General features: G+C 41.6%; 6 protein-coding genes across 34 annotated transcripts; 3 read left to right on the forward strand and 3 right to left on the reverse strand.

The window, feature by feature from the left end:
• Positions 1 to 2,561: 2,561 nt before the first annotated feature.
• Positions 2,562 to 26,917, forward strand: LOC130533556 (inactive phospholipase D5-like). 3 transcript variants are annotated; one of them, XM_057047072.1, is made up of 10 exons: positions 2,562 to 3,195; positions 17,556 to 17,692; positions 20,996 to 21,182; positions 21,758 to 21,866; positions 22,043 to 22,170; positions 22,829 to 23,026; positions 23,495 to 23,631; positions 23,774 to 23,939; positions 24,084 to 24,174; positions 24,523 to 26,917. In XM_057047072.1, the coding sequence occupies exons 1-10, from the start codon at positions 3,025 to 3,027 to the stop codon at positions 25,056 to 25,058; spliced, it is 1,860 nt and encodes a 619-aa protein (XP_056903052.1). In that variant the 5' UTR covers positions 2,562 to 3,024; the 3' UTR covers positions 25,059 to 26,917. The 3 variants fall into 3 exon arrangements, with proteins under 3 accessions (XP_056903052.1, XP_056903053.1, XP_056903054.1); XM_057047073.1 differs by lacking the exon at positions 2,562 to 3,195 and adding an exon at positions 7,359 to 7,820; XM_057047074.1 differs by lacking the exons at positions 2,562 to 3,195; positions 17,556 to 17,692 and adding an exon at positions 17,716 to 18,790.
• A 94-nt stretch (positions 26,918 to 27,011) lies between these two features.
• Positions 27,012 to 32,766, forward strand: cfap36 (cilia and flagella associated protein 36). 4 transcript variants are annotated; one of them, XM_057047076.1, is made up of 13 exons: positions 27,012 to 27,062; positions 27,489 to 27,669; positions 27,929 to 27,993; positions 28,114 to 28,215; positions 29,085 to 29,199; positions 29,316 to 29,403; positions 30,176 to 30,332; positions 30,576 to 30,668; positions 30,923 to 31,019; positions 31,119 to 31,264; positions 31,451 to 31,615; positions 31,765 to 31,854; positions 32,146 to 32,766. In XM_057047076.1, the coding sequence occupies exons 2-13, from the start codon at positions 27,564 to 27,566 to the stop codon at positions 32,248 to 32,250; spliced, it is 1,329 nt and encodes a 442-aa protein (XP_056903056.1). In that variant the 5' UTR covers positions 27,012 to 27,062; positions 27,489 to 27,563; the 3' UTR covers positions 32,251 to 32,766. The 4 variants fall into 4 exon arrangements, with proteins under 4 accessions (XP_056903056.1, XP_056903057.1, XP_056903059.1 ...); XM_057047077.1 differs by lacking the exon at positions 27,012 to 27,062 and adding an exon at positions 27,282 to 27,298; XM_057047079.1 differs by lacking the exons at positions 27,012 to 27,062; positions 30,576 to 30,668 and having other exon boundaries at positions 27,361 to 27,669.
• A 656-nt stretch (positions 32,767 to 33,422) lies between these two features.
• On the reverse strand, positions 33,423 to 40,235 carry ppp4r3b (protein phosphatase 4, regulatory subunit 3B). 2 transcript variants are annotated; one of them, XM_057047071.1, is made up of 16 exons: positions 39,792 to 40,235; positions 39,162 to 39,217; positions 38,844 to 38,942; positions 38,089 to 38,715; positions 37,685 to 37,762; positions 37,279 to 37,395; positions 37,074 to 37,190; positions 36,791 to 36,922; positions 36,579 to 36,681; positions 36,466 to 36,507; positions 35,758 to 35,916; positions 35,503 to 35,672; positions 35,261 to 35,400; positions 35,041 to 35,189; positions 34,826 to 34,953; positions 33,423 to 34,681 (listed from the first exon to the last, which is right to left on the reverse strand). In XM_057047071.1, exons 1-16 carry the CDS (start codon positions 39,931 to 39,933, stop codon positions 34,580 to 34,582), a joined length of 2,361 nt encoding a protein of 786 aa, XP_056903051.1. In that variant the 5' UTR covers positions 39,934 to 40,235; the 3' UTR covers positions 33,423 to 34,579. The 2 variants fall into 2 exon arrangements, with proteins under 2 accessions (XP_056903051.1, XP_056903050.1); XM_057047070.1 differs by having other exon boundaries at positions 35,041 to 35,192.
• Positions 40,236 to 40,868: 633 nt separating this feature from the next.
• Positions 40,869 to 47,464, reverse strand: LOC130534120 (polyribonucleotide nucleotidyltransferase 1, mitochondrial). The gene is made up of 28 exons (XM_057048026.1): positions 47,227 to 47,464; positions 46,923 to 46,983; positions 46,756 to 46,830; positions 46,536 to 46,641; positions 46,381 to 46,430; positions 46,189 to 46,252; positions 46,068 to 46,115; positions 45,870 to 45,983; positions 45,586 to 45,772; positions 45,427 to 45,478; positions 45,175 to 45,232; positions 44,979 to 45,075; positions 44,781 to 44,883; positions 44,536 to 44,606; positions 44,318 to 44,354; positions 44,171 to 44,237; positions 44,006 to 44,095; positions 43,856 to 43,909; positions 43,585 to 43,694; positions 43,416 to 43,487; positions 43,272 to 43,335; positions 43,105 to 43,188; positions 42,181 to 42,264; positions 41,974 to 42,080; positions 41,804 to 41,859; positions 41,634 to 41,712; positions 41,495 to 41,542; positions 40,869 to 41,405 (listed from the first exon to the last, which is right to left on the reverse strand). The coding sequence occupies exons 1-28, from the start codon at positions 47,343 to 47,345 to the stop codon at positions 41,235 to 41,237; spliced, it is 2,328 nt and encodes a 775-aa protein (XP_056904006.1). The 5' UTR covers positions 47,346 to 47,464; the 3' UTR covers positions 40,869 to 41,234.
• A 4,509-nt stretch (positions 47,465 to 51,973) lies between these two features.
• On the forward strand, positions 51,974 to 90,179 carry ccdc88ab (coiled-coil domain containing 88Ab). Of its 9 annotated transcripts, XM_057048463.1 has the most exons (39): positions 51,974 to 52,612; positions 52,751 to 52,851; positions 57,875 to 57,983; positions 65,378 to 65,447; positions 68,332 to 68,390; positions 69,204 to 69,287; positions 69,386 to 69,526; positions 70,024 to 70,196; positions 72,135 to 72,216; positions 72,676 to 72,834; positions 72,957 to 73,103; positions 73,190 to 73,334; positions 73,701 to 73,870; positions 74,714 to 74,851; positions 74,930 to 75,113; positions 75,361 to 75,491; positions 75,601 to 75,894; positions 76,108 to 76,290; positions 76,708 to 76,986; positions 77,227 to 77,351; positions 77,429 to 77,567; positions 78,053 to 78,229; positions 78,318 to 78,479; positions 79,293 to 79,570; positions 79,712 to 79,855; positions 79,985 to 80,171; positions 80,363 to 80,508; positions 80,624 to 80,716; positions 80,800 to 81,002; positions 81,274 to 81,321; positions 82,801 to 82,878; positions 84,248 to 84,484; positions 84,572 to 84,625; positions 85,269 to 85,352; positions 85,887 to 85,976; positions 86,230 to 86,483; positions 86,590 to 87,043; positions 88,362 to 88,464; positions 89,047 to 90,179. In XM_057048463.1, exons 1-38 carry the CDS (start codon positions 52,550 to 52,552, stop codon positions 88,415 to 88,417), a joined length of 5,721 nt encoding a protein of 1,906 aa, XP_056904443.1. In that variant the 5' UTR covers positions 51,974 to 52,549; the 3' UTR covers positions 88,418 to 88,464; positions 89,047 to 90,179. The 9 variants fall into 9 exon arrangements, 8 of the variants coding, with proteins under 8 accessions (XP_056904443.1, XP_056904435.1, XP_056904439.1 ...); XR_008952882.1 differs by having other exon boundaries at positions 86,590 to 88,464; XM_057048455.1 differs by having other exon boundaries at positions 86,590 to 90,179.
• Positions 90,180 to 90,509: 330 nt separating this feature from the next.
• On the reverse strand, positions 90,510 to 118,514 carry camk2g2 (calcium/calmodulin-dependent protein kinase (CaM kinase) II gamma 2). 15 transcript variants are annotated; one of them, XM_057048464.1, is made up of 22 exons: positions 118,251 to 118,514; positions 117,320 to 117,414; positions 106,165 to 106,224; positions 105,571 to 105,625; positions 105,330 to 105,395; positions 105,140 to 105,212; positions 103,956 to 104,058; positions 103,694 to 103,777; positions 102,871 to 102,965; positions 101,592 to 101,714; positions 101,221 to 101,304; positions 101,103 to 101,145; positions 100,506 to 100,565; positions 99,273 to 99,313; positions 98,585 to 98,617; positions 97,607 to 97,681; positions 96,592 to 96,636; positions 95,845 to 95,899; positions 93,924 to 93,999; positions 93,602 to 93,696; positions 93,265 to 93,516; positions 90,510 to 93,128 (listed from the first exon to the last, which is right to left on the reverse strand). In XM_057048464.1, the coding sequence occupies exons 1-21, from the start codon at positions 118,313 to 118,315 to the stop codon at positions 93,284 to 93,286; spliced, it is 1,659 nt and encodes a 552-aa protein (XP_056904444.1). In that variant the 5' UTR covers positions 118,316 to 118,514; the 3' UTR covers positions 90,510 to 93,128; positions 93,265 to 93,283. The 15 variants fall into 15 exon arrangements, with proteins under 15 accessions (XP_056904444.1, XP_056904446.1, XP_056904447.1 ...); XM_057048466.1 differs by lacking the exon at positions 96,592 to 96,636; XM_057048467.1 differs by lacking the exon at positions 100,506 to 100,565 and having other exon boundaries at positions 118,251 to 118,513.
• Between the last annotated feature and the right edge of the window lie 7,991 nt (positions 118,515 to 126,505).

Consider the following 126,505-nt stretch of genomic DNA (forward strand, 5'->3'; position numbering starts at 1 on the left):
TAAGAGGTGCTTGAGTCAGGACCAGTCTGAGATGTAATTAATCGGAGATCTGGTTTATAGTGAGCTCAATAGGCAAAAAAAAGTGACGCACAAAGTTGGAAAGCAAAGTCTTAGCAAAAACAATGATTGCTACCAACAAAAGGACAGAAGCACTCAGAGTCTCCAGACTAACTTTAGGAGATTAATCTTGCCAAAACATAAATTAACTTTCTTTGGCAGTACTCTGGGGTGCATGAAAGAACTTAATCCTCACATACAGCAGGACAGATAGTCCATTAACCTTTCATCAGGACCAAGCTGATATGAACCAACATCTTTAATGGCCTGTACAGACTGGAATTACACATTTGCATTTGCTGTTGAAAAGAGATGAAACACTGCTCACACAGTCTGCTGGACTGCAGCTGGAAGGAGTGATGGAGGTAAGCTCTTTCTGATCTTTAAAGCTGTCAACACTGATTCTGGCTGCAAAATCCTTTTGAGGATATTGGGAATGTCTTGGAAGGACAGTATGACTGAGACGCTCATGGTGTTGAGCTGTAGCTACTTATGTTCAACACCCTCTATATATAAATATAAAAAATGCTATCTATAATTTAGGAAGCATTGAGTAAATGATTCATATCAATGCTCCAAACAAGGATTCAGGGTTTATTTGTGCAGATGTGGATAATATATTATTCAGTGGATGGAATGAGGAACTCATATTTTCAAGCTATAAAATGAAGACAATTTCTTTCACAACAGATTGCCCATTTCATTTAAATTTAAAATCAGTGCCATGGACAGATCTCACTTTGGTTCAACGATGATTTCTTATCTGGGAAATAATGGAAAGTGCCACAGAACACAACCCGTCTGTGGGGGTCTGACTGAAAATGGAAGAAGAGCTTTTTAATAAGCAGTGTGGAGTGCAACATGAGCCTCACGGCGGCTTTAGTGTTCACTTTAGCAGCACCAGCACCATATTAAATAAACACCTGTCTGCAAGCAATTGCGTTTTGAAACATGAAACATGCACGCATTCTAGCACATATCCGTGGCATCAACAGTTAGCCAAAGGTAATGGACTCAAAAGAGTCAACAAATGTGCCCCCTGTTGCCTCTTATGTCAGAGGCTCTGAGTTATTGTTTCATAATGTCTTCCCTCCATCCGGAGTGACTCTGAACTCAACACACTGCAGCGTGTAGACTGTCCCCGTGTGTAATAATGTGTCATAAAATTTCCAGAGCTTATTGTGTTGTGCTTGTTGCTACAGTAACAGGTGAATACATGTTTGCCGTATCGTTTTATTTCCGATTAAAATTGTCAGGCGCATTCACTTGGTCAAACACATGAAATCTACCACAGATAGCAAAGTATTCGGCTGTAACTTCGAACCTGAAAGCCTTTTTATGTAGCTCAGTGTTTTTCTTGGCCCACCACATTATCCGCAGTGTCAGTATTCTGTTTTCACTCATGGTGATTGATGCAGTGCACTTTGTGGGCAAAGAGAAATGGGATGTGATCTAAAAATGAATGAAGCAAGGCAGGGTAGCATTGGCAGCCTTCTTTCTGCATAGATTTTCTCCAAGTACCCCCAATTCTCCAAACTCTAACTAGACTCCAGTGTGTAAGTTGTGCTGATTTCTTTCCCTGGGCTGCGTTGCTACATCTATGCGACCCTCTGTCATCCACCAAAACATGTATATACAACGTAACCTGATGCAGATTAAACGTATTGTTTTGCAGTGGGTATAAGTCCATGGTGATATTTAAGGTGTTGCAGTTGTAGTAGCGCAGGGTTGGTAGATTTTTCCTCCATCTCAAAATATTTTGCAGTGCTGGCCTTTTCCCACAAATGATTTCAATATTTAATTTGTGTGTGTGTGTGCGTGTGTGTGTGTGTGTGTGTGTGTGTGTGTGTGTGTGTGTGTGTGTAGCAAGCATTGGCAGAGATGACAGTTATAAACCAATTAAATTTTTTAAGCTCTGCTGCCTCTTTGACAAGCTAAAGCAGACTGCAGCCTCACTGCACCATTCTGCTGGGAAGTGCCAAGGTGTGTGTGTGTGTGTGTGTTGTGTGTGTGTGTGTGTGTGTGTGTGTGTGTGTGTGTGTGTAGCAAGCATTGGCAGAGATGACAGTTATAAACCAATTAAATTTTTTAAGCTCTGCTGCCTCTTTGACAAGCTAAAGCAGACTGCAGCCTCACTGCACCATTCTGCTGGGAAGTGCCAAGGTGTGTGTGTGTGTGTGTGTGTGTGTGTGTGTGTGTGTGTGTGTGTGTGTGTGTGTGTGTGTGTGTGTGTGTGTGTGTATTGTGTGAATGACAGCTAAGGAAAAGGAGACCAAAACAGACAATAAAGGAAATTCAAGCAGAAAACTGACTTTACTGAGGCACTGGTGCTGGAAAGAAAATCCGTTCCGTTTTCCTGGATGATTGACAGACTAAGAATGATGAGATAAGTTTTTATGGGTGTGTCCGTTCAGTCGTTAGGTTCTACTGTTCTTCACTGGTGTCCCTCTGTGGCACCGCATCAACGCCTCAACAGTCTGCCCGTTTCCTCTCTGTGTCTCCCTCTTCCTCCTCGTTTCTCTACCCCTCCCGTCTCTTCTTTTCTCCTCTTCCTTCACACACACTCCCACACCGGAGATGCCTGAAACGGTGGAAGTCCTGATCGGAGCCATCGGAAAGCCTGATCTGGTTTGCAGCCAACATTGAGGGATGCCTATCTACACTAGTGACAGCCACGCTGAGGATCTCATCTGAGAAGATGAAGCCTGGATTTTAAAGAAGAGAATTTCATGCATTTCATTGTGGATATTTGCCAGCAGTGGTGGAGGGATGCTCCTGAAGACAGCCATGTGTTGATGCATTTGAGGAATGTAAAGCTCCTGTTCATGACTATTTCCATTCATTTTATTAAAAAAAAATGAGTTGAAGACAAAGATCTTGTATCAGATCCAATAGGAGAAACGAGTTCAGATTGATTTTTTTTTTTAACCAAGGCTGACAAACTTTTGCACCAAGTGTCTCGCATACATGGAGCTAAGGGGGAAACGTGGGTCTGCGGGCTGCCAGGACCAGAGAGGTCAGGGGATAGGGTTCGGCATCGCAGCCACGGGGACGCCAGTGAGTTCCATAATAACAGCTGTGCGGCAGCAAGACTACACTGCCAGCGTGTGGCTTCGCAGGCGGGAAAAATTGGAGCATGTAAGTTATCAGTAGTGGAACTCTGAAAACAGCCTCAAATGAAATGTTGAGTGGGAAAGAAAATCAACATGCTTCTAAAATGTTTGCACGATACATTCAGAAATCCCGACCAACATTCCAAAATACGCCAACAGGGCTCCCTCCTTCATTTCTACCTTATAATCCAATTGCAAAATCTGTTTTGCTTCACAGTCATGGCAAGTGGCAATAACAAATACCATCAACAATCCTTTTGACAAAACTCCATGTATTGTCATGCTTAAATGAAAATCTTGACCAGACTGAACAAGATAGATGAGTTAAACAGTCTTGTGAATAATGTATTTACCCACTAAATGGACAATCAACTGAATCTGATCATCAGGAACTGGCTGTTGCAGACCAAAAATGTATGCACAGAATGGGGCTTTAGCCTTACCCTTTGAATGCAGAGATGTTTGATATGTTGTGCAACATGCTGTCATGCAACATGCTGACGTGCAACATGCAACAGAGGAGTGAACTTCTGATCTTTCTACCTATGGGAAGGTGTACAGTATTAGAATGGTACAGGACTTTCTTGCTGTAGAGATTTAGTGCAGAGGAAAGGAATGGAAATGATGTGTGCTGAATATTTGATGCTGGAGGGGAAGAGTCTCACATGCAGAGAGCTTGTCTGTATATGTGAATGGGATGATGATTCAGCATGTGCCACTCCTGCAGCCTCGCTCACATCTTATAGTTTCCATGCAGGACTCAGATTTGCAAGGCACTTGTGTTGCATTTGGTTCGGTCCTCCCAGTGACATTCTGATCACGTCCACTGCCCACAATGGGCTGGACAGCTGCAAGAGTAATTTGATTAATCCAGGCCAGAGGAGAGTGAGATAAATTGATCCCGATGGCTTCAGGCAAGGCTAAAATGATTGTCAAATCACCGTGATTCAAGTCACAATTTCAGCAGCACCTTGTTCGTCATGTGATCACAGAAGATCACAATAAGGAACCAACAAACAGCAACATATGTGCAAATGTTTTACTGCAGAGAAGTGCACAGTGATAACACACATTTAACTTACACAATTTGAATGTTAAAGACTGAAGGGTTCAGCGGGGGTCAAACAGCCTCCTTTACTGACAAATCTTTATTACTGTACTACAAGCATGAATTTGTTCTTTCAGCACACATGGAATTTGCTTACTTCATTTCTTATAAAACTGTAAATGTTGCACGTATAATACCACAGTAGTAATATTCGGCAGTATTAATATACGCCAAAATAATCTGGAATTATACATTTCCTCGTGGAAACAGATTATATCCATAATTTTATGACTCAAGTATTAATAACTTTGCTTGAAGAGCTTTGAAAGATTTCTCCCTCAGCTGGATGGGTTAGCCATTAGGTATGATTGTAAAGTTAATCTGCACAGACGAATTATCCATGATGTATTACAACGAGAGTGTATAATCTGCGTTAACGGCTTTGAACCAAGGCGGTTCAAATAAGAGAGCAGGGCCATCAGAACAGTCGGCAATAAAAGAGACGCTGCTGCAATTTCATTTGTATACAGTCATAAAAAGTGAGTTGTGACTGTTTCTGTTTCCGTCTCTGGGTTATCGTCTGAGCTCTCAGGTACTCGTTAATGCAGCAATCTGCAAACACGATGCTCCAAGATCAGAACAGATTACTGGTGAAGCAGCGTATTATAGCAACGGTGACAGATTTGACTGTTTTCTTCTGTGGTGCCCTGGAGTCAACTGGAGTCCCTTGAATTGTTCTGATTACGGATGGACATGTTTGCAGTCCTTTGTGTATGATGTATATGGTAAGGGTGTTAATGAGCAATTATACACACACACACACACACACACCACATCTACGCGACCATGCAGAGCATATGTTGCAGTGTTTTGGTTCCTAGAGTGTGACTAGTTAATTAAAGGCGTTTTACCTTCCTTCTGAGGTAAAGGGGGGAAATGTGCTGGGTCTCTGCAACGCCTGAAGGAGCTGATTAAAATAAAGTGACATCTCACATTATTTTTATACCCGTGGCAGGAAGCCAAGACTTTTCTTTGTGAGGATATTTCTTGTCTGAAACTGAATACATGCCGTTTTCAAGCTTCTGCATACCAATAAAGGAGGCTCCTATAGAGTTGAGTAGAGACAGCCAATTAAACTGCTCCTTGGGTGTTTGGCTCCGTATTTGACAGCTTGGCTCTAGTGCAGCTTGAGTTACACTTCAGCAGCAAACCACCGCTGAGGTCCTAATTTAATTTTTCCCCCTTCATTATTTCTGCTGGCTAAACGTGCAGCGCAGCCGTCAGGATTTCCTTACATTTGAGCAAAGCGAGGGGGTCCCAGATGACGTTGGATTTAACCAAACGTTATTTTAAAACGCTGAACAAGTCTGTACTTTTTTCTGTCCATATGTTCATAAAAGCTGTTTAACCTGATTTCTTCCTTATGATGTATTTGCCGACTTAAAACTGCAAATCCTGCATTATGAATTACTGGTTTAAAATGCTCACGAATTCTTAAAATTAATGTAATTAAGTTCATTTTGATATCGTATACAGATAATAGTAATATAAACAGCAGGGGGCGCTGTTGCTCAACATGAAACAGCAAATAATGCGAGGGACAGAGCATGTTTGAATTTGTTTCAATGTGTAAGTTTGTGCAAATATTCAACAACATCTCGATTGTAGTTTTGATATCTTTCTTTGAAGTATATATTTAATATTCCGTTGATCGTTCCCTTGAATTCTAATCAACATCATCATTAAAACCCTCATGGTTTCAGAGTATTCAGGTCAGGAGTTACTGTGCATGTGTACATAAAGCCAGCAATTGATGTTGGATGTGGAAGTGTATAGATTTTTTATTCATTTATTTATTTTAACGGCTCTAGATTCTGAACAGAACAGAAGCTGCTGGGAAGCAATTTATCAACTGATGGGCAGTCAGTGCTGGCCATTTTCATTTTCTGGTTGGTAAACAAACTATTGAACCACAGGAATATAAATTATTGTAAGAAGCTCTGCAGTATATTCCCTCTGTTTTATCTCCTTCCTGCAGAATCCCAGCACATGCAAAGGTATTTTGTATTGTTCTAAATAAAATCATGTTCTCCATGTAGGTTATTTTATCAGGAACTGCACCCAAAGGGGATTCTCCAATTTGTAACTCAAACATCTCAGAATTGAGTCTGTATCTCATTTTTACAACCTGCAGGTCTATATGGTAAAAAAATTGTCTGCTGATATACGAGGCACCATATGGTGGAGATGGATGTTGTATTTGTAGTGAGAGGATGAATTGGATGAAACAGCCTGATAGTTGTTGATAATAAATCCAGCAGCATCTGCAGAACTGCACTTGCAGACTGACAGAGTTATCCAAATCATCTGTGGAAGTCAAGTGAACTTAAACGTGATTATGTAAATATTTAATGAATCTAACACTCTCAGTAGGTTTTCCTTTCCTGCAGCAGTTTTAAGAGTTCAGTTTTACTTTAGATTTGACCAAAACTGCGGCAATGAAATGGGCAGCTTTTCTGATCTAAAAGGTCTTTTGTGGTCAAGATTTGGTTGTTGTTTGTTTTTGGGTTTTTTTTAGCAAATCGATTGTTATAAAACTGGACTACCAGCAGAGAACCCACACAGGCACCGAGAGAACATGTAAACTCTGCAAGGCTTCCTCCAGTCTGGCGTTTCAGGCAGCATGAACTGGAGGCAACAGCGCCCCCTATGAGACAGTGTGTGTCAGTACAACATTGTTAATATTGCGTCTGCAAATCTGAGAGATGAAGAGAAAAATCACAGGGTATTTCCATAGCATTATCAAAAATGTAAAGGACATATAATATTAACAATAGTGGCCACAAGAAGAATGGACTAATGTAATAACCTATAATTAGCTCATAGCACTAGTTGAGCTTTTAAGTAAAATCATGTTTTTGCAAAGCTCATCCTTCCTCTCCATCTCTCTCTACATTTATTATACTTTTGATTATACAATAACATGGTAAAGGCAAAAGAGGAAAAATAAGCTAAGATATTTTACATTTTCTGTCTCTGCTTTTATGGGAGAACGAAGAAATGTGAGCTTCTATTAGAGAGGAAGAGAGAGAGCGGGAGAGGGTGGGGAGGCAGAGGGAGGGAGAGGTAGGAGGTGGACGAACACATGATACGGCGAGATGAGATAGGAGGAGAGGAGGAAAGTGAGACGCAGATGCTAAAGGGAAGACAAGAAACATACAGGAAGAGAGGGAATCCAGACTGAAGGAAATGTGATTAGAGGCTGGAGATCACATTAGAATCTAGGTGTGTCCTGTTATGGTGGACTTTTCATTCATACAACAGGGTGCAGGAGAGGCTGGGAGGAGCAGCACTTTCTTTCTTCTAACATACTGACACACACACAGAAGTAGACACACACACACACACACATGCATTCACACATACCGAGACTTATGCTGGATTTCAGTTGGAGGCAGTAAGTGTTTCCTAACCTTCAGAACTACATACAAAGGAAATAAGAGATTTCTTATAGACACACACAGACATACACTCACAGGGGTGCACATACTGGACGATATTATGTGCTTCTCAGTGGATTAACAACAGGAGGTACCATGAAGGTAAGCTATCTATCTATCTATCTATCTATCTATCTATCTATCTATCTATCTATCTATCTATCTATCTATCTATCTATCTATCTATCTATCTATCTATCTATCTATCTATCTATCTATCTATCTATCAGAAAGTATCAGATAATGAATGCAAATATTTATCTGTGTGTGAGCATGTGTGTGTTTGTGTTAAAGAAGCCCTTAAGTTTCCCGTGTGTGTGTGTGTGTTAAATGCAGACAAATTGTGCTGGTGTTAACTGTTATCACCTAATCACACAACTGCAAACAAAGAAACATTACAGTCCTTTCTGGACTTTTGAGGACTGTGGGGTGCATTTGTCGGGCTCAATTCCTCAGCAAGGCTTAAATGATACATCACAGATTTAATTGGCAATAAAATATTCTCATCTAGGAAAGAGATAAAGAACAATAAACCAATAGTTGCATAAACTGTACTGTGAATACATGTGATATCATGGTGATATGCACTGCTGAATTTTAAATGGCTTCTTGTCTTTATCTAGACTTGTAACAAAAGATTTTACAGTGTCAATTCCTGTGAGTGGGAGAGGACAGAGAGGCAGACTACCCTACCTGGGCTCTGTGATGTCTGTCCTTGATATTCAGTGTGTGTGCACTCTTCAGTGGCTCTCCTGTCCCTGCTAAGCCATTGGTAGAATAATAGTGCAGAAACGAATGTGTTCTATGGCTGCTGCTGTTGCTGCTGCGTCTGCTACTGTCCACATCAGTTTACATTAATGTCCAAGTGAGACGGCCTCCATTCCCGTTAACCTGATGGGAAATAAATAAATAAATTCATTAATAAGGTTCATAGCTTCTATATTTTTCATGTCAATAGCTACTAGCTATCTCTTAGATACAAAGAATCCATATACAGTACAGCATTACAAGGGACTTTGAGACAGCTCTGATAAATGTCCATAGAAACCTTCAACTTGAAGGTTGACAATAGCTCCCACTTTCATCTCACTGGGAACTGAGCAGCCTTAGTTACATGTAGATTGCAGTTACATGTTAGATATCCTCCATTTTGTTGCAAATTGCTGACATAAGATGAACTCAAATAAGTCAGCAACCTTAAGGACCTTTAAAGCTGTGTTTTTCTTCATCATCAGGGCTTTCCCACCTCTCTCTCCCCCTCAGAGTCTTCCCCTTTGTCTCTGTCTGTCTCTGACACCTGATCCCATCCGTCTCTGCCTCTGGAGTGCACAGATCACAGCCTGACAAGGGAACCGCTGGGCTCAAACACGCTGGCCGAGCCTGCTCCTGTAGTCAGACTGCCTGACTGCTGGAGGGGGGAGGAATAGGTGAGGGGTAATGAAGGGGATGAAAAAGGAAATCAAAAGAAGGGAGACAGAGGTGAAGCTGAGCAAGAAAAATGTGTCGCAGCAGAGAGAAAACAGTCTTTGGCCGGATACACATTCCCACATCAATTTATCACACACATAAGCACACAGAGCCAGAGGCCGCCAGAGCTCGGTGCTGGGAGCTAGTAGAACACCCAGAACACCTGAATTGGTATCCATAGCAACCAAAATACTGGGCCGGCCAGAGACCCACTTGGTGTATCCGCTCCCTGTAATATTTCCTTTAAACTGCTGTTCAGGACGAAAGTGGCGTGACGTGGCATATATTGTCGCCAGGTTCAGGGACACCGCTGGTAAAATATTCACACTGACACTCAACAAGTGGCAGGAAGAGGAACCAAAGTAGCCTCTGATGATAATGTCTGAGCCGTGCACACAGCAGAAGGGATTTGCTTATGGCCGACATCACATCACACAGATCACACACGCTGTATTAGGTCACAGTTGCTTGTAGTAAAAGCACATTCGGCAGATCTACAAAGAACACATATGCTGTCCACACAGGTACATACAAGTCTGTGTTATACGTTTTAAGCCTTTTTTTGTTTTTTCTGAACTAAACATCATTCTCTCTCAATGCTTTGCACCATAGCAGCAGTATGGATGCTTGGTAGCGTAATGTAATGGCATATTTATGCAGGGACACCGCCTGAATGTATGATTATATGCCGTTGGTCGACTGTCTGCATTGGATTGCAGTATAGTGTTAAATGCCAAACATTACTACCTAAACTCTTCAGAAGGAAAACAGACCAGGTTGACAATTCTGTGGTTTAAGTTTGTTTTGATGCCCATTCAGAGTCACCTGATATAGAAATATATGATTTATTTAATCAGTAGGTTGATGCAAGCCACTTAAATCTTTGCAGGAATATCACCTGTGATCTCAGAGCTAAACAACACATAATAAAATCTATTTGACTGGTCTCACACCAGAGGCCACCACTGAAGCTCCTAAAACCATTGGTGTTATTTCCAAAAGACCAAGCAGTGTCTTTCTAAAGAAGAAATACTGCTGTCAACTGCACGGAGCTGCACGGAGCTTCCTGAATGCAGCTGATTCTGCTGTGCAGGGAGACACATTATCCATGAAGCCAAGCCCACAAAGGTTTAACCAGGCAAAACAAATTACCTGTCTCAGTCATTTAAGAGCCCTGCAGTGAACACAGAGCTTCAGACATTGATGATGGATGGATCTTCATCACATTAATCGGCCAATTTACATTACCTGGAGCTGTATAACTACAGCATGTACGAGAGAGTGACAGAGTAACAGGCAGGCAGAGCAGTGCTTTTTCACAGCGATCTAGGGTATATTCTGTCCTTGCTTCAGTGGCTCTCTTGTCCCTGCTAAGTCACTGGTAGAATAATAGTGCAGGATTAGGAGTTCCACACTGTTTCTGTTTCCAAGGCTTCTCTCTGCGTTAGCATGATCATGAAAACACAGCTTTCATTCCACTTAAAGTAACCAAGAAAGACTTGAGATTTTCAAATAAATGATGGCAAAAGCACACAGAGAATTTAAGAGTCAGTAGACTTTCTCCTCTCTGGACCATTTACATTTATGTAGAATCAATTCAATAGGAACAAGAGCGAGTAAAAAGTTTGACATCCTTAGAAAGACTTAAGAGTCAGAATATTCATTGTCTGATCTGTTGCCATAAATTTGACTGGCAACATAGCGTCTAAAACTTTATAATCTTTATACACATTGATTCTATACATGCAAATGTGCAACTACATGTTGATTCTGTGAAAAATCATTGTTCTTTTTACAAAATCAGCCTTTACCAAAAAGGCTCAGGCTAAGTGCTGAGCTTAGGTTTGACATGATAGCTGGAACATTTTAAAAACCTGCAATCATCTTCTTGAATTAATGAGGTCTGCTCAGTATTTTCCTCCGACATTCGTAAGATGCCTTCTATTTGCAATAATTATTTCCAATTGAAACAGAAAAAGGGGGGGGCAGCCATTTGACTAAACTTTACACATTACTGTCAAATGACTGTCTCCTCTTTAGCACACTTAACAATTTTAATTGCAAAGAGACAGTATGTGACACAAGAACCTTAACTTAATACTAGTGCTGAGAGTATACTACTGGGGAACTGTGAATGCTCCAATCAGTTTATTTAGCTTAGAAAAACTGATGAAAGAAAGGCAAAAGAGTTTGAACACAACATGCAAATTGACTGTAAGAAGTGTGTGTGTGTGTGTGTGTGTGTGTGTGTCCACACATACATCATGAATCCATGTTTAGTGTGTGTGAGCCTGTCTGTATGCACAAGCTGAGCTAGTGTAATTCAATGTCCTGCTGATTCCACAAGAGATAGAGAATGAGTCACACACACGTGCACATATGCGCACGCGTGCACACACACACAGTGGTAGTCGGTAGGGATGTACTAGACTGTAATTGAATACACATGCTTTTATGGATAAGCAGAAGAGGGCAAAGGCAGGAAGTGGTGCTGGGTGGCGGGCAGGATGGGGTCGGGAGAAAGAAGCAGGAGTCAGCGAGGCGAGTTCTAAAGATGAGATCATCCTGACAGATTTCTGAAGCCATTCACACTGAATCTCTTGTGTAATTATACAAACATAAGGTCTCTTTAAGAGCTAGAGCACAACTGCTAGTGGTTTGGAAGATTAAAATGTATTGGCAATTTAAAAAACAAAAACGATTGCTCTTTTATAGCAGTTCAGTCTTTTATTCTGACCTTCATGAAGTTTCACACAAAAGCAATAAAAAAAAATGTCCCGATCTGCACAGCTAGGGCGAATGCTCGGACAGAGATAACTGAAAGGAGCCACAGGGGATAGATGGGCTGTGTTAACAGTGTTGCAAGGATCTCATTATGCTCAGCAGGCCTCTCATGTCATTTTAATGAAACAATAATTGACATTGATTTTGAAGACAGCTGAACTCAGAGGCTTCCTTGACTAGACTACAGTGCATTTATCCACAGGCTTCAGGGACTTATATGGTTGTTCCTGAAAAACAAGCTGTCGACTGCTGTAAATGCAGAAGCCTTGATTACACCAGCATAAATATAGGCGTGTATGAACATCTATGAAATATACTGAATGTATCAGTGTATCATATCTTAGCCTTTAATTTCCTCAGCATCTAGCCAACATTATTCTCCTGCTCTGCACACTTTATTACACCTAATACCACCGTGCACACGTCACCTGCTCTGAAATGCTTTATCAGTTGTTGGTGCATTAAGAGAATGATTTGACACATAAGTTGATACATGTAGCCTGTAAACAAGCAACCGCTCCCAGATGATAAAATCAAGCTGAAAAGTAACATTATCCAGTCAGTAAACACATCCCTGAAAGTAAACTCTATTAACCTGTGTCCCTAATGTCACTCTTTTAAATGTCAATGACTTTTAGATAGCTCATTCCTTTAGAGTCGCTAACCCACGGATAGTAAGTGGGGGATGGACCCTGGGATAGAGAGACTTTCTGGAGATGGACTGACAGCATGGAGACAGTTCTGACAGTTCAGCTTTTTAGTGTGAGTGTGATAATTAAATCATTCAGCTCTGAGAGAAAATATTTGTCAATAATTACCATTAAAGCAGCCTAAAAACTAAAATCTAAACATCTCTGAGACATTTCTGGTTGTAAAGGGCTCCTGGCTCTTGTTAGACTACTGATGTTACTGACTAAGTCCTGGTGAAACAGTGAATTGTTTCTAAGTATCCAGAATGTTTAGCTATAAATTTGCTGAACTGGACCTCTCGGGACGCACCACTTTCCTAAAAAAGGAACAGGTTTAGGCTGCAAACAAAATGTTAGCCTGAATAGCTAAAGTTCAGCAAAATAAAAGAATGTCTGTTTATTTTGATGAACATCCTTAAATGTGATATTGAGCAGCTGTGATGGATCTCATTATGGTGAGACTTCACGGACTCACGCTGGAGACATCGCTATGTATACAATTAACTTATGCATGACTTACATTTTGTTGGAACGGGGCTGGAAGGTTAACGGTCTCTGTTCATCAACACAGAAGATCCGCAAATGTACAAGACCTTGACTGAGCTGTCAAACAGACTGATAGTGGAAAAACTTCAAAGACAAACCCAGGCTTCCAGCCATTAAAATCCAAGTGGCGAGGCTCTGGTCATCCATTTCTTTCTTTTATTTGACCAGCGGTGTCAAGCTGAGATGATCAACATTTCAAATTAACCAGAAATGGAAAAAGGGCCCCCGAGCCAACAAGATGCAACAGTCGGCCGAGTTTATATTATTGTTTTAAAGACACTAATCGAAGACGCATTACCCTCAGTAATCGAGTACCTCATTGGCAACCTTCAGCTTGATAAAAACAACAGACAGAAGCCACCGTTTCACCATGAATGTTGTATTTAAGCTGGCATCCTTATAAAACTGCTGTGATGGAGCTCGTCTGTTTGAACAGTCATCGGGAGGGGGGGGTTGTGTTAGCAGTCAGGACACCAGAAGTGATGAACTAAGAGCACACAGTCTCCAGAGAAACACCATCAGAGACTCCAAATGACAAGCTGTGACAACTGAACGTGAATGCACACTGCTGCGAGGGGAAAATGTAAAATTCATCACATAAAAAGAACAGGAAGAACAATAAAACTGGCTCACCAGAAAGCCAACAAATTCATCATTTACATTATTGTAGGGGTAAAGCTGAAGGAATACAAACTGCTGCTTAAAGTGTGACTATAAAGTGTGGCTGTTACACTCTCTGTCTTTATAGTTACAAATGAGAATACAATTGAATTCCCTGGTGGGTGAAAAACTCCTTTCTGGTGACACTTTGCTGCCAGTGCATGTTGATGTGCATGTCGAAGCCTGATGTCAGAGACCTTTGATATTGCTGCCACTCATTCTGCAACTGCAGAATTCAAAAGCACCCGCAGGTGAAAACTACTGTGTATTATGTATTTGTTGGGAGCGCCAGCACTTAAACATTGTTCAACTAGAGTTATTATTAGTTTTATCAGTTCAGACAATTATAACTGCCTTTTATTCCTGGGGGGTGTGACATGAGATAAAGCAAGTATGCAGATAAGGTATGACGAGAAGGCGGCCAATACTAAACCAAATGTTGGCTAAATGTCTCACACCATCAGGAATTCTATAACTTCAGAATCCAAAACTCCAGCAGGAGTGATAACAACCTTGAAATAAAGACCTTGAACAGCATCAAATGGTTCTGATCACGGTTAGACTCCCAGTTGAACTGGAGCATCACCCATCTTTAGAACTCCCTTTGAGAATTGCCAGAGTGGTGTGAAGGCAGAACCAGCAGCCAAATGATGCTGTGCAGGCAGGCGGTCAGCTGAATCACCTCTTCCTCAGTTGAGGCTCAAAGGACACTCATATTTCAGACCTTCCACCTCAGAGCACGCTAAAGTCTCATCAAATAAGCATGGAATCAGGCATTAATTCATAACAAATGAAAGCGCTTTTAAGTGAATGCATGGCTGAAATGAGATATAATCAGCACTGGATTAACTGTTAATCTGATCAAGTGGTAAAAGATGTCTCCTTTACATTTGCTTTAAATTGCTGTGCAGCAGTGCAACCTCCTGCTATAAAAATACAAAAACAACTCCCCAACCAGCAGCAATACTCAACCTTCTGCTAGCAGACACTGTCTTCCGGCACTGAGCACTCATAAGACAAATTAGGTGCCGTTTGTGGTGCTTCCAGACAGCTGTTGTGATGTTGGTGTGTTGTAAATTCTGACTTCCCTCTGAGCAGCAAGCTCTGACAAAGAAGGAACAGTTAAGCAGGGCTAATCGGGGCCCTGGCATTCTTCTAAGGCTGTCTTGCATAGAAACTCTTTCTGTTCTCCTTTCAAGCTCTTACAATTTCCTTAAATGTGCTTCCAAAAGTGCACAGGGGCCAGATGACTTCTGTGTCGTGTTCACAAGCTGTCTGCTCCCTGCAACATCCCCCCGTCGCCTTCTGCTTGGTTTTGACACGCAATACTCAGCGGTAGCAGCACAGCACAACAGCGCACGACTACGCCTCAGAAACGCAAAGGCCACTTCAAACAGTCATCACACTCAGATCGTTTTCTGTTCCTCTTTGACAGAGAGTTGGAGAGAGACCGTTTTAACGATATTTGTTCTGATCTGAGGATACGCACACACACCTTCTTTGGCCTGGCTGTCGCCATTTTCCCTCAGCATTTGTGACACACAGAGATGCATTGCATGTGCATTTGCTTGGTGTGAGAGTGTGGAACTGCTATCCAGGGCTTGAAACAGCTGCCTTGGTGAAGCCTCATTAGGGTTTGAAGTGCTCTGGTTATCAAGCTGCTGTCTAAACACTGAAGACTGACTTTTACTGCATGCAGGATTGTGGCACTAGCATTTTGAGGACTGATCATTAGTGAATTCTGCCGCCGGCACACTGGACATTATTCTGGGTATTTCACTCGCGATGAGAGTTCCTTTGAACAATGACTCCACCTCATCACCCAGGAGACTCTTATTTTATGGTGACATCTCAGTGGTGTAGTATTGTCATTGCCCGGGGCTCCCCACCCTGCAGTCAAGGAGACATGGAGTCTGCGATGTCAACTTATGTGTGATTTAAGATGTCTGCAGAAAGGGAGAGGAGAAAAGCTGTAGAAGAGCAGGAGAATGTGGAGAATATACAAAGCATGTAGGTATTAAAGAGTTAGAGAAAATATAATTGTCCTAATTAAAATTCTGTATTTACAGTACAGAAAGACAAGTTGCATTATTGGTCTCTTCCAGTCCAGAACCAGAGGTGATTCACCCATACACGAGTAATGACATTGTCATTTTTTATCATTTATATTAGTTACAAATACTCAAAAATATAGATCTACTCTATTGATACCATTGCATTTGCATCGGTATCCTGACTGGGTCAGTGCTCCGTTAAAGGAGGAGAGATTCCTGGAAACTGGAATATAGGAGCAAGTCTTTATTTCTCCTGCTATGTTCTTCAATATTCCTACTTTTGTTGCTGTTTGTAAATTACCCATGTGGATTTGACCTCCATTAATCCTGCGAATGTTTGCTTAGCAAGCTTTTTAGCGGTGCCAGGGGTGCATTAGCAGCAGATGTGCAGACCTTTCCCTTTCCACCATCATGTTTTTTTCAGTCATGTGAATGTCAACCTCATGGTGAGGAGGTCATCTCGCTCACGCCATCCTGTTTTGCAAGTTAGTTACAGGAAATAGGTACAAATAGTCCACCCATCACTGTTGCCAGGAAAGTGAAAATGCAATTTCCCAACAGCTCAGACTGATGGCGGCAAAGATTGAAGCTTGCAGCCAAATATCCCCAGCAGTCTGTCTTTGGTCCCCTGGGAAGCTTTGACTGAATGGCCGGTAGTTTAATTTAAGAGCGTGTTGAGCTGCAGCAGGAACACTAAAACAAGCACGGCTTTGCAACGCAGGGGTGGATGAGGCGTGATATGAGATTTGTCTCTGAGGATAATGAGTGGAGATTGGCTGACCCGGTAATAATCTGTTGCGTTTAAGGGTAATTCATTTTTCTTCTTCTGGAGGATTTCACAGGGATCTGGATATATTTGTAACAAATGACGCTTTCATGTTAACTGGGTTGAATCTCATAAAAGCATTAGTGAAGCTGTGCTAAATGTGATCTGCTCTAAATTTCCGTCCAAGCACTCCAAACATAAGGCTTCCCAGAAGGAGGATAACTTTTCTAGGATACTGTATGTGTCTGTGGTGCAAACAGATGTCTATTATGCTGACTGACATTTTGTTCCTCATGCATGTATGTGCATGATAAACTCCAATAGATCCGATTAGAACAGAAAATCCTTTTTTCACAAACAAAACACTTCGGATGATGAAAAAAGTTAATTAATAGGTGTATATAAATGTGAGTGAGTGAGTAAATGTGTATTTCTTGACAAAACAAAACATTCTAACTTGAACTTAAAATTTTACTTCAGCACCAGTCCTCAACCCACCCAACGATCGTTGCATTACATCAGTGCAGGCTTTGACCTTTATGACTCTTTGCTGGGATTTCAGAAACAAGACAGATGAAGCAGACTGAAGTGTTGTATAGCAACACCCCCACATTACCACGTGGGCATATTAATCATCTAAAGTTGAACGTCTTATGCTTAAAAGAAGCTCTATATTTAAGTCAGGTCTTTATATATTAAATTTGACTGGATATAAATTAATGTGCTGCTGAGCTGTGCATTAAATCCACCAAAGCTGCCAGCTAACAGGAGCCAAGGTTGGAGAACTTTGGCCTTTGTTTTTACAGAAGTGTTCAAGAGTAGAGACCCCAGCCTGGAAATCAATGTTGCTCTCTTTCTCGTCCCCTTGCAGTCTCAGCAGAAGTGCATTGTGATCTTTGCCTTGTTGTGCTGCTTTGCTGTGCTGGTGGCTCTGATTTTCTCAGCGGTGGACATTTGGGGTGAAGATGAAGACGGGATCACGGAGGAGAACTGTAGCAAGAACTGCAGGTAGGAAGTGCAGAGCTACATATGCACAGATCATCTCTTTCTCTCTCTCTTGCAGCCCTCACAAGCTGGGGAGGGGTGTCACAAGGACAAAATGGTACCTAAGGTGACCTATTACAATCCGATTTCTAATTAACCAACTGGAAAGTGAATATGTTACAGATGCTAATTAGCTTCTGACAAATCAATGAACATGAGTAAACTCAAACCCGAGAGACCTGAATACAGGTTAAACTGGCCGAGCAGCGGTGTCGTGTCCCATATTTGATGCTTTTCCATTGAATTACCGGTATATCCAGTTTTCTGTCAAAATTCAGTTGCATTTCTAGCTGTTTTTGCTGTCAGTAGCCATTGATAGTGCATCTTAATAGGCCTCCAATCAAGGCTGATAGTGTCACCCCAGTTTACTTGGCTGCACATCTTTAGCTCAAACACTCTCAAACTCTCAAAGATGATGGGCACCAAGGGTGAAACAGATGGGGACATTAGAACAGAGCATCGGGGCAGATTTGGGGTTGGAATGATGAAGAGATGAATGGGTTCATCAGCTGCTATTGGCCGGCTGCCTAGGAGAATAGAGCTTGTCAGTTCAAGATGCTGCACCAAAGAAATTACAAAAACATGTACATTGGTGCCATTATTTATGACACTTAAACCAGTTTTAATATATATCTTGTATACAACCTACTGGGTTTATGGGTGTATCCTCATTAATTATTGCTGTGTGTTACTCAAAGTTGTCCTGTAAAAGCTGATGTGATCACTGTGAAATTTGCATTTAAAATAGGTGCACTGAGATTTGCTGCCACCACTAGAACCCCTGAAGGTAACTGTAAGTCTTCAAAGGATTTGATTACAATCCACTTTCATGCACAGATGGTTTTGTTGGGAATACATTACAAAAAAATCACATATCGCTTATCCTGAATGATTGAAATAACTTGTTTTGCTTATATATATTCGGTTCATGTTACTTCAAATTTGAATGAAATATGCTTCTTTGCAGTTTAAGTGCAATATGTTGCCTTTTTGCAGGAGAAAGAAGCGGTTTTTGTGCACCTGCAGACAGGAGATAGTGTGTTATCAGCATGACACTGAGAGGTATTTGTCATTTAGGAACCCAAATAGTATTTCAGTGGTCTGATGAGCACTGCAGAGTCAGACTAAAGCACCGAAATATCTGACAAATCTGCCAATATCATGAGCCTGGTAGACAGCGCAGAGGGATTAGCAGTGCTAATCTCTGCTTTGACAAAGGTGAATGAATATAAACATTCTATAATCTGCAGCTCAAACTGCTTCACAGTACAAATAATGGTTCATTAATTAAGGAAAATCCATGTTCCAATGCACGCAACATTATATTTGTACGTAATATTAACCTTTACGATGCAGAGAGGAGAACAGCAGTGCAGTCGCCATATTAATGTCCTCGCCGCTGTGCAGCACACATGAGGGTGGATAATTTATATCAGATGTCAAGAGCTCAGTCTGGCACACCATAATATCTCTATCATCCATTGTTGTGCAGTAATATGGTACCACAAAAATGCATATTATCAGCTTTACGTACAACCTATGCTCCTTTGTTCTATGTTTTACTGGTTTGAAAACAAAATTAAGAAAACGGGAATTCAGGTTTATGTGACTTGCATGTTTGCAGCCTTGGCCAAATCCCCTCCATGAGTTTTGCGGTGGGTTGTTCAAGGTGAAGAAATCGATGGATTTCTTCCAGATGTGCCGGCCTGAGCATATCTGACTGTTTAAATTCTTTATCTTCATTGTACCTTGCAGCTATTATTCTAAACCAGAATGATTTATGTCAGATCTCCCGTCCTCCTCTTATCTAACCACATTTTGCTCTCAGTGGAAATTATTTCCTAAAGTGCTCCCAGACTTTCCAATCAAATCAGAACAAAAGGGAATCGTCTACTCTGTGTGTGGCAAACAAGCGCTAATTTTTAATCACAGCTAATGACTTTCATTTGTCCTCATTTCACTCATGCTATGTTCAGTCCACGATCCACCAAAATACACCAATCAGCTTGATTTGACAGTGAATCCTCAAAACTGCTTTAATCAGCATATTGATTGTTATTTCCATGAAGAGGGATCAGCATGCTGTGATCACAAAGATTTATAAAGATTAACCTACACTTTGGGCATTTTCCAAAACCCGGTGTAGCTCTACTGTAGCCAGGAAGATTTTTTTTATGAGTGGAACTGGCAACTGGCCACCCAGCGTGTTGCCAGGACATCCTCACCTGCAGCTCCCGCTCATGCAACTGTGCCCTTGTTAGACCGGTTAGACCCTGAGCTGTCACTTTGGCTGACCCAGAGCCCCCACCGCTCTGAGTGCAAAGGTCTGTTCCCATCCTCACCAGTGAAACCGCCAACACTGACTCCTGTATATTATATATGAGGAATTTGAGTGAGAGCAAAGGATAGTTTAAAATTCCAACACTATGTCTCAAGGCTCAGTCACAGACCTTAAATCTGAGCTGTGTGATCCTCTGAGCTGCTCACTGTCAGAGTTTTACTGACGCCTCTTTTAAAATTCAGCTGGCAGGACTCGATGAGGTCAGATGCGGACAGATCATAGTGAGCATAAGACCTGCCTGTTAACCTGGTTGTGCGGCCTGCAGGTCTAGGGCAGCCACAGCTACTTCAGTCACTTATCTTGAGCACGAAAGCCCTTTTTTCGCTCTGCAAACCGAAGATAGGCTGGAGGGAACTCATAGTCATGCTCTGCCAAATCACGTCCAGAATTGAAATGCTGAGGTCGTTACAATGTTAATACCCAAACCAACTATTGTTGGGAAAACTTTCCAGTATTTTATCATTCAGCAAACCAGCACAGCTTCGATGTGTGTCGCGGCACACAGTCACGAGCATATACCTTCGGGGATAAGGCCATTACATTAGCCATACGATCCACGACTTCCACACCTCCTTTCCACATGAAGCTGCTCACTACATCTGCACTATATTGCCTCAAATAGCTGATGCCTCCACTAAAGTGTGTCATGTTATAGTGTATAGCATTTAATAGGAGATTACAGAGAGAAAATGCATTTCCTTGACTGCATGTGATTAAATCTGCATTCTCAGTCCTTATAGAGCGACCATGCAACACTGGAATCATTCTGCTAAAAACCTTAATATGTCTTATTAAGCTAAAGAACCAAAGGGCTGTTGTTGTTGAAGACCTTTACCTTTTCTTTAAGGAGTGACTTCAGGCTGTTGCTGAAAAGGATTTTTGGCTCTTGCATCATTATGCTTCTTCTGTCTGATTATTTTCCACAGAGTCGTTATTGTGGAAAACGTTCCTGAGGATATCTCCTTCCTGGAAAACGGAACATCCCATGTCCCTCTGTCAGTGGGACTGAACAGTTTACTGGACCGTGCAGTCCGTGTTGTGGAGATAGTTTCCCCACTGTGGAACCTCAACGCCTCGGATTATGAATCCAGCTTCCAGCCTGCTGCCAGACAGGTAATAAAAGTCTACACTTTTAATAAACAGTCTTCTCATGACCGGAGTTGGCTTTTGTTTGGTTTTGTCTGTTTTTAAACACCATCAGACAAGTAAAGAGGGGTGAACCAAGAAGTGACCAATTACTGAATTTTGGCGGTAACATACAAGAGAAATTATTGCTGTTATCACAAGTATTCATTTTTAATAATGCACCAAACACTACTGCTGAGGTCAAATTTAATAAAGCCTCCAACACAGGGAGGGGAAAGGAGAATATCCTCTGCTAAATTACACTGCAGTGTATGATGCTGAAGCAGCAAGATTGTCCTTTTCAAGGCCTCGGGACAGAAGGGAGCTAATGGGTGTTCAGCCTGGACTGATCTCACTTGACAGCTCCCATAAAAAAGTAGAAAGGCTAACCTGTAAGGAAAGGCAAAGTTGCAAGTCATGGGCATCATTTGTTGCCTCTGAAATATGAACATGTCTTAAAGACTTAAAGGTCATAATTTGATATTTCCTGAAAGAGGTTGCTGATGGTGCCTCGATGTTAAAGAAAATGGAGCAGCACAGCTCTAATTTCATCTTTCTTTTAGGGGAGGGCTCTACTGTCCAGGCTTCAGGGGCTGAAATCTAAAGGAGTCCAGCTGAAGATCTCCAGCGGAATGATCGATTCAACTGAGCTTGCTGTACTGGAGAAGAAAAGTCAGCATTTCCTCCCACCGTCCTCTCGTGTCTTTGTTCATAGATGCTGGTGCTCTAGCTGTCGGCTCTCTTTGCTCTCTTCTCTGCTCCCCCCATCTCACCGTGCTTTCTTCTCTGTCTTCATTTCTCTCCTTGCTGGAAACTTGTTTTATTTTCATCATTAACTCTCGATTTAGACGCAGAGGTCCACTACGTGAACATGACGGCGCTGACAAAAGGCCACCTCCTCTCCTCCTTTTGGGTGGTTGACAAGAGGCATTTCTATATTGGGAGTGCGAGCATGGACTGGAGATCCCTGGCCACTGTACGCTCACTTCACTTGACTCACAAACCCCCCAAAATATATCTACATATAGAAATACATGCACAAAAACTGCTGCAGCAATGTGAGAAAATGCTTATTCCTTTGGTTCTGAAAGTAACACTGTGCATCCACAGGCTGTAGGTCTCATGTTTGATTAAAGATTTCCTTTAATAGTCAGTAAATGAGATGTTGCCCATTTCTGCACATAAAAGAAAGAGTCATTTCTTTTATCTTCTTCAAAAATAAGTTTCTTACATGGTTTGTTCAACTGTAAACATCTTTTATGAGGCATCTCATCCATATTTAGCTTTTCAGAGCTATGGAGAGCTTTGATTTGGAAGTAGGGATGGTAGAATGGCCAAAATTAGAAGCTTACATCTTTTGAGGAGAAAAAGTAATTTACATGTTTTGAGCTTCTGGTGACCCTGGATGAGCTTTAGTCACTGGTTAATGGAAGAACTTAAGTTGTGTTAAATGTAATCTTTAAGAGGGTTAAGCTGACATCCCGTTCACCTGTTATCCTCACACGTTATGGAACAGGGTTAAATAAAAGCTGAAAAGTTAAATCTAATGTCATTTACCACATAGGAAGAATTGAAGCTGTGATGTCATTCTCATCTGCTTTTGTGTAAACAACAAATACTGTGTTTGTTCCCAGAGGAAGGAGCTGGGCGTCTTGGTGTACGACTGCAGCTGTCTGGCTCTGGACCTCCACAGAGTCTTCAGCCTCTACTGGGGGTTGAGGTTAAGAGATTTCATTCCATCTTTTTGGTCCAAGCGTCTCTTTGCCCTTTTCAACAGGGATGAGCCCCTGGAGCTCACTCTCAACAGCACAAAGGCTCAGGCGTACGTCTCTGTAAGTGAGTTCTCGAGCCGTGCAGCTGAAAACATTTTTTATCGTGCCGGAAAAAAAAACAAGTTAAAGGGTTTAAATGCAAATGTGAATATCTTCTAGTGTCTACTACCAGGTCGCGCATGTGTTTTATAAGAAAGAACTGAATAAAAAAGAAAGATCAATACAAAATAATGTATAGGCAGCTGCTCTCTACTGGAGGGATGAAAAAGGAGAGGATTTTTCATCCTGTGCATTAAGAGTCACTTTCAGCTTCTTTCTGAAGATGAATGATGCTGATGTACCGTATATGTGAGGTTCTATCAGAGAACACAAGCACTGATCAATGAACACTGCAGATGTGACTCACATGAAAATTAGCGAGTGTGCAGGTTTTGGAGATAATTTATCAAGCCAAAGAGTTTTCTCAGCAAATGTGATACCGATGATATATTAGCTGATATAATTCTGTGTTTCCTCCTCTGGTGACAGACCTCCCCAGAGGCATTCATCCCCAAACATCGCAGCAATGATCTTGAAGCCATTTCCAGAGTCATACAAGAGGCACAGCATTTCATATACATCTCTATCATCGACTACCTGCCTCTCATGAGCAGAAGCGCTCGCAGGTTAGGAACACTGAGCAGCACCCTCTGACAGCAGCACACAACACTCGCTCTGATGCCTTGCAGTCACCCCGGTGATTAAAGCCTGCGTGTTTCTCGTCTATCTCATCTGGCTGCAAGCCCGCATTTTTGTGTTTGTGCCAAGGTACTGGTCTCGAATCGACAGCCTCATCCGGGAGGCTGTGATACTGAGGAAGGTCCAGGTACGTCTGCTGATAAGTTGCTGGGAAAAGACAGAACCTCTTTCCTTTAACTTTCTCTGGTCTCTGAGGAGCCTGTGCATGGAGCAGGCCAACTGTTCCCTGGAGGCTGTAAGTGATCGACCAGTAGAATCTTCACATCAATCCACACATTTGAAATGATCACAGCAACTCTGTGTGTGTGTGTGTGTGTGTGTGTGTGTGTGTGTGTGTGTGTGTGTGTGTGTGTGTGTGTGTGTGTGTGTGTGTGTGTAGAAGTTCTTTAACTCCAGAGTGCTGAGAGATGGGACTTTTCAGGGGATAAACTACAACAGATTTATGGTGACAGACAGATCGCTTTATTTGGGTGAGCTCATCAACTGAGACCTTATACATAATGTGTGTTTTAAACAATTGACATATTATTGGTGAGTTCTGATGATGCTGACCATTTTGTACTCTGGAAAGAGACGCCCTGGCTCTTTTCCCTTGCATCTTGTCCTAATGCTGAGCTAAGCTAATTGTCCCCAGTATTTACATAAAGGCATAAAGTGGTATCGATCTTCCTATCAACTTTCCTACTCATACTGTTTACTGGGCAACAAAATGGACTGAAAACACCCGAGTAAAAACATCAAGCATTCTTCTGCTCTTGTGGAGTGATGGAAGATATTTCAAAACTAAAACTGTGGTAACTGCTTGGTTGTCCTGACAGGTAATCTTGACTGGGTGGGGAACGAGTTTATCTTCAATGCGGGAGTGGGCCTGGTGATCAGTCAGCCAGAGGGTGTCGAGGAAAGGAACGCAACCGTGGTGGAGCAACTTCGAGCTTCATTCGAGAGGGACTGGTTTTCAAATTATACCCGATCTCTACAAGCTGACAAGATCCCCATCTGCAACAAGCACCAGATCAACAAGATAGTGCAGATGAAAGCCAACCACTTAGAAACTGGACCCAAGCATATCGGAACAGGGAGACTATATAACGGTCCGGCACCAGGAAGAAACAATCATAAGGATGATGGAAAGAGGGCACTTAAAATGAGGCACCATGACAACAGACAAAACAAAATGAATCACCAAGACAGGGACAACGAGCTGGGGCAGATTATAGACAGTTACCAGGAGCGGGGACGAGTCAAACCGAGTCACCTTGACAACAGCCCGGTACAAATCACCGAGAATTACAGTGAGAGTCACATGGATCTATCAGGACAGTTAGCAGAAAGCAGCGGCAGCAGGTCGCTGTGACCACGGGCCACCGTGATTTGACGGCGGGAACTTCCCGTTGAAACAGACCTCGTTTGTAAGACTGCATGAAAGAAGGGCTCTGCACTCTGGAACTTCAAAGAATTTATTTTTGTTGCGATTGCTATTAAATGAGACACGGAACGTTGGTGCGAGTTTTAATTTACACCCTTTAAAAGTGGGAATGATCTGCAGAGCGATATTAATCTAACACACAGCTTAATCCATATTTCTGTTTAATGGAGGAAACAAAATCAATCAAAATGTTTCTGGGCAAATGTGTTCACATAGACTTAAATGGAGCACATCATATCATTCATTCGTCGCCTAATAATGATTTCTTTTGCACCGTTAGGCTTGTTAAAATTGCACTTTGCTTGCATGGATGAGCGCGCTCTGAATGTGGTGACTGAGGCCATTATTGCTGTAACAGGACATGCGCATCAAACATCCCTTTACACAATAACATCTGCAGTATTTACTTAGGTCAATCGAATTAGATATCTTATGCTGTTTTTATTGCATGATGCCACATATGTGACCTGGACCTTTCCTCAGCTTTAAATGGATACCTTTCCCTTGAGAAATAGAACATATTGATTTCAAAAGGGTCTGTATAGATAATCCTTCCAGCAGCTATATGTACATGCCAGTACAAAAAGAGGAATTGAAAGGTTATCTTTAGGGGCTTCTAAATGAAATGTAGCTTATTGAACTACCACCAAAAGAGGACTCAGAAGAATGGACAAGAGGGCCTCTGCTGTCCACCAAATCAATATAGTGAATTTTTTACAGTGTTTGACAGCTGCATTTGCTGCAGTTTAACCCTGATGGTGCGGTGGTCTTTATTGCTACTATTGTAATATAATATGCCAAAAATCACAACATATGTGGTGATTAATTGTTTTCTGAATCTCTTAAGGCCTTTCTTGAGCACCTTATTGTTACACAATATTCCAATGGACTGGTTCTTACTTTCAAAGACATTGTGGGCTTTGATATTTATAAATAATGCAGATTAGACTTTAATGAGAAAAGAATTTCAAACAGTGGTTTGTGTTAAATGTCAGCAGTATCACTGGAAAATTGAATGTCGTTCTGTGAAAAACAACAGTGGAACGAGTGGCTTGATGAAGGTGGTAAATGATGCCCTCTAGAGGACACCAGGAAAATATCAAGGAGGCTCCAACTGCAATAAATGATTCATATAAATGTAATAATAACATGAGAAACTTTGTACATCAATTATACTGAACGTAAATCCGACACGGCTTGAATTCATATTGTAAATAACATGCACTAATGTACAAATTAAGTAATAAATCATGCGGAAACTGTACTCTACCATACATAAAATTATTTTTTAAAGAATGTGAACTCTGTTACAGGCCATGCCTAATGTAAACATTCAAATGCTCTTATTTCTCTGTATAGGAATTTTAGAGCAATCATAATGCACATTCTTGTTCGACATGAAACTGAGATATTTTGTTGAATGTGGACGGTGAAATAGTTCTGAATCATGGTTGTGCCCTAACTATCTCAGTGGGATAAAGGAAAGGTGGGTAGCTGTTACTGGGAAGGACTCCACAGTAAACAGAACCAAACATCACTGTCTGACTCAACATAAAACCCTTTTTTAAATTGACCTCTATTCTGCTGTACTTCTTATGCACTGCTGCTTGCATGTTTTGCCTTCATAAAGTGGGAACAGAAGCATTTTGGGGCATTATAATAATGGAAGCCTATGATGTACCTTTAAAAAACAGAAAGAATGTATTTATTAAATGCCACTGCTAATGCACAATTAATTACGGGACTGCTAAGTTTTTATTATTACTAATAAAAAAAACACCCTTGGCTTTTCTGTCTCCGGATCCTTTCTTTTTATTTAAGTATAAATGAACTGTTTCTTTAATATGAAGACTGTTAATTAAAGGCGGGCTTACCTTTAAGGCTAATCCTGGAAGAGGGCTTCCCCGTCATGCCCGGTTTCATTTGCTCCAGGTTGGTACCTGTGTCATACTAACTTTACTATCATGTGGACTAAATTGTTGTTGATTTACTATTGCATTTTATATTAATAATGACACGCTAGGTTTTTGTATTGGCTGGGGATAGTAAAACAGGTTTTGACGTTTGGAATTGCAAATTACACTGTCTGAAAAGAAGAGATTTGTAGTGCATTGTAGTGTGGTTCGTCGTTGCCGCCTGGTGACTCGATGCTGGCCGATAACTTATAGGTAAATGACCAAATTCCTGCAGGATCGGTCCCTCATGGGCTTCTGTAACTTGGCGTTTGTGCTGACGCAATGGTTACCATAGAAACCGATTAGGCGTCGCCACCCTTAGAGGCAAATTGATGAGTGCGCTGTCTGTGTGCAGCGCTGCGAGGTGCAGGTCGGAACAGATGCATTTTCCCGTGCTTTTCAGCCGGCGTGTCGGAAGTAAAGCTGGACCTGCTGACCTGAGCGCCGTCGCTGGCCGTGTTGGTACCCGGGAGCAGCCATGGCCGAGGACGACCGTGAATGGGTCTTCGAGAGCATCGTTGGCTACCTGAGCAGTCCTATATGGCTCATCCCCATCAATGAATTCCTTGAGACAAAATCCTTAGGTAAAAGAAGAACATATGACGACATGTCAAATGTTTTTTGTGTGTCTGTGCCCTGTTAGCCTAGTGGCTAAGCTAATCCAGAGGTAGCACAACGGATTAGCCACCGTTAGCTGGCTAGGTAAAGTAGTAAAATGAGCGAACTTTATCATAAAGATCAGGCTTGTGTAATTAAAGGCTGCAAAACGTTCCGTTACATATAAGTTTATGGCTGGACTGTTTGCTTTTGGCTGCTTCGTCTAACTAGCCTGCATACTTTCAGTTTTCGATGATGAAGAGGAAAATAAGTTGTCATATACAGACATCCATATGCAGTATAAGACCTTGGTGAGTACAGACTTGCACCCAAGCACCCTGATTCTATGCAATACTTCGTCTGATGGAAACAGTGATTTTGCTTTGCAGACTCACCAAAGTATGCTGATTTAAGCTGCTTTGCTGTTATAGGTGGAGAGGCTGTTGGATAATTACATGAGGGAAGTTGGCATCAGTGACCAGCAGTTTCTGGATGCCTGCACGTCTCCTTTTGCCAAGTCTAAAACAATGCAGGTATTTTAAGCTCCTTGTATATGCTGCCATCTTCAAGTTAATCTAGGTGGATATTCAGATATGTGGTTCCTTGGAGAGGCCAATTTCTCAACATTTCTGTGTGTTTTCTTTTACATTAGTAAGCTGAAGGTTACTCTGCCATCTCTGAAGTTACTCATTAAGTTGCAGTGACTAGAGAATGGTGCACCATTACTGAATTTCATTTGTTTAACTAATAGTGGGCATCTCAGTCATTTCAGTCCTGCAGCATAACTACACACTGCTGTAAACAACAAGGACAACAAACAAAGCATTATCATCCATAGGTGCGATGTGGCCACACAGGGATCTACAAGGATGGAGTTCATTGGTATCCCCTGGAGATGTAGATCTAATTAATTAGCCCTGAGATGGATATTCACTGACCTGCTCACCAGATTAAAGCACTTTATATCACTGAGTGATGCTGAAGTTTAATTTCGCAGCTGCTGCAGGTTCTGTCCATTTTTTTAGTTCATTCATAAAATGACAAAATAATTAAGTTAATCTGTTTTTAATCAAATAATTAATTGCTCTAATTAGGAATAAAGAGGAATGAATAGGTGCATAAAAAAGGCCTTTTAATGTGAGGAACCTGAGACAGTGTACACATTTGGGGTAACGGGAATCCTGGTTACTATTTATAAACGTTCTTATAGGTTTGCTTCATTGTTAACTTACATTTGCTGTATGTGGAGGAAAACTGTTGCTTCTGTCTTTCTCAGTTGGATTTTGTTTAGCTTGTTTTACATTTGCCTCACTGAAATAAGAATAAAAACTTGTGTTAAAGTAGTTTTTAATAAATGTTTGACACTGAAGATCTGTTCATTCATTCTTTCACTTTCTTTCAGTCAGTGTTCCAGCCAATTCTGGCTACAGACGACTTCCAGATGTTTCGATCAATGATGGTCCAGAAGAACATGGAGCTGCAGCTTCAAGCCCTCCGGATCATCAAGGAAACTTCGGGTTGGTTAATTTAACACATTTTTCTCACTAGTTCAACGTTGAGTTAAGATGCTGGTGGAATTCTTGCGAATGTAGGTCATTTTAATGTGTGTGTGTATGTGTGTGTATGTGTGTAGGAAGCCTTCCCGATAGTCTAACTGATGGTGTGGATGAGATGAAAGAGTTGGAGGAGCAAGAAATAAGTATCCTACAGGATGTTCTCAAGTAAGACTCATCTGTCTCTCTTTTTTCCACCTATACACACGTGCACACACATGCACACACCCTTTTGCCTCTTTGGAAGTTTCATTGTGGCATTTTCACCCAAGTGACAGGACAATATTTTCTTTAGGTGCTATTTTTAGTGTCCATGATTGATACATTTTCAGATGAATTTAATCATTTTACATGCAGTAATATGAATATTAGGGCATGTTGCAGTGGGCAGCTTGTCTATACATTATGTGTCCAAGACTGTGGAAGCTCTTGTCCCTGTTCTCTAATGGGATTTTGCTTGTAGCTGCCTGGCCAACTAGAACACTTTGCATTTCATGATGCTGCAGTTAAGCTCCTTAAGATGCAGCTAATTTCAGTTCGTGGGATTGACTCAGCGGAGAAATAGCATTTCTATTCTGTATTTTTACGAAAATTCATTTCTGATATGCGCATGAATTGCTCATTTCCTTTCATATTTGTGTTTTGTCATTAATGCTTCACCCAAACAATGCAACACGCAGTAGAGCAATCATGCATCACAAAGCTCAAACTGCACATATTTGATCATTAAAAGATGTTCTTATTATTGCTTTATTGTGCATACACACATGCTTGTATGTGTATGTGTCTGCTGTAAGGCAACTTAAGCTATTAAATGAATCAAATTAAAGGATCTGTGTGATGCCCAGGTGATCCCTGTGAGCAAGCCTGAGTGATGTTTCCGCTACTAAAGGCTCAATTGACCCAGATAATACAACAGCTCACTTTCATTTTCTGTCAGAAAGTCAAAAGAGGAATATGAAGCACAAAAAAGGAGGCAGCTATTAGAGGTTGAGACTCCTTCCGCTCGCAGCAGCACTTCCCACAAGTCAGCGGCCATCAGCAGAGAAGCCCAAGATACCAACTTTGCCCCCGGCCAACAACGCAACTCTGCCAAGGTAAAAATCCTGAGACCAATTGAGCTAAATGAAATCCTGATGATTGCCAGACTGTAGCACCTCAGATTAAGCATGTGAGCCTTTTTGTGCAAGTCCAATCAGCAAAGTAGGCCACCCTCCGTTATATAAGAGGGCGGAGGTGAAGCTTTGTTTCCAACATGACTCTTCCCATGTTGGGACTCATTGCTCTTCTGTGCAGCACTGTTGTCAATAATGTCCTGTTGGTTTTTCATTCTCATTAAGGCCAAAACTGAGGTGAATCGTGACAGCAGTGGCAGCAATAATGTTCACCACACCCGAATAGTGAATGGAAGTAGTGCCACTGAATATAATCCGGTAACCTAAACCCATCCACCTAGTACATCCATATTAAAACCAAGGATGCATTAATGCCAATTCCAATCGATGTTTACTAGATATCCTGATTAAACCTACTTATTATATATGTTGTGCAGTAATGGTGTAATTTTCCAATAGTGTTATGAATGTTTGTGTGATTTAGGAGTGAATAGATCATTAGTATGTTATATGGGGAGGCAGAGTGCGATATCATCTGAGGAATATTCATTCTTTTGGCTGATTTACTACAGGAGAGAAGCTCAGCAGCGAGAAAAGAAGTCAAGATCTCCAGACTTGGAACAGAGAAGAGCGGAGTTCTAAGCGGCTCCTCATCTACAGTCACTCCAGGTAAATCCGAAGAGCTTCAGTCTTTTTTCCACCAGCAGCTGAACCACAAGCTTCTCTGACTGACATATTAACACGCTGAAACACACTGTGTGCGTCCAGAGTTGGAGCGTAACGGCGTGGAGGACAGCGTCCTTCCTGCAGTAAGAACGCCACCACGGTGTGCGCAGGGCGGCAGCAGCCAGCCGGTGTCTGAGGCGTGCCTGGAGGAGGCACACAGGGAGGCTGGCTTCTCTAAGCCCTTTACAGTAAGTCCGTCTGGGTCGTTTCAATTCATCTTCATGTCCTGGCAGTAAAGAATGTGTTTTCCAGCGAAGGGTATAATAAAGTAACTCCAGGTTTATTCACCTAGTAAGGAGTGGTCAGACAGCCCAGAATTCTCACCTTTCTCTGGCTAGTTCAACATCTTTGGTTGCGCCTTTATTTAATTCCAGGAGCTGTCAACGTCTCAGCAGGAAGAGATCCAGCAGAGGGCAGCATATCTGCGCCTGCAGCGAGACAAGCTGCATGCGCTGAAAAAAGAACAGCAGAAGAGCACACCGACATCTCCGGAGGTGACTTCGAACCCTGAACCCACCACCACCAGCAACGTGTCCCCGGTAACTGCAGCATATGACTCGCCTGATATTCTTTAACTCTTATCGTCCTAATTTCACACACTCCGTCTGACTTTGCCCTTTTTTTTGTGCATTATTTGTGCGTTTTTTTATTTTCATCTTGTCACACTTGCCCTGGCCTGGCCTGTCAGGAGGCAGTGGGACAGTCCCAGAGAAATGGGGCCTGTACCCCCCCTCCTCCTCCTCCTCCCTCAGCACAACGCTGTAACTCTTCCAAGAAGGTGATCCACCTGTCTGATGTGACCAAGTGAATTTGTTCATGCTGCAGTGTTGCACCTGCTGCATTACTAGATGCAGCTTGTTTAACTCCTGGTAGCGAGCAGTGTCCCTTCCACTGAAGACTCCAACAGAAAGCTTTTCTTATGCTGCCTGCATCAGCATCAGCCATTTGTTCAGCCGACTTTAGCAAGTCTGTACATGTGTTTGTGATAGTTTGTCTTCCCTCCCTTCTCCATCAGCGCTAGAGATGATTATAGATTATTTGTATTAAAATCTACCTGGTCTCCTCACAGGAGGTGTCTGCTGAGGAGAGGAAGGTGTCTGCTGATGAGAGGAAGCAGCTACAGAAGAGAAAACACCTGGCTGACAAACTGAAAGAGGAAGTGATCAGGAAGTAACGCCCAGCCCTTCTGTCGTGTGTTACTACCGTAATCTAGTTATTCTGCCACTCTTAATCTAGAGAAATCATTTTATGTCGCATTCAAGGAAATATCAGGTCTTCTTGGTGCATTCTTGATTGTTACACTGACAGATGTGGTGAAAGTTCCTGGTAATGTATGATCAGATTAAATTAGGAAAGGGAGAAATGCTTTGAATGATATATGGGATATGTGGTGAACAATAAATGTAAAGTGTAAATATGATGGAGTTTAATGAGATTACCGGTTACAGATCAGAAAGTGATATTTTGTTGATGTGTCATTAGGATGCACACGTGTACAGTTTTGTTCAATTTCACAGGATTTGCTCAAATCTTGTGCTAATAACATTAGCAGCTCATCCTAATCAAAGAATGTGGTGGGATTTGTGAAACTGAACATGGGATATTTTCATAAAAAAAGAGGGAAGATCCCGATTTGTCACTTTGTATCTCAAGTATGCCATTTAAAATAAATCACATTTTATAAAAATCATCTGGAATTTGTTCGATGCATGGAGTGATGAAGGAATAGCGACCTCTGTTGGCCAGTCAGTGCAACAATCAAATCAAAACAAAGCTTCAGTAACCAGTTCAATGTCAGGGTCACATTTAATTTCAAAATGTATCAAATAAACTCATACAAATGTTAAGAATTAATGGTGCTGGTAAATGCACTTAGGACAATTAAAAAAACAACTCTTGTTGGGACAGGAAAAAAAAAAGAACTGGCTGTAGGTAATAAACTGGTCATTACACCACCATTTGTGGAGCAACTCTGCAGTTTTAGTATTGTCTGATAACGCTTCATTCTGTCTGCTGCAGGGTGTTCTGGTAAATTTGAGGAATATTTTAACCAACCTCTGCCTGCCTGTTGGTCAGTCACCTCTGATCTGTCCAAATCTTTTTCTTTTTTAATAAAAACTGTTCAGCTGGGATTTTTAAAAAAAAAGTTATTTACAGGGTAATAAAATGTATCTTGGAGAACAGAAGATGTTCTTTCCCAGCTGGCAGTGTTGCGAACTGTTTTTCCTGCCTTTGAACACGATCAAACTCCTGAGACAACACGCGCCAATAGAGGAAGAGCAGCTTTTCAGCTCCGTCAGACAATTCTGGGGTACGTGTGGGCACAAAAGAGAGACATCCTCGGAATTTTGGCTACAACAGTGACTTTACTGCAGTTTTTAATGTTATTTTTAAAACCAGCATCTGAAATTCCTTTTCATTTTACAATAAATCAAATGCACTTGACTGGACAGGTAAGAGTGACCCAACCTTTGTGCAAAAAAAGAAAAGAAAAAATACACAGGTCGGAAGGTTTTCCTGCCCTTTGAAAGTCAAACCAGGGCAAATGATTAAAAAGGGAAAAACTCTGTACAATACTTCTTAACAAAGTGATGAAATACAGAATTTCAGGTTAATGCAATTCTGTGTGTGTGTGTGTATATTTTACAGTGAGCCTTGGCAAAAATGATGCCATGGTTTCTGAAGGTTCGAGTCCTGCTCCTCTAGATCCAAGCCTCACCACTGGTCAGTTTTCTTGATAAATGTCTGCCTTCAGTCAATTTCCTCGTCTCAACTTTTTGTTCAGTTATTCTAGTTCACTAGATCCTTTATCCCCAACAAACGTGGACAGTTCTGTTGCAGGGAGGCACACACTACTACAGCCAGTCAAGCTTACTATAACTGACGGCTAGCCCTGCTAGCCTGACTGGCCTGCGGAACAGTTCGTACACTGGCTGGTTGTTGCTTTTCCTCCGTCTCTGGAGCTCATTAGTTCAGGTTCCAAAAGGCTGAAGATGGAACAAGTGGGGACGCACGGGTTCCTGGGTCGCCGTCGTACACAGCTTCCTTGCTCCTGTTGCTATAGCAACAGATCAGCACTGGGAACCACCTTAGCACTGTTGTTTTCAGCAGGAACTCTAACTGGTCAGTAAAGAGGAGATGGTGGTGATGGGAAAAGAGTTTTGAAGAAAATCAGAACTGGAAAAACAGAAGATTTATGGAAGAGGGTTGAAATGGCAAAGGACAGAGTAGACTGGGATCCCCTAAGGAGGCTGTTGGTCAAGGGTCAGTATAAAATCAACAAGGAATAGCAGGTGGTTTCCAGAAGAGTCTCTTCATCCCCTTCCACTGAAGAAAAGAGCAGAGGTTGGGGGGGGGGGCAGTGAGTCAAGGTCTCAGCTTTAACCGCCTCCTCACTGAGAATGAAAAATGGCACAGGCACACCATGGACCAATGAGCCAACCAGAGGAGGAAGAATGGGACCAAATCCGTTCACCCTGACCACCAAATCAGTACAATCAGCTTTAAGAAGTCAAGCGAGGTCGCTTCCTCGGAGACTGCTCTTCTTCATCGTCGTCTTCTTCATCCTCATCATCGGGATAATCCACTAAACCAACCAGAGTGGTCTGAGAAGGAATACAAACATCTTGAGTGACATCGTAGTCAAGGCAACATGCTTTTATTAGCGTTGTTCATCATTTCAACCACGTGTATGTACCTCAGCAGCGGCAGTTAGGCCGGGGTTAATAATCATTAATCAACAATCTTACCTTCATCACTGGTGTGGCAGGGAGAGAAACCGTCTTGACAGAAGATGCTGAGCTGCTGTTTGGAGTGACTGCTGTTGCTGTTGGGAGTGCAGCAGCTTTAACGTTGTTACCGGCACCATTGGCGGCACCTGCCAGAACGCACAGTCGAGATGGTAAATGTGCCGCTACGCTCCGATAACGCGCTCGGTATATTCATAGATGCTGGTGGTGCCAACCTTTCTTGGCTTCCATGTATTTCCCGTAACTGTCAGAGAAGTCGTCCTCGATTCGACTTTTCTCGACAGTCTCTCCTTCATCGTCGTCGTCGTCATCATTGAACCATAACTCCTCGTCTTCATCCAGAGACCTGGCATCTCTTCGATATCTACTGGAGGGAAAACTGGGGTGTGATCTACTGAAAGAGGGGGGGAAACGCGTGCTTGAGCTTCTACCGACCTGCTGATTCGCTGGCTCTGCCTGTCCTTTTCCTGCTCGTACCGCCCTTTCAGCCCCTTGAAAGTCTGCACATACTCAATGGATTCAAGTGCTTTGTAAAAGTTATCCACAATATGAGCTATTAAAGACTTGATATCCTCCTGGAAAAGACAAATACACAAATCACTCACAGAAAACCCCTCCTCACGTGTCAACATTTAAAAAACTAAAAAAGTATTAGGCGTATTTGTGCTTCTACTCACAACTTTGATGAACTCAAACAGTTCTATGATGGCTGAGTTGAGAAGGTTGTAGCGGGTGCCATTGTCCAGCAGGGCATTGATGACAGGCTCAAACAGGTTTCCTTTGATTATGTAGCGGTTGTAATATTCATCTTTCAGACCTATGATTCTACGCATGAATCGCAGGGCACCTTGGAAATAAACAAGCATCTGTATTTGTGTACGTGGCAAAATGTGCTTAAACAGATAAAACCACAGCGTGTGTCCAGGACTTACAGAGCGCGAGGAAGGTGTGTTTGGAGTTCATGAGCACCAGCACTCTTCTGAGCAGGTCTTTGTTCATGATGTAGGTCTTGATGTGATAGGTGTGGTGCTCCACACAGAAGGTCAGGAGCTCCAGGATCAGCGCCAATAGCTGAGCTGTCTGGAAGTTGTCTAAAAGTAAACGTATAAATAAAAATTGAAAAATCACATCGAGCTACTTAGAGCGTTGAACACACTCCATTATTAGTTTGTCCTCAGCAGCTGGACACTGGAACACACATATGGCTGACACACTCCAGACTCGGTTAAGCTATTTTTAAACCTCTCAATAGTAGTGAGCTGTAACATACAAATTATTATATGCTTGGGGACAGTGATGAGAGGCGATAGGAAATCATTTATCCCTGTTAAATCTAGTGATTCCACGCTGCTAGGCCGAGGCTGTGGGCTACAGGGTACACCTATAGCATAGTGTCATTTAATTCAAATCTGTACTTTTGAGTTATTTTGCTAACAGACAGACAAATCCCAGGTTCCCCGTAACAGCCTCAAATCATTGTTGGACATGCCGGCTAGAGAAAAAAGCCGAACTAAATATAAATTATAAGGTAGAGCTAAACATGAGGGACCAGATCTATTTTTAAGTCAAGCTACTGCTGTGAATATACCGCGACTTTTCACCAATCAGGGCTTTGACAGGACTCTGGACATTCCACTGACCTGGACACACTGGGTTTATTTTAGCCGATCCCTCCTGTAGATCTGAAAGATGACAAACACAATAATCAGTGAGGGTCAACTGGTCTGGAACACTCAATACTGACTCAACTCACCTTTTGAGATTTTATCATGTGCTGTGTTTGCCAGCAGAGGAGCCGTCAGGACATGCATGCAGTACTTGTAGAAGAAACTCAGAAACTCGGTCTTCTCCGTTTTCTAGAGGAACCAAAATAAGATGTTTTTGTGAGTTAATGATAATGTTTAAGGCAGAGACGTGTATAGTTAGTGTGTTACTTTGGTCTCTACGCCCGTTAGTCTTACTTACATTAGTGGATGCCAGCATGTTCTCAGGGTCAATGAGAGTTCTGAGCAGCCCCATCAGCTGTACCGCTCCTCCCAACTCTGGGTCAGAGTCACAAATCATCTGCTTGATCACTACATTTATCAGCAGAACATCCTATAAAAAAAAGAGCACCCAAATTTAAAAATAAATTCACCACAGCATTGCACGCAACAGAATATCATAACACAATCTAACACAAAAAAACACATGGTGTCAATTTTGTAAATTGAATTCTGGATTATTGACGTCATCGTTACTTGCTTACATCATCTGTCTGCTGTGGTTCCTGCATGACGAATTCTCTGACCATGGAGGGGCTGAATTCCACCAGGTATGAGAAGATGTCTGTAGCGGCTGCCCTCACCTGCAGGTCATCCATTCCCTTAATGCGAGAAAGGCAACACGCTGACATGCGACCCAGCTGAGTTTTACAGACATACACTCATTTGACCACAATGGTCGCAGCGTACCATGACTATTTCAAGAGCAGGTAAGATGCCGAGGTTGGCCAGAGTTTTGAAGAATGCATCCCTGTTTTGTGGCTGCAGGGTTTGTGAAAATGCACAGAATTCCTTAACAAAGTTTACCTGGGAATCATAAAGGTAAAGATTAATCAACAGTAAAAATTAAAAGCAAATAAATGGAAACAAACAATAAAGAATCACTCGGTTGTTCTGATTCTGACCTTTAACAATTTTGATTTATCATGAATGATTAAAAATATTTCCCTTTGCAAACAGTAAAGAAAAATAAATGCATGTTACTAAAATTACAAAACTGGAAGATATTTCCACACAGCAATGAAGAAAATATTCAATACTGGGAACATGAATAAAGGGTGAATAAAAATGTTGCTGTCCAATAAGATGCTCTTACAAGTTCTCTCCTTTTACTGTCGTCGGTTCCTTCGTCTGTAAGCTGTGCAAAGACCTCCGTCAGGAACTTCTCATCCTCCTTTAAAAGGAAAAAACAAGTCCAAATAGGAAATACACTTCATTATGCCTCAAGTGTCCATTACAGATAACGAATTATTTGAAACAGAATACATTAATGCTATATTGTATCTATTATAAAAGGACTACACATATGTATGAACCGCAAACCTTCTTTCAATCTGTAAGGTTGCATCTGTTGAACAAATGAGTGGATTCAGTCTAGAAGTTACGTTTTTCTTTTAACTAAAAGCTAATTGGAAAGTAAAACTTGTCCAACAAGTCCCGAAAGGCACAAACGTGTTGAGGAAGTTTATCTGTGGGGGAAAAGACATTGAAGCTCAATACCTGCAGCATACTGACGATCTCCACCTTGTTGAAGAAAATGAATGATGTGAGTGTTGACAGGAAGTTCTCCTCGAAGACAGACGGCGTTGGTAGGATGATATCCTGGATGTACTGCACCCGATATGTCTGATGGATCTTTTGCCTCAGCTCAGAGTCCGTGATAGGGATAACCTCCTTAAATTTGGCTGTCTTGGTCAGGAATTCCCGATGACGTTTAGGTTGGACGAGCGCTGGGTCATACTCAAGGCAGCCCACCACATCCATGATACAGTCGTCTGAGAACATCACCTCAAAGAGGGCTGCTTTATTGAGGAACAAGACACCCCGGACAATCTCATAGAGGTGATGCAAGCCTTCCCTGTTATCCAGGTCCTCGCATACTCTGAACAAGCCCAGGAGTTTCTTGATGTAGCCCTCACTCACCAAAGCCAGAGCAAGTTTTTCCCTACGGATAGGTGACGACAGGACGGAGGTAACCAAGTCGGCAATCTCCTCCAGTCGACTTAACTCACACGGAGGCAGTTCCACAAGGTGGCTTGTTTCTGGAATCTCCTCTGGAAAACGCTCTTCTTCAGACTCATCGATGGGATCTTGGGTGATGTCGAGGGCAGGGTCTTTGCCTTGAACCTGGGCATCAAAAATGTGCTAGATAAATAAGTCGCTTGCAACTGTTGCACAAACAAGTCCCAAATCTAATACTTAAGAACAGTCACAAAACAGCACCCAAATTATTAATAATACAAAAAAAATCTTGCCTGGCAAATCTTCTCCCAGATCTCATCACAGCCCGCCTTTTCCTGGAAACTTAGGGCAAGATCATAATTATCTGCTTCAGACCAAACAATCAGTGTGTCCTGGGGATATAAAAAAAATACCAAATTCAAACACAAACACAAAGTTCCGTGATTTAATGATTTAAAGTGGTTCATATGGAGGCTTCTCTTAGTTTCATGTTTTAATACTCCAAATATCACATCTGCACCTTCTATTCTCACAATCACCAGCCATTTAAAAAAAAAAAATCCTGAGGATTACTAAATGTTAAACACAACTGAATTGTAAACAGTACTTACCTGCTGTTTTTGATATGCAGTGTTCGGGCTTATCTTCGATTCCAATAACAGTGATCCTGCAACAAAGAAAAGTGGGTATAACTAGGTATAACTTTTCATCAACTGCCAGAAATAACAGAAATTAGTTAGATTAATGGGTGGATGGTTGCTGCTTACTCATCTTTAAGCTTTCCTGTATACAACGTGAAAGTGAATAAAGTTCCAACACAAAAACTAAATTCTAATCTTAAAATTGCCACATCAATAACCGGCGTGTGGATATTTCTAATCTGCCTTATATACACATAATAGCTCGCGATAACAGTGTTTACATGGTTAGATTTTGAATAAGCCAAAACACGATGTGATCACAAGTGTGAACATCACTCTATTGAGGCCCCCCATGCTACTACGATCACGTCGCCAGATAAACAGGCTTGCTAGCCAAAGTTGTGCAACAAATGTGGCATTGCAGAGGTAAATATGCCCGCTCCAAACAACCACAAACGAATATTTAAAAGTTTAGGCGACTGAGTCATATTCGATGAACAAACGCATGAAGTGGTTAACAAAAATCATTCTTTCTGAACAAGAGATTTGCTAACGCTAATCAACGAAACGTCACTGCGGCTACGCTAGCTAGGAACTTACCGTCTGATTCAGCTCGAACTAATAATGATGTTCCTTTTAGTCGCTCAACGAAGGTAGACGAAACATGTCCGGTACCCCGATCGTCCCACTGCCGATCCTCATTCAACGTATATACTTTCACTCGCCGCCGAGTGTCCGACATTGTTATCCAAATAGAAGCTAGCACACTAGCTAGCCGCTAACAAGCTATAGCCTCACCTCGTCTGTTTTCCTACCCTCGACCTGTTAGCTTTGTTTCCAGCTGCATGTTACTAAACATGCGCGTCTGTGTAAAAGTCGTAAGCAAAATATGTTAATAGTTATTCCCTTAACATGTCGAGTTCACGATTTGAAGGAGGAGAATACGTAGTGCCGAATTATAATATTCCCACACAGCAACTCTAAAGGCCTTTGAGCTAACGTCCACGGACCGCCATCTTGTAATCCGATCTTGTGTTCTTCTTCGACGTCAATCAAGCAGAAGCTGCCGCGGGGTCTCCACCTCCGAGCGAGTGTCCAATGAGAAGCGCTCCCCACTCGGTGTACCACCTAGCGGTAGGCAACGGAATAGCAACAGTCCTCAACCGCCAGGCATACTGTACGACGAAGATATAACTTTAAAAACATTAAGATAGTGATAAGGATAAATACTGTGCTTGTTCGGGTTAGCCATAAGGGAAAAAAGGAGGTCGCCCTATACTTCAGGCTCGGGTTTTTACCCGGATAATTTGATTAAAACCCATTCATAACATTTCAGACTAACGCCGGCTGTTGCATAACCCCTGGCGTAGGTAATGATTGCACAAAATACAACAGTACAGTAGTACACATGCAAACAGTTGAATGTCTATTTTCAAACATTTGTGAAAGAAGAGGTCGTTCCCTTCTGCAGAGAACAAATCAAGGTCCCTAAAGGCATGGATGTGAGAGTTTTATGGGGAGGAATTTGACTGGCCTGTGCCCAGTTCTAGCTGTCGGAAGACCTTTGGGATGGATTGAGAAGAAATTAAGGGACAGGCCATCTCATCCAACATGACTGGATGACCTCACAAATATACTCCTGGAAGAACAGAAAAAAAACTCCCACGAACACACCTCTAAACCTTGTGGAAATGCTTTATTTACATATGAAAAAAAACTGCTGTAAATATATAACATGCGTTAAATAGAGACTAAATTTGAAAACAGATTATGATAGGATGAGTTAGTTTCAATACAAGCTGAGCGAGGAAAGGAATGAAAACAAGCACAACACATTTAAGTTAAAACCCGACCATTTCTTGAAGTGCATCTCCCGCACATCAATCCGCATGTTCGTCTCGATTTGTAGCCACCTGTTGATGCCAGATGTAGGAAAACCGGTTTAAGGAGCTGAAACACCACTGTGCATATTTCAGAATGTCTATCAATGAAAAGCACAGTCAAGTCTTTGTGCACAGCTTCCTTTGTGACAGGATCAGAGGATCACGCATCCTCTGCTACTGGTGCTGTGCTACTGGTTTGGCTGCTGCTTGAACCCACAGAGATGCTCTGTTTCTCACTGAGTGTCTTAACGACAGTTGCAACAGGAGACTGCAGCACCTTCCTCGAAAGTCTCATTCTTCCATCTGTTGGGTCGCGTCCAAAGTATTTGACCTGTCAAAAAAGTTCAGAGCAAAGATCTCACAATGCAAACACGAGGAATCCTCTTAGTGTTTAGAAACTGTGGAGTTAAAGACACCTACCTGAATCTGTTGTCCCACTTCAAAACCTAAAGCACTTGGATGTTTTATCTAGATAAGGGCAAAAATACAGGGAAGATTTTAATGTTTTACAGTCAATGGGAAATGGAAGAACAAGCAGTATTGTGAGAACTTGTCGAACCCGTTTGTGATCCAGCTGTGAGTTGTGTAACAGTACAGGACTCATGTTGGGATAAAGTTTCACCATCACCCCAATATCCCTGGAAGGAAAGCAGAAACAACTAAAACATTGTTTGCTTCTTCTCCCAGATGCCATTGAGCATCTACTAAACATCCACATCTGTTTCTTACCGTATCTCAATAATGGTGGCAGTGTAGATGGCACCAAAGTCCAGCTGCTGTTCTTGCTGCAACAAAAAACATCGTCTGTAAATGGACCTCATCTCATTTGTGACATGAATACGAAACATTTATGGTTTTTATCGTTGGTTTCCTTATTTCCTTGAGTAGGAAAAACTCACATCATCCTTGCTGATCTCACTGATAGAGGCGAGGACTTCATTCATGGCTCCTGGTGTTGGAGCGAACACAGAGAATGTCTCCTCATCCACCTGATTTATTGTCACCCCTCAAAAAGGCAAATCAACAGTTTCAGCGTAAAATTAAAGCTTCTCCACACAATTTCTGGGCTTTTTCCAAGTGAATAAAAAGATCAGGTTGCATAATACCTGTCTGTGCCTGCAGCCTGCGAAGGTTGTAACCGCCTGGACCGACAAAAAGCGCTCGTTTGGAAATGGGCACTCGCACATTTTCTGAGTTGACAAAACATTTTTGCGTGTCTGTTAGGGAGGCTTCAGGAAGACACAACCAACTTGTGTAAAAGGTTATAATTCTACAGGTGTGCATAGGTTTCTCTGTCCTTATTCACATAAGTGACGTAGTCATCCTGGGGTTGTAATCAACCACAGGCCACGGCCGCTTTTCAAACTTGTAGGTAACCAAGGTTGTTTTAATCTGGAAGTGTTTTTAAGTGTTAAGAGGATGCACCAAGTATCTGGTGTATACCACCTTGACATCCAGATATATATTTCTTCCAGTAGTATACTTGTTGTCTTGTTTGTCATCGTCTATGAAAACAGTATGATTGCAGTGATTTAGGGGTTGTGTGTACATGGAGCCAGATTTTGTAACACTGCCGCAATGCTTAATTCGGTCCGACATATGCGCCGCGTGCGAGTGTTGTTATGCGCCTTCTTGACCAGCTGATGGTGCTATTGGACCACCAAGTACGCTGTTAAGTATGACAGTTGTGTATGTATTTTACTCACCTATTAACTCTATCGTAAGGTGACTATCACGTATACTACAGTTTATGAGTATTGTTTGCAAGACATTAGCTCATTTTTTATATCTCCACAGTGTCGTGTCATAGGCATAAACCTGACATGGACCAGCCCCGACCCTCCCCTCAATTTCACTCTTCACTCTGGGACGCTTTCCCCCTTGACTAGCCTTTCTTATAACGATGAGGTTCGGTCATTTGACTACACGCTAAAGATTTACCTGTTATCTCATCAGAAGAACTATGCAACTGTATCAACAAGCCACGCCAACTCTCACAATGTTTATGTGTGATGAGAAAAACAACTTACCAATAACAGGTCCATTTTCCTTTCTATTTGCTCGGGGTTTTGCAATACATTTATTCATGATGCCCAAGATTTCTCGTTTTGCCACTGAAACACAAGTTCATAAAGTCACTTTAGTTTATCTTTCACAATCATTAATTCCGAGCTGTCTCGCTGCTTTTTGAGCTCACCTGTGGCCTGCTGAATAGCCTCCATTACCAATTTGAGAGGCAAACCTGGAATCTTCACATCAGCCTGGCGGTGAAATAAACACGTTTAGATAAATGTGTATCTTATATTCAGGACTTTCCTTCTAAAGCATTAAAACATTTAACCTGTAAAGCAGTGATTCCTTTGTTTGTTCCTGCCAATTTGAAGTCCATGTCTCCCAGGTAATCCTCAATGCCCTGTTCAAAAATAATAAACATTAGGCAGCTCATTAAATATGTACATCTGGCAGTTACAGACAGTTCTAAACTGGTAATGCAAGAGAATTGTAAGCACCAGAATGTCAGTGAGTAATCTGTAGTCTTGGATCTCGCTTAGTTTTGCTGGGTTGGCTTTGGAAATGAGGCCGACTGCTACGCCAGCCACAGCAGATGAGATCGGCACACCTGTGAAGCAAAGCGATCATAAAATACACTGATGCATCCTTTAAAATCTCTAATACTCATTTAATACGGTTATCTAAGCAGTTGATGTCAAGCTGTTATTTAAAATCATTTAAATCTATTAACTTCATATATTTTTAACACTTCTATTCCCACTCAGGTACCTGCGTCCATTAGAGCAAGGCTGCCTCCACATACTGACGCCATGGAGGAGGATCCTGACACGGGTTGAAGAAAAAGAGAGAGAAACTTTAATAAAACTTCTTATTGCTGATTGCTTGTGCTTGTTTGAGAAACAGCTTCAGCGTACGCACCGTTAGACTCAAGTACCTCAGCAGTGACTCTGATAGTAAAAGGGAATTCCTTAGGGATGACTGATCTTAAGGCTTTCTCAGCCAGGGCCCCTGAAAGACATCAACAGCAAAACTTTGCAATCTTTGGCTCTACTGTCTGGATGGAGACCAGGATTTTCTACACACCGTGACCAAGCTCTCTCCTGTTGAGGCCTGCTACTTTTCCTGTTTCATTTGTTGCATATGGCGGGAACTGAAAATAAGGAAAAGATTTTAAATGCTCGTGAGGGGAAAAACTCAGATACAAAGAAATAGAAAATACATTTTCCTTACTTCATAATGAAGCATGAAGTTTTTGTCTTTAATGCCACTGCAGAAAGGAAATAAATGACAGATTATTTTTAAGTTTGTTTTAAAGCCTTCGTTTTCTTGATTTTAATTTAAAGACTAATCATATTTTTCTATAGCTATAAAAAGAAAAACGGAATGTTCTCAACCGGTTTCATCACCGTAAATGGAACATTTTCAAGTGTGTATTCATGTGTTCTTACCTCAAAGCTGTGGTGATTATATCTGCTTTGACGCTGGATTCAAGCGAATCAAATGTGACACTACTCAGCACCTATAAAACAAAAAGATTTACCTTTACAGGTGCTGCACTCAAACAAAAGACCCTTCTGTGGTCTCCATTCTTTATCAAAATGACAGTATTTTACAGTGAAAACAAGACTAAATATTCATTTTCAATCTCATCTTTGCTTGATTCATTTCCTCTGACCTGGTTGTATCTGCATACCTGTGTTTGTCCTCTCTGGAACAGAGCTGAGCCGTGCAGCGGTTTAAAGAGGTCTACCTCACAAGAAATGTTTCTTAAAGCTGTCAACTCCCTCCCATCACATCTACAGCATTAACAAGAAGAAAATAGATTTTTGCATGAATTAAGAGAACATGCTTCTTACATAGGTGACAAAGATTTTATCTAGCACTGATTTACCTCCTGTATTCATTAAGAACTAAATTGCGGAATATTTCTTTGCATACAGTGTTGAAAGACTCAATGACTTCGAAGGGCTCAGCCTGAGGGTACCTGTCTGTGAGAGGAACATAACAATTAACACTGTTCTTCTGACAGAACTAAATCAAAACAAGAAACAAGAATTTAAACTCTCCGTGTAGAAGAAATAATTTACCTTTTATGTTCTCTTCAGTTTCAAGGCGAACTTTGTTAATAGCTTCATCTCTTGAAATCTAATACAAAGTTGAGAATCTTTTCACATTAATTGGAATTTACTTCAAAATAGACTAATTATTATAGAAGACAAAAGAGCAGTAAATATGTGAATGGCAATTTGTATTTTAATAATTGAAACACTTTTGAACATCAGCAAGCAAACTGAGCCCTCATTAAAGCCTTTACAAAGGTCAAGAAAATGTACATTTACCTTATCATGAGTGGAATCTGTGAAAACAGCATAGATGCTCTCAGAAGCTACTCTGCAAAACAGAAACAGAGAATACATTTAATTATTTTATTTAGTTAATGTATTTTTTGCCTGGCTGTATGTAAACTACCAATATGGCTATGGTTAATGTCATCTTACTGCCGCACATGTTCCACCATGTCAGCTGGAACTGAGAAGAGCTTGACTGGGGTGCGTTTGGTGATCTTCTGTTCTCGTGCGAGCTGCTGGATGGCGTGTATGATCTGTTGGGTGTGTTTAATGCCAACTTTGACTGCATGACAGAAGTCCTGCTGCAGTACATTCTCAGCAGATGCCTCAATCATCACTGATGAACAATTACACATTGAAGAAACATTTGAATCAAATGGTCAGGACACACAGGCCAACATGACCTATTTTCTAATGTTTTTTTGACACCTTACCCACTTGACTGCTCGGACCTCCGGCCACAACCAGGTTAAGAGTGCTGGAGCTCATTTCTGCCCTAGTGGGGTTGATCAACAACTCTCCATCTGCTAAGCCCACACGTACAGCACCTGTATGAACAAACAAATAACTTTGTAGCCCCAAGATGCTAATCACTGGTACAGTAGAATGTTTTCCCATTCTTTGTTGCTCACCTACTGGTCCATTCCATGGGATGTCAGACAGGGCTAAAGCAGCCGATGCTTTAATAAGAGGAAGATTAAATTAACTACAGATCCAAGAACAAACTGCAGATAATCACAAGATGCAACTAACCTGCATTGATAGCAAGAACATCTGGATCATTGACACCATCAACTGCCAGCAGGTTGCAAATAACCTACAGGAGATGACAAGAACACGGGTTTACACAAAAGACAGTGCGGGCATCGATACATTAATATTGTTTTGGGTTTTTTTAAAGAAAAATATCAATCATATATTTTCATGAAGTGTTTAGAAACTGACCTGAGTGTCATAAAAGTAACCAGGAGGGAACAGTGGTCGAATTGATCTATCTGGACAATAGAAACCAAAAATTAAATGTTACTTAAAACGCACAACAATCACCACCAGCACAACGAATAACAGGCAATTGACTGCAAATATTCTTAACTATTTACCTATAAGTCTGCTGGTGAGTATCTCATTATCAGTGGTACCAAGCTCACGCCTCAAATAGTTGGTAGGAATTCTCCCTGCAGCAGCTGCTTTTTGTCTGTAGTCCACCTTTTAAACACACACACACACACACACATACACAAGCATTACACACACACACACAAAACACTCACTACAGAACAACGTCCTGAAATTCAAGTCAATAATCATGACAGAACATACCACAAGAGGCATGAACTGGGATGAGGAAGGTTTGGTTTTGCTCACAGCAGTCACCATCACAGAGGTCTCCCCCAGCTTGCAAAAGATCAGAGGATTTTTTTTTAGAAATGTCAAATTGCCGCATACAGCGTGATTGCGTCTGTTGTAGATTCTGATTGCATGTGTACCTGTACAACAGCAGATCCATCAGCAAATCTGGCAAGTCTCCCAGAAGCTATTTCAAGTTTCCTACGATAAAAACACCGCATATGATCCAAATATCGCATTGTCAACATTACATTAGCGTCATGTAAAAAGTACCCAAAATTTATATATATATTCACCCTTCTCTTGTAGAAATAGCTAACTATTCAACTTGTCAAAATAAAGATATCAAAGTAATCAATCCACTGGCATTTTATATGCATATCCTTAATGAATAAAAAGTGTTGCCCGTTAATAAGTTGACTGAAGTGAATAAAGTCGACATACTTCTCCCCAAGGTCCACTCCCACTCTTCGTGGATTTGAATGGCTACTGTAAACGCTCTGGTGACATAAACGAACCTGAAGCCGGGCAAATGAATGCCCTAATCGAAGGAAATACCTCATATCTCGAAAGATAAAATCAAAACCTTAAAATAAACTTATAGTTGGAGATTCTCCGGTTTAGACGTGCGTATAGGGGGCTTCCATCTTAATTGGTCACATGTGCGGAATTGCTTCCTCGAATCGCGTGATCTGATAGGCTCAATTGGAACTGATGTGCAACGTGAAATATGTCCGTACCATCCGTTGAACAATAGTTCCTCCCTGATTTTAGTCATCCGGAGCATACTTAACGAATTTCACTTTGCGTCGAATTTACAGTTTTTAGATAGAAATAAGAGATTGATGAGTATTTTGAGTAGCATTGCTAATATTATAGAAGATTCTTCACAATTATTCAATAAGAAAGAGTGTATCACAGGAGGCAGCTGCGTATGAAGTTCGCAATTTTTATTCTTTACCACTAGGTGGCAGTATTGCCCAATAATGAGGAATGTACACTGTGGAAGAGTAGCGGATACGTATATGGGAAAAAAGATCACACGTGCATGACGTTTCCGGATCCATTGTTCCTCACCAAAATTAGCTGTTTGAAATAAACACATAGCTTAATCACTGTCAAGAATGTTTAATACAGAAGAGCAGTCGAATAACTTTGCTATGTGAATGTTTTGTGTTTTAGGATAAAATATATATTTGACTGAGTTCCAGACTTTGACTTCTGGCAGAATCTACATTACGTTGTTTTTACTGTTTCAGGCCACTTAATTGACCAAGCGTGAAAAATGTTATTTGGATATTATTTAAGTTACATCTGTTTTTACCAGAATTTTCAAACCCTGATCATCAAAGAAAGTCCAATATCTTCTATTATGTCCTGTATGGGAGCCCTGGTAGTTACATTTGCCAATATTTACCCAGGATCTAATGTCTGCCTTTGTCAACGAATTAATACCAGTAATAAATAAATTGAGAATGTCCATTCTTTATAGAATTTCCTTTTGTGTAGAAATACTGCTGCCTACTGTATGTACCAATGTATCTCTTATTGCTTAATTTTGTGTCTGTGCCTGCAGATCAGTTTTTATAGCCAGAAAGCACAATACTTAGTGAGCCCTCGCACCAACAGTGGGGTGCTGCAGTTGTTATGGCAACAGATGAGCATGGACAGCATCTGTAAAACTGGATTATGTTTCCATTGCGCAGACTTCAGTGCAATTTCACACAAACCAACACGATGCAACAACATCTCTTATTACTCCCAAGGTTTGTGTGAGCATGACTCTGTGATACATTTAGATTTTACGACCATCCACTCAGCAGTGAATGCTTCCTGTAATCGTTTAGATGACATAATGATAAACAGCAAAAATGACCTTCACTTTTTACAGCATTTGATTGCTTCACGACTTTAACACCTATGTGTTGTACAAACGTACTGCTAGATGTCATGACCTCTGTCATATATAAGCTGACAGAGGTCAATATGCATCATTGTTATATCATATATTTGGAAATAAGAGACCGGAGCAAAACCTGGTGTCAATTTCTTGTCAAGGATTACGAATGACAAAGGGACAATTTCTCTTCATCTCTCTCTCGTTTCATCAGTACACACACACACACACACACACACACACACACACACACACACACAGACACTAAGGATTTTCTTCAGGGGTGCTAGGTGAGGGGTTTCTAGGTCACTGGCAGGCAGAGACATTCCTGTCGTGACATAGATTGAGATTATCACCTTAAAGATCCGGAGCCAGCTTGACTTCATACTCAACTTTTGGATGTGAACAACCATTGACGCACATGTTCTGCAACATAATTTATAACATCTAGTCCTTAAATGAAATACAAAATAATGAAGAAATTGCAACCAGTTTCTGTTTGGGAAAATCATTCCTGCCGTCAGCTGTCAGCCAGTAATTGGATTTAACCTCCTGAGACTGATGTGGACAACCATAAGCTTGAGTGAAACCACTGTTTGGACAGCTCATGGTAGCTTGAAGTGCCAAGGCATGATTTCTTTTGTCACAGACACGGTAATTAGATTACAGTACGTGGCAGAGCAGAACGGTATCTCACATGTTCCTCAGGTTATTTACCAGTCGAGTCTCTTAAAATTGTTGCCATGTGACTAACTGAGTATTACACTTCGTGCTCTGGGGTTTTATATTGCCAGGTATGTTTTTACACCTGGAATCACAAATTAGTTTAACTTTTCTTAACACAATGTTTCTACAACAAACCAACCTCACAGGATCAGTCTGTCCCACTGCTGTTTTTATGTATATGATCCATAGATCATAAATATCTAAGCTTCTAATTATAATAAACTCACTATGATGAATCCAAATGTCTTAAAAGAATTTAAATTTTGGATTCATCATATTGAATCAAATTTAGATTTTGGATTCAATATGATGAATATCATGAATCCAAAATCTAAATTCATTTAAGACATTTGGAAAAGTAATATTGTTAGTGTGTAGTGAACAGAAATGGTATCCAATAGTATCAAAGAAAAATTTAAATAAAACAAGTATTTTACAGTCAAGATGGTTGAATGTTAATATTGCTGTCGTGGCGCCGGTCAAAACAGGTAATTTAAGACAGAGGAAGCGTCAGTAAGCGTCAGCCTAATGTGCTTTCTTGCATGTGAGTTCAGCAGAGTCCCAAATGAAAATATTTGTGGTGACTTGTAAATTCCACTGCAACAACTAACAGGAAACTACAGCGATTTGAAGGAGGTTTATCTGGTCGCTGAGGAGCCTTAGCTCTCTCCTTGGTGGATTGAAATCCTCATCCAGTGATTTTTCTTCCCCTCTTTTTTGCCCTGGATTTGATTTGCACCAACTCGATGAATCATTTCCATGTGTTCACAGATTCTTAAGGGTTTTTTGCCTATTTTATATCAGTGTTTGTATGTGAGGAATGCTTCTGAGGATCTCTACACTTGTGGCCATAAGTGAGGGCGGATGCAGCTTTATGGGCGAACTAAAAGCATCATGAATAATATATGCCAATAAAACTAGCAGGAGCTTCCCGTTCAATCCAAGGTTAAGGAATTCTACTCTGATACAAATAAATGCTACACTGGGCTGGAGAGAACAGCTCTCTGATGAGCAAACAGAGGCTAAACCGACAGAAATCATTTTTGTCTGTGTCAATACTGAGCTGGAGGGTCAAGAAACATCTGGTTTAAGAAAGAAAATAGCTTGAGTTTGGATTCAATAGATAAACAAACTGATTACAAGGGAAAAATTGAATCACAATGTGGAAAAGACTATGTACCAATTCATCAGTGTCCGATGCAAAATTTAGGTTTGATTTTCATTTAAAAAATAGGTACTTACAGACTTAAATAAAATGGCAGTAAGATATGTAATATAAAACAATAGACAAAGTCCAAAGTATGTTTGTTGCACATTTGATTCTGTCACAATGAAAATAAGGAATATTTGGGCAGTTTTTTTTAAAATTTCCACCTTAAGATGCAAGACATTTTTTGAAAAAAGAAAAGAAAAAGAAAGACACAACAAGCTTTGTTATGATCTCTAATGGCCTTCAGCTCAAACAATGACCGGTGCAACCGTTGTTCTAAATGCAAATAAGGTCTGCAGCTTTTGCATTAGAACTGCTCCTGAAATGCGCTGAGGAAATAGATAATCAATCTGCCCCAGGTCCTGAAGAGGTGACCTGGCCTCTTAGGGTTTTCATTGGTTATCTGTCTATCGACACTCACAGAGGCATTCATCATCGTTCCTGACCTCTGGGATGGAAGAGTGTGGGTCTTTCAGCCCTTGCCTTGATACTGAAATAGATTTGCTACGCACTTATTTGGAATTTTCAGCTGCTTCTATGACTCAGCTTTATTAATCAAGATCTTAGTCCTTTTCGGTCGAAAGAAGGTAGAAGCAGTAACTTTTATCCTTGAAAGAGTCTGCGCTTTACTTTAAGGCACTATTTTTAGCTTTGGATATTTATAAAACTTAACATTTTGGTGAGACAACTTTAAAACTTTTCTCCACATGAACAATTACAATTGCTTTTTTTGTTTTAGTGGATTTAGTGTACATGTCCCTCAAATCCTGCTGAAATATATAAATTCTTTTCTTTATACAGTATGTGACCGACTGGACTGTTGAAAGTCTTTATTCTAATAAGAAAATATGTTCACCCATAATTTCAGTCAGTTGTCTGTATTGTATAAATAAAACATATGTTCATCTCGCCAGCAGGACAAATGTCAAGTTATAATTTTACTGTATCCCTTCAGTATGCTTATGTACATTAACCAGCAGATGTCAGTATTTTACCTTCTGATGTAATGGACTGCATGCTAGGCAGACAAAGGGTCTAAACCAAGATATTATGAAATATATAATCATAATTAAGGTTTATTTTGAATTAGTTACGTCCCCTCATAATACAGTGTGCAGCAGAAGAGATTCTTACAGTTCCATCTCTCTTTTAAACCTTCGTTCGATTCCCCTTAATTGTTTTTTTAAATCAGACCATTATTCTCTGGCAATCAATGAACCGATTCGTTTCAAAGAAGTGGAGAAAGGATTGATGAGGGGCCTATTTTTTCTTTTCCGCACACAGGAGGCGGAGGAAGATGCAGAGAAGAGAGAGAGAGGGGCGGTCCTAAGTGTCCTCCAGTCATCATCGCTGCTCTGCGCTCATTTGAACGGAGGCAGGAGAAGAAGAAGACTAACTGGCTAAAAATGTCCTTTTACCCACTGGAGGGATGACTAACATAGCATCCAGGAATCTGGGGTTTTCATTAGTGGATATTTTTACTTCTTAGACGCGTTGAAGGACTGCCTATATAACGTTCTGTGATCTTTTTTGTGTCACGCTCCCCTTAAAAAAAAGATTAATTTGCTAGCATAAAGCTATACTTCACCTGGTTTCACAGGTCAGCTAACATTAGCGATTCCAAGTGCGGACACAGACCCTTTTTTATTTTTTTAGCATCAAAAATGTAAAATTAGAAAGATTCTCGTCCTTGCCGGGAACCAGCAAGTTCAGACCCTGTCATCTGAAACAGCTGGGTCTTGTCTAGAAGATTGTGGATTAACGGATGTGGATTTTTCCCCCCTACAAGAACACCCGTCTGTCTTTCTGTGGATGTCAGCCAAAATGCGCGAATCGGCTACATGAGTGGAGCTAAAAAAACGCACCTTTCTGTGAAGGATTGCACATTTTTTCCACATCTGCTAAAATAAATTGCCCGCGTGGCTCTGGGAAATATGGAAAACGAGGTTTTCACCCCTTTGCTGGAGCAGTTTATGCTCACGCCTCTGGTCTGCTGGGTAAGCGCCCTAATTACCTATTCAAATGTGTTACAACCTCTTTCGGTGGCCACATCTGCCCGCTAATACTGTCCATTTATTGGGTTTATTAACACCCTTTTGCACCCCCCCCCCCCCCCCCCCCCCATTTATTTTCAGGTTCAGACAGTCGGGCAGCCGACAGTGACGGATGGCACAAAATTATCGGAATATGTTGAGCTGGTGGACGGGATTTACCTGAACGAGATCATGCTTGAGATGTAAGTAATCGGACACAGATTTAGAAATCCTTCAAGCCAATCCATCCTCCACCAGCACCTCAGTGTGACAGGGATTAAATAAATCCACGCAAATGTTATGAAGACTGGAGATGTGTGTGTGTGTATTTGCGCATGTTGCCTTTTGTCTGTTTAACATATATTTTGGAGTAAATGTAGGCTAGGCACAAAGGGACCTTGAATTGAGAGCACTTAATCATCTGACTGTCAGAAATCTTTGCAGACAGCTATTGTTGGGATCCCTTTAAGCAGAGAGTCAACAAGCAGCCTCATAACTTCCAGTCACTGTGTTTTTTCAGTCCCCCTGTACTGTCATCTGCAGCAGACAGGAAGATTCTCCGCCCCTGAAGCTTTTCTGTTTCCTGCTGTGCTGTAGATTAAACTAAAATAGTAGCTTTAAGTGGTGTAAAACTGCAAACGGCAGCAAATCTTGTTGCAGATTACAGAGCGGCACTGATTTGCCATCGTTGTTGGACAGAAAACCACATTTCCCTTAATGTTCTGTTAAAATACGAGAGAATGCCATTCCAGTAAGCTCCCTACATGCAGCATGGTGTATCACAACCATCCTGCTTTTCCTTCTCATAGCGCTGTTTTTTTGTTTTGTTTTTTATATTTTCTGCTTATCTGAAACTCTCCTCTAAACCTTTTACTTTCCCCCTTTGCCAATCCCATTGGAACACATCTTTATTTTACAGAGGATTGCCGTTTGATGCGGTTTTATTGAGACTTCATCGTCCATTGTCTCTTTTGCATCATGAGGTTAAAGGAAGGTTTGTCAGCTCTCTTCAATGTCCTTGACCTTCTCCAGCTCATTTGCATCTCTCTGCCCTTCTGTTGCAACTGCCTCCACCTCCTGTTCTGTGTACACACTGTGGCAGAAATTATTCCAAGCAGCAAACTGTTTGGGAAGGGCATTGCTGGTTCCACTGGAAAAAAGGACCCCTTCTGTGCTCAAAACTGAACAAGTCAGCAGTGTTTTTGAGTTTGCCCCCTGGGGTATTTTAAGTATACTGGACTGGAAGCAGAAAGGAAGTTAGTGAAAGAGGAAATAAAAAATGGAAACATTGGAGGCAATTTGTGCAAAAAAAGCATCAGGATGATACGAAAAAGATAAAGGTAACCCCTCAAACCAGATAGCAAGTTATAGTGGGAGCATTTCTGTAGGACTTGGACTTGTTCTATTACATATTAGCCATTGTAGGACCACAATAAACCATTACCGGATGAGGGATTATCAGTTCAGCGCTTGTGTGTCTGCTCGGTAGGTTTCTGCAGGGCTTCTGTGTCTGCGTGGGAGTACGTCTGTGTTTTTTTTCCCCCCGATCATGTTTTGGACTGAAGCAGCTGTCAGTAGTCGTCTTGCCCAGCCGCCCTCCCACACAGAGGGCCTACAGTACTGGTCAGATGTTCTGAGACTGCTCTTTGTCTGGCCTCTCACCCTTCACCAGGCCTGCGTGGCTCCCTTCAGCTAGCGCACCTGGAATATTGTGTTTGCTAAAATAAATATAACAGCAGTTAGATTACTTCATATTAGAAGTAATTTATTACTAACAGGGTGTAATACATGTAGTCTTCCTGAACTTAAGATATTTAGTCAAGCACTATACGACACTGACAGGGGAAACACGAGCTTTTTTACTGGAGGTGGCAGCTGTCGGGGACTATAAGCCCTGGTTTTGCTGAGTGTATGTCTCTGCAGCGCTCTGGTTGAGATGGCGGACAGGTTGGCAGCAGTTGTCCTTGGGACAGAATGGGGAAAACATGGAGGGATGAAGGGACCCCAGGATTATCCAACGGTTTGCTGACACCCAGATGGCACCACAGTCCCCTCTCCCACCCACTTTTGACTGACATAACCCAGCCAATTAGCTCTCCCCCCTGTGCTGTCAAACCAATTAGTTTCTCTGCTTACCAAGAGAGGGCCAGTTAAATATTTGACAGAGTGGCAATTGTCCATTTGAATTCTCAGTTTTACTGCCAACCCTGGAGACCCATGCTGGCTCATTGGCGGGCAGACCAGTCTTTCCTGTATAGACCACTGGGACCAAGATATTTGATAATAGGAACAGTTTTTAACAGTAAACTTTCTTGCCCTGTGACTCGTGTCTATTATTGAAAGATTAGTTGATGGCCTCTCCTCTTCCAGCTGAAATTAAACAACAAAGCACCCCAAACTGTGGATTCAGAAAAGAATGCTGATAATCCTTTTTAAACCAGTATGTATCTGTTTGCTGGAGCATCTGGACAGATCTGTGCACGCCTTTCACTGTGAATACCTGTCCATGCGTGAGGGAATGTAAATAAAAGGAAGATGACAGTTACCCTACTGGGGTGAGAAACAAACAAGGCCATGAGCTGCTTTTAATGAAGTCATAAAGTGATGAATCTGTAAATATTGATCTATAAATACTGAAATCAGCCTGTTTTCACGCTCTCCTCTTAAAACCAACCATTGACATGTTACAGATCAACCGCATCATTGTCAGACCTACTGCAACTTTAGCTCTTGCTGTTTTCTTGTCTTTAGCTTACTGTCTAAAAGGTTTTTTTATCCTCTTTTCTCTCCACGAGCTGCATCTCCTGCTCTGTGTTTTCTTCCAGCAGCACATTGAAGCCTTTTGTTGGCTTTTCTAAGCCACTAGTTATAGCAGACATAGTTGGGATTCCATTGAACTGGTACAGAAAGGAAACAGGTAGAGGCGCTGCGGGGCTGCCTGATTGACTCCCCTTCACTGCTGTTGCCTGGGTTTTGAGGTTGACACACTTGGGAGTTCAGGACAGAATTCAGTCTAATGTGGCATCTCTAGATTTAATTTTTGTGTCATGTTCCCTGGGTTTGTCTAGCGTGTGGATATCAGGAAGCATGACAGGAAATCACAGCTGTGACCTTGGCAGCGCAAAAGTTTTAGCAAGGCAGAGTTGATGTGACGCACTCAAAATCCCACATCTAAAGACATCCTTAATCCCACGAGGGAACATCTCAGGATTTTAGTCTTCTGAGTCCCACTGACACAGTTTACAGCCTTTTTTTCAATGGCCTCATGCATGTGGACAAATATGTGGCTGTAAATCAGACTTTGGCGTTCTTTTTGCAAAATGACTTTAGCTGCAGTCTCTATGGGTGCACTGACGGTGCAGAGGAATGGGAAGAGGCCCCGCGGAAACACAAAGACAGGAGACAAACGAGGCAATGAAAAGCCAAGACAAGGAAATTGGTTGACAAGAATTGCATACCAATGGCACAGCCATCATTGTCTTGTGCACTGCTGTGGTTCCCATGGGTATAAAATATTATAAAATGCACTCATTTTGAACTTTAAAATGCATAAAAACTGTTTATTTTGTCTGCAGAGTCAGGAATAAATAGATTCAAGTGAAACCATATCTGATCTGAAAAGCTGCACATATTTCCTGGCCTGGAATCACATTTCTTTTCCCTCTGCATGTGTTGATGTCTGTGTGTGAAGCTTCAGCAAGACCCCGCTGTGTTTGCTCATAGACTCCATATCAAGCACGTGGCCAAATGGACTCTGTGTGTGTTTCCTTTGTGTGTGTGCATTTGGAATCCTCTGAGTGTGGACCGTGTGCCTGGCTGCCCACGCTGACTGTAATCTAGCCTGTCATATATAGGTTACCACTACTTCCGAACGTTACCAACCAATCAAAGATGAGAGAAAGCCCATTGGCTCCACGCCCTGCATAAGGCTGCGGTCCCTATCGACAGCTAAGACGGACTGGCTTATTGACTGGCCGTCTGGTCGGCTGGCTTACTAGTTGTCTGCCATGTTGGCTTTTTGCTCGTGTATCTTTAATCCATTTGTCTCTTGAAAGTCTTAGTTTTACTGTCTCAGCAGGAACAAGGAGGCAGTAAGTGGGATATTTAACCCCTGTTGCTGTTCTAAGTCGCTTTATCTGTTGTTAATCCAAGGCGGGCGCTGTCTCGTTATGATGGGGCATAAGGGAACTATCCAAAGAGATGAGAAAGATGATGAGGTGCTGTTAAAAAGCAGGCTCTTGTGGCATTTACTGGTTCTGGTGATGAAGGAAAATGTAATTTTGCAATCATTGCTTGGCTGCTTTTGCAGATGCTCCTTCTTCCTCTCACAAGCTCACTCCTCACCTTCCATGGCAGGATTACAGCCTCCTCTGTGCTCTTTAATTAATGGGTTAAATAGACCCCCACCGTGGATTTCCAAAAGGGTTGGAGCGTGCCGTGGAAGGGGGAGATTAGAGGTCACATGACTGCTCAGTTCCACCACTGTTAAAAGAACTCTGTGTCCGTCTGATTAGCATGATTATGTGTGACTGCTTCTATCAGGGTCGGTGCTATGAAAAGAGACATTTTTACTACAGATGGCAGACAGGCATCCCAGCAAGAATATATACTTGCATCAGCAGATTGCAAATTTAAAATATTATGAGTAAAGTCAGTAATTGACAATATAGACCAGAACAACTCTTTGCAATGTTTAGGTGCATATTTCCGGGTGTATATAGAGGGTAGCTGCAGGGATTATATGTAATTGTGCAAGTATTTACCAGGCTTAATGTAATGTAATGTCCTTGATGTCCACAATTACAAACATGACATCTTTTAAAAATAACAAATTTTCAATCTTTATTGACGTATTTACTAATTCAGACCCAAATGCAACAGTTTTAATCAGTAAGAACTATGACTAAGTATTTGATGCACCAAGAGCATGACCGTCTCACAAGGATGATGACCCAGACTGATTGACCTTTTTATAATCTGTAATTTCATTTTATTCGGTGGTTTAGCAGTATATTACTGCTCAATGCTCAAACATCTGGATCCAGAAACTGGAGAGTGTATTGTGTTTGGAACACCAACATCAGGGGAATGTTTCTGTGTTTGATTACTGTGGTTATTTGCCTGGGCCTGATTCAAATTTGAATTTTCATTATGCTATGTTGAAATACAAAAAAAAATGGTTTTAAAATGGTTTAAAATGTACGGTTTTTCATTTTTTTCTTGCAGAAATCCAAAGGCCACAGTACAGAGGACCAACAAGAAAGTCAACAATGACCCCACATTGCGAATTCAGAACCTCTCCATTCTCATCAGGCAGATTAAATCCTACTATCAGGTAACGTTTCTTTTTGTGCTGCAGTACAGACATCTTAAAGGTTGGTCAGTGTTTTTTGATTTATCAAATGTTGGTGGTTCTTAGTGAGTCTGTTTATGATGGATTGAAATCTGGAAAACAAGCTTAAATCAGCTTTTACGCAACCTAATAAATACGTTCATTTCCATCTGCAGTGTTTCTTATGTGTGCTCTAACACCACTTTAAAAACTTGAATTCGTAAAAGTGTATGTGTGCTGGTTTGTGTTGTGGTATTGGGACTGCAGTCCAGATGTCTCACAGTGGACCCATCGTGCACGCGGTCATGTCAGCACTTATGACATAAGTGTGCTGTGCTCTGTGTGAGCTTCTTGTGAGTTGGAATCAGTCCTTAAAGAAAGAATATATAGTTAATCACTATTTAGCTGCGAGAATAGTGTTGTGACATTTGAAGCAGCAATGTGAGGTTAGCAATACCACGATGGCCACTGCTGGAAGAAAAAACAAACGGCTCCAACGCTTCACATGGGACCCTGACCCATATCCTGAGGGCTCATGCTTGCTTTTCTTGTGCTTCAACATTTTTCCTTCTGCAGGCAGAAATTGGAAAAACTGGATCAAAACATGTGGTTACCTAGATTTTGCTTCATTCTTTGATTGAATAAGCACTGATTGAGCCATGTCAACATATGTTTGTTCCAAACAGGAGATTTAAAAAAATCTTGAAGGTTGACTCAGAAGTCAAGCAAGAAGAGTGACGGATCAGTTCATCCTTTGTTAGGTCTGGTTTAACATGGTTCCTCCCAACATCCCGTTAATCACTTCCTAGTCATCTTATTTAGACAATCAGCCTATTGTGTAGACTCATTAATGGGCCTACAAAAGCTCCTTTGGGGTGTGTCAGTGGCAGAATTATGTGTCTCAGAGTTAACAGCTCAGTCATGGACTGTTGCCGTTAAGTAGTGGTGTTGGATGATGAGATGACGGGAAGGTTTAAGGACATTAACTGGGGGCTTCTGGCTGACCCAGTGACAGGGCATCCTTCCCATTGATCCAGCCTGTATTTGCATTAACAGCAAGTTAAAATCTAATTAGAATATCTTCATAAATATCTGACTTCACTGATCAGACACAAGTTATTCTCAACACGAAAGAAGCTTAAATTTCAGTGTCTCCTGTGTTTTTCATCACATGCCTGTACCCACTCTAATTGTGTGCATAAACTGTAATCTGCAAATGAAATGTGGCATATCAGTATCCGTAAATCTACTCACACACTTGATTGCTTAAAAGTCAACGGGTGTCAGTTTTTCCACGAGCAGCCAGGCGGAAAATCTCTTTAGTCACAATCTCCTTCTGTTGCTTACTTGTTTCAGATTTCAGCACCATATGGACGAAAGTGCCATTCAGGTTATAGTCTAATGGGCTTAACAGGTTTTCAATTTAGTGTGATGCTCAGCAGTTGGGAGAAGGCTTCACTCAGTTCAGTGGTAACTTATTGGAATTCCATTTATCCATCTGTAGCACCCACAGTACTCTTTAAATCTGTATTTCTTTCTGTTTTTGGAAGAAATGGGATTTAGAAGCAGCCTGCCTCTGGAAAAGAATCCGCTCTTGGCCAATTTGTTAAGCTTTTTTGAATTATGGGAGGCAGATGGCTCAGGACCATTTTAATGTATTTACCACTTACAGAGACAACAGCTCCAGCTGTAATCCCGATAGTATTTTTGGGGCGTTTGTGGGCTATGATAGTTGATTTTGTGTTGAAGCTGTGACCCAACTGACAACATTTAAATAATTATGGTTCTCATAATAGACATCATTGAATTGAGCAAAGCTACTTTATCTATTAATGGATCTTTACACTATCGCACTCCACAGTATGTTTTGGAATAAACTCCTTTTAAAGAGTTTTATTCTCTACACATCTTTGAAAGTATGATGAACAGAACAATGTCAGCCTTCAATCTGGATAATATATCAAAGCCATTGTCCCAATTAAAGATATACATACAGCAAAATATGTCATGGAACAGAGAAACATGTTTTCTTTATATTTTAGATTCTTAACCTTCTTTAAATAAAGAGTATTGCTGTTAATACTACTGTTTTGGTTTGAGGTGTAGAGAATGACCTCCATTCATCTGGCCTTGAAGCTCTGGGAAGGATCTAGATTGTTGGGCTTTGATTAAGTTGTCTTTTCCTGTTCTATTGTATCATCAGATAGACCAGACTGAGATGATGGTCACTGCATACTGGACATTTGAAAATCTTCCAAGAACAATTATTGAAGACTTTATTTGTGTATTAAATATGCAGAAAAGATTCAGTATTGTGAGAGAGTTTTAATTGGTCACTAAAAAAAAACCCTCAGTGACGTTAGAAATCATTGTAGCATCACTAGAGTTGGTTTTCTGCCAAGGTCTCTTTGAAGTGTGGGCGACAAATAATTGAGGAATTCACATGAAACCTTGACCTAAAGCCAGCTGACAAAGATGCTCTGTTACTAGACCAGAGCAAAGTTACACTAACACATACTCATCATCACATGCCTGCATGTGCAAATGTTGTACGGAGACAAACAGACCTTATTGTTGTCTGTTCAAGGATCAAATATCTTTCTGTAAAAAAAAAAAAAAAAAAAAAAAAGTAGTTTTTTTTTTTTTTTACCATCAAGTAAAAAATTGACCAGCATTGAAAATGGCTGCATGTTTGTATTTAAACAGTGTATTGTATAGGGTATATACACTCATGTTGTTCCTCTCTGTGTCAGTCATGGTCACATCAGTTTATTAGGGCATGCGCTTGTAGCTACAGGCTAAATCTGTGTTGTTGTGCAGACTCACATTCTGCTCGGAGTCTGGTGATGTAGCAATTAGATACCTAGCTACCCTTTACCCATGAAATCCAGCCCATTTTAAGAGGCTGATATATGCAAGAATATAATTCAGCCGATGGCAGTCCATTTGTGAGTGGTTCAAGAAAACAATCTTTTCTGTGGAAGCTGGTTTCCTGACACTCAGCTTTCCAGTTGCTTTTGGCTCACTCTCACTGATATATATTTGTACCCAGACCTTTCAACTGGTTTTGAGCTTTCATGGCCTTCATCCGTGGTGAGTGGCGCTTCCACTGACACCCTGAACCCTTCATCAGGCTCACACATTACTGATGATTCAAGTGCAAGCTGAGCACTGGCAAACCAAAATAACAGGGTTTGCTTGTGTCTGTGCCTACATTTTTGAAAAGCGCTTCACTTCACTGCACTATTTTACTTTAAAATGAAGTAGATATAAAGAGGAAACTTGGAGAGTTAGTTCTGCTAACAGGGGACTATGTTTTGCTGTTACTGTATTAAGCGGAAGCTTGTGAGGTTATTTTTCATCCCTGTCCTGGCTCAGAGCTAGTGGTTTTTGTCTGCAGCATTAGTCTCGGTGAGATAAAAACAACTCCAACCAATGGATTGAATAAATATATTCAGTTAGAAGCAATATGTGGTTGACACGTGAAAACAAATTGTGAAAATCAATCAAAACAGCTGTCAAGCATCACGCCTATTTAAGAAGTGGATGCTAAAACAAATACTTTGACAAAAGAAATTCAATTATGTCAAAGAGTGTTCAAACAAGAGCTGAAAGAGTACCACGCATGTTATGTTGTGTCAAACAAAGCCCTTTGGGGGGTGGGGTGGATTGGGTTTGCCTCACTAGCCCACCTGCTTGTACCTTGTGAGACGAGCGGCAGAATTGGCTCATCCACTCGTTCACCCTCAGGGTCTCATTGTAAAAAGCACTCTGACTGATAGATAACAGAGGAAAACAAAAGCCATGGACTACTAATGGTCTGTTTTCTCCTCCGCCTCATGTAAGATGTGATCTCTCCATCTGGTCAACAATAGACCCCAACTGTTGTTCTTTTTAGTGGACGCTACTAGACCCAGAGCAAGAGTCAAGGTTTTGCACGTGATTTAATTTGTTCAGGGAAATTGCATGTGCACACAACACTGATTTAATTGATGCCATGCAACTGGTCAATATAAACTCTTCACTATTTAGTTCTTTTTAAAGGAAAAAACATTGTGTCATTGTTAATATATTGTTTGAAATAATATAGAAGAGTAAAAATACCAGATGTGATCTGCACCATTTAAGTGCTGTTTTATAGTTGTTCTTACAGTCTGTTCAAGGAGCTGAAGAAAATAAAGTGTTATTCATGTTGATTCCATGTTGAGGATGCTTTGAGATCAAATGTAGTGCTGTGTGGAAGTAGGCTTCTTTTCGTGAGTGGTGGTAAGAGAGAAGTCCCTGGTGTCATAATGAGGATTTTGTGTTCGTGTGTGTCTTGTAATGTGCACATTGTGTATATGTCAGATTTAAAAGGGAGAAGGATAAACCCATTTCCTCGTTTCTATGGTAACACAGCATCTGCAGAATGGGTGTGAATCGGGCTGCTGGGGTTCAGGCAGTTTTCGCTCGCTCGTGCACGCACGCACACACACACACACACACACAACACATACACACACTCGTACTTACCAGAGTAGCAGAACAATTAATCCCCTGTTGAAGCTGAGCTGGTTGCAGAACCTGTCCTGGGATTGGATGATGCAGAGCTGTCGCAGGGGTGTGTGATGGCTGGTTTTAGATGCAGCCTCCTGTTTAAGAAAATCCCAGTCATCTTCTATGGTTTTTTTTTTCCAATAAATGTACACATATTGTTACCATTAGAACACATATCTTTGTAGGATCCTGTGTATTTGAAGCGCGGGAAGCTCTGTGATTGTACAAAATCAATCAACCAACAGACTTAATTTCAGTTTAATATCTTGTACGTCAAAGAATCGTATGATGACTGCATGCGGCACAAAGCTATACGAGTATGCAATTCAGTAAATTCCATTGATTATCTTCTTCCCACACTCTAAATGTCTCTTTGGGATGGAAGAGGAGATGGTTTAGAGTAACTGTGAATCTTGTTGGAATCAATAATACAGCAACATAGTGTCAGCAAAGGGGGATGGGGGTGAAGAGGAGGAAGAAGAGGAGGCAGATCAGCCATGCGTGCCTGGAGTGAGAAGTGAAGGAATCAAAGCTCCATCTTTCTTTCCCTCCCTTCATTTCCTGCCCCTTCTCTTTTAGCCCCATCCACAGCTCCATTTTTTCCCCTCCAAACACTGTGTCATTATTAGATTTTTTTCCAATGTAAATATCCAGACCACATGTGTAAATTGGATATGATTCTATAAAGACTGCAGCAAGGTGACAGTGTGACTGAGTCAAGGACATTTCTGCAGCCACAGCTTCCTGATTTAGAGCTCTGAGAATGTGCACGTGTCTTGGATTGATCGGTGTGGTTGCCTGACTGGTCTCCCTCCTGTGGCGTCCATCTTTTTTTATTTTTTTTTTTACACAGAGAAGAGCTAAGCCCTCCGTAGCTAATCCAAGAAACGTGTGGTTCGCTAGGGATTTTTTTTTTTACTACTGTGAAAACTATCTATCTTTGAAAATTAAAGATGTATCTAGAATAAAGGTGTATTTGTTGATTATTCAGTGTAAAAAAACAAAAGAAATTTTTTGCTCTGTGTACTCAAAGGCAACATTCGTGCAAAGTATCAAGAGGTCTTCAATGACTCTTGACATGAGAAGAAAGGAAAAGTGTAGAGGTGTTATTATTCAGTATTTTGCACATCACAGAATATTTATTGCTTTGTACACAGTACGGTAAATGAAATGGCAGAAAAATTAAAAATAAAAAGCACATGATTATGTAAAAAAAGAAGAAATAAGTGCCCCCTAGTTTCAGTTTCACCTGCATCACTCTTTTGTCTTCACTAACCCAAAAGTTAATAAATAAGTTATTACATTTGTTTGCATGGTGTTAAAAGGGAACAGACGGCATGAATAAAAAAGGTTCTGCTTGCTCAGCAAACACATGCTGCCATCGGAGGTGACAGGTGGGAGCATGTGCCGATGAAATGGACTGGGACAGGTGGTTTCGCAGATGAGAATATGCTTCTAACCAAGGTAGACGGCCAGCCTGCACTGAGAGGCACAACTTAAAGGGCACGGTTATTAGTGTGAAAGATAAGCTGAGATATTGATTCTCTTTGCCGGTGAATGTAATTGAAGAATGTTTGTCTTGACTGTAGTTGAATTCCCCAGTATCTTCAGGCCATTTTAAATTCTTGCTGAAGAAGCACCTTTACAGACCTGCAAATTCATTTATTGGTCTCACTGGTTCATAACAGATTGTCACCTGTTATTACAATGCTTTTCTGAGGCATTATTACCAGTGACCTGATAACCACCAACAACATAGCCACGGATAACAGAAGAGAAAAACACCTCGCAGAATACCACATAGCAAGTCGCAGCTTGTTTTATTCAATTGTTTGCTCATCTCCTGGACTCTCATATCTGCCCAAACCAGATGTGGGTGATGCACTACATGAGCCCTTTCAAATCTTCTGAAAACGGATATTTTTGTGGATTTGTGCGTCAAATAAAATGGGCAACAAAGGGGTGGTTTAACAACCAGACTGATTTGCAGTGGTTGTAAAGTTTCATTTAAGAGACAAGCAGTTGTCTGTGATTGGGTTTGAATATGCTGGGGAGCGTGTTAATGTGCATTAGCAGTTTATGTACTTGGTCACAATGTTGTTTTTTTCTGTTTCTGAATTATTATGTTATGACTGCTTGCATTTAGGGGTTTATTTTAACCTTTTAGCAGCAACAACTGACGTCAGATTTCCTGTTCTACCTCAGTAGTGAGGTAATGCAATTTAAATGGGCCAGATGGTTATTCCGGGAAGTGGGAGGTTCTCCAAAAACCTTGTTTTATTGTATGCTGTTAATGATGAAAGCAGCACTAGCGCAAACAGGAAAGTTGAACCACGGGTGCAAATGCTGCACTTTTCCATCCAGTAGACAACAGAGCTTCAAGTTACCTGCCCCCTGTGAAAGCCTTTTTGGAAACCCAACTGTTGCTTGAGCAGGTTCTGATTTCACTGAGGAAGTGTTTTGTCCAGCTGAGTAAGACGGTTATAAAGGTTGGACTGCATCATGTTGGTTATGAGATAATACAGCATAATTAGCTCTTGTCATCTACTCTTTTGTAGACTGTTGCAGCACCCCTCATCTGATGATTGACTGTGTACACACATGTACTGTACATGTCAGTCCCTGGATAGATAACAACTCGTGTTTTTATTTAGGTCTTCATGGTTGACATGTGAATAAAGACGGTCATGCTACAAAACCCACATTAACAATAATTCTTACTTGCAGGCCAGCAACTATGAACGGTATTACATACAGTTACACATTAAAACCTGCAGTAATACCTTGTTGGATTCTACCTGTTACTGTATTTCTTTATCTCTATTTCCATAATTCAGTATGTTCATGTTTTTTTGTAACAGGAGACTCTCCAGCAGCTGGTCATGATGCCTTTGCCAAACGTGTTGGTACTGGGACGGAACCCACTGTCTGGTAAGTGCAGATTTAAAAAAAAAAAACAAAAAAACAACAGGTACACACATCTAAAGACAGAATTGTGATTAAGTAACAGGACTTTTATGAGTATGTTACCATCATATACATTTAAAAGCAGTGATAATTTGATTTTGCACCATTAGTTATGCACAAGTAAAAATTTGGTTAAGTTTCCTTGATTTGGTTTTTAAATGTGTTCTGTTATATTTGATCCAAATTCTGTTATCTGATATGTCTGATATTAGTAAGGGGGGAAGTGTTTGATTCATAGAAACAGTTTGACCTCTCCGACCCCTAACGGTCACTTGATATTTTAATGTGACATCACGGTCAACTGGCTGTGAAAATCAGACAAATGCAAAGTTAAATGAGCGGAGATGATGGGATTAAAACGCTCTCTCCTCTGAGACTGTACATTTGATACAATCATAAAGAAGACATCTGCGAAGCATTAGCTTCTCCCGTTAAGGGTTACTAGATTGACTTTCAGGATGAAAAGGGTCCAACTGCTAATGTAATCAATTCTTTGATTTCATTTAAAAAAAAAATTGTTTCCAGGCTTAGTTGTGGATGCTTTTTTTAAAAAGAAAAATTTGAACCTTCTGAGCCTTACAATTTTTACTTTTATTACTTTTATCATGTGGGTTGTGCAGTATGCTGTAAAAAAACACTGAGCTGCTGTATGAGACTCTTCTGGTTTTCTTGGAGTCTTTTTTTCCTCAAGCTTGTTAGATAATCGTCCAGACCAGTGGTGGCTGTGGAGTCTGGCTCTGGTGTTCAGTGGTTGCCAGCTGAAAGTCATTGACCATGTGGCATTTATTATGCCTCCATCAGGGGGGTAGGGGACAACACTGCACCGTGTGTGGGTGTGTGTTCATGCACGTGTATGCATTTTACTCTAGGATGGGGGAGGAGATGTTTCAAAACAGTGAACAGTGGCAATGCACTGTTGACCCCCACCCCACCCCCCATCTGAGCCTAGACATACACACGTGTGTGTAAGTATGTCATAGAGGGAAAGAGAACCAATTTTGTTTAGTTTGTAAATATTCGGCCTGATCTGGGCTCCATATCTCCACTGTTATGGAATGGATGGTGAATTTTGTCATCTGTATCTGTTTAACTGACATCTTGAACTCATTTGCTGTTATTGGATAAATCCAGTGTACAGCACTGATTAAAATCAAATATGGTATTTCACTAAAGCAGAAGACAAGTGTATGTAGGGTTTTATGAAGTTCAGAGAGTTGAGTTCTTATGAAGGTAATGAGTGTATTTCTGTTAGGATAAATAGGACATGCTGCCATTTTACAAGTCTGTACTTAATTAACTTGCAGCACTGGCCCATGTGTTAAAACTGGGTTATGCTCGATGCTAACACACTGACCTGACCTCCTGACAGCCTGCTGTTTGCTGGATCAAGCACAAAAATCTGAATCTGAAATCTGGCAACGCAACACAAGTCATTAAAACTGAATAAGCACAAATACTCATTTTTAGAACTGTAGAAGAGGATGTAACAGTCATTTACACATTAATGCCGCACAATTTTGCTATTATTAACTCTGTACTAATGCATGATGCAAGACCAGGAAGTGTTTTAGTCGCTGTCCTTCCTTCCACTCATTTCCTGTTTCGTGACTAAATCAGGGAAGGAGGAAATGATGTGAAAAGCGGAAGCCGTGATGAGTAAATGCAGAGACTGAGGAGGCCCAGGTGATTTGTAACTATGTTGATGGGAGAAGGATGGCAGGATGTGGAATGGAATAAATTACACTGGCAGAGAGATGGTCACACCTTGAACAGGAGGCTCATTTTCCTACTTTACTGATCTGCATTATTGTTCCTCTTGATTTTTCTGCTTCTATATTCTTCTCTCTTGTTTGTTATGGTTTTGCTGTAGTGTGTTCCCTGTTACGGCTCTCTTCCTTTTATCTTGCACTCATACTGATTCTCCATATTCTTCAGCCTCTCCAGCGCCATAAAATATTTATAAATGTTGGCCCTTTATCTTTCCTCCATTGCTGCAGTAGATTTGCTGATCTTATTTCCTCCTGGATTAGATTACAATCCAAACCCTTAAACCCAGTACTCCTAAAAATAACATTTCAAATATTGGCTAGCAATGATTGACGTTAATTGTAAATGCTTAAAAAATCATTTGCTTCAACTTGCCACCACTTGTTTACCATCCATCATTTAAGGCACAGTTGTAGAAAAGTAAGGAAATACCAATGCATACCGTCATTTCACCAATGAGGATTTATTATCTGATAGCAATATTGATTATGGATCAGTCTTCCTCTTAAAAGATATTTTAGTATGGCATGTGGTCACATGACATCTCTTTTAATCAGTGTTGTATTGACTTGTGTGCCTTTCTATTGATTCAAGAAAAAGAAAAAAAGAGTTGATTGTAGGGCACAACTCTGTGAAATTAATGAATGGATTTTGTCAGTAGACTCTCTGTTTTTACATGTGGTTTCCCAGAGGAAAGATGTTGGCGAGTTGTGTGGATTCCCTTTTCAACAATCAGATCTATTAAACATTTATAAAAGACATTAAAGGGGAAAACACCCAAGAAGCTGACTACTTTGATCTCGCCTGAAAGGGGCTGTAGAACTTCTGTTTCACCAATCCAGAACCCCACAGACGATCAGAGGCCTGTCGAGCAAATCAACAGCTGTTTTTAGGGTTGTGATAGGCAGAAACACATAAGAGGAGGGTAACATGAAAGTCTTTTTCTCTCTCTGCTTTGGGAAACATTTTAGTGGTTTCAATGCACTTCAGTAGGTCACAGTTTAATTAATTTTAGAATGAGAGATAACATTTGGAATTTGCTTCTTTATTATAATGTCTCATGTTGCTGTTTTGTCTTCAGAGCAAGGTCTGGAGGAGATGAAGAGACTGCTTCTGCTATTGCTAGGCTGTGCTGTCCAGGTAAGAGTACAGTTACTGTAATTCCACATTGCACCCTTTTACATACGTAAATTGTATAATGTAGATGTCATTAAGAATCAAACAAATTTCAAAAAAGATTTGACAGACAAAATAAATAGAAATCACAGTTTATAATGTTTGTAATAGATACAGAGAGAACTTCTAACTGTTTTTGGTGTGCTAAGATCACCTGAGGTGATTTCAGTTACCTGTCACTATTATCATTGGCTGGTGAATATAATCCTCGATGTTTTACTCTATAATGTCACCACAGCAATGATGAGCTGCATGCACTACAGACAAGTCTTGGTTTTAGTTTTGCTGCTGCAGACATAAGAAAATCTACCTCTATACCTCTCTACCTCTCATAGAGGGCTCGTCTCTTCAGCACATTTAAAATAACCTTTTAGAGATTGGAAGTTTCATAGTTTCTCTTAGCATTACTATTATTCCAGTTTACTACAATTCTTTTTGCTGTCATTTTGATCTTGCTTTATAAAGTTCAAGGATTTAGATTTAGATGTTGCAGAATGCTGCATAATGAAGTAGATATTCAATGACTCGTTGCATTTCAGAGCGTTGACAGACTGAGGAAAACTGCTGTCATCAGTAATGTCATGGTTTCATTTCTTCTGCAGCCAGCAAGACTGAGACATTTGTCTGATGCAGATAAGAAACATTTGACTGCTAAATACAATCCCTGACCTCTCTGTCAGAGTAACCTCTGCCTTGTGTCCCCCGTTAAGCTTCCATTTGAACGATCTAGCCCGTGAACATGGCAATAATGATCATTTTAACCCTCTTTGTTTACAGTGCGAGAAGAAAGAAGAGTATATCGAGCGTATCCAGACACTAGACTTTGACACGAAAGCTGCAATAGCATCTCACATCCAAGAGGTATTTAAACTCCAAAGTAAAGCAAGCCCTCTCTAGAGAGACTTGGTATATTTATCCCTGTGCATAGCTGAGCCCTGAAGGAGGATCTTTGATTTTAGGTGACTCATAATCAAGAGAATGTAGTGGACCTGCAGTGGTTTGAAAGTGGAGAAGTGCCTCCGGAGGACCTTGACAGCCTGTCTAGAAACCTTGCTTTCCATCTTAAACATCTGGTAGATGAGAGGGATGCACAGCTAGAGGTAAAAACATGTAAAGTAAGTGTTTATGTAGATTTATATAGCCTTTATTTTTGACTGAGGTAAAATTTCTCTTATCTCAAAGATAGACTGTGTTGAGTTAAGTTGTAAAACTTTCTTTTTTGTTGCCTTAAAATGGCCGCTTCATGAAGGAAGGAATGAAACTTTTAACGGTTTCATGCATTGAGGGTGTTCACTGGTGTTTGTACATCATTAAATTTCCTATCCAAAGGGGTTCTGCTTCCCATGAGTGTGTGTTTGAGAGAGAGACTTGTTTTAATAGCCCCCAGATTATCACTGTGTTGTTCAGCCGCTCTCAATTAAAACCCCATTTCCTGTAACGGGCACTTCACAAAAATAGCCTGCATGGGACTGTGGGCAGAGATGGAGCCCTAATACTTGTCTTGTGGTTAAATGTTTTCTTCCTGGACTAAACTTGGTCTCTTAATGTTGTAATGGCAAAGGTAGTTAGATCTGATTGCCATTTCCCCCCCATTTAGACTATAGTGGAGTTGACCCAGGAAAGGGACTGTGTCCAGCTGTCTCCACTGGCTACCTTTCCAACCCAGTCCCCTGGTGACTCCCCCAGTATGAGGAGAACTGAAAGCCGACAGCACCTCTCTGTGGAGTTGGCAGATGCCAAGGCAAAACTCCGACGCTTTCGACAAGAGCTGTAAGTGCTGTTATTTTACTGGAATTGCGAAACGGTGTCACCATCAGACTTGAACAGCTGTATATACAGCCATTGTTTTCTGAGCCACTTCCTGTTTTTGCTTCTCTACAGAATTGAGAACTTGTAAGTTATCAATTACCTAAGTTATCATTGGTTCTTTAAATGAGACATAAAATCCCTTTGAAAGCACTACATTTTATCATCAGCATGAATAAAAATAATTCATGACTATAATAAAAATGACCAATACCTTTAAGGTAGTTTGGCTAAACATGAATTAATGGACATGAACATTGATTGAATAAATTATTTTTAAAAATGTATCCAAATTCTTTCTGTGCATGCTGTAGTGCTGGGTTCATTGTTTAAGTTTTGGGAATAATTATTTATTTAGTCATAATGATAAAATTCCATGAAATAATAGATTTTCCAGCACCAGAAAGTCTAGTTGCATCAGCATGTGGCAGTGTTTGCGGGTCCTTTTGATCTTTAAGCTACAAGGACGCCCCCTTTTTAATGATGGATCTTTTTTATGACTACATCACGAAACCACAGTGTCAGGACTAAACCTTGGCCTGTGACCTTGGTTGGGGCGTTTTAACTTCTGTCCATGAATAATAGAACTTCCTTTGTAAAGCTGTAAAGATTTAATGGTTCCCATCACCATGAAAGAAGTTGCATCTGTAATAGGAAGTACATAAAGGCAGCAATATCACATCACATTTAGTGCACTGCATGCTGGCAGCATGATATTAATGTTACATAATGCTTTCCTGTCATTTCATTATTTAATATTTTGTAAGAATGTGAAGATGTTTTTATCAGCTCATAGTTTGACTGATTTAGACAAAGCTAGGTCATAATTGTCCAGTCACTTATTTCAAGTACTATATAAGTATTGAGAAGGGCTTTGCCAAAACTCTTTAATTAGTTTAAGTTGTGATAACATTACGATGAAATAACCTCAGTGATGGTGAATTCTGTCAGTGTTGTAATGTGAAATAGTCCAGACATGGGTTCAGGACTGAAATGTGCAGCACTAATTGTGGTCTGTTATTCAGAAGAGACATGCATGTCTTTTATTCTTCCTTGACCTACATGGACTTTTTCTTCTGTAAAGTAGGACAACACAAATCGGTATTTCAGCCGTTTTCTTGGTGTGATGTATTTGAAAGAAGAATGCTGTCATGTGTGCAGAGAATAGAAAAAAGTGCTTCATATCAATGTGCTGATGTTTACTGCTCTAGTCACATGGCTAAAGTTTCTTATCTAATGCAGAACAGGAATGTGTTTGCATGTTTTCATGTGTTTGTTATGGAAAATGGGCCAAACGAGAGATGTGTCAATGTTACCAATGTTTTGGTTTTTTTTGTCTAGCAGTTTTAGCTGTGAAGGGAAGTTAAAGAATGGTAGATCATCAAATGTTTAGTAAAACTTAGAGAAACTCATGCTTGTAGTTATTTCCCTGCGCATTCTTCCTGTATGGCAACTGACTCGATAAACTGAAGATTACTTGGCCTTGGTGTTGAACAGAGGAAAATAAATGTCTGTTTTTGTGCGTATCTCTTCCAAAACTATAGTAAGTGGGAATCTCATTTGAAGTAGTTTCTCAAGAAAAAAGGAACATGGTTACAGGATACAAACATTTTGGTTGTTTTGACCCCCCGCCCTTTAAACTGTTTTCTTATGACCAAAATGCAGTATTTATATCTCAACTCAGGAAAAGTATTATTGCCTGACCACTATAGTTCCAACACAATGGAGACAACAGACTGTTTTTTACTGAGATTTATTTGTCTTGACCTGTGTTGAGATCGACATGAAATTTGAGTTTGTAACCTCCCAGATTGGGATAAGATTTCTTCAGATGTGTACCAAAAGTATTTCTACCCCATTTATTTTATATTTATGTTCATTTTCCCCTTTGTCTTTCTTCAGAGAGGAAAAGAGTGAGCAACTTTTGGACACCAGACAGGAACTTGAGAACATAGAAATGGAGTTCAGAAAGCTTCAACAAGAGGTAATACCAAGTCAAAGGGAGTCCTGCACACTAACTGTACATCCACAAAAAAGCATTTTAATCATATCATCTTCTTTCAAGTGCTGCTCCTTCTCGAATCTTACTACTGTGTTGCTGCAGTGCTGCCAGGCTTTAATCAGCTTGCTAGTGACTTAACTCTTTAGGGGCTATTTGAGCTATCTTTAGACTTTAGCCTCACATGGCTTCTGATTTGGATGGACCGTAAATAGCATGGGCAAAATATGGGACATCTAGGTTGAGTTTTATATAAATGGATCTTGTTTAGTAATATTTGGTAATGGTAGTTTTTATCCATATTAATCAGTCTGCTTTACATTTCATTCTTCAGACAGGCATTAGGGTAATTTAAGTAACTGAAAACCTATTCTTGATTTACAATGAAATATTTGTTTACCTTGTTAATGAAATAAAATGAAATGAAAAAAATGTTTCCTGTAGAGTTACCAGTTGCTGTCAGATGCTCGGTCTGCTCGGGCCTACCGTGATGAGCTGGATGCTCTCCGTGAGAAAGCCATTCGTGTCGACAAATTGGAGAGCGAGTTGAGCCGATTTAGGGAGAAACTACATGACATTGAATTTTACAAGGCCAGAGTCGAGGTACATGCATGTGCATGCAGAATACATTTGGTTTGATTTAATGCTATTTTTCTACACTACTGAATACATTTTTGTTTGGGTGTCATGTAACATGTCATGTTTGCTACTATGGTGATCTGAAGGAACTGAAAGAAGATAATCAGGTCCTGCTGGAAACTAAGACGATGTTGGAGGAACAGCTGGATGCTTGCCGTACCCGCTCCGACAAACTGCACCTCTTGGAAAAAGAAAATCTGCAGCTTAAATCAAAGATGCATGACCTGGAGACGGTTAGTTAATGGACCTGTGGACTTAAGCAGAAAGAAAGATCAGTTGTGTGGTCCGAATGTGTATCTCATCTCTCTGCATTGTTTAGGAGCGAGACATGGACCGCAAACGCGTGGAAGAGTTATTGGAGGAGAACCTTGTGTTAGAGATGGCCCAGAAACAGAGTATGGATGAATCCCTGCACCTGGGCTGGGAGCTGGAGCAACTATCCAAGACGCCTGAACTGGCTGAAGGTAAGAGGCCAATCACTCTTTAGAATCTTTGAAATCTAGATGCAATAATGCAGAAGAAAAGCATGATTACAATGTCCCCTGAGTTAATCTGGTAACTGACCATACTTTGGTCATTGGCTCTTGTCATTGACCTAATCTTTTAGGCTTGACTGCTTTTGTCAGCCAATTCCAGCCATTCTTTCCACTTGGATAAGAACTGTAATTAATATTTACTGGCTTTCAGTGGATAATCTGTTTGTTTGGATTATAAAAGCTCTTAAGAGGTTTAACTAGCCAGTGATCAGGATAAAGACTTAGCATGTGTCAGGGTTAATTTGTAAAATTGTACACGGAAAACCATATTAATGTTTTATTGCTGTTTCGCAGCTCCTCAGAAGTCCTTGGGAGAAGAAGTAAATGATTTAACATCAAGTCGCCTTTTAAAGCTGGAGAAAGACAACCAGGCTTTGCTGAAGACAGTGGAAGAACTCAGAGGAGGAGCCAGTCAGGACACGGTGACAAAGTTGGCCAAAGAAAACCAGAGACTTAACCAAAAGGTAAATTATGACTGTGTAGTTGATGAGGATAGGTTAGTTTACAGTTTGTTTTTGTTTTTAAATTAATCTGTTTATAGACCTGCTCAAGGTTTCTTCCTGTTAAAGGGGAGTTTTTCCTTGCCACTGTTGCTTGTTGGGGGTCAGGCCCTGGGATTCTGGAAAGCACCTAGAAACAATTTGATTGTAACAGATGCTATATAAATAAAGACTGATTTGATTTGATAATGTATATACTCCTTCATTGATTACTCTTTTTAAACAGAACAAGAATTGCTGAAATCCTTTTTTTTGCCCTTTATTTAGCTGCCTCACACTCTCCTATCCTGTAACTTTACAACAAGTAACAACCAAATTATAAGAAAGTATTCAAAGGGGTGGACAGGAGGGTGAAAGCAGTGCTGTAAATCCAGAGGGGTCTGCATTCCTTTTTTCTTTTTCACTATTTGAAGCTTGAGTGCCCTTTGCTGCAAAATGCCTCAGCTAGTTTCAGACAGCACTGCTGAGTTGCCTCATAGAAAAACAGGAATTGTGTTTCTCTGTCACAAAAGGAAAACCAGAGGGAAAAAAATTGCATTTGTAGTAAAGATGTGATTGCAAAAGACATTATAATGCATAAAACCTGAGCAAAGCTCTTTCTATGAGAGAAGATTTTCTGCACATTTTGTGTCTGTATATTTATCATAGAATTGTGTCTTAGGTTTCTCATGAAATAAGGAAACTAGTTTCTTTGTAACCAGGATTAATTGGTTGAACATTGAGTTCAGTTAGTGACTGAGAGTGTCAAGACAAGACTGTAAAAACAACAATAACTGCCATAAAATGTGTTAACATGGTCATTTACAGTTGGAGATGTTGGAACATGAATTGGCATCAGAGAAACAGTCGTTTCGAACTACAGAGTCACTGAGTACTGACCTGATGAAGGAGAAGGCTTTACTAGAAAAAACTCTGGAAACACTCAGAGAAAACTCTGAGAGACAGGTAACCCCACACCCACAGACCCTCCATGAATCAGAAGCTTATGGTAAATGGTCATGACCTTGTTGCATTCGTCTCCAGCTGAAGGGTTTAGAGCAGGAGAACAAGCACCTGGGCCAAACGGTGTCATCCTTGCGCCAGCGGTGCCAAGTTGGTGCTGAAGCTCGACTCAAAGATGTGGAGAAAGAGAATCGGGTCCTCCACGAGTCAATTTGTGAAACAACAGGCAAACTGAATAAAATGGAATTTGAAATTAAACAATTACGTAAGTGAGATCTTTTTACAAAGATACTTTTTAGTAATACTAATGATTTCAATTCTAGCAATTATTTACTAAAATATTCTGATCATACAAGAATGATAATTTAATCATGTTTAAACATTTATGCTTTCTGCTTAGATTCTGCATGACTTTTGTAAAGCATCAGTACATTTGCAAATTTTAATTCCTGCAGTCTACTAAAGGAACCCATTGTTTTGAGTCTCTCATGATCTTTGTCCTTTATATGAAGGTAAAGATCTAGAAGTGATGAAGGAAAAGGGCGAGAGGGCTGAGGAGTTGGAGATTCTCATGCAGAAGCTAGAAAGGGACAATGAGAGCCTTCAGAAGAAGATAACCAGCCTGGGAATCACCTGTGAAAAGGTGTGTATCATTTAGCTGGTTCTTTAATCTACATTATTAAAGTGTTACTCTGTGAAAGACCACCAGAAGATTGTATTTGAGTTGCTGAATTAGTTACTTGTGTATGCAGGTCTCTTCTTTGGAGAAGGAGAACAGCGAGTTGGAAGCAGAGAGTCGTCGTCTGAAAAAGAAGCTTGACGGGCTAAAGAACATAGCCTTCCAGCTGGAGGCTCTTGAAAAAGAAAACTCTCAGTTGGAGCAGGAGAACCTTCAACTTCGGCGCTCAGCTGAGAGTCTCCGGGCTGCAGGAGCTAAGGCGGCTCAGCTGGAAGCAGAAAACCAGGAGCTGGAAAGTGAAAAGTTGCAGTTAAAACGCACCCTGGAACTGCTGAAAGCCTCCTCAAAGAAGACTGAGAGATTAGAGGTTAGACTTCATATGGGCAGAAGATTGACATGCAAAGGTGCAGCAGTAAGCTGTCTTTGAGAAGTAAATTACCTGCATATTTAACACCAGATTGGCCATCATACTATTAATGTTTTGCCAAGGAAATTCACGTAAGATGTAACGGTAACATTATTTACAGACATAGCTAGTTTCCTCATAATGTTAAGGACTCATCATGCTTTCGTCTTTCAGGTGAGTTATCAGGGTCTAGATACAGAAAACCAGCGACTTCAAAAAGCATTAGAGAACAGCAGTAAGAAGATCCAGCAGCTGGAGGCAGAGCTACAAGAGGTGGAGAGTGAGAATCAGATGCTCCAACACAACCTGGAGGAACTGAAGATTTCTAGTAAACGCCTGGAACAGCTGGAGCAGGAGGTAGGCGCAGACAGAAAGTCGGTCTCTTCTGGAATAGAAAAAAATCCATCAACACATGGCAGAGAGCTGTTGGTAGATTTGTGTCACAACTTCAGCTGCTTATTTTGACTGATTCTGCCTGGCAGAATGAGGCCAGGCGGACTGGCCTGAAATCAGAAGCGGAGGGAGACTAAAGTGTGTGTAGTGTGGCAGCTCTACAGTAACACTTGGAGCCTTATTTTGAATTTTTTTTTTAATTATATTTGCTCAACAAACAAACATGCAGTTATGAAACATGGTATATTTCAGAAGAAACCCAAAATTTATAACTAAAGTTTTTCATCAGTGCACTGCATTTTTGTCTTAACATCTGTTACATATCTATTTACAATTTAATGCGAAATATAATTAATCTTCCCTTCATTACATCCTTCCCAGAACAAGACTCTGGAACTCGAAAGCTCTGCTCTCGAAAAAGATAAGAAGCTGCTGGAGAAGGAGAACAAACGACTGAGGCAGCAGGCTGAAATCCGCGACTCTAAACTAGATGACAATAACCAGCGGATCTCTGCCCTGGAGAAAGAGAACCGGACAATGGGCAAGGAGATGATTTTCTTCAGAGACTCCTGCACAAGAGTCAAAGACTTGGAAAAAGAAAACAAGGAACTGGTCAAACAGGCCACCATTGATAAGAAGACCCTCATTGCTCTCAGAGAGGTCAGATTAACTCTTGTGGTGTCTAAGAGTTGCATAAGACGACTGAGGACACTAATTTTAATGCTGCTTTGTTATTATACAAAGTAAAATCTCTTTGTTGAGGATTTTCTTTCAAGAAATGCTTTCGACACAGATCATATGACCTGTATGAATGAGACTCTAAACAGACGCTTTGTTTTTAGTTATTGGGAAATGATTTTTTTTTTTTTTTTTAAACAAAATGTGCTGTGTGTGTTTTAGGAGCTTGTCAGTGAGAAACTGAGAACTCAGCAGATGAACAATGATCTGGAGAAACTGACTCATGAGCTGGAGAAGATTGGTCTCAACAAGGAAAGGTTGCTTCATGATGAAGGCTCTGACGACAGGTACTTCCTTAAATACATGCCCTATTCATAATAATGAGTACACAATCATGTTAATACTCACTAAATATTGTTTTCAGATTTAAACTTTTGGAGACCAAATTAGAGTCCACTCTAAAATCAACTTTGGAGATTAAAGAGGAGAAGATTGCTGCTCTTGAGGCCAGACTGCAGGAGTCTTCTAACCTCAACCAACAACTTCGCCAGGAGCTCAAGACGGTCAGTAGCAGGCATTCATCTACAAATCCTTTTTGTATAATGTTATTGATGTATAAGATGTCAACTTTCACCTAAATTGCAATATTGGACCTAACACTTAACGTGAAAATTCACTTACTTATATATAAAATCATAAAAATCCCCACTAGAGAACAGCTTGTACAAATGTCTATTCCTCCATTTCCTAGATAGGGTGAATACCCAGAGCAATTCTTGAGGTCAATGCATTATTTATTCATTTCCCTTTTTGCTTCGGGCATCAGTTTATCTATTCATGTGGCAGCCATGGAGAATGTCTGCTTTTCTTCTGAGTGGTGTTTGTATTTTGATCTTGCTGATGTGAATTTAAAAGATGATGAATCAGTTGCATTTAATTACATTGTTGTTGAGCCTTAAGATTATTTGAATTTCCATTTTTTAACTTTCACATTTTATTTTAATTTTACTGGATGACTACAATATTATGTCCATTCATGTGTGGTCAGGTGAAGAAAAACTATGAAGCACTGCGTCAGAGGGAGGAGGAGGAGAAAATGGTGCAGAGTTCGCCCCCTAGAGGAGGAGAGGACCGTCCAGCTGTGAGTAAATGGGAGAAGGAGAGCCATGAAGCCACCAGGGAGTTGCTTAAAGTCAAAGATCGACTCATTGAGGTTGAAAGAAATGTAAGTTCATATTATAGTGATAGCAATCAATGTGCATTTTTTAAAAATGTAATTCTTCTGTATCAATAACACTGGTGTTTATCCCCAGAATGCTACACTGCAGGCTGAAAAGGTGGCTCTGAAGAGTCAGCTCAAACAACTGGAAACTCAAAACTCCAACCTGCAGGCTCAGATTATCACTGTTCAGAGACAGACTGCTTCTTTACAGGAAAACAATACAGCGCTGCAGACACAAAATGCTAAAATTCAGGTAACCCCGCAACAAGATTGGTCTGTTCCGATGACAAAGTAGTGATTAGAAGTAAGGAAGTGGTCAATAGTACTTAATAAAAACATATATCTGAAACAAATTAGCAGCATTATTTGCTTTTAGGATTTAATTAAAATCTATAGTTCACAAGACTGATGTTGTTTATACGTCGTCCGTCTCTGTGAAACTGATTTTTCCACAGATATCTGAATCTGACCTTTAATGTTCAAGGGCTTGTTACTGCTCTTCGCCCCAGTGATGTGTGATTTAGATCAATAGATTTCTGCATAACTCCATTATGACAGAAATATATGAAATATTGCAGGACGCTATCGACGCAGCATGGCTTTTTCATCTACTCTGAACCAGTTGCCTTTGAAGCCTGCTTAGCGGCCTGGATTTAGATGTTTACTCCTTGTTTGGCAGCAATTCAAACCCTGATTATGGTTGACAGGATTTATGCTGACCACACGACAGCTTCAAGCTGTTTCTGTGGGTGTTTGTTAGTGTGTTTGGCTTGTTTGTATGGTGGCAGGTGTGTTAAAAGCCTCTAAAAATGTAGCGAAGAATGCAGAATGTGTGTCAGCACCTGCAAAAAATCTGCTAATGGGAATATGTTGAGACTAGTTTGCTGCAGTGATCTCAAAAGACTCAAATTCAAGCAGAAAAGTAAAAAATGTAATATTTTCTTGGATATAATATCTTGTGGAAATTACATGTAATATTCAAGCTGTCTTTCAAGTCTGCTTGTTTGTTGACATTTTTTCCCCACCTTGGAGCCTAAATTCATTATGTATGTGTCATCACGCTTAGGTGGAGAACTCAACCCTGAGTTCACAGAGTGCAGCTCTGATGGCCCAGAATGCCCAGCTGCAGACCCAGCAGAGCAGCATGGAGAGTGAACGTGAGGGAGTGTTGAAGGAGAAAGAGGAGTTAAGAGCCACGTATGAGCTGCTGCTCCGTGACCATGAGAAGTTGGCAGCGCTGCACGAGAGGCAGGCAGCAGAATACGAGGCACTGATAGGAAAGCACGGGAACCTGAAAACCTCTCATAAGGGTCTGGAGCAGCAACACAGAGACCTGGAAGACAAGTGAGATGAAAATGCATCGAAATTTTATATGCAGTGCTGCTTTAAATGTCTACACTGGTCCATGAGGGCTTTTGTCACAAACAAAATAAATACAATACTTCTGGTATTTATTGGTATATAATGTGCTTTTTATATATGAAGATACAAACAGTTCCTGCAGAGGAAGGGGGAGCTGGAGGAGCTGTCGAAAAATCTGAAAGACCAGCAGGAAAAAATGGTGCTGGAGAACCAAACCCACCAAACCACAGCTGACCAGTATAAACTGCTCAAAGAGGAAAATGATAGGTAAGGTTAAACTGTGTCATTATTAAAGATACAAATTGTATGTTGGACCGGCTTGTTTCTATTTTATGTTTGGATAGTTCCATTTTACAAACTGGTCTATACTAAAGAGCATCTCTGCTTCCTCCCCAGGCTGAATTCAACATATCGCCAGCTGTTGAAGGATAATGAAAATCTTCAGCTGGATCATAAGAACATTAAGAGCCAGCTGAACAGTGCCAAGCTGGAACAGACTAAGCTAGAGGCTGAATTCTCTAAACTGAAGGAGCAGTACCAGCAGTTGGACATCACTTCCACCAAACTCACCAACCAGTGTGAGGTAGGGACACACCCTTCTCTTTTTTTAGATCTAGGATTTCCCCTTAACGTGATTGTGCCTAATGAGTCAACTGTCTAAGGTTTGTTGTTTGTATTGGTGACTTCTGCCGCCTGCTGTGTTGTGGGATCACAGACTCCCTTAATGTCTGATATGTGTTCAGACATGTCTTAATGCATCTGTGTGTCTATTAGTTGTTGAGCCAACTGAAAGGAAATCTGGAAGAGGAGAATCGACATCTGTTGGACCAGATTCAGACTCTGATGCTACAGAATCGCACTTTGTTGGAGCAGACAATGGAAAGCAAGGATCTGTTCCATGTAGAGCAAAGACAGTACATGTAAAAACCTGTGATTGTTTCTCTTAAATGGCCACATTTTTTCTGTTTTCCTGCAGACTCATTTGTGACATTTATTAGAACTTTATGGTAATGCGTTTTGATTCACGTTTACCAGAGACAAGCTGAATGAGCTGAGGAGACAGAAGGAGAAGCTGGAAGAGAAGATCATGGACCAGTATAAATTCTATGACCCATCACCTCCACGCAGGTAAAAACGGACAAGAATTCTCTTGCCTCTTCGTTGCCAGTGTTGATCCAACATTTCACTCCTGTTTAATCTGCCCTCTGCAGACGTGGCAACTGGATCACCTTAAAGATGAGGAAGTTGATCAAGCCGAAAAGCCGTGAAAGGATGCGCTCTCTCACACTGACTCCGTCTCGATCAGAACTGGGAGATGTTTTCCTGACCTGTCCCCAGGATAGCCAGGACAGTTCTTCCATCGGTTCTGGCTCTAACTCGCTGGATGACACACTAACACAAAAGAGGAGCGGCAGTGAGTATAGCCAAATCATACAGACATACGTTCACTGTTTGGTGTTGCTTTACACATCTATGATAATTAACAAGACGATGTTCTACAGCCAAATGGGACAAATGCACGCACAACTGTTGCCAGTTCTACAGTTCTATTTGACCCTGAATAGATTTTTCAAATAAATCTAGACAGACACAACTACTCTGTGTGCATGTTTGTGTGCTGGCTGACTGGCCTTTCCTGACTAGCCTTTCCTCCTGTAACGACTCCTTTATCTCTCTCTGTAAAGGGAGGAGAGGGCAGCAGCCCCATGCCCAAGGGCATGGGTCCACCAACGGTATGCCGTGGAAGGGGAGGGTGGGCGGGGTTTCTGACCCAACTGTCACACCTTTCGGGGCATGTTTTCGTGAGTCCATTGCCTGTGTCGCTCGCTGTGGTAGGCGCTACGGTTGAGCTGTGCAACACCGTTAGGGTTAACGCTGAACTGGAATCCAGTGTAATTGAGACACGCTCCCTGGTTTTTAATTGACTGTGCTGGATTTTTGTTACCTAATTTATGCTGAGAGTGTCAGAATCCCAACACAGACACATTTAAAGTCATTTTAGTGACCAAAAAAATCCAACCAGTTTTGTAATAACCTTTATGTCACTGAATAGTGGCTTCAAATTTCCAAACAAAACATCTTCATATCTTTCAGAAGTTAGGTTTTATTGAGGTTTAAATTTAGCATTAATCACCATTGCATGCACCATGGGTTGAACGGGTAGATAGATTTAACTAAATATTGTTTGCTGTAGCCCATCAATTTCGATTGATTGTAGGAGTTAATTACTACATAATGAACTACAATTGAAGTACCGGTACCTCTTCAGAAACAGGGAAAATATTTTTCCAGTTCACTTTTACTGTCTCCAGTCAACCTGGTGACCTGCACAGTTCACCTGTAAACAACAGTGAAACACCATCTAATGTAGCCAAAGCTATTAAATGGTGCAATCCATTATGGTTGACCTCCAGTCAGTCCAAGATATTTAAAACTTCAGGTGTAATTGGTAGCAATAGAAAGATTTATTGTTACTTAACTAGCTTTGTATATTGTCCTCAAGGTTATACCACCATATTTTTTATCAAGAGTACAGTCCTCAGTGTGGTTTACTTGACATTTGATTCTTCTGATTGCACCCTTTAATATTCCTCATCCTCTGTGAGATTGGCAAGACTCGGACCGTTGTGTTGTTTTAAATAGTATGGTGTGCCTTAAAAATAGCTACATAAATACAGTGTTTATATGTCTTTGTGTGGACTGATTGCAGATAGTACGAGTGTGTGTTTTTGCATAATGCATATGCATTTGTGTATTTCTGTACATTTGTTTGTTACAAATGCCTGCCCCCAAAAGTATTTTTCATAGCTAGAGGCATTTTAATCTACCATGAAAACGCATCAGCCATGTTACAATCAGTCTGATTCAATCAAATGTTTACGCATCACCAGGTTATAACGTGTTATTACATCAATTAAAAGCTCAGAAAAGGGCAAATGAAATAAATTCAAGTCAGTGCAGAAGCCCTCGTCATAACAAACCCACGAGTGAAGTGTACACCATTGTTGTTTGTGTTGTAATGTATTGTTGACTTCATGTGTCTGTTCAGGAGGTCAGTGCTTTCTGCATCTCTTCCCTGTTTCTTTTGGTGACAACATTAACCATACCCCTTTGTTCTTCCCTTCTTTTTCTTTTGATTTCTTTTCCTCCACCTCTCTTGGGCTTGTTCTGTCGTCTTTCCCCCTGGTTTGTCTTTGGCTGCGCTTTGACAGCTATTAAAAGGTTGCCTTTCATGAGGAACAGATCCGAGGACAAAGACAAGGCCAAGGCCATCTACCGGCGCTCCATGTGTAAGATCACCGATAGCCGTCATGCTAAACTTCCATTTTCTCCGCTCCCTCTCATTGTATTATTCTGGAGACATTACAAAGGAAAAGTCACTGCTTTCATCAGACTTACAGTATGAGAGTGTGTAAGTAACTATTTCAGGATTTTGCCACATTGCTTAAACTCAAGTTAAAGTCATTTTTTAAATAATTATCTGTTTCCTAAATCTTTTTTACGAATGTCTGAACATTTCATTTAGTAAAACAGATGATAGAATAAACACCTTCGTACTGTAACAGATGATGTCAGTGACCTCGTCCTAAATTATTGTAGTAAGTTCCCCACCTCCATCACCTCCTCTGCCTTGTGTCTGCTGCCTAAACGTACTTGTTGGCTCCACTCTTGGCTTTTGTCGGCTTGCAGTCTCACTTTATTCTGTTTGCTAGTTTTTCATCCAAGTAAAAATTGATAAAGAAATTAAATAATGTATAATACAATTGTAGATCCCACTTTTGGATCCACCTGCTATTGTGTGATATAGTGTGAGAACTGTGTCCCTTATTTTCATCTACATCAGCACATCTACATATCATTTCTTCACTCAAGTGATCGTCAAAGCTCCTTTTCAATAGGCAAATTATTGGGCAGCTTTTTTATCTGCTGTGATGTTTCTTTTTGTGTGTGAGTGGAGCTAGAATGAAAGACTGTTTATTTGTCTGTGTGAGGGTGTGTCTCAGTGGGAGAGAATGCCTTTCAAGAGCCTGTGTTTTGGGTTTGCTCCCATATTTGATTACAGCATGTAAAAAGACAATCACCAGCCGCCGGATTACCACCTTTTGCACACTCCATGGAGGATTTGAAATGGAGCCTAGCTTCTCTTCTCTCTTATCTCTATATCTGTCTCTGTGCTGCATTTCAGACCTTATTCTACTGACATGGAGTACTCTCACTCTCATCCTGCCTCCCGTTATGTGTGTGCAGCACTGCTGGTGCTTACAGCAGCTCTGCATGTCTTCATGCATTTCCACCATTTCATACAGTGCAGTTAAAGTGTGTAAAGACAGTGGCCTCATTGGATGAGTGTCAAGTGAAGGTCATTGTATCAAGCTGCTTCTGTCTTTATACACTACAAGCTTGTTTGAATCTTTTAAGATCTCTGCTCATGCAATGAGTTTTGAAAGAAAAAAAAAACTGCTTGATTTTCTGTATAATATTTAGATTAAGAATGTAGGTTATTTTCATACAAAGAAGTCTGGTCAGTTGATTGTCATATTTCAAAACTTTCATGAGTTGGCTGTATTTCCTTCAGTCATTTGCATCATTGAGCGACTGTAAATCAAAAGATTAGATTCTTTGACTTACAAATGTTTATTCTTCTGCTGATCCATTCAGCCATGAACGATCTGCTGCAGACCATGGCACTTGCAGGCGGTTCTTCAGCTCAGTGGGCAGGAAGCTCTGAAAACCTTGATGGCGCTGCAGCTGGAGACGTTGGCATTACAGGGTGCAGCAGGCGCAGCGGGCAACGCATGAAGGAACTGGCTTTATCCACCAACGCCATCGACAATGCTGCCCTCACCCTGCCGAGCGCAGGGCACAGCAGAGCCAAACTCAGGCTTCAGGTCAAAGGTTAGAATGCTTGTTGGTTTAATTAAGAAGGGGGAAATGCTTGGGAAATGTCTTGGTGACAAACCAACATCTGTTTCTGTATCACAGAAAATGCTTCCTGTGAGAATGTTGTTGGCTCGTTAGATGACTCAAAGAATCAAGGTAAGACATGCCATCAACAGTAATGTTTTAGCCTCCATGACTACACTACTACTGGATCAACTACATCAGAAATTAGAACCATGTGACAGGACTGGAAGCCCCCCTGACACCACCTCAAAAGCGGGTCATGTCCTAATGTTGGTCTCTAGGCTGCTTTCCTGCATTCCTTCTTTGATTAATCCTGATGTCTCTGGTTTTAATGGAGAGCAAGGGCCCATTTCAGTGATCATCCACTATTGAAAGTAGGATTCACTCTAATTCAGGCTTTAGGATGTTATCCAGGGCTGTTAATCTCCAACCAGGAAGCAACTCCTCATCACTTCTGTGTCACGCTACTGTAATCACGTGTCAGAGTCATTACTACTTGGAACCAGAGTAGATTGTCACCCTCAGGTTAACAGGTACAGACACTAATACTTAATTATTAATTGCCAGAATGCAAAAATGCTACTTATTTTTGCAAGTTCTCTTCAGCGGTACAGCGTAATAATGGCATCATGGTCCATGGATGCTTATTATTCTTATCATCTCAGTAGTTCTGCAGAAACACTGTTTGTTGCAGTGTCCAGCATTATTAAGTATTGTGGTTCCATATGTAACAACCAGGGTGTGTTGAGTCGTGTGTATATGTGTGTTTCATTAGGCCTGCAGGGGCATAGCAGTGCTCCAGCTCAGTGTCCTCCCGTTGAGCTGGGCGTTATGTGCAGAGTTCCGTGTAACATCTGTAGTAAGTGACCACAACTTGGCACTGAATTCCTGTGTGAAGGGCGACGATGGGCATTTGTTCCCATTGTCTGTTTATTATTATTATAATTAATATCAATTAATCCATTCAGTTATGTTTAAAGTTAATGTGAAAGAAGGGGTTCTTTTCATCCTTTTTTCTTGGACTATTTTTCTGCAGCTAAACACAAAGCACGTCTCCCCATGTCTTCTTTATTAATTCACTTACAATTCGGTGCTCTGTTGGTCACTATTGTCTCGGTTTCTCTCTCTCTGAGCTGGGTTGGGCTTTGTATTGAGCTACTCCTCCACTGCATCAGCTCCTCCTTTGATTTGACAGATTGGAGCTACAGTTTGGCATCAGGCTGCTTTTCCTGCTCCTCTGACTGGCATGTGCCATCTGCTGCCCCAGCAGGAGACGTTCTGTCACATTAGAAACATGCACCTATGCGTTGGTCTGTTTGTGCATGATAATATGGATGCTAAGTTCGTATATCCTCAGTGTGTGTGTGTGTGTACCCTTTTGTCCCTTCCCCAGCCTCCAGACCCTCCAGTCTCCATAGCAACAGGACCCCCAGTAGTAATAGTAACAATAACTCCCACCTCACTTCTCCTTTGGAGGGCAAAGGTATGCTTCTCTACCCCATCGCACCTCATCCTCCTGTTAACATTTTTGCGCTTTTCCTTCTTTTATTTATTTTTTTGCCCTCAATAAAGTAAAATCTGATATAATCAGTTATATTCTGCTTGTTATATTAATATTTTTTTGCTCTTGGTGCAGTGTAATGGTGGTTTATTATTTGAGTGCTGCTTTGTGCAGAAAATGTCAGTGGTTACAGGCTACTTTTACTGTCTAATGATTAAAAAAAATCCTTGAACAGGGACGCTGAATGGCAGCCATAGCAGGCCACAGAGTGAGAGCAGCGGAGAGTTCAGCCTGAGTTTAGACCAGGAGGTGTGGTCCAGCAGCGGCAGTAGCCCCATCCAGCAGTCCTCGCGGTCCTCCCATCAGAGCCCCCTGCAGCTGCGCAAGTCCCTCGAGCCGAACACTAACGCAAGCAGCCCCACCCAGTGCCGCAGTGGTGAGGTGCTGTCCCTGCAGCAGTTCCTGGATGAGGGGATTGATCCCACAGAGGTGAACACAAGCGCACCTCATGCGTTTTGTTGATGTTGACAATAAATATCATATGATCTGTTTGCTGTTCTGCGCATTGATGCCGTTTATCTCCCCGTTTCTGCAGTCTGGCAGTCAGGAGAATCTTACCGTGGACTCCCCTCGCCTCTCTACCTCGTCTGAGCACGTTCAGAAAGAACGCTCCACAACAAAGACTCGTGGTATATTGCGCTCTTCCAGTGGGAGAGCCACACCTGTCAGCTCCGAGCGTCCACCGAGATCTACCGGACAACCGGGCCGTCCGAGCCTGCGAAAGGCAGAAAGCACTCGAGTGAGAGGCTCCGTCCCGATCCGCTCCAGCCTGTCTTCGCAGGGAAAGGCCACGTCTGTGTCTGAACGTCTGGATTCTGCATCCTCCACGCTCCCCAGGGCCAGTAGTGTCATCTCCACCGCCGAGGGTTCCACACGGCGCACCAGTATCCACGACATGCTCTCTAAGGACAACAGGCAGCCTGTGTCAGTGGATGGTGTTCCTCCCCCGGTGTCAAAAAAGGCTGGGCTCCGCTCCCAGCCCTCATCCAGTGAGTACCACTCCAACAGCAGCACCCTAAAGATGCCCCTAACCACCACCACCACCACCACCAACCCTCTACCCAAGTCACTCAGCCTGCCTTGCAGTACCTTGGAGGATCCCGACCTCTCCCTTGAGTCTTTCCTCGGCCCTTCTTTCACCTTGGAGTCCGTGTTCATGGACTCCATTTTTAGCGAGTCAGCAGACAAAAACCTACCGTTCTTGTCTCTAAATCCTACCCTAGTCAGCAACATTAGCGGGCCTCCCGTTACAAACAAATCGCATCCACCTTCCACACACAGCCATATTTCCATCCCAAACCAGGCCCCACACAACCAAACAAATGGTCAGATGAGGTCCAGTCCTGCCATTCTTACTGAGAACATTGGTGTAAATAATTCAGAGCAGGTGGTGAACCCAGAGGACGCTCAGTCTCTCTGGTACGAGTACGGCTGTGTGTGATGGTTCTTCCAGACGTTACTGATGAGGTGGTTCAACAACAGCTTCTCCTCCTCTGCATGTATTTATCAGAGCACTGTTTACCTTTTTGGTGTATCTTTCATGCTCCTGTTTTTTGGTGATTTTTTTTTTTTCCTGCCATGTTCTTTTGTCCTAATTATTATCTTGATTTATCAGCTTTAATGGGGTGATGCAGTACATCTACTAACTCTAATGGGGACAAAGCATCGCATTTAAGGTTCAGTCATTCTGTGTTCACACCCCTTTACATCATCACCTACTGCTTTGACAGCTGTAAACTGTCCCATTTTGATCCCAGAGGTCAAAATGGTCATGTTTTCTTTTCTTTTGGTCGTTTTAATGTTTAACAGGGGATTTTTGTTTTGGGATTTTTTTTGTTGTTGTAAGGGTGTTTCATATTACACTTTGTTTTTTAAAAAGTTATTTGTTCTGGTGGTGGTGATGAAATAATGAAGCTTCATTCATAACTCATCTGAAATAAGTGATGGTTTAAGCTGTTGGTTACCGAGTCCTGAAAACAGGAATTGAAAATTGGAATTTGATCCGTTTCAGTGGTCAGATTGGTGCGAATGAAGTTGCATTGTTTCTTGAATTGTTCTCAGACTGGATGATCTGATATTTTATACTGACAGCTTGTACAGTTTGTTGTCACGACTAAGTTATAATTGAAGACGAGCACTACTTTACGTGCCAATACTAGTCCTACTACTGTCGCCTCTGTCTCCTTATTTATTTCTGCTTTTGATTTTGAAGTTATTGTATTTATCTTAATCTGCTCTATATGCATATGAAGTAAACAAACTGTTTTCCTGTCCTGGTGTAATGTAAACATTGCCTTTATCCTACAGATGTGGAGGGCAGAAAGTCAAAAAGCAAGAGTGGGGAGCTGCAGCAAAGCTGCTGAACCCTGCCCGCGCCCTCGTCTGTCTGCTACCATGCCGTGCGTGCGTGGTGAGTGTGAGCTGCACGAGCGGGGAGGAATAGGAAGGGGGTTGGGGGCGTCGGTCCTTGTCTCCATGGGAACCTGAAACATGGTGTAACAGATGTCATCCATCCTGCTGTGCACTTGCTCCTCCCTCCCCACGCTCCTGTTTGTCACCCCTCCTTCCCCGTGGCGCCAAACGCCTGTTTTGAGGCCGGCAGGACGCCGGTCTGCATGTCCCGCTTCAGAGTGGACCGGTGCTGCTCTGCTTTGTGTCCCCTGAACATTTTCATGACGCTCATCAGTGAGGTTCACGAGCTGGTGTTCTCCGCTACGCTAATGAGAAAAGTTTCTGTTAAATTGATGAGCTCTTGAACGTTCCCAGGCTCTTTGGTGCTGCTGCATGGTTTTGGTGTAACACTAAGTTTCCTCCCCACTGCCGTTCCACCGATGATGCATGTAGATCCTGGCTCGTTGCTTCTGTCTCCCATTTCCTACACACACAGTTTGACCGTTTCTGACTTTTAACCTTATATCTTCTCTTGACTTTTAGCTTCTGTATTCTTTAATCTTTTTCTAATCTCTCTCCTATCTGCTTACCTGGAACTCAGAAAGGTGGCCTTGGAGCTGTGTCTGAAGCCGAGTAGAGTTAATCTGCTAAGACCGTCTACAGTGGGGAAACGGATTGTATAATTTTTTTTTCAAACCAAGACCCTTCAGTAGAGAAAAGTGGCACCCTTCTCTGTTTTGTTTTCCTTCCTTGAATCAAGGAAACGCCAGAACAATACTAGTGTTTGGGTGGTAGTTTTTGGTGAAGACCAGTGCTGTGGCAGATCCTGTTGCCTCTCACCCTTTGTTGTGATGGCCCTTTTGATGTGGACCGGTCAGAAAGGATGTTGCATTAAAGTGCCGATGTTCACGCGACAGTCAGAAGGATGATCTTCACCCTGACAGGCTCAGTTTTGGATCTTCTGTGCAACAGAGTCAGATGGACCATCTTCTGCACAATGCCATAGTCTGACGTGACCTTTTTTAAATGGACAACAGGCACAGAGATGCCATCCAGGCTTGGATAATACAGCTTAAAGCATGTCGACATCAAACATTTCCAACACAACCTGCAGTCAGACTAAAAAAAAAACCCCAATCTGCATGAAGCAATCAGCCAAACGCCCCACTTCCTTTATCCAATCACAGAGGAGGACAGTGTTTAGTGGGGATTTCACTCACCAGGATGCCAAATGGATTTGGAGAGGAAGCCATGGCTGCTATGTGATTGGCATCTGTTGCCTGTCAATCATGCCTGAAACTTGTGCGAGTTGGGGTTGTTGTGGGAGTTTTCCAGGTTACATTTGAGCACCACGCACCCTTAAACACACGCTTCTCTAGACTAGTCAGATTCATTAAACTTCCTCTGTTCCCATCCTGCTGTTAAATGGAAAAGCACAACTACAGTTCAGTAACTTCATACATTACAGTGTTTCTTACTCTTCATTAGGATTTCCTTAATAGTTCTGAAATCTGACTGGTTAACTATACTGCACATCCAGCACGTGCAGATTCCTGTTGCTGTGTTAATGAACATGATGGTGACATTTTTCCTTTTTCCACGAATTCTTAATGTAATTAAAATTCAGACTGCTGCGTGATGCGTTTGTCTTTACTGAATAGTCACAGGAAGTGTTCATCTTCAAGTGAAGGTGCATGCTTGAACCTGGGATGAAATAAACAAAGCTGTACATTAGATCTTAGTTCTGTCTTATTTTCCAGTGTAATGAAGTTCAGTATATTTCACCCAGCTGGTATGTTTATTCAGATATTTGGGGACAAATCCTTAAAGTTAATGCCTCAAAAAAAAGTTACAAAAGAGAGCGATTGTTTTTTTAAAAGTGACCTTTAGTGCCCCCTAGTGGCGAGTGGTCATGGTGGCTTTAGTTTATAAAAATCCACAGAGAAAATATCTATATGACCGTTTATGCAACAGTAGCAAGTGATAAGTAATCACATCTGAAATCAACCATAGCAACTGCATGCCGGTGTTTTTATTCTTAAGCACATACACAAAACAAGGAACTTATTTTTAACAGATGGTTTTTATTAAATAATCATGCAAAACTCCAGCATCCAATTTTAATTCATAACAGACACACATAGCCCCTTTTATTATAAAGTTACAATGCAATAAATTTAACACAAGCTCAGGCTTTGCGAATGTGAGTGTCTGATCAGCTCAGTCGGAGCATTTCAGAACCTCAAAGATGCAAGTAACAGGTTTCCATTTCTGTATCAAGTCAACCGTGATAACTGAGCAGAAAGTAAACATGCATATTTCTTTCATTTGTAAAACTGCATATATTGTACTGCCGTGCTGCGATTTGCCTTTTTCAGCACTTTAAAGCATTTCAAGGATCGTTTTTGCCCTCTGTAGAGTTCACCACGTCCACTTCACCCGCAACAAACAAAGATATACGAAGAAAACTAGACATCTCCTGTGAGCTGGTTTTCTTTTTTAGGTCATTAGTGCCATCAAGCCAATCTATGAAATCAACATATTTGGTCCCAGTTTGGGCAATGAGTCAAATCAGAGACCTGCAAAGTTCAAATTCTACCTTCTACGTAGGCTTCAGCGGAGCAGTGAGGTCCCTCTAGTGTTCCCACAAACATCAAAAATGTTTAATTCTCTAAACGTTCTGGGCACACTTTAAAACAAGACTGTGCACCCAAATTCAACGTGAATGCACATTGAAGTGGGTTAAATATGCAAATAAAAAATGTTCTCTGACTGTTACTAAGGCTGCTTCCTGTGGCAGACACACACACGCACGCACGTTCCAACATATCAAAAATATGTCTGCATAATTTGCCTCCATATTGAGAAACACTACCACATCTGTATGTCTAAAGAGAAATGTCTTTTTTGCATAAAATTTTGCTGACTACGTAAGAGTGACATCACAGCAAAGTAACAGTCCAACAGCTGGAGTGACCCAGATAAATTTGGGCATGGGAGGGGGTTACCACATGTCAATCAAGCACAAATGAATGCCTCATTTCAATAACACAATTGCAGGCAAGATTCTGAATTCGCGATGGCAGATTTGGGGAGATGACATAATGCGACAGTGGAATTTAGAAAGTCTACAACATCCACAACTTTTAACAGCCCCATGGGCGTGCACAAAAAGACAGAAGTCGAGTGCATCGTGGGATCTTCATGCTTGTGCAGTTGTGAGGGCATGGCAGATGTGTCACGTGACTCGGCGCGGCTGTGAGCGTGCAAAGATGCGATATGTTGTGTGATATGTGATTTCAGAGGTCTTCAGAGCAGACCTCACCCCTCTGCTGGAGTCATGCGGACGTTTGACCGCTGTTAGATTCCGTTTAAAAGCTTTTTTAATGGGATCTTTGTCTCTCGTGTGCAAACTTCGATAATATCGTTCTGTAGCTGCTGCTCACACAACTGATAATAATAGAACATCGAAACACCAACACAACACTTACAACAGAATCTTACAGGGACCAGACAACTGCAGGGGTCCCACAGCCCTGGTGCCCCCCTTTAGCTCAAAACCTTTTAAAACATGCTTTTGTTAGACATCACCAGGACTTTACACTGAAGAACAGCAAGCCAAGACAGACAACACACAGTTTATAAAGAACAGCCAGAACAGGAGACGGACATCACCGACACCATCGTGGTTCTGAAACAACAAGACTGGCGGACGTGGAGGGCAGGGGTGAAGGAAGCAGGACGGGGGGAGCTTTGGGCGAGCACGTCCCAAAGTGAGAGAGCTTCGCTCCCTCGGGAGAGCAAAGACTTCAGCGTCGGGTCCACGTGTCTGTGTAAGGGCAGTACAGGCCGCCGGAGACACTAACGCATGCTTCACCATGAAAACAGAAGGTAGGAATCCACAGAGATTTGGCCGAGTGCGCCCATGCGTACAGAGCAGGAAATCGACTGACGGCGCCACCTGGTGTTTCACGAGAAACACATCAAATTGAGCCGCCATGTGTTTGAATCTTGAGTGTGTGTCTGTGTGTGTGCGCGTGTGAGAAACCAGAAACGTTTACACCTAAACTGTCAATTTCCTAACCCCCAAAAACACAAATAACCTATGCTTCCATAAATTATCTATATACACATTTCCATTAAATACAATTTGATTAAAAATGATGCCTTTAAACAAAAAGAGTCCGACCATTAGAAATTAAGAGTTGAGCAAAATTTTAAAAAAAAAAAAAAAAATCATTTAAACCTCTCCGAGTCCCATTAATGAAGTGTGAAGTGTACATGTTCTACTGTTAATAGTTATTCCATCTATTTTCTTATATTAATACTTTTCCAGACAGCAGACAGAACAAGGGTGTTTTTAAAAGGCTGAGTGAGGAGGACAGGAAACAGGACCACCACAGTGTCACCAGCAGAAACATGCACCATCTGCAGGACCAGCAGCTTCAGCACCAGCGTCAAGCTGGGGTTGGACCAGATCGGGCTTCCGCCGCTGTTGTCCCTCATTCAAACAGGCCTTTAGAATATGCTCGTGTGTGTCCCCGTCTTTACTTCACTTCAGAAGGTGTTTTCTCCACATTTGAGTTTTAAAACTTGCCCAACAGGCTCCTCTCAGCCAGGTTCCTGGCACCAAATCCACCACAGCCAATAAATGCTCCAAACAGCTCCAGAGTTCAGGCAAAGCTGGAAAAGAAGGAAGATGTTGGCTTCAGCATTAATAACTGAAGAGGACAGGCCACGCCCACCCCTGACCATCTGAAGCAGGACTAGTTTAAACGAGAGCAAAACAAGGTGATAAATCTGGGGGACATTCTCCTACCTGGGCCCACGAGGCCCTCTCACTGCAGTGGTGCGGCCGGTGCTCCTGAGCAGTGGAAGTGTACATTGAGCCATTTGGCATCACGACGCTGCCACACACGCGTTTCCTCCGACTGGCAGGAGCGCGGCCGGCCCTGGGCGTCCATGTACTGCGTCAGGCGGATGTACGCTATGCAGGCAGCGTCCTCGCCGATCAGGTGGACGTGAGGGTTGAGGATGGTGGTGTGCACGGGCTTGCTGTTTTTACTCAACACTGCGGGGGTGAAACATGCACAGAACTGTTCGTCAAATCAAGCACATTGAACAGAAAACACATAAAACACCAAGAAGCAGCTCACAGTTCTCGAAGTAGAACTTGTGAAAGTCCATGCCCTCCACCAGGTTTCCCAGAGACTCAGGCTCGAACGAGGTCAGTCCCGGGTCACAGATTCTCCTGTCACACACAAACAGAGGGAAGATTGACGGTGTATCTTCTGCTGTATCACATTCCTATCTGCAAATAATCAAAAAAGAACATAATTCCCCGACAAAACTGCACAGTTCTAATTGAACCAACCATTTACAGCCTGAAATTATGATTATTCTGTGCAGGAGGCAGCAGATATTTATGATGTTGGAGGTTTTTTTTCTTTTAAAATATCTTTAAATGTGCAGACTTACGTATAAGCATCAAAATCGCCATTGTTGATGGCTTCAATCAGCTGCTCCGTCATCTTTATTATCTCCTGTTTACGAGCTGTAAAAAAATAACCGAGCACATAAGACTAATGAGTGAACGACACTCAGTGTTACTCGAGTAAACAAGACCAATTAATGCTTATAAAAAGGTTTGATTGAATAATTCAATAACTGATCTTAAGTGTATCTTAATTCTCCTTCGCCAATCATAATAAAACAAGAAAAAGTGAGTGAGAAATCCTGGCAAAACCAGTTTCTTCATGATTTAAAGGCACATCGCACACGCACCAAATGACGGCTGTGTATTCTGACAGATTATGTCTGTTAATAAATAATAAATAAATCATCCTCAAGAACCTTCTAATATTCCCATCCTGGCTCTTGGGGCGGTCACCTAGAAGTCTTTATAAATACGACTTGCCTCGTATTTACTTTACTGCAATTCCCCCCCCTACCGACAGGGGCAGCAGACCAGATTCTGGGGCATGAGCTAGTGTGTGTGTGTGTGTGTGTGTGTGTGTGTGTGTGTGTGTGTGTGTGTGTGTGTGTGTGTGTGTGTGTGTGTGTGTGTGTCGGGGGATGGGGAGGTCCACGAAACAAAATAGCACTTGTCAATGCTGAAAAATCATTAAAAATGATTTTGTTTCAAAAGCTGAATAAATGTAATTACATTTCTGAGGAAGGCCAGTAGGTGGCAGCATAAGAACGAAGAGCAGCTGTAATTTTGTAGTCAGATCTAGAAGTTTGCATTTCTGCGCAGCACTGCGTCTTGTTTTAATAGATTTAATGTTTTGGGGGGGGGGGGGGGGGGCTAATGGCTGAGCAGTAAACCAGGTTAACTGTGACTGACTCAGGGGGGAGGTCGGCAGCAGGGGTCCAAGAGCCCAGTGTTGCTGATTTTAATACCACTCTTTTTCTCACTATTTTTCCAAAAACAGCAGCCTTTAAGGGGCTTTACACATCAGTGTCCAGGCCAGAGTTCACCAAGTAAAAGGAGTAAAAGGCCACACTGGAGGCCACCAGATCTACCAACAGCACATCAAAAAACTCACTTCAGTTGTACTGAAAAGAAAAAATAAAATACATTTTTAAAAAAACTCTGGAAAAAAACCTCTGGAAAAAAACCTCCGAAGAAATCCAGAGAAAACGTCTCATGTCATCAGCGATTATCCTGCATGAGGCAGATTCCTGTTAAAGCCACAGGAATCTGCCTTAAGTAACAAGATTAACTCTTTTCTAGAAGGCTGAACGCAGCTCTGTCCTACTTCATTCACCTGAAAACACTCAAGGCTCATCTCACTCACACAAACACACACACTCACACACCACAATAGATCAGACAAAATGTGTGTCAGGCAGCAGTAAACAGATTTTGCAGCTCCTTAGAGACAAAGGATCAAATCAAATCTACATTTATGAAACCTAAAAATGATATAAAGGTGTCAAATCAATAAAGACTCATCAGAAAGGGGGCATCTGAAGATCAGGAGCTATTTGCAATCTTAATTCCTTCCTATTAAATAAAAAAAACAGCAGTCGAGTATATTTAAAGACGATTGCAGGTCTCAAAATCCCTCTATTGTATGAGATGTAGAGAGAATACGATGCCTGGCTCAAAGGAACTGAGGTTTAGAAATAAACAGTTCCAGTGGAAGGGTGTAATCCTCCCAGGGGACTCACACCTATTAAAAGACCACAATGTTTTATTTATATTGTTGAGTCACATGATTTCATCCTCTGACTCAGATCATCATTTTTTATGCATTCAGGCTTTTTCCTTCATGGAGACTTCTAATATATTTCTTCCCCTGACAGAAGGCCAGTAGATCAGAACCTTTGGTTTAATCATACAGTTTGAAAAGCACAAACTTTAGCATGCAGAAGAGATGGAAGCTGACCTTACCTTTCCTACCTTTCAGCTCCTCCTCTTCTGTGTTGTTGCAGCTCTCTGTGGAGCCCTGAAAGATGGAGACAAGCAACAAGGAATGGGTGGACGCACAGGAAAAAGGGGGGCGAGAGCCAGGCAGGCAGCTTGGAATGTGGGTGGAGTGAGCTCTGGTCGGACATGGTTGGACATTTTACTCATACGGACACAGAGACAACCTGACAGACAGACAAAACGAACGGCTCCCTCCCAGGAGCACAAACCAGCCAGGACGCCAGAATCAGAGCAGCGAGCTGCGACTGTGTTAAAGTGATCGTTTCCCCAAGAAAATCCGGAAAAATCCCAAATAGAAGACAGAGTGTGTGCAGCAGAAGAGCTAAAATTTGGTTCTAAATAGACCTATATATGATATGTTTAGTAACGTATACAACAAAAATCATGATCTGTGTTCAGTTTTGCAACTATTAGGATAATAATGTACCTTTCATGACTGCATAATGTTCTGCCAATTTTTGTTATATTGATATAAAAAGAAATAAGAAAAATCAGGTGATATTTTTAACTTTTTTGATTTGGAATTGATTCACTTTAATAATAAGACCTAAGTAGATAACTGTTGTGAGGCTCTGTAGCACTAAAACATCAGGATTAGCAGTTCAAAATAGTCCAGATTTGCTGAGTCAACATTCGGTGCACAATAAAAGTGCAGAGAGGAGAAACCAGAGTCACCGGTGGTAACGGTGGCTGGCAGGAAAGGGGCCTTACCTTGGTGCCGTCAGCTGGGTTGTGAACAACAGTGGTCTGGGCTTCCTGGGGGGAGGCAGGAAACACTTTACCATGTCGGGACGTAATGGTTTTCAGGGTAGGGAGATGCCAATGGCAACAAATATAGAAGACAGACACTACAGATGGAGGTCACAGGGCATTCCTGGTGATTCAGTGACCTGATCGTAGCCGTCAGGAGGCACCGTGTGAGTGTTCACCAACTGTGAGGCCTCGAAGATCATTTCAGAATCTCCAGAATGCAAGAAAGCACAGAGATCTAAACACACTTACGGCCATGACTGAGAAAGAGGAGGCGCACGTGGAGGTTGTGGTATAAATCTTTAGATTTTCTGTCAAATGTACGACAATTTCACTGGCTGCGGCATCTCCTTCTCAGTCTTGACCACAGAAGCATTCGACACAGTGATTCAAGGTGTCCCAGCAGAGCGTCAAGCACCGAGGATGTGTGACGGCCAGACACTGAGCTTCTGGATCAACAGTGCATCCGGCCACAACTGAGTGTCTTAATGATGGAAGTGATCCCAGAGTGTTTAAACCACTCAGTCCCAAACATCACTGCATCAATCGTTTGCAGGTAGAAGAACAGAAGAGTTAGACGAGAGACCGTGACGTGACATTAAAACTATGTAACAGCATCAGCAGTAAAGCAACACTGGTTATAAAGGACAGAATTTGGGAGGAACCAGGTCACTTCCTGCCCGCTGATGCTGCTGAGCAACCTGCTGATGAGGATGAAAGCTCCAAAAAACTCCTAAATCTACATATTTAAAGCAAGCCTTTATCAATTATGGATGGACGACTGCCATTAACCCACGAAAATCTGTCACAGTTTGTCAAAGCAGAAGCAAAGATGCTGAAGGTGAAGGTTGTGAAAGAGGCCAAGCTGCAGGGAATATTCACTAGACAGGTCACAAAGCAGGAGGAGACAGGACTGATGTAAAAGAAGGTGAAAATGGTGAGATAAAGTGAAAAGAACCAAACAGGGATGATGTACCATCGGCGCTGCGGATGACATGCTGCTGTCTTTGGTGCTGCTGCTGCTGACTACACTGTTTTTACTGCTGTCTCCCTGTGACCGGGGCAAAGAAACACAACACAGAATGACTCCCAACACTCCCCACAGAGGTAATCCCGCAACCCTCCGGGGACGGCAGCACAAAAACAGGGAATACGCTGCGCAACCCCCCCGACGGAGACACATATCAGAGACCTGCAGGGCGAATGACTGCACCACCTCTCTGTCCCAAAATCGGCTCTACTGAGAGACTCTATTGCTAAAATTCTTTGTCCAATATCTGTATGTAGACAGAAAATTAGGTTTTTAAAGCAGCAATTCACAATAAGAGTCTGTATCCAAATCACAAACCCAATTTCTGGAGGCCTAAAGTCAGAATATGAGTTGTTTTTAATGATCAGTCCAGGTCTTTGCATGCAGTGAAAGGCCCCGATATTTATTCTGGTTTTGCTGAAGAGAACGAGTGTGCATGAGGAAGGTTCTGCTTTTTTATTTAATAAACAGATGAAACCATAAACAGCTAACCCTTTAGCAGCACCTTCTCCTGTACTGACTAGCAGGACAACCAGTCAAGTTCCCAGCGAGCCTGCCAGTTTAAAAAGGACAATTTTATTCTGTTTTAGTTCAAGTTAAAATTGTATTTCTCAGCTCTGTCTGGTTATTTGTCAATGTGTAACCATTTAAATGTTCTCCGTTACTTGGGATTAATGCATTAGTGATGTATGACCCACAAATCCTAATTTTATCCAATGAACTTTGGCACACAGGTCCATCAGGATGTGAAATGGTTTCCATGGTAGTTATGGCAGAAGCAGATGCAGAGATGCTGAGGAGGCCTCAAAAGGAGGCACCAAAACAAAACTAATCGGACAAAGTCAGAGGGGAGGCCAGAGGGAGGAATGACCCGGAGAGAGACGGAGCATGAAAAATGAACGTAAACGACCGAGCCCATCTCACCATCAAACAAACACTCGAGCTGGATTTCCTTTTCTGACAGACGAGGAGGAGGCGCACGGAAAAAAGAAAGAGAGGGTCATCGGGAAACAAGGAGCGAATTAAAAACACAGAGTGAAGCTGTCAGACTGATCCCAGAGGCGGGAAAACTACTGCACAAGCTTAAACAGATACAAAAATGGCAAAAAGGGATGTTAAAAAGATTACAGAAGAGGAAAGAACAACCTGCTGCATTAACAATACACAGGTTATACAGCTAACTACAAGATTGGACTCATGGCGGGATGCTGATTGCTAATTCTACCCAGCCCCCCCATCAGCAGGAGGGTCCCCCTACATGAGCCTGGTCCTGCTCAAGGTTTCTTCCTGTTAAATGGGAGTTTTTCCTTGCCAGTGTTCCTTGTTGGGGGTCAGGCCCTGGGATTCTGTAAAGCGCCTAGAAACAATTTTGATTGTAACAGACACTTTATAAATAAAGACTGATTGATAATTTTGGCAATTCACTGCATGCAGACGCTGACTGTCAATTTAGAATAAGCCGGAAGCAGCAAAAACGTCTCTTGTAATAAATGTTTAAGTATTTTAAGACCCCTTTTAAATTAACCTCACTCATTAAAAACAGAGAAGAGACCACATTCAGGAAAAGAACACAGGAAGTGGCGTAAGAGCATTTCCAGGTCAGGGCGCTTACCTTCACACCATCAGACTTTTTGTTTAGTAACGATTTACACGCTGAAAGAAAGAAGAAAAGACGCAGTTGAGATGGATCAGTCAACAGAAATCGAAGCTTTTTTAAAATGAGTCCAATGTTCTGTCAGCTGATTTCACAAACTGGAACAAAAGAACTCAACAGACTGTTTAAATAATTGTTTCACTTATTTCCAAAGAACATCTCATAGCCGAGTCTATTACCTTAAAAAGTAATAAGAAGAGAAAGGGGAGAAGTGAAGAGTAACGTCTTTAACATTAGTATATTTGGTATTCATAATTAACTAAAAGTGTTAATAACACATTTAATCTTAAAAGTGTTAATAACAGACGTTTAATCTTTTTCACAGAGCTGGTGGGTTCATGCAGCATCATGACCATTTCAGAGTTATTTCAGGACTAAAGGAAAATAAAAACCATCGAAATGTCTACTTTCCGCTTAAGGATCAAAAACAGACTGAAATATTTTCCTTTCTATTTCCGAATAGATAACCTTTACAAAAGCCGCTGGGCCGGTCACGTGACCAAAGCTCAGGATGCTTCATTCTGGGTGGATTCTGCAAACGTGCTGTTTGACTAGAATAAGGCATCCGTGAATATGGTCACTTTTACAACACATTTACCTGATTTCCACCTGACTTAAACACAAATTTGCTCCATCATGCACATGTTTCATACAGGGTTCCCCAGCCCACTAGCAACTTTCCTTTGAGTTGCGTTTTAACCGCGCAGGCGGGAAACAGCAGACAAGGAAATATTGATTACAAAGGATGCTGCTCATTCTGCTGGACCAGCTTTGCATGCAGGTTGGCGCTCTGAACTGGACTCAGTGCTCATACACATGCTTGGCTTGCTGTTAGAACCGGAGCCATGCAGAGGGAAGAAGCGGCCATCGACTGGGCATCAGCTGCGTGTCCTGAAGGAGGCAAAACTGGGAATGTTCTCGAGGTACTGGAGTGTCTGTGGGTGTTTACAAGAGGAGGGGCACACATGCAGCCTGTACGGCTTCTGCATCCGTGTTAGCTTGTGGAAGTTGATGCATGTTAGTATGTGTGCGCTTGTGTTTGTGTGTCAGATGCCCGGGTGCAATCAAAAGAGGCCCGTCAGCGTGTAGGAGCAGCAGGCGAAGGGATTCAACCAGCCCAGGCAACATGCCATTAGCCTGAGCACGAGGTTGGCAGAACGCAACTCCAACAAGCCCTTCAAGCAAACATACCTTCCTGTGCCATCGCGGCCGTGCTGGTGGTGGCGGCAGGGCTGGTATGCTGCCGTCCCACTATCGGACAGAGAGGGATGCAAAGCCCGACATCCTTCAGGATTACTAATTCAATCTAATATTGTCCCGAGTATTAAAAAAGAATGCAGGTTCTGCTCTGGAAGTATTAATATAATGGATGCTAACTGGATAAAGCTGCTAATTGAAGCCACATAAATCCAATCAGTCCTCACGGTAAAAAGTAGGTGGCTTTTAAACGCAGCAGCTTCCATTAGCGCATGTGAAGACAGCCGCGTCTATGCATTAGCTTGTTAGTCTACAACGGAAAGCTCACAAACACTTATTTAAAAGTGCGTCTGGCACTTTCTCCATTGTATCTGCTGACGGAGAGGAAACCTAAGCCTGAAGTGTGAAGCTACCGACAAAGCCGAGAGGAAATGTGAACAATGAAAAATAGTATGTGGTTATGGGGACAGGTTTGGGTCAAAGGTTACCGACAGGGATTAAAACAGAAGAGCAAAGCTTCCTTAAGCAAACAAAACAGTAATAAAACTAGATTTTCCTCCTGATGTGTGTAGTGTTGCTGAGAAAACTCACCTGAAAAGTTCCTGGACACCAACATTGTTGTGAGGATAGCACCCTGCGGAGAGACAAAGACATGTGAAAATGCACATCTGTGTGCGTTTGCATGTGTGTGATTAGTGTCACGGCTCACCTTAAGTTTCCTCCTGGCGTTGAACTTGCGCAGACACTCCACAGTCTCTTGGCGGTGCATCATGGAGGCCACCGTGGAACGTTGCTTAAAGAGGAGGCAAAACCACCATTTAATATCACTTTCAGAACGACCTTTGAAAGGCTTAGCATAAACTCGTAAATAAGTCCTAACAAAATTAAATAATGCTCATAAAAGATCTTTTTTCTATAAAGGATGGAAATGTTATTCTCAGTAGTATTGCTAAAAACACTGAATAACCAGTGGCCAAAGCTTTACAGCACTATGATGAGCAGCATTAAAAACATCTCATAATAATGAAGTTGGAAGTATCAAAATGGTGACATGATTATTAGGATGAAAGTGTGACTTACGCAGACCCAAGGATGCTTGAGGGCCTGGTCGGCAGTGATCCTTTTGGCAGGGTTGATCGTTAACATCTGATTGATCAGATTCTTGGCCTCGGGGGTCACTGTGTCCCACTCTGGTGAGGGAAACTAAAAGAGGACCAGGCGATACGTTTTACACCAGCCTCAGGAACCAGTTAAAAAGGAAACTAATTCTAATAAAGCATTTGACATCTTCCACACTACAGGATCATGGGTAGTGTAGTTCATTTTCTTTTAAAAACAAAAATAGGCTACTTTGATGATAGCTTCCTTTTATAGCGTAAACATGTTTCAAGAAGGTTGTAGAAGAATATTTTAGATGTGGATGTGTGCAAGTGCACATTATCTGACAAATACAGAAGTCACATTAACAAAGGCGTAGCTAATGACTTTAGACTAGCCAGGTCAGCACTGCCCATTCACAACAACTGTTTAAGCTAAGCTTATTATCAAAAAAGGGTGTTACTAACTAGCCTTAAATTATGCGTCTATAATTATCGGCCGGACAGCTGAAAGAGTACCAAAATTGTTCGAATGACACAGTAACATCACCGAAAATTAAATAAGTCCAAAATATCACAAGGACTTTAAACAACCCGTCTCCATATCAACAAAATCAGTATCTACAGTTATCTGTCAAACACTTCATATCATTTAACATTCATTAGATTAGGTGATTTCCAATTACGGAAATAAATAAAAGTAATAATTTCCCAAGACTCAGAGGATGCAACAAGATAAATAAACCACAGAGGCAATCCCATATCAAGCAATTAATACTACAATTGTTAAGGAGTTATTTAATGAGACTTAATGAGCTGTAGCGCATCGCTCGTCTAGTTTTTAATTACTTCAAAATGAATGAAATCTGATTATGTTTTAGAAATCGCCTTCCATGAACTCCGAGGCTCTCCAGAGACATCAACACGTTGGCCCCAGCAGGAAGTAACAGGAAATTCCATGACTTTTCCTGTTTATTGTTGTCAGAACCATCTGAAAGTGTCAGTTGTAGTGACCAGACAGTCAGCAGGCAACACTTCCTGTTTCCACTGCAGTCAGCAGCCATCCAGATAACTGGTAACTACAGCAACACTTTCTCATTGATGGTCCAGTCATTGTCTTCTACCTACTCTCTAATATCGGCATATGGATTCAGATAAGACACTTCCTCCAGCGTGCGCTGGTCGTTAGAAAGCGTTTGTACAGACTTGCATATTTAAATCTGCTGATAAAAAAGATCCAACGGTGTAAATAATTTACTCACATCGTATGCGCCTGCTTTAATTTGTTGGTAAAGTTTGTGTTGGTCTTCATCCCAGAAGGGAGGGTAGCCCACCAACAAGATGTACAGAATCACACCTGTCACACAAAAAAGTCCAAATTATAAATTAATGTGTACATCAGAAAAATATCAAAAATATCAGCCTATCATTCATCCCGTCACTTGATTGACAGGGCAGCCAGTTAGATGACAACTGAATTTTGACCTTTAGGTCACCGCTCGAGCGCTAAGCTATTCAGCGAATTACCTCTGATTTTAAGCCATCGCTAAAGCTTATGGTCATCAAAATGAATGAGGGAGCGGGACCAAGTAAGAAGACAAAAACATATCACTTTCATACGAAATGGGAGGTGGACTTTTTTTTTCACGATGTCATTTTCGAAGTGTGTTGAAGATTATTAAGTCCAAATAGCGTTCCACCATGACTGATGAACATTTGGAAGTGTGCTTGAAGCTGGCTGTCAGCAGCTACTGTCCGGACTATGCGTCCCTGGCTGATTCAATTCTAGATTGTCTTTAAAGTAAACTCAGCCAATTACAAAAAAATGTTAATAGTTGATTATTATGTGCGTTTTGCATTATTGGCTCATTCGGTGATGCAAGGTACATCAACATACATTGTACATAGAAAGAATCCTCGATACATTTGAAAATAATTAGATGTTTTGCATTTTTGTGGTGGGTAGATCATGTTGACTTGGTCATTTTGTAAGTAGCTCGCATGCTGAAAAAATGTGAGCACCCCTGGCGTACATATTCAGGAGTCAAAGTTTCCCTGAAGGAGCAAATGAGCTCAACAACTGACCACATGCCCAGATGTCCACTGGTCTTCCATACGGGTCCTTCCTCAGTACCTCTGGTGAGAGATATCCTGGAGTTCCAGCAAAACCTGTCAAAAATAAGAAGACTGACTAAAATCAGGTCGGAGAGAGCTGCATGTTTTAATGTCAAGGCTGGTGTGTGACCTTTAAATCTATGTGATGCAGCCAAGGTCTTAACCTGCTTTTTAAGAGCCAAAGGCCACAGACAGCAGCCTTTCACAACTGGAGTAAACACGATATTCTCACCAAACCATGCCTGTTGCTCTCCCTGCACCTCGATGGCTAAACCGAAATCGGCCAGTTTGACGGCTGCTCCCTTCATCTTACTGGCCAACAGCAGGTTCTCTGGCTGCAACAAACACACACATTGTTCTTTTAGACCTTCTCCACTTAGAAAGCTCCTTATTTCTCTCTTAAATCCAATGTGCATTTTTGGTTATTGTTCAAAAACCTTCAAAATGCAATTTATAGAGGAGCGAGCTGCTAAAATGAACACCAAATTATTAATGTTTCTCCTTGGGTGAACTCTCTGATGTTTTGAAGCACAAGTTGAGATCACAAAAAACACACATTTAATTAAGAGAAGGAGAAATAAAGATGCCTCCATGTCTGCATGAGTGGATGAGTTGCAGGAGCACGATGACATCTACAGCCAGTCAGCCGTGATTTGGTCAAACAGGAGACAGAGGCCTCCCCTAAAGAAATGACCTTTGTAGTCAGCTGTCAACACATTTAATACAGAACTCTTGACAGTTCTGACCAATAAAACTGCACTGCAGACGATTCAGGACACGGCCTGTTTAAGGACACATGTCTTATGGCATCAATATTCAGTTATCTCATTAAAACCTATACAAAAGGAAGAAAACACTCAATGAGTCATTTGCAGGTTTTCTCTCCTAATTACAGTTCCACTTTAAAGCCAGTTTTAACTCAAATAGATAATGTAGAACCGTAATACAGTTTTGGTATTTTTCTACGATCATAGGACCTGTTTGACAAAGACTCCGTGTTTATTAGTCCTCTTTTTGCCATTTAGAAAATGCGGAAGAGTTATAAACACGAAATTGACTGATGATGTTGGTGTCTGCTGGGGGTTTGTGGGGGGGCCAGTCTCGCTGTGGGCAAATACATCACCAGCCAACCTGCTATTAATAGCAGCCGGTCTGCTTTCGTCATAGCAGAACAGACAGTAGCAGGAGGAGGGGGTACAGATGTGGGGGAAGATGGGAACAGTCTGGAGGTGAAGAGAGAGTCGGAGGATGCTAATCTCTTAATCTGCTCTTCACGTAAGAGAATGACGTCCACACACGCAGTGCGTTTAGACCTGCAGCCAACCTCTTTCTTCCCAATTCACAAAAAAAAGTCTAAATAAAAGCAAATGTGACATCAGAGGTACAAAAAAGACCCTCTCACACAAGATACCTCACCTTCAGGTCCCTGTGCACGATGTCATGCTGGTGGATGTGACAGATGCTCTCCAAGATCTGATTGATGCAGTGGCTTAAAGAGACACACAGACTCAGCAGTAAACCTTCGACATCACATTTGTGCAAGGAATTAACACCTCAACATGTTCTCACCCATTTCACAGGCAAAAGCAAGCTGAGCTGACTGTACCTTGCATCTGACTCGCTGTAGTACTCTCTAGCAACGATGTCCTCAAACAGCTCTCCTCCGGTGACGCTGCAGACCGAGAGAAAACACCCATTTATCCTCAGATCCACAATGATGACTACCACTGAATTTATAGTCCCATTTATAGTTTTATACATCAGATACATCAGACATTTGACTGCAGACAACAGAAACCCGATAGTGCAGTGTTGTTAACTAGCGACCACATTGGTGAGGTACTCACAGGTCAAAGACCAGGTAGTGGAAACCCTCCTCCGAGATGCTGTCGTGCAGTCGTACTATAGAGGGAGGACGAAAAAGAAAGGTGTTGATGCTCCGATGACTGAATGAATGAATGAATGCAGTTTTCCATCAGGACAAATTTGCATTTAGTAACTGATAACTTGTTAATAATATGATTTACGGTCACCGAAGTCGGTAATTGGGAACAAATAACCCTTAAAGGGATCTTGAGAATAGAAACGGTTAAGTGTTCCTGTTTATTGGGAAATGCGCACCGCCTCAACTCCAGTGGGAATGGGCTCTTGACAGAATGGTTGCCAGGTTTTAATCGTCAATAATGAATCTGATGGCAGGAATTGGGTTTTCTCCCAGTGAAAATGAACAAAGCCAGCATGACTGCACAGACAAGAGTGACACACTCTTTCAACTGCAGCCAGCAACAAACAAACAAGCAACAAACATTTTTCTTACTATAAAAACACTGTGCCTATTTTGCTGGATTCTACATGTAGGTAATATTATGGGGGGGAAAAACCAGAGAGATCACTGCTGTTCGGATGACACATCTGCCTGCCTCCTCTCTTTAGGTAATTACCGATGTTTGGATGCTTCAGGAGACGGCAGATTCTCGCCTCTCGCTCCAGTTTCTGATGATCTGAAAGCAAGAAACAAAAACAAAGAAACTGACTGGATGTGCAGACAGAGGACAGAGAACAGAACAGAGGTTATATAACATCTTCTGAATTGGATGGTTTTATATTGTTCAGCAGCAGCTTTGCACGGGAAAACATCCTTTATTACCTGGTTTTGACTAAATAGGAATAATTATTAGATCTGTCAAGCATTGATTTATAGAATTATTAAAACTTAAAGTCAGATTTGCAAGACTTTTAGAAATTTGGTACATTAATGTTGCATCCAGCCCCCCCCCACACACACAATAGTCAAATGTACAGTAAGTAAATGTACACATAAGGTTACGGTCAAGTTAAACCCCAATAGCAGCTGCTGAGAGTTTAGTTGTGGACAGTCAGACAAACACTGAACGAGTGTGTCCACCAACAATCTCGGCGCTTGATGAACTTAGTGAAATTAGTCCAGTGGCTGTAATACAATCAGAGTCCAGTTAATGTTTCTGATGAGAGGATATCAGAGTGCGTGCACGTGCTGGGTGTGGGAGAGTTGAAGGGTGTGAGCCCCAGCAGCTGGTCGTAGAGAGACAGATGGGCTGAGTGTGTGGCAGAGAAGAAGAGACAGCAGACGCCTCTAATCCCCATCCAGTTGAGGCTTCTGTTGGCGTGATGAGGTCAGGACAACCATTAATGATACAACTGCAGCGTCTTAATGATTAACATGCCGAGTGGAAACTAAATGTGTCAGGAATCAGGGTGGAGGCTCAACTCTGAGGTTACAGAAGGCTTCAGCTTCAGTGAAAATCAATAGATGAAAGTGTCTGAATGTATACATTGAAAAATAAATGCAGGTCTGCACGCAGAAACACACACACGCACACCACACACACACACACACACACACCACACACACACACACACACCACACACACACACACACACACACACACACACACACACCACACACACACACACACACACACACACACACACACACACACACACACACACGCACACTTTAATCTGTGTGACCGACGTATTCACCGAATCAAAGCATTCTGCAGACATTCCGCAGCTTGGTTCTCAGAGCCTTATTGGGTTATTCTGGCCGCTCTGGTTCAGCCTACAAAAATAGACTTCTTTGTGCTGACCCGAGGTGGCAGCTTTATTTTGCTTTTGATAGCAGACACAGTCTGGGCTGACAAACGGTGGAAACGAAAGCCGTCCAGTAAAAAGATGACGGCTTGGCACACGTTGGAAGGGGACTAATTGCGCAGGACAAAGACAGCAGCTGAATGGAAGCTGATCAATGTGAAAATAAAAATGGCAAATCACAGAGTCGGACGTCACCCCCCTGCTGTGAAACATGTCAGCGTCCCAGTCAGACAACCAAGTTCAAACGGCATCCTTTTTTTACAAAACACAGCGAGAGGAATCGGTGTGAAACTTTCTGCTGTTCTCTCCAGAGATGCAGCGACATCACAGCATCTTCAGCAGGCTGAACAGCATGCAGCACTTAACCCGATTGGACTGAGTGATAACTGACTGGCTGGCACATCATTAAACTCATTTATCCACCCGGCCCTCCCTTTATTACCATCTCTAAGAGAACGGATGTGTAGATGGCTTCTCCCAGCTCACATCCTCTGTCTGGAAGCAAGACCCATCAACCATGTACCTCATTTAGCTTCTGCCTGCAGAGCCAGCCTCTACATTTCAATAAATCTATCTAACTAAGCTCACAGTGGAACAAATACCCCCCAATAAACTGAAAATAAGCAAAAGCACTTCGGCCCTGATGCCGTTTTCTGTAACAAGCGGTCACAGCGGTGGTGTTTTTCTGCAGTGCAGATGTTGATCTAGGTGTTTGTGGGGTTTCTGGCACAGCCGCACTGTGTTTCCTGTTAAACTGATATTTTTCAGCCGTTCACAAATACCCAAAAAAAGAATTTAGCAAATCTTGACAACACCACTAAACCATCTGAAGCGCAATATCTCAGTGCACCATATGTAGTTATTAAAGAGTCAGCGTGCTCGTTGTGGAGGGCTCCTCAAGGGAGACAACAAGAGATCACGGTTGCCACGTACCGTTCTTTATCTGCTGATTAGAGCCGAGCTGGCGATGTGCACAGTCAGCGCAGCGGGATTTTAGCACGATGAGTCACCACCACAACCGGAGCGCACAGAACAGCTTCAGACTTTAAAAAAAAAATCATTGTGATGCCGCCTTCAGGTCTCGTAACACCCCCGACAGAGGTCAAAATGCATCTGCAGACATCAGCAGAGGGAGGTGTTTTTCATCTCAGCGAAGCTGGTGGTTCCACTTAAAGCATTCGAGTAAATCAAGGAAACAAACAGCCCCAAGTCAGGAATAAACTATTGTAGTGGCAATGACTCAAGTTCAAGTATGGTCAAATAAACACAGCTATAATATATGGCCCGGTGATGGCGGAACCATAAGGGGAAAGTACAAAGAGACAGCTATTAATTCGGTGATAAGCCAACAAACAATTTCTAATACTCATTAAGCTGACTTGTGTTATCAAACATGTTCCAACAAACTCACAGGTGTCATAAGTACATATAAAAGAACTTAAAAAAGAGGTAAAAAGACAAGTTTTAACAGAGCAAATATTATTAGAACTATGGAATGAAAGGACGTACAGCAGAGGAAGAGTTTACAGCAAACATGGTTTGCAGGTGTGGGTCACAGCTTGTTATACTGGTGTCATCATCTGAGGGTAAAACGGGATTAAAAGATGACCTCCAGAAGCGGGATCAATGAATGAGAGAGAGAAAAAAAAAAAAACAGACAAAGATGGAGTCAGTGAGGCCCGGTGCAGACGGGGGCTATAAATAGACCCAATCCTCGTCTGGCTTACAGCTCTGAATCACACCGACCCGTCCTGCCCTGCGTCACCCTGCAGAGATGGGCGGAGGAACAGGCTGAGACAGACTGGCAGAAGAAGCCAGACAAAGGCACAAAAATGAGAGTTTTGAGACATCAACAAGTGGGCCCATTCACACACTGCTGTGAGGATAGTCTAGTGTCGGTGGGTCACAATAGGAAGGACAAACCAGAGAGGACGGCACCGAAACAAACAAATGGATAATATTGATAATAATGTGAATATTTCAGTCCTCAAATCCATAGATCCTGTTTTGTCCTTCAGTCCTTTACTTCCACTGCTGAAGCTCCTGCGCATCCAGCATCCACTAAAGGGTTTCAGCTCAAACCCTTTCTGGCCCCGTAGCTGTGGTCAAGTCACTTCAGATTTAGCTCTGAACATGTTTCCCACTTTACATTTTGAAATATGCTGCAATTCAAATCAAACCTATGATGATGAGAAGAGAACTCGCTTCTTCCATGTTCGTACATGCCGTTTTGAAATTCAGGATGAAAACATTGTGGTGCTGTGGTGTGTTTGTGTGTGTGTGCGTGCATGCGTGTTTAGGTCTGAAAGGAATCAGAGCAGCTCAACCAAGCAGCTCTTTGCTCTTCTTCTGGTTCTTGAGATAATGTTTTCTTTTCAACCGCTTAATATAAGAAACCGTCCTCGGTTGCTGTCTGCGGCTCACTGCGTGTTAACTGAGGGTGTTAAATGAAGTCTAACAGGACCTTCGCCGCGTTGCCTGGAGAGACCATTTACATTAGCTTTCACAGGAAAAAAGACCCAGTGTGTTCCTGCTATGAACCCTTAGAGAGTTTATTTTTAAAACTAACAAATATAGCCAAAAGAGGTTCCTTTTTGATGTTTCTGCTTCCTCTGTCTCCTGCCTATGTTGCCATCTTCTGTCTCATTCTGAGAAGTTTCCCCACTCTCACCCATTAAATGTCTTTTTACATAGAATTTCAGAAGAGAGTACAAGCCCACCACACCACCAGCCATCCCGCTTGAACTTCCATATGAGACATGATGTTCCGTAACTTCATTCTCATTCAAGGGGTCCTTTTGGCCAGTCCTACCCTGCACTTTATTAAGTTGTGCACATGAAAGAATATTTTTGCACCATTTGTAGAAGCACCTTAAGGGATGTTCTCCTTATTTGGCAGAGTCCTGATTAGAATTTGGGATGTCATTTCAGTTCCACTAAAGTTCAGAACTGCAACATTCAATCTCTCTCAAGATTTGCTTCATAGAATACCGAAAATGTTTAAACACTCATTCAAAAATAACTATAAAAGGCAGCATTTTTATATGTGTATTGAGTCTCGGGTAGAATCCAGACGTCGTTCTTTCAGGATTGACTGTGTTTACCATTCACATCTCAACAACATGGTAAATGGCACGGGCTTGTGTACATGCTGTGCACAGCAGCTTATACACACTTCAGATTTACTGTTAGCTCGTGAGCATGCCAGCTAACGTGGGCAATGTCTCGAATCAGGACGTGCTGGTGTGGACAAGACTGTCGAAAAAGAAGAAATGATAACTGCTGTGTGAGGCTGTCATTTTTAATAATGCTCCACCGGCCAAGCAACCCAAAAACAGGAGTCACTGGTGTTTATTCCTCACGATATTTCATCTGCAAATACACCATCAGCTGAAGATAAAATGACCAGCCCAGCGGAACACATGTCCATGCACCTACAGCTGGTAAAGAGCAAAATTAGCTGCTATCCTGACCTGGCACATAAACATCTGCTTAGTTAAAAATCTATAAAATACCAGCATAATTTGAGTGATAAATCCATAACCTGATTAACAAGTTCCATCATTTCTCCAAATGTGTCATCTGCCTTCATGTTGGATTGTGGAAAATGGAGGAAAATATTCAAATGGAATTAAGTTTATACATTCAAATGCAGTTATCAATATTGAGAATAATATGGCACAGTAAATGTTCATTCTTTTGTTAAAATTTGAATTAGGCTTTTATTATAAAAGGCTTTTCTGATTGTGACACTGGAAACAGAGAGTTTGGTGCCAATAAAGGGAAGGAACAACCAAACCCAAATGTTATAAATCACCCTTGGAGCCAATTTTAAATGACATTACCAAAGACATTTCAGACATAACTACCAAAGCATCATACAAGGAAGAAAGGAACCTGTGTGCCTACAGATTATGGTATAGGATCAATACTGGGCGTGTGCTTGTGTGCGGCTGCTCAAATATGCTCCTCTTGGGAAAACAGCAGCCTTGTGCAAAGAAAGCTCAGTATAAATGGAGATAATGACAACAAAATGTCAACACATATTCACAGTCATCTCCGTGCTCTGGGCCTCTCTGTTTGCACTGGGAGTCCAACTGAAACGCAAGAGCAGCAGCCAGCTTTTACTTTTTATTGCATCATGTTTGTAGTTTGTATAGATTTCAAACAAATGTAAATCATTCAGGTAGACTCCCTGGACCAAAAGGCCAACGCCTCTCTGTACTAAAGCCACTGCATTAGATCCTGACATTGCATAATGGCTGCAGGGTTTCAAACCTTTCAGGCGAGTTATTCAAGCCAAATGGTAGCAGGGCCGTCCTGAAAGTTTGCATGCCTGTGTGGGTTTCCTACAGGCACTCTTGTTTATTCCTACAGACCAAAAACATTCTGAGGAGGATTAATGACCAGCCCCACTCCTGTTGTGACTGCACGTGAAAGCGTATCGAAAGCCTGAATCCCCAGACTGATCAGTCTCATTCGAATGGCTGGAAACAAGATGGTAGATGTCTTCTTTTCATCCACATTTAGTCCTGAGAGCACGGGCTGCATTTTTGGAGCCGGTAGAAGCTTCAGGAACTGCTGTCAGAATAAAGATCTAAAACTTAAACATTTTACAAAAATCCTTTCGTGTGATTGACATCCAGGCTGAAGTTCTGACTGAAGTGGGCAGATATTTATTGTGCATGACATGCACAGAGGAACATTCTCTAATCTTTGCAGCCAGATGCCGACAACAGCAGTGGTGGTGGTGGTTACCACAGACATGAGTAGTTTGAATGACAGTGAGCGTACAATTTAATGTCATAAATCAAGATGCTGCAAATGTTCATGCCACATCCCCCCCACAACCCCACATTCCAACTTGGTGCTTGAATCACTTATCAACTTTCTAAATGACTACCGCCTCAACTTTATTCTTAACTTTGCCTTCTACTTCCTTCCTTACATTCGTCTTCCTTCCTTTTTTAGCCCTTAACTTTATTTCTACTACGCTTTGTGCATTTCATGCAGGATGCAGGACAACCTGTAAAGATGCAAAACAGGTATAAGTTATTTTACTCAGTTAACTACTGCCGATACTCAACCATCAAGACTTAAAGAGACATCATAGAGGGACGAAATGTAATAAACTGGTAGGTTTACAGGCTAATCTGGACAGATGGGCTCACGTGCACGACACGACTCCTTGATGTCGTGTAATCCAATAAAATGCTGGCAAGTAGTAAAACCTCAAACAAGCTCAGCCAGAAAACCCTCATCAGTCCCCCCCCCACCATTACTACTGGCTGTAGATGCAGAAATGTGAGGTTTCTTCCTGCTACATATTGAAACTATGAAGAATTTGAACATTTGGAGTAGATCTGGTACACATCTCAGCCTGGGCTTCAGTTAACAGTAGTGGGGATTTTGTCCATTATTTATGATATCAGTCAGCTCCCCCCGTTTGTCCGGCATACTAAATTAAAATTTTATTCCTGTTGGCTTCCGTGTCATACCATATGCTTTAGAAAGGAGCAATAATGCAGAGCTGATAATGAGACAAAAAGAGAGCACGATAGATGCGACAGAAAGAGGAAACACGCACTGGCACTCCTATTTCAGTAAGAGGATGGTGCAGACACATGCACCACGCTCGTGGCATTAGACACAATTTCTGCTTGACCAGTTCACACTCTGTTCATATCTACATCCTTCTTTAGCCATATGCGACTCTCCCTCTCATCAAATATTCACAGTTGGTCCCATTAAACATTCACTGTGCAGCACTGCTACGTTTATCTGCCCTCCACCATCCAGCCTCCAGCTAGTGCACCAGAAGCCCACCAAAAGCCTGAAAACATGCACACAGGCTGCCTACATCGTGGGCAACGTGGCGACCTGGTGTAACAGAGGAGAGGAGGAGGAGATGGGGCAAAACAGTGGCCAAAATGGAGAATAAGACTAAAAGGTGGCAAAAGGAGAAATGAGGGAGAAATACCAGATGAAGAAGTGAAGCAAAGGAAAGTCTGAGGTCCACTCCAGCACTTGTTCATGTTCAGTGAGAGCAGAGAAGCCTCAATAATTCAACAGTAGGTCGAGCATAGCGACACTCTTCCTCCTGTGCTTTTGCTGACATCACAAGGCCTTACCTAATACAGGGGTAAAAATACACTCCGACACAATAGGTGACACACAATTGCAGCTAAATATAAACACACGACAACAGCAAGAGAGGACAGGAATGCCTAATTTGGGTCTGCATCTGCAGTGAAGCCGCATCTCTGCAGGTGACAAACTCCCATCTATATGCAGGGGTGATCCAGCATTGCAGAATGATGTGACAAGGCTGTGCCCAGTGAGACTGACCTTTAAAGTAGACATTAGCTGCTAACTACAAGATCAACAACTCCAAACTTGCACTCTGGAGATTGAATGAAGGGGCATTTTGCTGCCTGGTCTTAATCTCTGAGAAAAGAAAAGAGAGGTTCTCCTTGAAACTTGAGAAAATCATTCCTCAATTAAAAGGGGCGATAGTAAGGATACTCGCCGCTGTAGCTACGAATCCAAATCGTTTGATTTTGTACTGCAGTTCTTACTTAAAACAGGAGGAAAAACAGGAGGACTTGTACCGCTATCGAGCCCCAATTGACCTTCGTAAGTTGAAGTGGCGACACAAAGGCCGAAATCTAAATCAAAGCATAAATATCTAGCATGTGGCGTTCGAGTTAAAAGTTAAAGGCATATTTTTACAAATTAAAAGCATATTTTCAAACATAAATTCAATTCTTTTTGTCTTTCAGAACACTTTCTTTTATTCTCTGTCAACAAAGTAAATGTATTTCTATTCACCACAATTATCATTTGATTTCCAGCTCCACTAACAGTCGATAAATCTGCACTTTGAATAAAGCATTCGTGCCCTAATTCATGCAGAGACAAAGTTTTTTGCAGTCAGATGAGTTTCCATAGTGAACTGACTGTCAGAGAGATATTAAAATCTCCCTAATTTGCTTTTATTGCATTTTTAAAAGTCTAACCAACAACTTCTGGTGCTTTGTGGGTGCAATATCACCCACATGAGAGTCACGGTTCATCACCAAAACACTCTTTTTGGATGAGTTTGCACAAAAGTGAATGTTCCTCACCAAAGTACGAGTACAGAAACAGAGAGACTAGATCCAATACTTTTGAGAACACTTCCTCTATCAACTTCTGTTTCCTGTGGTGTCAGAAAGGCTCATCTCGTCTTCATCTACTGCACCAAGCCAGTCACATTAAGACACTTTTTTAGTATTTGGAGGATTGGATGACAAGAATGACTGATCAGAATTTAAAATTTTAACAATGACCATTGGCTGTTTAATGCAGGTTGATGTATGTCATGTACGTATGTCCAATAAGAAATGGTTCTTTAGTGAGAAAATCTATCAAGAAAAGAAAATGAGCAGCATTGACAAGTTATTAGTGATGAGCAGCAGAGTTGATGCACGTGCATGAATGACAGCGACCATGTGCATATGCGAGTGTCCGCTCGAGTGACTGCAAGCGTGTGACGCCACATGACCGAGACATAATCTCTGACCTCACCACCAGCCGCCGAGCTGTCCCTGAACAGAGAACTGAGCTTAATCCCGCCTGTGCACGCACACAAACGCGGCATAAACACAAGCGATCCGGTCTGGGATATCAGACCATCAAAACAAGCAAACTGCAAAGCATTTTAACCAATGAAATAAGAAAGGACAAGAAAAAGTGAAAGAGAAATGCATTCTGGGAGCTTGACATCACCACAACATCAGACTGACAGGAAGAGATACATCAGGCAGGATTAGAAGCCTGTTAATGGGTGGTGCACGCCTTGGAACTTGGTTAACGATTTCATAATTATGTTGGGGGAAAAAAGGAAAATGTCACACACATGCATCACATTATCAGGCTCTGAACTTATTTAATATGCTAATAAACATTTTTAATTATACAATTAAAACATTTATAATGTTTGAATTATCTCTACGCATGAACTCCTCTATTAACTGGCCAGTTTTAACTATCCCTTGTTTTATTGTGTTCCAAACACAGGACACAAAAGCAATTAGACTGCTCAAGGGTCACATAACACTGACTATTTAACACAATATAGAATTGCATGTATAAATTCAGGTTCTGCGCAGTCAAACAACAAATTTGCAAGATGCGATAGCGTCCCAGGGACCTGTTGGCATCAGGCAACGGCAAATATGGCCGATTCCTGCTCGTGTTGGTGACACATCTCATCTCTTCCCACGTTAACTAACATAATTAGAAGGTAAATCAAAGTATTCTGCTTGAACTGTGACATTATCTCTGGTTCCTTCTGGTGACCGACACAACTGAAGGTAAAAACAGTCTTAGTTTGGTTGCTAAATATCAGATTCGGAGCTTGTAACTATGTGGCCTGACTGAACAGTGATTCTAACCTAAACATAATATTCTAACCTCAGGATGACTATTTCAGCACATAATAAGGAAACTGTAAACCATCTAACAAACAAATGTGCATCTGTTACACTGAAAGAGTTGGTTCAGGAGGTGAGCTGTTAAGTAGGTGAGATTAATGTCTTGTTCCAAAGACAACAACCCCCCCCTTCCAGCCCCCAATATGGCCTCTATGGGCAGCCTAAGGGATGAAGCAATTCCCATCAGCTCCAAACCACTGCCAACACAGCCCTCTCCAAAACACACACACACACACACACACACACACACACACACACACACACACACACACACACACACACACACACAACACACACACACACACACACACACCACACACACACACACACACACACACACACACACACACACAAACGATTGATTCGGGATTGTAAGATCTCAAATATTTTGCTTAAAGTGTGTGGGCGAGGGAACAGTAAAAGACATAAAACAAAAGGAGATGGTCAGGCACATTTGAGCGATAAAAGAGAGAGAATAGAGATGAATTCAGCCTACAGCCTCTCAGAACATCAGTCTGCAACTGGCACAGCTCGGCTTTTCCTGCCACCGCTCTCGCTTGAGTGGTCCAGTGCAGACGGTTACATACAGAGACGGTGCAAAAGAGCCACTTTGAGGAATACAAACATTTGCATGATCGGATAGGTCAAAACGTTGGAAAGACGCTCTTTATGCAAAAGGAGTTCAGATTACATATTCAAAGTGCGCCAAACTGTTAATATTCAAAACACTTCCCACAAATTGTGCTCAATCCCCACGTGACTGTTCAGCAGACACAGAACAGCAAAAAAAGAAAAGAAAAACCTGTCAGGTATATTTTTCCAGAGCAAAGAGGACGGGCAGAAGGCATCTTTGTATTGGAATACTGCTTCTTAGGTCTGAGCCAGCACGTTCTCTGAAAAACCTGTTGCTTTAAGTGCACTGGCAGTTAAAACGGATTGTTTTATGACCTTTTAAACGGACTAAATCCACTGAACATTGACAGAGTGGTACAAACGTGCTGCCATCTTGTGTGGTCGCTGTCAACACCTCAAGTCTATTTCTGACTCTGCAGCTGAAAGTTACACTTCAGAAAAGTTGTAAAAAAAAAAAATGTTTTGTTTCATTGGCAAACAGAGAAATGACTATATAAATGAAGCTTGGTGGAACTGACTGTCTTTGGCACTCCTCAGACTTGCATGAGCAGCTGTAAAATCTGCAGTTTGAACATTTATAAATCAGCCAAAGTAAACATGTTCCTTTACAACTTAGTCTGCGTTGGGTTGTTTTTTGTTTTTTTAACATTTCTCTGTAATCGTCAGCGTTCTTCTATTGTGAATATTAATCACTGAAGACCTTTTGTTGAGGTGATAACCTCACTGGCCAAAACTAACTTGCTTTTCAGGACGGAGAGGCTGCACCGCATCGCTGCCACTCCAGAAGCTTCCTATTGTTAACAGTCAGGCTGCATTCATGCATGCTGCTCCTGCAAAGTCCGACTGCATTTACCTCTGGCTGAGAGTTTCTTGGTGTTAATAATTTTTGCAGCATACTCCTGGCCGGTGGCCTTCTTGACGCATCGGCGGACAACCGAGAAGGCTCCCCTGAGGCAGAAGAATCAGAAAAAAAGACGTGATGAGTCAGGTTTTTGTTGGATTATGTGCATGAATGTGAGCTGAGCTTGCCATATTCCAGGGACACGCATCAATTACACAGAAAGGGAAATGATGCATATTTAATAATGTCTAATATTCTGAGTATGAGAAAAGGTCGTGGGTTGTTTTTTTTTGTTTTTTTTTTGACTGGAGGGGTGAGTTAGCTTAACATGAGTCTGGCTGCATGAGAACATACAGAGTAGAATTGACATTTAACCGCGTTTTCTCATGCTGGCTGCGTCTTCCACGCACACCTCCCTGAGAGCGGTTCGCCGCACACGCAGATTAAACCTTACAAAGTAGCTTTGTAGTCAGGCAGCAAACTGTGGTCCTGGTGTGTGTTAATCTGCGTGGAGCAGCCTGAATGTGCCACAGCCACAGTTCGGTGTGCAGTAAAACGCCCCTTTTTGGTGGCTTGACACATGCGGGAACTCTGCAGTAGACGCGCACAAACACGGCTCTGAGTGGCCGAAGCCGAGGATGCCACCACACAGCGGCTCCGTGCAAAACGACGCAGGCGACCCGCCGATAAATGGACTGAGGACACGAGGTTTCACACCTTTCGCCCTGGCAGACCGGCGCCGCCCGCCTTCTGAACGCATTAACGGCTAAAGACGAGCCGGAGCTCGCCGCTGCAGAGGTGGTCCTCCTAACACCCCCCCCTATTTTATCAACACGGGGGTAAACGCACATAATAACAGCAGCAGAGAAGCGTGCGCGCACGGACACGCAGACACAGGCAAAACAGGCTGAATGCAACAAGAGCGGCGGAGCTGGGCGCTTACTTTCCGAGTTCCTCGTACAGCTGATATTCGTCTGTGAAGCGGGTGGAGGTCGCAACTGTAGCCATGACGACTGCAGGACGGGCAGAGCCGGGAAGAGCCTCGCGATTCAGCAGCCGCCTCGCGCAGGTTTCAGAAGAACTCGTGAAGGTGGAGAAGAGAGGAGCGCGAGCTCAGAGAGGGCGGGGGCGAGCCGTGTTGTAGTAACAAAGATCCTCTGTAAATAGGATGACTCACTCTGTGCTTATAAAAATACTAAGCCTGTACAAGTGTGGTCCTCATTAATGTTGTAAAGGTTGTAGCATCATTGGGTACTCAGTGATGCCGCGTCTACATAACGTGTTATTGACCAAGCAGGTTATAATTCTGTTTTCACAAAAATATATTTACATGCAGAATTTATGATACATAGATTTATGATTTCGAACAGCTCTCCTTAAGTCTTAGGAATTTTCAGTGGCAGCAGGACTCAGTAAAGCCCATTGCATAACAGTTGGGTTTAATGTGGATGAATGCATAATCCTCCCATACATTTATTTCCAGACTATTTCATTTTGTGAATTTCTAAAAGAATAAATTAGATTAGCAACGATGATGTTGAACAAGACCAAATCTACACCATGCACCAAGAGCCATAACTAACTAACTGACTAACTAACTGACTAACTTCAGAAACAGTCATTATAAACTAATGAATATATTAAGAGGTGAAAAATTATGCATTCTCCCTCCCCCCCCCCCCCCCCCCCCCCCCCCCCCCCCCCCTAAGATAGAATACAGCACCAGAGTGAGATATCTTTATTCTTTCTCCTCTCTATCTCCAGGTACAATTGGCTGTAACCCACTGGATCACCTGAATCAGGAGGTGTAGATCCATTTTAGGTTCCAATGCATAAAGATAAAGCTGACTGAACTGATGTAAGATATCAGTGTATTGAAATATCCGCCTAAGAATTCTTCATTTGTTCTGGATGTTCTAGTGATGATTTTTAAGCTAAAGAGAGTTGAGCTGCTTGAACATTCAACAGGCAAACTGTTCCTTTGCTACCATATTGTGGAATATGTGTGAACATGTGTATCTGATGTACATTAAAATACTCACTATGATTCTTAGCATTTTAGACAATAAATGCTTTGAGAATGCTGAAGAGTACTTTGCTGCCACGTTGCTGTCATGATAACGCATTTACATAGAGCTGATCGCCAGAGCAAAATTAACATATCTTACTTTCATGAACAACTGACATTTCTCAACTGTGCAGGAGGTTGCTTTAAAAAAAAATGAATTTTTTTTGTCTCTTCCCATTTTAAGAGAGCAGCAACTTTTGTGTTCTTATTTCTTGCTAGACTCTAAATAATATCCGACCTGTCATGAAAAATATCATATAGATCTTCCATAAAGATGTGGGATCATGTTTTTAGAATCATACATCAGAGAGTTTTAATCTATATGACATATTGATCACTCTATATTAGCACATATAATCTGGCTGTGAATGTCTTTGTTTAGAATGTTATGAAGTGCAGGTAGCATTGGAGAACCTTAACCTTTTTAATTAAGAGCCCTTGTGTTAATATTTTTATACTAAATGAGTCAAATGACAATTTAACACATTATACCAGTCTTTCTTGTTAAACAGACATATTAATTAACAGGAAGGTCTAAAATCTAAAAGAACAAAAGAAATGTGTGCATACCTCTGCGAGTTGAATGCATAGCCAATGAAATGCAGGACAATTAAGTAAGTAATTAGCGCAGAACTGATGAGTAAAATGTCCACTCATCCCCCCAAAGTCGTTCCACCACAGCCAGTCAGCTGTTGATTAGTCTCCTTCCTCCACAGCTGTTCTGTCATTAGCTATAAATAGAAGATGACTGTGGATTAATGAGCATTTGCTCTGAGCACAGGGGCAATGCGGCCAGATTCTGCCTTAATTACTGGGACCCTCAGTTATGAAAGTCTCATTAGCAACGATGCAGAGGCACCCTCGCATCAGCTGCTGACATTGCGCGCCTCAACAGCCTCGCACACAGGTGAAGCTGGTACAAGCTGCAGGTTCCAGGTACAGAAAAACAACTGAAAAAGAGATCTGCTGAAGAGCATTCCCGCTGTTAATAATTAAAGAGCTTCACTTAATTTACACCAGCAACATCTTTTTCTTTTTTCACCTAGTTTGCTGCGTTTGTTGACTGTCTCACATCAACACCGAGGGACCTCTGAACTCATGGAATTCATCCACTGTTGTCACAAAATGGCGTTGTTGTTAAAATCCTGCTGCTAAAATAGACCCGTGATGAATATAATGTGGATTTCCCATGTGTTTAAGCTCATACACTTTGTATGCGCTCTTTTTAATACATGCACATTGCTTATTAAACATTCTAAGAACTTGCATATGCACACAGGTAATTTGAGTTGCTGGTATTAAATGTCACCGAGGACAGGAAAAAACATTCCAACGTGTCCATGCAGAGAGGATAATGTAAGCTCAGTGTTTTGGAACCTGGTGCTCAGGGGAAGTGACTCATTCTGCAAAAACGTTTTCAACTTGGCTCGCGGCTCTTACTTGTGCCTTTGGAGAAGTGCACGTACAGCCCAGTGGATCTCCATTAGCAAACTTTTTTTTTTCACGAGTAGACCATCTCAGAACTGCAGATGGCTGACTAAATTCAGCTCTTTTGTGTTGGAAAATGCAGCAGTGATGTCCTCTCCACCAGAAAATAAAAGTCCGGCTTCAAATGAATATCCAGCATTGCGCATGACGTCTCCCTCCCACGTCCTGGCTCACTCATTCTGTTTCAGGGCGTGTGCGTGTGTGTGCCTTCATGACACCCCTGGCTTGTTTTATATCATGTGACGCCGCCTGATCTTTGTACTGGGAATCAGCCACAAAGGCGTGCAATCATCCCAACCGCTTTTCCACATGTGTGTGACGCTGAAAGTCTGAGCGGTGTTCCTGTTGTTAACCCAAAGCCGTCTCATTAAATGTCATCACTGTGCTCATTAGTGTTAGCTTTGTGACTTCAGTGCTTTAAAAAGGGGACGAAGGATTCGCCCTCAGCTTCACTTCTCCATCATGTCACTCAAGTCATGAACTCAGTGGGTTATTAGAAAGCCCCCAGTAGTTTGTACCAGTACTCCCCATAAAGATGTAGGTCAGGAGAGTTGTTTCCTCTTGTGCTTGTATGAGCTTTGATTTGCATACGTCTAAGAGGGGAAGATGGTGTCTGCAGCAGCCCTGTAAACACTTTCATGCTTTCTCATGTCAGCTGGAATTCAGATTTCAGTAGCCTGTAAAGGACAAGAGAAACACAATCACAAATAAAATGTATAAACTCTTAACTGCAGTGGCTTTCCAAAAACTAGGACCCTTTAACCATTAGTAGATGTTGTCAAGATGGAAGTCTTCCAATTACAGTTGTTAATGATATATTGGATACAGGATTGGTAAATTCAGTCTTCCCTATCAGTGATGAAGTGCATCTGTACACACCACAGCCGTATGGAACATGGCCAGGTCAATACCCAGAGGCTGTTTTGTTTATTATGCTAATATATAAGCTACAGCTGCATCTATTCTGGCAATAGCCCAACGAGTGGAGCTCAGACAGTATTGCTAACACGCAGATCCTGTTTTATAAAATCTTCCTTCAAGCACCTTGACTTTACAAAATGACTCCTTGCTGTGTGAAGCATCTTCACTCAAGAAGATATTTTAATGTGACTCCTCTGCAGCTCGCACTGCTAATGCTTCTAACTTAATATTCCAAATGAGCACAAGCGAGTGAGTTGGATGCAAAGCCGAATAAAAGGGAACGACAAGGCAGGTCTTTTGTAGAAGGGGGAATGAGGAAGGGGAGGTCAGGACACTTGAAGAAGCTAGTGTTGGAAAAGCAATTTACATGTTCATAAGTAAGAGACCAGAAATACAATAAACATCATGACCTCTCTGCAAGTACATGACTTAGAAGATGTTTAGAGATCATACCAAATTTTGTCTTTTTAACAAGTTGAAATGAAAGCTGAACAGGGAAAAAAGGACATGGAGGCATTTGAAAGAAACTGCCCTCTCGGGGGCGTTTTGTGTCATCCTGGATGAGAAGAGATGAGACAAGCAGAGAGGTCACTGTCCGCTCTGCTCTTCGTCTTCCCTTTTCCTCCAGCCTCACTTCTGCATGTATACACTTTATCTGTGCAAGTCAAAGTATTCGTGAACGCGGGCTCACATGCACGGTGACACACACGCTGCTCACTGAGCAGCCGTGCGTCAGACCGAAGTCTCCCTGTTGAGGTTTGGCTGCAGGACAGTAAAGGAGGCAGCTTGCTGGTCAGTTTGATCTGAGGTGACTTGAAGCAGCCAAAGTGAATTCCTCAGCTCCTAGTGCCACTTCTTCTGTTACTGCCACCATTCTGGTCGGCTGTGCACACGCATGTTGTCACCATCTACACCACGGAAGGACTGTGGCCATCCTGGCCAGTCCCAGTTAGGTGAAATGCCAGTCCAGGAATCTGGGCCTGTGGCTTTGATTGAATCTTTGGTTGCTAGAATCCAGTAGCTTAATGGTTTTAGAATTATTCAGTGGCACACAGTGATATTGTTTTCTGCAGATATCCTGGAGATTCAAATCTTCAGGCTGGGGCCATCTGCTGCCATAGTCCAACGCTAGCAGGCAGACGTCAGAGCAACTCTGATCATCCACCAGGACAAAGAAAATGTGTGAAACTCTGTTCAGCCTCACAGCGAAGGCCTGTGAACAAGGTCACTGCACTCTCCAGGAGAAACCCAGAGCAGATTCTTGTGCTCATCCTTAGAGATTCTGTGTAGCTGTAACCGCACAAGCCTGATTTTAGTCTTGATATTTCCATTCCACTGGATTTACTAGCGCAGAAAACTGCCCAAGCAGCTCAACAGAAACATTTGAAGAAAAAAAAGTACTTGTATTACTTGTCAGACTGACCTTTCTATCAAAGTGCAATCATCATTCAGATAATAATCTGTACAGCTAAAGTACACATAGCCCCCTGAACTTGAGAGACCTAATGGAAATCAAATAACCCCATCTTCCCTCTTGTGTTGCCAAACAATGTTCAATTAATAGAGTGATCTGACAATGATTACCACCAGCACTTACTGTGAAACCAATCTCACTGTATGGAGGAACATCCAATGTTTTGATGCGTATGTGTATCGACCGTCAGGCTCTTAGATTCAGCCTCAATGCCACCCGCTTCCTGTAATACAAATAGCAAATCAATGCCGCAGAAGTCCATTTTCTCCCTTGTAGGTCTGAGTGAGAGTGATGGGCAGGCTGGAGATCTACAGCAGCAAGAAGAGATAACACCGGTGCACTGAAATGGAAAAGATGAGCTCTGAGGACTTGGGAAAACATGAGGAATATGCAGAAGTAAGAAAAATAAAACCAGAAAATGAGTTAGACATTTAATTTAAATATACTGGAATAAATGTGCAACAGGGCAAACACACCGCAGGGTCAACGGAGAGACACCGACTCTGGTTTCACCGTCTGGGTAAAAATGTGAAGTGACAAATGTGTTCATGAGAAGCAAACTGTTTTCTTCTCTCAACTGTTAACAGTCACGTGGTGAAGATTCAGCAACTCATGGTGACATTTTTCTTTTGCTAACCTCTAAAAAAAGAGCCACAAAATCTGGGTCAAAGATGAAAAATGCACGATTAGTGTATTTTATCTACTTGCGTGCATGTGCGTGCGTGAATTTATATATATTTATATTTCTGAAAAAGCAAGAGTGGCAGCTAGACAGGAATTTCATTTATTTATTCATGATGGAGAATGAGTGGCTCGCTCAGTATGGAGCTGTGGAGCTACGCAGATCCCGAGCATACGTGGGGGAAATGTGTGTGTGTGCGTGCGTGCGTGTGTGCTGATACACGCAGTAAAGAGTGCCACCATGAGGGTTCAAGAAACATTGCAGACTGATCCTGAGCTGAGGCGCAACATAGACCGATGCCATAAAGGACGATATGGATTTTCTGATCCTTACACACAGAAAATGTTGTACTAAAAACCAAAACATTATTAGGCAAAAATACACATTTAACTTTCACAACAGTGACCAGAGAGTGCAGTATTTCATGTATTATGAGCAAGAAGTCGTTGCTTTTAAAGCTTTCTATTTTAAACCTTCTGAGTGGGAACAGACAAAAATAATAAGAAAATCCATCAAATATTGATCTGCCGAATCCCAAATAGGACATGCAGGACTTGTAATCATACTGCACGGTTGATTATTCAATTCAATATTTTTGGGATTCAAAAGTATATAGCATGCTTTAGTGCAGCTATTAGGAGGTGCACAATTCCCAGAAGATCCCTTATAACAACCAGGAGGGCTGTGTTATGAAGAAGATGGCAGAACTTCAGAGAGAAATGAACTAGACAAATTGAAGTATAGGCCCTTTGTAGTAATCTTGACCACTTGAAGAGCTTCACATGGATGGTCTGTTGGCAGAGCTCAAGATAACCACTCACACCCTGAAGACAGAGTATCCTTGGAAGTTATGACAGAGGTCAGCATCTCCCTGAAGGACAAACCACGGATATGGAATCCTATGAACCATTTCTACATTTGCACATTTTATCCTAAAAAAATAGACTTGTCCTGAAACATGTTTGACTTTCTGTGGTTTACAAAGGGAGAACCAACCTTTTTTACTGACATTTGAAAAGGTGAACCTCTCCAAAGTCATGGAAAATCTGCCTCATAAAGGGCAGAAGAGGCTGCGGCAAATATCATCATCCCAGTCATGAAATATTTACTTTTATGAAAACCTGGCACAGACCACCTATCTCATTTTCTCCATGTCCAAGTCATGTGACTGCCTGTCAGTGTCAGCCATGTTGGAGGTTTCAACACATCTGCCTGTCTCAGCCATAATAGGAATGATGAGGGGGGAGTAGTAATGTTGCAATATATAATTTCTGTTGTTTTTCTGTACTTAAAATATATATTTATGATTTTTTTTCTTTTTCTGCATGAGCCAACAGAAAGACAACTAATGTTAAAACTCTCAACCATGCTAATATATTGATTATGATAGATTCTCTGAAGGACAGTCAGTTTTGGCTACTTTGGCTCAGTCTGATGTGCTCAAGGTCAACACTGGGGCTGTTTTTATTTACATATGCGTAAGTCTTTATGTGGATTTTTTACCATTTACGTGTTCAAAAATGCTGTTATCACTTAAAATTGATATTAATTGTCCTGCAGTATCATTTATGTGTGTTTGTATATTCAGTGTCATGAACATTTGCAACAAAATATATTAATAGATTATAAATTGTGTTACAAATGTGCACCTTATTTCTCCAGTTTTGAAGAAAAGGAACTACTAATAGTCTGATTTGTAGTTACGTAAAACATATATTCACCGTAAAATGTTAAGCATTATTAGCAGAGTCGTTAAATTTTACATTTTTATGTTACAGCAGAAACCCATATTTATATGGCAAACGTCTCTCAAGCCTGAAGTAACGTGCTGGTTTATGTGCATATTGGGACATGTCATGTAGCAATATTGCATGGTGATAAATCAGTTCTAAGTTAAAAGGAAGTAACACAATAAAAGTGTATTGAGACTACCAAAAACTATTGAACGCAATCATGAATAACAGCACTGGGCTTTGACCACTAGGGGGCTGGTCAGTGCAGCCGATGGGCCACTAAAGATATTTAATGTTTCACGTTCCGTGCGTTTTACAGATTGAATATAAGCCGGATCAGTTGTACCTTTGTGGCTGAGCGCTTGCTTTAACTGTGGTATTCTGCTGGATCGGATACCTCTCCATTAAGAGAAGGTGATATTTTGTCTGAGTGCCTGACCCAAGAGCAATCTTGGTCACTATCCTGAGGTTTAGAAACAGCTGCAGGGCAGAGCTGCCAAGGGGAGCTTCTCTGGTTGGGGTCCTCCCACTGCAGTGATAATAGTGCTGCTCTCCCTACAAAACTGATTTTACAGTACAACCATTAGCAACAGGCCTGCCATCGCTCCAGTGACAGAGTAAATTATACTAAAATAGATAAATATGGAGCAAAAGGAAGCTAAAGAAACAAAAACATGATGGACTGTATTTAAAATAGGTTGACTAAAATGTGCACAATTCCTGCTATTGATTTCTACTCCCCACTCTCCACTGTTGTTTTAATTGTTTTAATCAAATTATTAGTTGTTTGATGTTTGCTCCACGAGTTCAGGTCCAACATAAGGTTAAAGGT

Source organism: Takifugu flavidus, chromosome 11 (genome assembly GCF_003711565.1).
Source record: "Takifugu flavidus isolate HTHZ2018 chromosome 11, ASM371156v2, whole genome shotgun sequence".
Taxonomy (NCBI): Eukaryota; Metazoa; Chordata; class Actinopteri; order Tetraodontiformes; family Tetraodontidae; genus Takifugu; species Takifugu flavidus.

Excerpts from the sequence above, each read along its gene's own strand:
- LOC130533556 (XM_057047072.1), top strand. The coding sequence starts at position 3,025 with ATGGAGCTAAGGGGGAAACGTGGGTCTGCGGGCTGCCAGGACCAGAGA. Across the intron at positions 17,693-20,995 it reads AACTGTAGCAAGAACTGCAG|AGTCGTTATTGTGGAAAACG; the intron begins GTAGGAAGTGCA and ends TATTTTCCACAG. Across the intron at positions 22,171-22,828 it reads ACTGGAGATCCCTGGCCACT|AGGAAGGAGCTGGGCGTCTT; the intron begins GTACGCTCACTT and ends GTTTGTTCCCAG.
- ppp4r3b (XM_057047070.1), bottom strand. The coding sequence starts at position 39,933 with ATGTCGGACACTCGGCGGCGAGTGAAAGTATATACGTTGAATGAGGAT. Across the intron at positions 38,716-38,843 it reads TCTGGGAGAAGATTTGCCAG|GTTCAAGGCAAAGACCCTGC; the intron begins GCAAGATTTTTT and ends TTTGATGCCCAG. Across the intron at positions 36,923-37,073 it reads AACCACAGCAGACAGATGAT|GATGTTCTGCTGATAAATGT; the intron begins GTAAGCAAGTAA and ends TTTTTTTTATAG.
- cfap36 (XM_057047076.1), top strand. The coding sequence starts at position 27,564 with ATGGCCGAGGACGACCGTGAATGGGTCTTCGAGAGCATCGTTGGCTAC. Across the intron at positions 30,333-30,575 it reads AACAACGCAACTCTGCCAAG|GCCAAAACTGAGGTGAATCG; the intron begins GTAAAAATCCTG and ends ATTCTCATTAAG. Across the intron at positions 31,020-31,118 it reads CTCATCTACAGTCACTCCAG|AGTTGGAGCGTAACGGCGTG; the intron begins GTAAATCCGAAG and ends GTGTGCGTCCAG.
- camk2g2 (XM_057048464.1), bottom strand. The coding sequence starts at position 118,315 with ATGGCTACAGTTGCGACCTCCACCCGCTTCACAGACGAATATCAGCTG. Across the intron at positions 100,566-101,102 it reads GGTGTCCAGGAACTTTTCAG|TGGGACGGCAGCATACCAGC; the intron begins GTGAGTTTTCTC and ends TCTGTCCGATAG. Across the intron at positions 98,618-99,272 it reads AAAAGTCTGATGGTGTGAAG|AAAAGGAAATCCAGCTCGAG; the intron begins GTAAGCGCCCTG and ends CTCGTCTGTCAG.
- LOC130534120 (XM_057048026.1), bottom strand. The coding sequence starts at position 47,345 with ATGAGGTATTTCCTTCGATTAGGGCATTCATTTGCCCGGCTTCAGGTT. Across the intron at positions 46,831-46,922 it reads ATGGATCTGCTGTTGTACAG|CTGGGGGAGACCTCTGTGAT; the intron begins GTACACATGCAA and ends ATCTTTTGCAAG. Across the intron at positions 45,076-45,174 it reads AACTGAAGAGAACATAAAAG|ACAGGTACCCTCAGGCTGAG; the intron begins GTAAATTATTTC and ends TTCCTCTCACAG.
- ccdc88ab (XM_057048455.1), top strand. The coding sequence starts at position 52,550 with ATGGAAAACGAGGTTTTCACCCCTTTGCTGGAGCAGTTTATGCTCACG. Across the intron at positions 77,352-77,428 it reads GATGAAGGCTCTGACGACAG|ATTTAAACTTTTGGAGACCA; the intron begins GTACTTCCTTAA and ends TATTGTTTTCAG. Across the intron at positions 80,172-80,362 it reads AACTCACCAACCAGTGTGAG|TTGTTGAGCCAACTGAAAGG; the intron begins GTAGGGACACAC and ends TGTGTCTATTAG.